The sequence below is a fragment of the Teleopsis dalmanni genome, chromosome 2 (genome assembly GCF_002237135.1).
Source record: "Teleopsis dalmanni isolate 2A chromosome 2, ASM223713v2, whole genome shotgun sequence".
NCBI lineage: Eukaryota > Metazoa > Arthropoda > Insecta > Diptera > Diopsidae > Teleopsis > Teleopsis dalmanni.
In genome coordinates this window covers 28,515,729-28,646,724 of record NC_051847.1, presented here as the reverse complement: position 1 = coordinate 28,646,724, position 130,996 = coordinate 28,515,729, and the positions used below count along the sequence as shown (strand labels likewise).

The following is a 130,996-nucleotide window of genomic DNA, read 5'->3' as shown; positions in this document are numbered from 1 at the left end:
TAGTCAACCTTCATCTTGATTTTTTTTTAGTAATCGCACTCAGACTAGAACGCGCAACACTTGAATTAGTTTTCAATGTCATCACAGATCGATTATTAGCCTGAAGTGATTGAAAATAAAGCAAGTGCTCATCATTCCCGCCACACGTGATCATTTTGCTATTTGATATTGAAGAAATGTAAATATGTACGTTGTTATTATTTTTTTAGTACTGGATTGTCTTAACTTCAGATGAAAAAATTATGGCGCCAGTAAATCCAACAACAAATTGAATGCATGTAGGTAAGAAACTACAGTTGCTTGGGTACTTCAAATAAATTTCATTTAGAATTTTAATTTCTTTAAGTATATAATTCTGTTTTAATTCCACTTTAAATGTAATTTTTTTTGGCATTAAATGATATTCATACAATATTTAATACGGTATTTTTATCAGCTTGCACAGCTAGAAATGCATTGTATTCTGTATTGTGTATGTGTGATTTTAATGCAACAATCTCAATCCAACAACAACAAATTGATGTTATTTTACCTCAACCAACATTAAGAATAACACACAAACAATATTAATAATGTTTTATATGTTTTAACTAACATACCTGCGGGGGCTTCACAGCTTGCGGGGGCTTTACAGCTTGCGGAGGCTTTACAACTTGCGGAGGGGGATAATAATGAGTAGGCTTTGGATGTGCTATCCCCATGTTTGTTTGACTTTTAGAAATCTCGCTTTTCGCACTTTTTACATTAACTTCCGCGTTCACATTTGCACTTTGTTTGATTTCCTGATCGATTTCTAATTTCTTCCTACCCTCAACTTTATCGCTTTTCGTTAGTCTCAAATAGGTATCGATCAGCCAACGAAAGAGATGGGTTTGCAATAGAATGCGACAGAGAATATTGAGCTTTTGCTGGGTAAATTTACACAACCAACGAAAACCTTCTTCGAGCATCGCCTATTTTTCTGGAATTATTTCAGTCTAATTGAGAGAGAATACAAAATTGAACTAATTTTGTGCAAACTTCCAGCTCGGCTACAATTTCTTCACTTTATACCAAATTACATATATTTCTTTTCATTTCTATGTATTGTTGAATATTTAATTTGTTTTCGTATTTTAATTAATTTCAGTATGAGTACAAAAATTAACAAAAAAATTAAACAAAAAAATAAAAATAACAAATACGATCTTTTCATTTTTTGTGGTCAAATTTATAGATATTAAATGATTCCATTCGACATACGAATATATGCAAACATAGTACAATACATTTATTATTATTGTTGTTATTTCTATTAATAACAAACATTTTATGGATTAATAAAATATTTTTTTTAATTAAAAATATTATAAAAATATTATTTAATGAAATTGATGCAAGTATCATATGAATATATAAAAGGAAATCAATTATTTTCGTATACATAATTAGTTACGAATTTTACTAAGGAACTAAATTGTTGATTATAATATATATTGATATTTATATATATATGTATAAAATATCAAAGAATATCTCAAATTATATTAAAAACTTTTCAGTATAATTTACTAAAGATGTTGAAAAAGGATATCATTTTATAAAAGACATTAAAGTACCCAATCATAATATTCAAATAAGCTTTAAACCTATATGAGTTCCATTCATATACAGGAAATCTAATTTTTTTCGCATATATAACTTTATTTTGGACCAAAATTGTTAAAAAATATCTACACATATGTTAAGATATCAAAAAATATCTCAAACTATTACGGATAATTTTATACTATTATGGATTATAATGGATAATGGAAATTTTATGATTATAAAATTTTCAATATCGTTTACTAAAATTATGGAAAAAAGGTGTTGATATGGAGATGTCTGAGTTGGTGATTCATCATCTTAACTCTATTATATTTGTAGACAGTTTTAGGTCACACTAAGAATAACTGAATACGGGACTTTATAATATGATGGATCTGATGTCTTTGTATCTGCCTGTGTTTATCAGATTTCGTTGTATTTTTAGGTTGCTGAGTGTTGGATTATTGTGACAGTAAATTATATTGAACAGTTTCAGTGCACGATCTTTAATATATTTTTCAACTGAATGACTCTCAAATCTCTGTGAATAACCCGCTCCTCTTACGTACCATGGGGTGTTAAACAGTTTTCTTAAGGCGATATTTTGCCCTCATTGAAGAATTAAAACAAAAAAAACGATGTCATTTTACAAAAGACATTAAAGAATCCCCTAATGTTATTTAAATGAATGTTGAACCTATGTGAGTCCCATGTTTATAAAGAAAAAAAATTTGATTTCTCTTAATAAATTAATTTTGGACCACTATTGTTGAAAATTTATTATTTATTATATTTCAAAAAAAAGCTTAAATAGGCTTAATAAGAATATATGTTCTATTATTTATATATTGAAAACAAATCATTATAATGATTTACTGAAATAATTAAGACAAACATCAAACACATTAACTTCAAGTCCAAATAAAATATTTCAACATTTTTAACAACTAAACTAATTTTTAAAAAAATATTAAATTAAGGTTAAGTAAATTAATATCGATTTTTGGTATCACAACAGATTTTTGAACCTATGTGGGTCACAGTACTATAAAGGTAGATGCAGTTTTTTTGTATACATAACTTTATTTTGAACCGAAATTCTTGAATATATGTATATATTAGATATCAAGGAAAAGTTGAAAATAGGCTTAAAAATAAATGTTGTCATAGCTATTGCTAACAAACCAATAACTTCAAGTCCAAATAAAATACTTCAAAATTATTAACTAAATTTATTAAAAAAAATAAATTATAATATATTAAAATTAATACCTAAAACACCTAATACCTAAAATATTAAATTAAAAAAAACGTGAAATAAGTCCCCTAATGATATAACAGCGGGCCTTGGGCCTATGTCCGTTAAAGTACCTTATTAGTGAAAACTGCGAATAAGTAAGTTTATAAGGCGTAGGTATTTCTTCTCTCTAGACAATTGATCGAAAACTTATTTTGACACAAAAACTAAAATACACATATTAAAGAATGTTTGAAGTAAATTTCCAACAAATTTTCCGGCCGATTAATTCAATTAGGTGTATTCCTACATTATATGTAAATAATATATCGATATGTATTTATAAGAATGAACAAGTATGTTTTAATATGATCTTGTAATCATGTGTGTTGCGTCATATTCCAGACGTCCAGTTAAAATTGATGGAGATATCAGAAATCATCAGGCTGTTCGATGACAAGCATTGTGTGATTTTATTAGAGCGAAAAGTTTCTGACACAGTATACTGATTACATCCCACTGAATATGAATTAATTATCTGGAATACAGATATTTAGTGTGTACCCTGAGCTCCAGCACGTAGCGGTTTTATAACAAAATCGGGCAATATTTCTGTATCAATTCATTACAGTAGACTTATTATTACTTAAATACTTACAATCAAGAGTATAAATTTGGATGAACTAGCTGTGAAAAAGAATTGATCATGAAGTCAACCGATAACATGAGTTTCATAGTATTTCAGGATGCATATCATTTACTTCTTACCAATTTCCTTCAATCAAAACTAAGAATAGCTCATTTTCGTTCTTGGCTCATTGGATCAACACATTTTAAAACAAAAATGTACCAAACAAAACTAGTTTTTTCATACATCTTGATGAAAGACATGTAATCATTGTATCTATCTTGCATATTCTGCAGATGTATCACTCTGAGTCCATGCTCTATTCTGCAATCTCAACCTACACAGTAGCTTATTTTAAAATCCTGAACAAATCGTACTAGATATATTTACTGAAATACAAGTTGATAGGAACCTACTCGTTTGTTGTCTAATAAATTCTTTTTTGGATTGAATAATTACTCAAAAAGGAGTTTAAATATATCTTGCATATATAGATGAAAATGCTATAAACAATCCTTATATACATTTTCCATTAATAGTTCTAGTTTTGTGGTACTTTAACGTAACCCAAAGTAAGAAAAAGAATCAGGTGAAAAATTGAATATCCTCTCCCATAAGGGAACAATAGATCTGTATATAAGTTAATTGACATTGTCAATTTTGCAAACGAAGTTCATAAAGTAGATTGTGTTATTTATTTATAAAAGTTAGTTAAAAATTTCATTATAAATTTTGTGCTAATATTAGAATCATTATAAGAATAATAATAAATATTCGAATATAATTGCTTAATTAGTAGTTTAAAACCTAATTATCTTCAGATTCACATGTAGTTCACTCTTTAAGTCAAGTGCTCATATGATAAAATGTTTTTAATTTTAAAATTTATTTTTAAAATATATTTATTTATTTATATACATTATCTTTTGTTTTTTTTTTAATGATCTGATATTAGGCAGAGAACCAACCAAAATTTAAAAATAATATTTTAAATTAAATAAATAAATTTTTCTTAATACAAAAGAGACATCAATATTTAATGTCAATGACCTTAAAATTGTAAATATATACATATACAATCATATAGATATGTATATATATACCAATAATTTCGGCAAAATTGAAACATTTCTACTAGAAATAATTATACGTCACTCTATTATGAAATAAAAATATATAATATATATTATAAATAAACGAAAGTACTTTTTTGCATTTTTTCAGAATTCTTGTGATGATTTATTCACGTGATGAGACGAAATTAGAAAATAAATCTTATTATTTAATCAATTTGAATAAAACATTTTCAGGTGATAATATATTTTCTCACTTTTAAGTTAATAAACTCTGTATAAGTTTGATTACATACTTAACATATATTATAATACATCAAATCACAGACATATTTTAATCATCTTTAATCATAAATTTGTTTAAAGGTATGCAGATGATGTGGTTATTCTAGTTTCAGATATGTTCCCTGATATTCCCTGGTGCATGTACTTGGCGCCAATCTGTAGACTAAGTATCAATCCAGGAAAGACTGGAATGTTGATGTACACCACTAAACCAAAATACCGGCTTTCGATTTTCCTTTATTAAATGGACAACAGTTAAAACTATAGGAAGAAACCCAATAGTTGGATAGTAAGCTAAATTGGAAATGTATAAGTGAAAAGGACCTGTGTAGCTTTTTATTCTTGCAAGATGTTCAGCAAAAAATTGGGAATATTACACATTAAATATTCACGGTGATTGTGCATTCAATTCGTAGCCAATGCCCAACAATATTGTGGGCTATATATGTGACAAATCTTCTAGATGGTTTTAGCCCATGGGTTCTCAATAATACGGTATCACAATGGGCCTATAGGCCTAAGTGGATCCCCCTGGGATTGGCGGTACAACCTAACCTAACCTAGATGAGAAATCAGTGAACAAATTTGAACAATATATAACATTTATAAAAGTTTGATGGTTTTAATGGAGCTTCTTTTCTTTACAGATGAATATAAAAAACTAACAAAGTTTAATGGAGATTTTTTAAATTGTCTATAAATAAATTCAATGTACCAAATTAAATAATATTGTTTTTTATATTTGATTGTAATAATATTTCGCTTCGTTTATATATTTTTCTAATTAATATTAAATAAAATTCAAACAATTTAATAAATATAATTTGTATTTCAATCTCCAACTCTAAAGCGTTATTTTGATAACCCTAATCAAAATCAAAAAAATATATATCTGGTTAAAATTCTTTATAATTTTCATTATTTATTACTAATTTATGGATTTATTAATGCAATGCTTTTAGGCACAGTGTAGACTTCGCTTCGTTTAAATATTTTTCTAATCAAAGCGAAAAATATTTTTTAAATCTAAACTAATGCACTGAGTAAACTTCTATTTATCAGTGAATTACTGACCTGCATTTTATCAATAATATTTATTTTTTATTTTTTAATTAATCATAAAAAAAATGTTATCGCTTCATGTGGTTTTTTTTTCGAAACAAAAGTATAAAAGTAATTTCTAAATATTTTTAAAAATTTTTGTGTCTCCCAAATGTTCCAATATTGAATACAAGCTTTAATTATTTTTAAAAATAAAATATATTTCTAATTAACAGAAATTGAATAATAATTGAATTTTTTTATGTGTACTTCACATAAATGTCATATAAAATAATTGATTTACTTACAGTATTTTTTTTTATTTTTTTTTTTTATTTTTTTTTAAATTTCTAATTTAACTTGGTAATAAAACTTTAAAAATAAAATAAATAAATTTGAAAAAAAAATTAAAATAATTTCACAAAAATTCCTAAACTTTCATATAAAAAACTCAACACAAACACACACACACACATTCGAAGCACCAATAATGAAAAAACAATCAGGAAATTATTTGCTGGCCATAGAGTGATAATATTTGGTGGATTTTTTTTTAATTAAACAAACCATTCCACTTAGTACATATATCGTTAATATAAATATTATTTATTTTAATATTCATGCATATTAATTTAGAATAAATTTTTAAAGGGAATGCAGATTTTTTCACAAAATCTATTTAAATATTTTAAAAACTTTTAATTACTTTACTATCACTGTCTTCTTTTTAAAAAATTATTTTAGTTTTATGCATATATTCATTGAATTTATATTTTTTATTTCATATATTATTAATTTTATATAACTTTAATATTTTTTAAAGAATAAACCACACACTTTACCTACTAAAACTCTTCCTTTAACTGATTTTATTAGCGAGAAAAAAACTTTTTCTTGCTTTGAAGGTGACCTTTTAGTTTATCAAACAGCTGATTTTGTGCTTTTCAATTTCTATAAACAAGTTGAAATGACATTTTTGTTTATATTTTGTGACGTCATGTGTATGTGTTAGTTTCTCGTAAACATAAAAATTAGAAGCAATAATCGACAACAACAATGCTCAATGAAAGTGAAAGTTGTGGGTAGTTTTGGTTTAAGTGAACAAAAGAAAAAAAAAACAAAAACAATTTAGTAATGAAATGTTATAATCTGTGTCAAGTATACCAGTTACTTGTAACCGGAATTTTTTCTTATTGTTTTTGTTGTTAGTTTTATTTAGTGTGTGTTTTGTTTACATTTTACTTCATTGATTCATGCGGCGTCTACATGTGCTTCAAAAGCGCGTTAACAATGAAAAGCTCAGTTGCAATGATTTAAGCATTGCCATCACTAAAAAATATCAAATAATTAAATATTTAACAATGACCATAATTTGTAATATATTTTATTTATTTAATTAATAATTTAATAAATTATTTTATTATTTTATTTTTTTATTCTATTCAGTTGTTTTAAATTTTTTTCCCTGATGATGATTTTAAAAAACCGAAACGTCGGAAATAAATATTAAATAAGTAAAATAATAAGAAAAATTTTTTATTAAAAAACCAAATTACAAAATCTGACTGATAGCCCAACACTCATTTATAATAAAGTTAATAAATTATATTATGGGCTAGTTAAATTTAATATTGGCTAAGTCATATACTTACCTTGACCAGGTAATCTCAACTAAGATATCATGTGATGAGGCTGGATATTATTTTAGGTGTATTTGCCGCGATTACAAATGCGACAAAAAGGAACAAGTCTCTTGCCTCAATAAGCATTAACTTACAGTCGGTTTTGGTTTTAAGAATTTTAACTTTTATTTTGATGGTATTTTTTGTGAATTCCTATACGTATTTCTGCAAATTCACTTTTAATAATATTAGCAATTCGCCTGATGTAGGCAAAGGCGAATTTGCCGAAACACGTGTAGAGATATACAAAATACAACGTACGAAATAAAAGTTAAAAATATTAAACAACAAAAACCGACTAAAAACTTTTACATATTTATAAAATTTTTTTTTAAATATACGCTTAAAATATTTATATAAATTAAAATATTTTTTTTTTAAATTTTTAAATTTATAAAACTTTAATTTTATTTGAAATATTGTTTTAAAAAAAACTTTCGGCAGAAAACTGCAATATTTATAAAAATTTCCAATGAAGGTTCACAATAGATCGCTTACCACTCTGGTAAATAATTTGTCTGCACTCTCGTAGACGATTAGAGACTTCGTAACAAAGAATACCTTTGCTTCGTAACTAGCTTGTCAGAGCAATAGAGTAGTGTTGTTGTTTTGGTAAAAAATTAGAGATTTTAACAAGAGACTTGTTTTTTTTCCACATTTCAGAGCGACCGAATGCACCTATTGACTTAGGTCTTTAAGCGACATACTGTTTCCTTGTTTTTTTTTTTTATTTATTAAACATATTTAACATATTAAACATTTCTTTAAATTTTATATAACTTAGACTACTTTTGCATGCAGAACACTGTTTTAATTATTAAGATATTATGTGTGAAGCATCAGTACAGTTCATAGCATTGATGTCTTCTAATTTAATGTTTAAGGTGATGTTTCGTTCTCAAGGCTTCCAACAAAAATACATGAATTCATTCACTAGTACTCTATTTTAGTAAATTTGTGAGTTTTTGTCAAAAAAAAACTTTAACCGGTTGAAGAATTATAACGTGGTAAAGACAAACTGTCCTTGAGATAAAGACATAGATATACTGCTAATCACACACAAAACAATAGGGCTACATATTGAGCTATATATTTCATTTCATATATTTCATTCCTCCTATATATCTTATGTGATTTGTTATAAATATATAAAGAATCGTATATATCTAAAAAATTTATATAAATCGGTCATACCAGTTTAACCAAATACGCTCTTTTTTTCATTCTCCTATATACCATATAATATTATTTATATATATACAGCATTTATCCTCATTGTGCTCTCCATGTTCAAACTTCAAATTCTAAAATTGCTTTTAAGCGTTATCCGTTTATAATACAATGGGCTCATATGGTCTGAGTACAATTATACCTAATCGTAAAGTATGATAAAATTATTATTGCACTTAGGCAATGTAAGTCCATTGTAATTAAAACGAATAATGCTTGAAAGAAACATTTATTTTAGAGTTTTAAGTATGAATCTGAAGAGCGGGATAGAGGAATTACATGTGTACAACTCTTATATTAGTGGAAAAATTACATATAGTGCTATTTGATGTAAGAAAAGCTTTATAGCAACATGTTGATAACTTACATAGACAACAGATTCTTAGATATATTTGTAAACATAAATACTAAGTTTCTTCTAACTTTTACCTCTGATTACTGGCATGAGACCAGTAATAACTATTAAATTTTGACACCTCCGGTCTTCTCAACTCATTCCTTAGAGGTGATTTTAGTGCGTTGAAATCTCACACTTTGGCTTTCGATGCTTTCCACCTACTGTAAAAAAAATGGACTCTCTGTATTACTGATTAACTTATATTTTAATATTGTTTTTATTGTCGTTCATGCTGATCCATTAGCAAAAATAGACAATAGTTGACTAAACTTGCACAATTAGGTAGGATGAGATAATGATAGGTTATAAAGTGAAAGTAAGAATAAACTGGGTCCACATAATAGAATTTTTCTAAATCTCAACAGAGCGATACCATCAATTTATTGGTTACAAGTTTTTATATACAATTGGACATGTAAACAAAAAAGGGACGTTATGAGAATATTGTATTGTTATTAAAAATCATCGCTTATATAAATATTATGTCAAAATATTATATTAAAAATAAAAAATAATGTATTTTTTGGGTTTAAATAAATTGTCTTTGAATCGTTTTTATTTTTATATATTAATTTGTATATAATTATATATAATTCTATCACTAAATAGTTTTATTGCTCAATTAAATAATATATATACGCATAATTTAGAAAAGCTTTAACAACTCGCTCATAAATTTTAACAATATTAATTTCATATTTAATTTAACTAACTAATTTATTATATATTTGTTTAAGTACGTTTGCGTCACTCACTGAAAAGGCTTTTTATTATTATATTGTACATATATATATATATATTCATTTACTTGCTATTTTATAAATATCAACATATATAAATATTTGGCTAAATAAAGTTTTTTTTTTCAAAAATATATCTACTCATAAACAATAACATATTCCTTAAAAAAATTTGTAACAATTCCTTTGGTGAAAATTCATTAAATATGCACATTACACTCGCTTAAAGCTAAAAATATTGTTAATAAACTATTGGAGACACAACACATTTGTGAATGTACAAACGATGGATCATTTGTGCACTGTGAATACTAAAGGCGCCGATTCATCTTCTTGCATTTGTTCAGATGTCAGTTTGTTGGCATTATTTGTTTGATGTTGACCTTCGATATCTTCATAATCAACAGACGAGGAACGTGTCATTTTGTATCTATATTGTCCAGACTTCTTGTCATTTTTCGTGATGACCAGAGAAGCTGGACGTGGTCCTATAAAAAGTTTTTATTATGTTATTATGTATATAAATAAAAATTTTTTTATAATTTAATAAACTAAATTCAGCTTATTTTTTTACATAATTATTTTTGTCTTACACACATTTTTACTAAAACACACTTCAATAAGGAGTATGGATTTCAGGAAATCCATAAAGGACTATTGACAGAATATACACTAATTTCTAATACTATTAAATTTTGCACACAATTTAGTTTCAGAGATCGTTTACATCGGATTATAATATGTGATACTCCAAGTTATTGAATCTTATAAATTACATGAGAAAGAGATAGAACTGTGGCCATCCTTAAACTACAAAAAAGTTTTTGTCAAGGCTTTGTTACTATTATTGGATTCAAATTTCGATTGAAGAATATTTTCATGTCATGGTTATTTACAAAAATAATATTTTTAATATTCTACATTTCCTGCAAAATACATAATCACTACATGGTAGAGATGTAAAATACAATTTGCAAGTAGTCTCAAAAGAACGCGCAGATCTCTTAGTTTTTTATATAGTTCCTTTACAAACCCTCAATTTTTGTGATATGTTTTTTAAGAACAATATACAGAAATCGTAAACAATATGTAACATAATTATGTTTATACAAAGTTAATTTATGTAGTTTTATGAATATATCACCAATATTCGAAATCGAGTTGTAAATAGATTTGACAAATAAAGAAGTTAAGACCCCTGTTATTTTAATGAACTGGCTATATAATTTTCACATTTGTAATATCAAACAGACGCTTAACAAAAGGAAACCCTAAAGTGAATAAACACATTCTAACGAGTACTGTGCAGAGATAAGTGACACTTCTCTTCATCCTATGAGCTACAACTAATGTAATACTTGTTTAAAAAACCCATGACTGTTTATGATACAGTGTCCCAGCAGTACGGTGATTGCGTTGGACAGCGACTGGCGAGTAGAACCCATTTAAATCATACAAGCCTTTCTTAAGCTGTAATTTTGAAATAATCAGTGCTAACATTCCGTACAAATAAGGCTAAGCCAATGCACGCATCTATTGGAATTAATAGTATGGAAAGTTATGTGGCACTTCTAGTTAGTTCGTTACTTATAAGGAGTTTGTTTAAATTAGACTAAGGCGATGCCTAAATCCATTAGTATTGATAATATAGGAAGTTAAACGCAAATTCTAACCAGTTCGTTCCCTTTAAAAGTGCCAGAAATCGTACTTTAGGTATGGCCCGGTATACATAACAAGTTAACCAATGATTACACCGACATCTCACTCAATTTTGTTAAACATGCTGATACAAGCTTAGATATTGTGAAAAAACTGGCAGATTGGCAGTCACTAAAAGAAATTTCTCTCAAATTTTTCACATTAACAAAGACATTTAATGGGGTAATGGTCTGTAGCAGGTTCGGAAGGCGCGTGCTGACCGTTGTCAGCACCTCCACTCGGAGGCATATATTGCCCATTGTGATGAATGGTCTGTAGTAACATCTGATACAACTATATAATCACAACATACTGATCGTATAATTATATAAAAGTTTTGTGTATATTATTAATATATTATAATTTAATGTATTTATATAGATCTTTCAACATTAATATATCACAGTTAATAGGGATATCGATGGTTATCAACCCCTGCTACAACTATGCAATCACTATATTCCGATTGTATTATTATATAAAAGTTATGTCTATAATCTATATACGTCAACTGTAAAGGTTATAATAACTTTGTTTATATATCTGTAACAGAGAGAAAGAAACATCTGAGTGTGTACAATATACATATTCTTGATTAGCTAAAGTGAAAGAAACATATATGTGTACATAATGTATACATGCATAATCTTAACTAGCTGGATAAACGTAATTGATATACCCATAAACATATATCTGGATGTATGTCTTCTTCAATAAGAAAGAGAAAATCCTTTAAATAAATATTAGAATGGCTAAAACTGATTGATTATATCTTACAACTGTCATCGAAACTGTAAAATTAATTATAATATTCTTCGTGTTTTTTTTTTTGGTTATAAAGAATTTTGATTACAATACGGATAAAGTATAGAAAACAAATGAAATTAATTATATCTAACACACATTATATTTATATCACATTTAGTGATTCAGGTAATGTATTTGCGATTAAAACTTCCATCGTTTAAAAATTAAAAGCTGCTATTAATATTAATAGCTCTTTTAATACTTTTTATAATCCCCATTTTATATAGGGATTTATATTATATGTTAACATACATTTAGTTATTCCCTACTTTAATTATTTTCATAATTAATTATTATTGTTTATTATATAATTATTAATAACACTGTTTTAAATTTGTATATAGTTCTTATATAAACTTATGTTTATAATCTATACAATACAATATAAATTACAATATAAAAATTTTCCTTTCTTAAGATCTTAAGAGTTTTCTTTACCTGATGGAGGCTTATTAAGACGTCTTTCAACAGCTATGGGTTTTGGCCCTGTTGTATTATTTACCAAAGATATTTCCGATATATATTCAACATTTGCTATTATTTTGTTATTGTTGTTTGGAATTGTTATATCACTTGTTGTTTGTTTGATCGATACACGTTTATCGCTCGTCTTCATACTGCCTTGTGGTTTCAATATAGAATCGCGTCGCATTGGTTCGGGTGATGATGTTACCAACGTTGTTGGATTTAAGGTGGATGATAATACATTCGAGTTACCATATAGTTCACTGTCTGTAGAAAAATATAAATGAATAAATTATTATAATAATTATTGTGCTAAAAATATGTGCAAATTTTTAGCATTAATCTTTTAATAGGTGGCAAAACATTGTAAAAGCAATTGGGGTAACTGAGTGGTAGTGGCAGTTCTTAAGAATAATATTAGCAATAAACTTATCGAAAATATATGTGTGATATAAGATATTTTATAATGAAAGAAGATAGTGAAAGAGTCATATTGAACAACCAGTACACTAATCTAGGTGTGTGCTTGCTCTTTTACATATTGATTACTTTACAAAAAAAAATCTATTTCTGTCTCTCTCTTTACTTATAGCACTATTTCTACCTCTATCTTACTCCTGTGTTAGTTTAATATCAATTTTTAACAATAGCTTAATAAACTATTAACAATAAATTGTTTTTAAAATTTTATTTTCTCATTTACGAGATTTAATGGCGAATAAAGCATATCGAACTGTATTAAGAACCACAAATAACCAATGTTAGTGTGCAAATGCTGTACAAATAACAACGTGTGAATTAAATCTTATGCATTTTGCAGTAACCAATGATAAAGCATTTTTAACCAATGAATATGAATCACATATAACCCCAAGAACTTCCAACACCAAGAAATAAATAAACAATTTGTAAGCAACTTTTGCATAGTGAAAGGTGTTTAACATTTAAATGCAGTTTAAATTAAAAATACATTCATAAACAAAATTCACAAATTTTAACTCGATTTATTATTATATAATATTATACTATTATTATTATTATTATTATTATTATTATTAGTATATTTAGCTTAATTTTACAATGCTTTTTCAAAAACTTGCTCATTTTTAATTTACAAAGATACATTTTTTATTTCACATGTACATTTTCTATTTTTCTTCACAATGAAGAGTCAGTAAAACATTGTAAATATTTTGTAAGTATTATTACCAAGCTTATTTAACATAACATGCAATATGATATATACTTAACATATATATATATATTTTGGTTACAATTTCAGTGTTATATAGGTTTTAACTATGTGCTGACGACATTCTGTTAAGATTCATTCGCCTGTTCAATTATTTGTTTAAAAAAATATTGTTTATGTTTAAAAAAATCTATTTAAAATATAGAGTAAATGATTTAAACAATGAAAACTAATCATTAAACTCTTTTAGGAACTTAAATAAAACATATAGTGTATACACATATATTATTAAACCACGGCATAAAAACATGCAATATGTGTTGTTATTTTTTATTTTATTGTTTTATGAAATTTTATTAATAATATAATATTAAAATTATTATTATTTGTAATAATCGACTTAAGGTGGGCTATTTTTCTTTAGCTTGTAGTGTAAAAAAGATTTAAAAAGAAATATTAAATTAATAATTAATAATAGTTTTGTATTATTATAAACTTTAAATGGAAAGGGGTTAATAAAAATTGTTATAATATACGTAATTAAATAAATTTTGAATTGGTATATATTTTAAAAAATTTTTGTATTTTTAACGTTTTAAATATTTTGTAATTTCTTTTTTTTGTAGTTGTATAATTCATTATATTGTAATTACAAGTTAAGTATACACAATTTCTTACAATTTGCAACATGCATTAAAGCATATAATTTTCATAATTCTATATATGAAATAGTCAGAACTTTTATAATTGTCATTCTGATGATATACAATTTATATAAAATATAGATTTTTTTACATAACAGTTATTAACAATCTTGCCATATATGAAAACATAAGAGATAAGTGAAGTGCATAATAAGGTGTAACATAAAATACATATTTTATTATACAAAGTTTTTAACATAATCTGAATGTATATATGATTTGCATTATAAAATGATTTAATTAATTGTACAATATTTATTATATATTGTTAATGTGTAAGTAGTAAATGAGTTAAGTTTAGTAAATGATTTACCTAAACTTTAAATAAATTTTAAATTCAAGATATAACCTTTAAGCAATATAATCCAATTAGTTGCTTAAATGATACTAATTTATTTAAATTCTTTACAGCACTTATGTCTTAATATTAGTTTTAAGTAAAAATTGCACATATTACAATCATATATTAATTAACTAATGCTTTTTATATATATTGAAACATGTTTTAATAACAATTTTTGTCATTTTAATTACTATAAAAATCTTATAAATATATTTATTTGTTTTTGACATATATTAAGTCCCTTGTCTTTTACTAAAATTATGCTAAAGAAGGAAGTAGTTAGTGTATAATGTGGCACCATATTAAATGTGTTTGTGTGTGCATAGTTTTTATTAATGTATATAAATATGTTTTTAATCGTATATGAAATAAATAACTAAAATGAAAAAGTCTAAATTATATAAGAAAATACTATAAGGCTGATTAGTTCAACACTGCTTTACTTAACAAATCGTTTTGTAACTATTGTCGGTATTATTAGTTACACTATTGCATGTAAAATTTTTTTATTGCTAACTTGACGTATGCTTTAAATTTATTTTTTAATATATATAAATATATACTATAAATATTTAAAGGATATGCAAATAATTGGAAGATTTGATTTCATCTATCATAAGTATAAAAATTGGTTTTGTTGTGAAACCTTAGCTTTGGTGACTTACAACATTGAAGTCTCCACTACATATTTGTTTCACATAACATCACAACTGAAACCAGCCTCTACCCAACCAATTTTGATGTTTCGGCCAATTCTATAATTTTGTATCATCAACATCATGAATACCATTGCTATTCGGTATAACAACAACAGTGGGCACACCATTTGGATGATAAGTTGTGTTGTGCATAGGTGCTGTTAATGGTTCGCACAATAAATCATCACCAACAGAATGATGGCGCTGATAGCGCTGATTAACAGCCGCTAATAGCTGCACTTCAGCAATATTATGACCTTCACCAACTAAACTATGACGTATACTATACACATCACCATCCTTAAGATACCCGCCACCACCACTATTATTACCAGCATTACTTAAATACAATCCCCCCGTTAGACTTTGCAATGAGTTTGTACTAGCGCTGCGATTGTAGTCTGTATTTAGGTGTTTTTGTGTATTGATATTGTTGTAATTGTTGTTTGAAGCATATTGTAGTATATTATTAGTTTTTTGTTCATCGGATGGAGAACCGAATTCCGACGATTCGCGTATTGGTGCTAAATGTAGTTGTGCAGCTGCAGCTAGCATCTCACCTGTAGGCATGCCTGATGGACTGGGGCGTTCGCTGCTAGCAACATCCTCAAAAGCTTCTTCGTTTAGTGTTTGTAATGCACCACAAATCATTTGTTCTTCCAGAGTAACCTATAAATATAAATATATTATAATCCCTCTGCACTTTATTTAGTTTAGGATATTATTGAGAGTTCAAATTTATAAAAGGACTAGAGCTTACAGAGAACGAGTAAGTAAAGAAAGGGAAACTTAATACATTTATTTAATTATAATTTTCCAAAAATATTATTATTTTTTTGTTTAAATCACAAAGTCTACAAAACTGCAATTAAATATTTAAAGGTAGGAAATATATTGGAATTTTCAAAAAGATAGAATGGTTATAATATTTAAAATTAACAACAAAATTATATAGTAAAAACATATTAATAGTTTTAAATTTTATTTTATTATAAATAAAATATTCAGTATTATGTGAAATAAATGTTAAAAAAGAGAAATATAACAGTATTTCTCTATTAACTTTAAATTATTAAAACATACTTCTCATAAATCGAAAGTTTTATTAATATACTAAATAATTTACTAATTCATTAATTAATTTTTCAGCATTCAAATAAGTATAAAGGAATATTACTCAATCGAATAAATTTAATATTTAAAATGTAAGGAAAGTCACAACATAAATACACAATCGGAAAAAACAAGTGCTTCAAAATGTTCGAGTATCGAACTGTTTGAGCAGTTCGATTGTTGTTAAATTTCGAATATTTAGATCGAATAATTCAAGTGTTAAAAAATGCTAGATGAGTTACTCGAACGTGTCATGTTTTATTTTATATCTGTTTTCTTTTATACAAATATGTATAAGACTATATGTTCGAGCACGCTATGATGTTCAAACATTTCGGAGTAGCACTTTTTGCTGAAAATACTCGACTACAAGCATATTCGAACATTCAAATGTTTAAAGCTTCGAACTCGAATGAAATTTGAAGCACTAGTAAAAACAAAATTTATTAAATACACAAAGGAAATATACAACATTTGATGAACACATAAACAAAATGTAATTTTTTTTAATGTTACCTGTAAATATTCGTAATCATGAACTTTTGGCTGCTTTTCGAAATTTTGTTATTGATGGAAAACAAAAAATATGAAAAAAATGTTAAATTGATGAATTTCTATAAAAACAAATCATATGTTATGCTAGATAATGTCTTATCACATGGTATGCCTATAGAAATCAAAACTAACTCTAAATAAACTTCAATTTTAAACAAAACAAATTCGAAATTTTATACATAGTAAAGATGGTAGCAAACTATCAATGGTTCTGATGATAGTTTTGTTAAGCCATCGATTTACTATAGCCTCTCTTGTACAAAAAAATAAATAATTTGATTTTTGATTTCATAAACTTTTTATAGGTTAATGATATATTTAACTAACTTTGCTTATTAAACTAATAATTTTGGTATCTAAACTAATCATTTTTCTTTTTTAAAAAATATTAAGCTACTTTAAAAAAAAATTTTTTTAATATATAATAAATATTATACAAATATATTAATATATAATATATATTACATATATGTATTTATATTTAAAATATAATATATGTATAAACAAAAAAATTTGTATATATATATATATATATTGTATTGCTTTTATATATTTCTGTCTATTTTTTTATTTTAGAGGAATATTTCTGTTAGAACCTATACTAATATTGTGCATTTCATGAAGTAATTATTCAAATAATTAAATTGTAGTCAATTATTTATGTTGCCGAATTAATATATATTTATGTATTATTTTTATTTATATACATATTGTATATATTTAATAATGTGACATGCCTGTTTTTCCATGTGACTTGTTGAATTTTTACGCGAATGCTGCGTATTCGGTATTAAATTATGAGAATCTGTACTGTCTTTGTTTATTATAGGATTTGCTGGAACATCTGCAATAGCTGGAGTGGGCTTAAATTTGCGTTGCACTTTTTCACAATCTCGTAAAGTGGTAACAAGTAAACGGAACAACTCCCAATGACCAAAACTCAGTCCAAGCACCTTTAAATACGTTTGTTTTTTCTATATTAGTAAAACTATGCTATGCATGTAAAAAATAACCTACAGTTTTGAGTTCACTAAGATCGCAGTATTTCAACACACGACCTGTGATAGAATTCTCTTTTAATATTGGTGCCAATTTTAATAAAGCAGGTCTTAAGTCTTCAACACGTTCCACCAAACTAATAACACCCTCAACTGTTAAATCGGAAAGCCTTGTTTGTAGTATATCCTCCTATTAAGAAATAATTTAAATAAACAAAATGTTAATGAATTGGAAAATGATTGATATTAATTTGGCTTACAGAAAATGATTCATTTGGCGAACTCAGTAAAGGTGTGGTTTGTGGTTCCAAACTTGCACCTATGCTTCGTTGTCTTAGTTCATTAAAAGTGTAATCATTAGAAAACATGTGATAAGGCGGATAACCAGCTGGTGAAGTCATATACGTAGAAGGTGTTGTTGGAATGCGTACCGGTGGTAGCAAATTAGGCTTTGTTTGTATCATAATAGGACCCTCGTCTTCAATATTTTGTTGATCCTCTGCAATAAAGCAATTTATTTATTAAAAAAACAATATTTACTTAAATAATTTATTTATACCTTTTAATACTTTTCTTAAGTATGGATCTAAATTAATTGTAAATGGAAGAAATATACGTAAATCAGCTACGAGCAGATCAGACTTATGCAATTGCAAAAAGGCATCTAATTTGCGTTCATCTCTATCCAGTTCAAGTAGAGGTGCAGCTTCACGCAAACAAGCAATTTTTATGCGTACCCTTTAAAAACATTTGATGAACATTTTTATACATCTTTTTAATCTCAAAGAATATTAAACAACATACTTTTCATATACACTTTGCAGGGACATGTTATCATCATATGAGTCCATACTTTGATCATGTTGCAAAACAATCATACTGGCTCTTAGTGGCCACTGTTCCGTCAAATTTATCCACGAACTTAAACGATACCAACTAAAGTCAATTTGGAATGCTTTGAGTAAACGCACTAATAAATTGTTAAATTTAGTAAAATAATTTATTATAAGTATATAATATAATTAACAAACCTGTTATATAAATTACATTCATTAAACGTCTTATACTTCTTGGATTGACATCACTAAAGTAATCATCTGTCAGCATTATTTTCGATAAGTCTAACACACCTTGTGGATTTTGACCTAACCGATGTAAATTTGAGCCAATTGAACTAGCTACTGATTCAGATAACCGCAATTTTTTTCCAGCAGTTCGAGCAGCATTATGTGGTGTACGCAACTTCTCTTGGCTGGACATTATCTCCGATGCATTTGAAAGGCGACGTGCGGAAACAGAATGACCTAGCGTAGGACCATCTTCATTCGGAAATTCACTATAGTTTCTTTTAAAAAGCAAAGCTGTCATTTGTGCTCGCTGTACTTTACGTAAACCAGAGTTTTGTAAATAAACAGGCAAATGCACAAGATTCCGCAGAAAATCATGACCACCAATACCACCTTCCGTAAATAAACGACGACTATTTGCTTCGGCAGCTTTGGCAATCACATGGGGATCGACGGCAATGAGTAGCACAAACGGTCGATTTGGAGATGAAAGCAATGTTTGAATAGCATTAAGCATACTCAATATACGCTCAGTATCACAGGAATCCAGAGCATCAACAACGCCAACCAAACGACTTTGTTGATTTGTAAAAGCGTCTAGGCACTATTTAAAAAAATATCTTATTTAGCAACTTTTTATATTATTCACAATATCTAATATTTACCTTAACCATATCTGTCATCAACGCTACTTCTGCACCTAAAGCAGTAAGTGGTGCACCTTCATTGCCACGTACTGCTTGTTTGAGATGCCGCCCTTGAGATACAAATAGTGAGCCAAACGCTTTTGCCAAGACGTGCAAGTTTGTACAGATTATTGTAACTAATACCGCACAAATGACATATATCGAGACAAGAATATGTTGCTGTTCATCTGCGGTCGCAAACGTAAAATAAGCCGTAACTAACGATATGCCAGCTATTAATGTCAACAAGCCCAGTTCAAATATAATTACGATTGGTACACAACACATGCGTCTCCAACGCCAACCTGCAGACGATTTGAGTACTTTAGGTCGAAATGCGCGATATAAACGTGTTGAAAGCCAACCATAATGAAATTCGAGAGTTTCGAAAAGTGAAGTCAACATTTGTGCAACTGATCCTTCACCAGTAGGCGATGCACTACCTGCTTCAGCAAAATGAAAGCGTACTGGTTTAGCTTGAGGTTCAGCTTGAGGGCCTGGTGGATGACAGAAAGCAACTTGCAGTATTAAACGTAGTCGTCCTAGGCGTTTTTCGATACCATGGTGAACGGAATATGCCCAATATAAATCCATCTCATAATTTGCATATCTAATTCCAGCAAGTACCAAGTATGTCAGTACCAGAAATATTACACCAGCTATACTACCCCACATTACTGATTGTACGGAGAGTCCAACTATAGTAGCAAGTATCAAAGCAATATGCAAACAAACCAAAAAAAGTAGACCGCTTGTTCTGATTGGTGGTTCTGCCCACTGTCGGGCGAAATTATTCATTTCCTCACGCAATTTACTAAGTAAGAAACTTTTACCGCTACCCCACTTCGCATATAAGCCAACAGTAATAGGTGTTGTAAGCGTAGGTTCACTAAGGACATCAGCCAATGCAGATGAATACAATTCATAGCCGAGCATACCCTCTGAGTCTTCATTTGTGTTAAGTCTTCTAGCTCCAAATACTTGACCCAAAATTGTCTTTTGATGATTTGTGTCAATACCATAAGGAGTTTCACCACTTTTATTTGCACGATAAAGTAACTGACTATTTTTGGGATTTCGTAACAGAGCCTCCACAATGGCTTTTGAACGTGCACGCATAGCTATATGTAGACAAGTGTCGCCACGTTTATCACTTGCGGTCACTTTGGCTTTACGATCGAGCAACATTTGTACATTATCTAAGTTGCGATTACGAACCGCTCTTAATAAAGCAGTATCCCCATCTTTGGTCGAAGCTTCGAGATCCGGATTGGTGGGTAATAATATTTTAACAATATGAGAATGTCCTTTTTCCACAGCCGTATACATAGCAGTTTTACGATCTTTGCCCTGAATATCCACGTCTGCATGTTTCTTTAGTAATGCTTCCACAAGACCACGATGGCCCCCTTTCACTGCATGAATCAATGGAGTATCTCCTGCGCGATCTTGTATATTAATGTAAGCACCAGCAGCAATAAGAGCAGCTGCTATTTCCTGTTTATATTATCACAATTAGTTTGTTCAATTTTTTATTTACTGAAAAATTAATTCAATTACCTGAAAACCTTCTCGACTTGCAATCGATAATGCTGTCATACCATCTTTATCTAATGCATTTACATTAGGTCTCTTTTCCAATAAAGACGTAACACAATCCGTATGACCACCAGTAGTAGCTACCAGTAAAGGTGTCCAAGAATACATACCGGCCGTATCCACATTAGCACCAGCCTTAAGTAGCGTATCCACAATTTCGACATTACCCTTACGACAAGCCCAGACCAATGCTGTAGTACCATATTTATCACCAACATTTATTTTAGCACCTCGTTGAACTAATAGTTCCACAATTTCTTTAAAACCACGACCAGCTGCCCATAATAATGGACCCAAATGATAATTACCATGCGAATTAACGTCAGCACCTTTTTCCAATAAAAATCGTACTAATTCTGTATGACCACGATAAGAGGCCCACATAAGCGCTGTCCACCCACCCTAATTTATAATAAATTTTATATATTAATAAAAGAATTTCATCTTGTTAAATATTCTTTAAATACCATTTCACGATGTTCAATATCAGCGCCATGATCCACAAGTAATTGCACTATATCTAAATGACCACCTTTGGCAGCACAAAGCAATGCAGTCCAGTTGTCATTATCTTCAGCTTGCACCTCAGCCCCACGTGCTAAAAATTCACGCACAAAGGCAGTTAGACCGCGACCAGCAACAACCATAAGAACTGTGGTACCATTCTATATAAAAATTATTTAAAAGAATTTTTTTTTTTTTTTAATAAATCTATTGTTGGACATTGGTTTATTTTTAACACTTACCTCATCCCGATCATCTACGGGTACATGACGACTATCTAGAATAGCACGCAAAGCTGATATATCGTTAGAATCAACATATTGGAGCAGCGCTCGATGTCCTAATGAACCCATAGAATCTCCGTACCGATTGAGGTTCTAAATGCAAAAAAACCAATTATTATAAATAAAACTTAATATTATAATATATACATAATATATACATTAGAAGTCAATTATTTTTTATAGAATCATGCAAATTTTGTACTTATAATTAATGGAGCAGTTAAGATATTAATCTTTATTGCAAGACTTTAGGTAGATTTGCCAAAACGTAAAAGCTTTTAGAGCTGTTAATATTGTGTTATTATATTAATCTAGGAACTTGTATTACAACTCAACTTAGATGTTACATATATATAAAAATATTCAAATAAAAACATTCATTATTTGAAATAAATTTTTACATTAGCAAATACATTTAATTTCGGTTAAAAAAAAAATAAAAATAGCTTATAAATTGTTTAAACAAAGAGTAATTATTTTTATTTAAATAAAAAAAAAACAATGTTAAGTGATATATTTAATTACTTATTATTACAAATTGTCATTATGACATATATTAATAATTATTTTTATTATATATGAAAACAGATATTAGATATTAATAATATTAATAAGTATAGTATTATAGAGAAGTGTAGTTTTTGGTAATATATATAGTTCAGAAGAAGTGAATATTTGATCAAATATCCTGGTGTAAACAATAAATATCTGATAAAAGGTTTTTAATAACAATATTTTATTAATTCCAAAAGCATGGACCAGTATTAAAATTTGAAACTTTTTAAGACGGTTTTTTGGAGAGTTTGTATATATATATATTATATATGAGGGTTTCTGTTTTTTGTTTTAAATCACTTTCAGAAAATATATAGTGATGAATTGAAAATTATTATTTATCCCCTAATTATAATGTTAAATCATTTCGCACGAACGCCTAGAGCGTATAGCTCTTGCCGAAGAGGGGGATCTATTATTATTATGTTTTAATGCATATACTACATATTAATGTTAGGGAATCAGGCACACCATTCCGACGATGGTCGGTCTGACAGTGCATAAGGCATTCCACTCCCTCACCACAACAAAAAAAACACCTAGTAACTGTTGGATACCGTTACCCAGTTCTATACAAGATAAAGCTCACTAAAGCCTTAAGAAGTAGGGGCACTATGACTCTACAAAAACTATTATGGCATTCTTAATAAATCCTTTCTATTTTAATTAACAATTTTCGCAATCCTTGACAGGAAAAAATAGCATGCCAAAGAAAGTTTTTATTTCGGTAATCGCTGGTGATAGAAGATTTCAGCGAATTTGATGAATAGTCCAGCTACCAACAGCTGAACTCAATTACAGACTGAGTTGGATGGGGGATATGCATCTGTAAAGTTAAATTAAGTTAGTTACTTAGTTAAATTAAAGAAATAAGCTAATTATTTATTGTAAGACTTAACTAGCAATAATTTATAAAGTAAGGATAAACTGCATCACTAAGCATGGAAACATTTTATTGTAAGATCCCTTGTAGGTAGACTATGTGGAGTTTGACATATAGGGTCATTCTCAAACCAAACCTAAGGACTAATGCATAATATATTATAATGCATTATATAACATTATAATATATAATAAAAGCAAATAGAATTACTTAATAAAATTAATTAGTAAACTACTAAACCGTACATATATATAACATATAAAAGTACAAACTACAAGTTATGTTGGAGAACTCATCAAAAAAAAACTAACAATTAAAGATGAAATTGTTTTCATTATATATGGTATATGTGAACATATTGTTTTTCCTTAATTCGATAAAGTGAAATATTATTTATAGATTGATTAATGAGATTTACATATTAATAAATAAACAATACTGATATTTATTTTTAATGTTAAGTATTTATTTTTCTTTTTATTGTATATATAATATTTTGATTTTTGATAATTTTTTTATCATTTTCTATAAAAATCCATGACAAAATATTTGTTGATAAGTGCTCAAGCTATATCGGAACACTGTTGATAAAATTATATGTCAATTGGGTTAAGATGAATTTTCGCCAAAGTTAAACCTTCGAGGCTTAATGAAAGCACAAAAATAATTTCAAACATACAGCAAATATTGGAGTGACATGCGTTGATAAGTGTAGTAAATTAAGGCACGAGATAAATATAAAAACTGAATGAATTAATATGAAATATAATAGAATGGTTTAAAAATATCTTTGCAAACAAAAAGTTAAAATGTAGAAATTCACATTTCATTATCAAAAGTAAATTAAACAAATATATATGAATAAACGTGCGTAAAAGTACGTAGTGAATGGCCTTTGCTAAATGTAATATATACTCGTACAAAACACATTATTTGGATTTTGCACTCTACATTGCAAGTGAAGGTATTCTCAATACAACACATGTTACATTTTCTTGAATTACAACTTTGTTCTAACTGAAATAAAAAAACTATTGAAGAAAATAAATCCTTACAAATTATTTTTGGCAGTGTACTTTCGTAATTCTAACTAAAGTGTTTACTTTGTTCACTTAAAAACGTATTTATATAGCTAAAACCACACAAGTACCTCGTAAATATTTATTGCGATAAAATTTTAAGTAAAGATACAAATGAAAAAGTTTGTAAAGCGGAAGCTACTACGCGATATTTAAATATGACAATATTGCATTATTCTAATATTGTAAATTGAATAATATTTTAATGCAAATTTATTGCACTAGTAATACTGATTTATAAAATAAATTCATATTATTTTTGTGTACATTTGTACACAAAAAAACACACACATTTGTGTATAATGTTTTTATAACCAATAAAAATTTTGGTTCTATTATAGAAATAACATACGTTGACAATTATTGGTCTGAAACTGTTTCTTCTTTAAAAAAATCCTTTTTAAAGGAATAACGAAATTAGATTTATAAAATAGAGATAAGAGGTTTATCAAATATTTTCTCAAAAAATTATTTTAATCTAGTGTATGAATGCCTAAGAACGATGAATAAAGAGCGCTAACAGCATTAGGAAAAAAACACAAACAAAGAAAGAGAAAAGAGAGCGAAAGAAAGAAACAGAGAAAAATGAAAGAGAGAAAGAGGGAAAGAGAAAGGAGCGAGAGGCTGAGAGAGAAAGAAAGAAGGCGAATGAGAAGAGAAAGTAGAGAAAGATATATGTGTATCAAGAGAAAGAAATTTGAAAAACGGAGATAACTAAAGAGGGAAATAAAGAAAGAGAAGGAAAGAAAAAGAGGAAGAAAGAGAAAAACGGAGAGAGAAGACAAAAGGAGAAAGAGAAAAAGATAGATATAAAGAAAAAGCGACGTATAGAAAAATAGCTAGTAAAACTGAACAATGACAAAATGTGGAAGAGAAAAAGAAAAGTATAAAATGAGAGAAAAAATGGGAGACAAATGCAAGAAAGAAAAAACTACAAAGAGAACGAATGAGATTGACGGAAAGAGATAGAGAGGCAAAGAAAGAGAACGAAAGCAAAGAAATAGCGAGTAAGAAAGCAAATAGCAGAGGGGAAGGATAAACATAGTTGGAGAAAGAGAGAGTTGAATACAAAGATTGAGTAAGATACTAAAAAAGAGAGACAGACACAGTTACAATTAGTTGTAAATAGAGAGAAATAGAGATGTGATATAAAAAGAGAAGAAAGAAAAATGAAGAGAAAGTCGAATAAAATTAAATAGAAACAAAGCGAAAGGGAAATCAAAATAAAAAGAGAAACAACTAAAGGGAGAGAGAAAGTTAGAGACGAAAAGAGAAAAAAAGAGAAAAGTAATTATAAAGCGAGAGCTAGAGAGACATTTAGAAAAATATAACGACAAAAAAGAAAATAACAAATAATAAAGACAGAAAAGAAAAAGAAAGGGAAGAGAAACGAAGGGAAGAGAAACGAAGAAAAGAGAAAACAAGAGGTAAGAATGTGAAAACATAACTAAAGGAACAAAAATAAGAAACTTTATGCTAATAGATATTAAAATTTAATTTTAAAATTTATTTAGACTCATTAAAAATAATATTGTTTTGTTTCAGAAAGAATTACATGAAATGTATAAAAAGAAGATAATTAAACAACTCTTTATAAATTAAAAATTATAAAAATTAAATCAAGGATTCTGAAATTGCTGCAATAGTATAATAATATGTCATTTTTAAAATAAGTAATTTAAAATAAAATATATTAAACGAATAGTTTATACGGGTTTAAATAAAACATATAAAACGGAATGTAAGATAATAAAATATAAAACAAATAAGTTTTGAAATAATTATAAGTTTTGGAGCACAATATATACATATATTATATACTTTAAGTAGGTATTCATGCTGTTTTGTGCACTCTTTCAAAATTAAGGTTTTGCACTTGTTAATGTTTTTTTTTTAAATCACAGTACAAAACTTAACTAAGTATGTTAATTATAAAATTTTAAGTAATGTAACTTTTTAAATACAAAAACAAAGATACGTGCTACTATTTATTAGAATAGATCCAGAATATGTACGAAATGTTTATCTTCATTACTTTATATTTTTAGAATATTTTTAGAAATCTATGTTTTCAAAAACATTTTTTTTTTTTTCATTTTCAACAAATTATTTATTTAAATAAATAAAAGTACTTTTTAATTTATTTACATTTATGACACTGCATCAAAATGTCACATTATCTAGAAACTAAGGTGTGTGATGCTCTTAAAGATATTATGGCACCTCAAAAATAAACATACGTGTAAACAATTGTGCGTTTTATTAAAAACCGGGTGCAATACGATATATTATATCTTTTTTTTTTTAATTTTTATATAAAAAGTTATTTCTTATACTCTTTATATAGTAAACAGAATGTTTAATACACATCTACATGCTTTAAGTATGTTGTGGTGCATTTTTACTGAAAAGCAAATAAAAATTAAAACTTAGTGCGACATGTGGAGACAAGTGAAAAACTTAGTGAGTCATAGTAAAGTTCAAGTACTTAAATAATAAATTAGAATAAAATTTAATTATGGTAAAATATTATATATCACTCGCAACTCGTCTCTCTCGGCAAAATTTTTCTGAGGGCATCACAATAGACAATATATGCCTCCAAGTGAAAGTGCTGACAGTTGTCACCTAACCTAACCTAAAATATATCACAGAAGTTGGTCAATATGTTTGCTCAATATAACTTTTCCAGTATACCTCCCAACTCACAAATTTATTTTATTGTAATAAAGTAAGTATTTATGGATGTTTATAGTATTTATATGACATACATATGTATATACTTATAGATTTATAAGAATATATATCTATATACAGATAGATAATAGATATATATAGAATTGTATTTAAAACTTAGTATTAGTAACTGCACAAACTGAAAATTCGTTTGAAATGCATGAATTTACCACTCAAATTATTATTTGATTGCACCCTGTATAATTAATAAGTTTCTGTAAAGGATAGGTGAAGAATATTGTTGAATTAATAATATTGTTTATTATTATTTATTGATGATATTCAACTTTTTTTTATTCAGTTTTTTTATTTATAAATTTTGTTAATTAATATACAATTTATTTTATTTAAGTTTTTATTTTTTAATTTGCTATTTTTAATAAGATTTTTTTCATTATTAATTTATTTATTAATTTTAAATTTAATTTTTTATTTTATTTTAATTTAATTTGACTTACTTTAATTTGATTTTTTTTAATTTTATTTATTTTAATTTTATTTATTTTAATTTTATTTATTTTAATTTTATTTATTTTAATTTCATTCATTTTAATTTTATTTATTTTAATTTTATTTATTTTAATTTTATTTATTTAAATTTATTTTAAATTAATTTCTCCTATAATTGTTTTATTTATTACAACTTTACACTTATAAATAATTTTCTAAATTTAATTTTATTTGCAAAATTATGAAATTTAATTTTTTCGTTATATATGATTTTATTCTGAAACAATTAGTTTTAATATTTTCATTATGTTCAACTTTAAAATTAATAATTTTTAATTTTAATTTAAATAGCATTATTAAAAAAAAATTTTTTCAAACTTTCTTATTTATTTATTTGTTTGCTCAAATATTCGTTAATTTATTTGTTAATTTATTTACTTAATTATTTGTTTGTTTATTTATTTGTTTTTTTTTGTCTAGTTATATATGTTTTTTTTTATTTTCATATTTGTTTATTTATGTATTTGGACAACTTACTAAATTTTATTTCTTCTTTTTTATATCTTTATATTTAAAGATATATTATTAAAGATATATATTTTATATAGATTTATATTTGTGTATTTAAAATTTTTAATAAAATATATTATTAATATGTTTTTTTATAGGCTAATTTATGTAGTGTATTGCTATTAATTTTCTTAATTTTTCAAATTTTTTTAATTTTTTTTAAGTTATAAAGAATCATATAGTAAGTAATTGTAGATTTTCATTTATATTGTTTAATATTTATTATTTTATATTTATTGTTTCATATACATTGTTTTATATAAATTACTTTATATATATTGCTTTATATATATTGGTTTATATATATTATTTTATGTATATTATTCCAAATATATTGTTTTATATATGTTGTTTTATGTATATTGTTTTATATATATTGTTTTGTATATATACGTCATTGCAAATAAAACTCTAACGAAAATAGTAAGTGAACATGATTGTCGTAGATGAGTGGATTTAGGACGTGGACCTAGAACGTGTCTATGTCACGATATAGATTTCTTTTAGTGCAAAATGGTTGCGATAGAGATATATGATACTTTAACACTTTGACACTTTAATAAGTGAATATACATCGCAATATATATTTTTTTTATTGTTATAAAAATGCAAAAAAATTACAGATAAATTTCATGTCATAGGATGATATTGTTGCAAAAAGCAAATAATTAAAGATACATTTCTGGTCACAGAACCAACTTTTTATTGTTACAAAAATACGAAGCATTGAAGATAAATTTCTTAACATAGAACAAACTTATTTATTACAAAAATACGAGGAGTTGAAGACAGATTTCTTATCATATGACATATTATTATTGTTACAAACATGGAAAGAATCGAAGAAAGATTTCTTGGCAAAGAATATCAAACTTAATTGAAAATACGTAAAGATAAATAAAATGCATATATTCTGTATAAATTAAATATACATATTAAGTCTATTACTAATATAACTGGTAAGACACTAATTAAGTTAATGTTTTATTCGATATTATTAAACTAAATGGTAAGCAATTTATGTTTTAATGAAGTTAGTTTAATTTCTTCTTATAAATGATTAATTTATTTATGATTTATTTAATTTATTGTTTAATAATTGTTTTGTTTGTTCAATAACAATTCAATTATTGTTTATTATTAGATATTTACAATTTCGATTAGAATTATGTATACTAACACTTTTGCTTTTCTTTCTGCCGGGCGCACGTAAATTATTCAAACTCAACCGCGAAGCACTTAAAATTATTTCATCTAAACTCTTGGACAATTTCATACTAACAGATTGTAACTACAACAACTTGTTGCATTTATAGAGAACCAACAAAAAATATTTTGATATTTTGATATTCTGATATTCTGATATTATTTATGGCAGTTAAAATATTTATTTTATTGTTTACTTTTAACTATAATTTATTAAATATTTTCATGTAATTATTTTAAACACAATTTTATCTTTTAATAGGGAAACAGCGTGTTTGTTGTGGTTATCTAGATAAAAGTATGTATATTTCAATTACGACAGACAAGAATAAATTTTTCAAAATTATGATAAATTCCTTGTCATTGATTAGAACTTTAAATATTTTAAATATTAATTATCAATTTTATAATTTATATCTTGTCAATAGTAGATAGTTAATTTAACACTTTTACTTGCGTAAGCTTTACATATATCATGTATATATATATATATATAATTTAAAGAATCTAATTAATTATATTATAATTATCAATTATCAATTATAAGATATTTAAGCAAAATTTTGTAATTAATTATGTTGGAAAAATTTAAGCGCGCACACTTTAATTTTTTTTTTTTTTTTTTGTAATTTATCGAAATTATTTTTTAATTGTATCTGAAATTAAGCGGCTGCACGCCGTCAATGCTGTTGAGCAAATGAATATGGCATTCATATTATTTCAACTATATACAATAGTTAGTAGCAGTGATTAAGACTGAATGCCAAGTGCTTGTAGTATCTTAAAGTTTAATGTACGTAGACATAATAACAGCTGTGGCGGAAGATTGTAAAATTCTTTCTTGTACACTTATTGCATGCGCAAGAACACTAAGTTTGTGAATAAAAAAGCAGTCAACTGTTGACAAGATACTTGAAAACATCAAGTAGTTGACACTCAAACTCTTAGATACAAATTGTACTTTCTGAAGAAACAAATATTAGTTTTTTGTTTATCTAACGCGACCGACGAACAAGTTACAGTGGCACGCAAAATTACGGTTTTCTATTATTTTTGTGTGTGTTTTTTTTTAAGCAAATGATTGCAATCAAATTAAACTAAAAATGCAACTGCATTTTTACTGCACTCGAACAGAACAAATGAAATTTAATAATAATTGAAAATATTTTTTAAATTGAATATTTTGTAAGATACACGCGTTTTTGATTAAATTTTTTTTTTTTTTTTTGAATAGTGAATAATAAAATTATTTTTAAAAAACAAAAAATATTTTCTTTATGCTTCTCTTAAATTTTTAATTTATGGCAATTGCTCTTTAAGTGCTGCTGTAATCATTTGCGGAAAATTGAAAAACAAAAATAAATAAACATGTTAAAATATTGGTGACAACAACAAATTTTGAAACGCGTTTGTTCCACTTTTGTCATATAAATTAATTAAAAAATATTACTATATTTACGTATTAACAAAAAAAAAACAAAATCAATAAAAAAAACACAAAATGTTTATGGCTAAAATCAAAATAACTCCTTCTTGTAATTATGTATTTAATTTTATTTTTAGCCAAGTTCAGATAACCGCTCAAACGAATGATCAGACCACGTCTACATTGCTGACTGTTGCACTTCTGACTGACTGTGTGTAAATACCATTGAAATGACCGTATAACTTGACCGATACTCCGGCCAATTCAATTCAAACTCAAGCCCAGCTTACGCTAACGCTTACAGATACCCGCGCAACAAACAACAACAACAACAACAGCAGCAGCAGCAGCAGCGACCACAACGACGACTTAAGCATATCAAAAGATTTGGTCCATCGCTGGTTGCGATGCAGTCTTGTCAGTCAGTGCAATGCGCAAATGTGCTGTAATGTTGCACACTCCAAACGTTTGATTTTTATTTTTAAGTGCTTCTTTGGAAAGGTGTCGTCTGCTCGTAGTTTGAGGTTTTGATTTCTTTTTTAAATTTAATTTTTTTTAATTTTATTTTTTTCTTTAGTTTTTAATTCAATTTTTTTTCTTTAATTTTTTAATTTATTATGTATTATTTGCATTTTCTTTAATGCCAAGAGTTCTTACGAGAATTATTATGGTATGGAACCATGACGCTCTTTACAATTAATTTATGGTTTTAACCTACCTTTGGTATGTACATTAATTTTGGTATCAATTTACAAGAACTAAACGTTTAAAAATTACATGAGGGGATTTACAAGGACGTCTTTAAACACAGCAGTTTTATATTTTTTTTTTTAAGTAACCGTCCTATACATATGTTAACATCAGACAATGCGGAATGATTCTGACCACAATATATTGACAATGTAGGTACATCAACTTACAATAGAGAGACATACTATTTTCCTAACTTACCCACACATTACCTTACATACTTTATAAGTATATCTTCTTACAATAATTATTTGTATAAATTAAATTATTTTTTGCAAGTATAGATACTGGTAGCAGAAGAAGGGGCAGACCTGCTCACACCTGGAGAAGGCAAATTGACATGGAAATGTTACACAAACGCAAAAGCTGGGGAGAGTTGAAGCAACTGGCCACCAATCTTACTGAGTGGAAAATATTTGTTGCGGCCCTATGCTCCTGCTAGGAGTTAAAGGATTTAATATATATATATATTGATACTTGTTTAAGTTCTTCATACCTCTAACTAAAGTTTTATATTGAAAATTCAGTATCTCATCAAATTATAAGTACTATATTTTGCTACGACAATATGCATATATATATATTGAATGAATTAATATTTAATATTAATAATATTATTATTAGTTATTTCAATTTTAATAATATTATAATTAATCATTACTTCAATATTAACAAAATTATTATTAATTATTATTTCAATATTAATAATACCGTTATAATTCATTATTACAATATTAACAATATTATTATTTCAATATTAATAATACCATTATTAATCATTATTACAATATTAACAATATTATTATTAATTATTATTTCAATATTTACAAAATTATTATTAGTTATTATTTCAACATTAATAAGATTATTATTAATTATTATTTCAATATTAATAAAATTAATATTAATTACTATTTCAACATTAATAAGATCATTATTAATTATTATTTCAACATTAATAATATTATAATTAATTATTATTTCAATATTATTATTATAATTAATTATTATTTCAATGTTTTATTATTATAACTAATTATTATTTCTACATTAATAATATTATAATTAATTATTATTTCAATGTTAATATTATTATTTTTAATTATTATTTCAATATTGATAATGTTATTATTAATTACTATTTCAATATTAATCATATTATAACTAATTATTATTTCAATATTAATAATAATATAATTAATTATTATTTCAGTATTAATAATATTATAATTAATTATCATTTCAATATTAATAATACTATTATCAATCATTATTTCAATATAAATAATATTATTATTAATTATTTTTTCAATAATAATATTGAAATTATATATTCATACAGTTACATATGCATACATACATATATATATAACTAAAACGATGGCTTAAAATTTTATAATTAATGTATGTTGAAGAATATTAGTATAAAATAAAACAGTATAAAAAATTTGTTTAATAATCCATAACATTAGATAATTTTTAAGCAGCACATGCAACTTTTACCATTTAATTAATACTTATATTTACAGAAAGTATCTAATTAAAAAAGTGTATATATACACAATATACAATAAATTGTGAAGTTGCGCCTACACAAAACGCATGCATTTAAATAAAAACGAGTGAACTTATTATCTTGATTTATATAATATATGTTTTATATTCATATATATTATATATATGTATATACTTTCTTGCATGTCAAAATAATAATAAAAACTTTGAGTTTCTTCTATAAAAGAAATTTCTTTAGATAGTTAAAAATGATTTAAAAATAAGAAAAAATCAAGCTTTGACATTTTTGAAAGATTTATTTTTTATTCGTTTATTATATATATGTTAACTATATTTAATATTTTTTTATAGATTGTAATTTTTAATGGAACTACATTTATAAACATAATTAATTTTTGATAGATATTTAGTACTATATGCATAAGATACACAATTGTTTTTAAATGCATTTGACAAGATTTACTAAAAACATCTATGCTTACTTTTATTTGAATGACTCGATTAAATATTAAGTAATTTGACAATAACTACATATATAAATAGGCAAACGGCTGTATCTAACCCAATTCATCTAGTCATTCTTATTAAAAATATATCTCTCACTATTATAATAGCATTATAAACACTATTATTTCCAACAATATATAAGAACTTACCGCCCTATGACAAGAAATCTATTCCGAAGAAAAAAAGGGGTAATAGTAAGAAAATGTTCAATATCGACGTCTTATCACTTTAGTGGATTTCTTTTTCGAGGATCTTGGTGAACTGCAAGACTTTCCTCTATAAGCTTTACCAAAAGTTCTAAGTGGTTCTGACCATTGACTTTCTAATTATACGGTAACACAATTGCCTATAGGTAGATCTCTTGAGATCGCCGGTATAAACTAACCTAACCTATAATAACAGTCCCATCAACAAATGTGTTGTTTTACTATTAGTGAATTTACCTCACCTTCTCGAGTACCTATAGTAAACCATCTAATATCCATTAGAAACCTTAATACTTTTATTAGGTCGACTATGTCCAATTCTGCCAATACCTTAAAATTAAAATTTTCCAAAAACTTAATCGTCTAAAAAGAGCCGCTAGCAAGAGGTCATTTAACATAATGAATTAACCTGATTCTGATAGATTATAGTATTAGATAGTAGTGTTTTCTTTACTAAAACATTAAAGTAAGAGAATTGGCATTCCCACCAAAAAAAGTGTTTTTTTAGCCTCTCGTTGATAACATATAAACAACATTACATTAATTTTATGTAATATGTATTATTACATTAGCCTATTTTAATACACAATAAAAAAACTTTATAAAGTTTGAATAAAATTAATATATTTCCACTCCATTGTATAATTTTTGTAGATGATCTTCAATTTCGATAAATACGTCTGAGGTGTCAAACAAATTTTAGACTGCTCAGCTTTAATACTAGTAAAATTGCTTATCTACTAAATTTTTATATAAAAAGAAAAACAATTATTCTATAAATAAATCACATGTAAGGATATAATGTACATGTGATTTATCGCAGATATTTCCTTATCATAAAAATAATGTTTTCAGTTGTTAATTAATTGATAATTATAAAATATTAATTGAAATTTGATAAGCTTTCTGTTAATCATTGTCGTTCGCCTTGATATGTAGTCGTTGATAATTTTTATAACTAATTATTAATTTGTTGCATTTATTATTTATATAACAATAGCTAATAAAATTTAAATGATATTAAAAATAATAAATACATAATGACAAAATAATAATAGAATTTATTGTAATCTTAAAATATAGTCAGATAAATTTGGCATATGAGATGTCAGCAGAGGGATTACAACTTTAGAAACCGAATGCAGATACTTTTTGATTCATCTACTATTCGGGCGGCAACATAGTTTAATGTTACCCACTACTACTAGAGTATTCAATAATTTCGCGGACTGCTATCATCAATACACCCAATACTTCGACTCTATCTTAATATTTTATCTTTTTAATTTATCAATTCATTCTTTGTTTCTAAACTATTTGAAATTGACGTATTTTTCAATCATTGAAAAAATTCAACAAAGTGCAGTGTTTAAATTTTTGGTAAAAAAAAGCTTAAAGGCGGTAGAATTTAATGCATAAATAGTTAATGTGTTAATGTGATTGCACTGTTCCTCAAAAAGTTTGAAATGTAAGGAGACTACTTTATTTAAAAGTGCCGTAGGAATCCTGACAGCGATCCAGATGAAGGATGACTAAAAACTGCCTCAACACTAAAAATTATTGCGAAAATACAGGTATGAATATAGAAAATTGTCAGGACTGCCTTAAAAGTTTTTCTGTATAGACTTGCTTTTGAAAGCTTGCATCTAATCTAAGTAAATATGCATAATGACGGTCCCTCCTATTATTACTTTAATTTTGTGATACAAGAAACTAGCTACGAAGTCTTCAAAAGGTAAAATAAATATACTATATATAATAGTTACTGGTCTAAACTTATCTAGGCCCTGTTTTCAGTTGTCATTGGTAATCAAGTATAGCGCATACATCTCGTGAAGTGTCACTGTTCATTGGTGATGTGTCAGTAAACTGGAGGTTGTTTCTGGAGAGCACCAAACAAGGCTCTCCAGAAACAAGAGAACTAATCATAAACTAATCATAAAAACAATAATGTCCTAAAATTACAATATTACAGATTATTTTCTATGTTTTAATGTATTATGTGTAATTAAAAATTTTATTATAAGTCGAATAAAAGAAATTTCTGTGTTAACTTTAATACAAATTTAAATTTTATTAAGAAACTTCGTAAAATCATTAAAAATGAAGATTTCAAGGGTGTGTACTTTTCTCAAAATGAATCAGCGAAAGTTTAAATTGCTGAAGAGTTAAAAGAATCGATCAAAAATTAATCAACTAATTCGGCAAAAAATAAATGCACTTTAGATTATTTTTAAATTAAAACGTAAAATAAATGCACAAAAAAAATGATCATAAAATAATATTTCCACTACAGGTGAAGCACATTTCATTATTACGTATAAAATTATTTGAGGGTGTTGATTAAGTTTATAAGCAGAATATCTCATTATATATATATAATTGTATAAATATATTTTTAAAAGCTTTTAAGTTTGATTTGGTATCTTATATAAAATAATCGGAAAGTAATCTAAATTAAGAAAGCTGTTAGGTAAGTTGGCATATCAAGCTTTAAGTTTTAAAAATAAAAAGGGATAAATTTTTGTTTAAAACAAATAAATATTTTTACAATAACAAGCTTTTAATTATCTACAGAAATACCATATTTAAAATATTGAATTTTAATTTATTAAAAGACGACACTTATTGAAAATAGATTTATTATAGTCTACTTAAATGTTTTATTATAATCATTAAATTATATACACTGGTCTAATAGGATTAAAATAACAGGACTAACAACCTTTTCAACCATAATTTGTGTATAGTATATTGATTTCTCTGCTTACATTTACTAATCAGATCTGTTCGATAAGATAAAAAAAGAACCTTACCTTAAATAGAAATAAGTAAATAAGTATATTTATTTATTTATTTATTAATTAATATGATCGATTATTTGTTCATTAAAACTAATTTATTAACATTATTTATTAGTGTTATTTGACAATCAATAATATTAATTTATTTGTTTATTGGGTTAGATTATATATTTTTATAGAAATAAAATTTATTTAAAAAATTGTTATCGATCTCAATTATTTATAATATATATGTTTTTGTTTTTCTATTGGACTTAATGACCTTAAGCCCTATCAAAAATAATCTGTTACATATTACAGGATTTACATATTGTGTTACATAGATATTGCAACAGATAATTATATTACAAAATGTTAGCAAAACTGCAATAATTTATTTGTATACTTTTGTGAAGTTAATTAAAAATAATCTATTAATTAAATGTTTGATTTAGCACTATTAAGTATACTTTAATTTTATTACTATTTGTACTAAAATAATAAACAAATAAAGTTAACAAATATTCACACTGTCAGTATTTATACATTATAATAACTATAAAAGTTATAATAAAGTAAAACAACACCAATTTATTTTACTTCTCACCGAAGTTATGATTTACTTACATTCATACTTTAATATTCACGCACACATACATTAGAAAAACAATAACAATAACAAGAGCAGGAACAGTAAAAACCTACCGTTAAAAAACTAAAGTACAATGAAAAAAAACATTTTTTTATAACATTTTATTGTACATTAAAAACCCTATAATTAATATAGGGTTATGGATTCATAATCCTGATTTGACTGCAATGTTTTATTGTTAGATATGTCCTATGTTAAGGATTCGCCATTTTGAAACACTTAACGTTTAGCATCCGCTAAACGTGTTTAAAATGTAAAAAAAATTAAATTTTTACAATGGAGTCAGTTTCTGAATCGATTTTTTGATTATGAATAGGAAACTCATATTTTGACCAAGTATTTAATATACATAATATATAATTTATATATATAATTTATATATATAATTTATATATATAATTTATATATATAATTTATATATATAATTTATATATATTATATTTATATATATAATTTATATATATAATTTATATATATAATTTATATATATAATTAATAATATTAAATTTTTAATAGTTTGAATAATATTTAATTATTTTTGTTATGACACTTTAATTATAAATTGAAGATATATAACAAAACCATAAAAAAAGGGTATAATAAAACCTTTAAAAAAAGTAAGGAAGATCATGCAAAATTAAAAAAAAAATCTAAAGACCACTTCCAACACGATAATGGCTAAAACGAGTTGCAGATGGTCTAAACTAAACTGTTTCAACTTTGGCTTTGTTGGCTCTGCTGGGTTGTAAATTTGTAAAGATCGTTAAACTTTGATGTTCCATTGTTTACAAGGATCAACAACAATAACAACAACAAATATTTTAACAACAACAACAGTCATAAAAAACAATCACTGTACAAATGTTGACTGCAAAATGGTTAAGGCTAAAAAACAAAGTTCGTGCACTCAAAGCAAGTCTATTTTTAAACTTGGCTAATGCAAAACAAAAACTCAGTGCAACTAAAAACAAAAACAAAAAAAAAAAAACAAATACAATTTTATGCGCTTAAATTGCAGAGGTTAAGGAACAAAGTTTTCATAGAACAACAATAAAAACAACAACAAAGTGTGGTCCGTTTAAGTGTGAGTGTGGCAAGTGTTGTGTGAAGTATTAATAAGAGAGAGTGGCTAATAAAAAAAAATGCGTTTAGAATGTTAAGAGCGAAAATAGCTTTAGTCAAGAGCAAGAAAGTTTGTTAAGAGCAAGTACCAAACTAACAGCACAGCAGATAGTGAGTTGGTTAATTGGTTAATAAGAGGAGCAAAATAAGAGTAAGTGTAAGAGAGAGAGACCAATTGATAGTTAGAGCAAGTTAGAGTATTTTAAAGAATATTGGGTTATTGCGCTAGAACTACATTTAAAAGTAAGAGTTTGTACCCCTGAAGAATGTGCGTGTGAAAAACGTCTTAAGGCAAAATTTAATTGGCTGAAACGACGTCCTGGACTATGCGGCACTTCGGAGCCAGTAATAGTCTTGTTGCAATCATCTTCAGCATTTGGCGTTTCAGGTGGTTCGATATTTATAATGAAACGTGGTATTGTTAAGGATGTTGCGGATGGTTGTGGTGATATTGAAAATTTACTACGTGGTGTAGATAGAACAGAATTTGGCGTAGAATATGAAGATACTCTATTTGTAAGCGGAAATTGTTGACGTTGTGGTGTATGTATGGCAACTGGATCATTGGAATTTGTGACTGTGTTTTCAACATTTGTTGCATCATCGGTATTCGTCATCAGTGGCAAATGTAATGTGTGCAGATCATGTATTCCTGTCTCGTGTATACCACGTACTAGTGCACTAATCGTACTATTATAACCAATATTTTGACTGTAATTATTACTATTATTATTGCCGTTATTTACATTTGCAGTGTTGAGTAGGTGTTCTGAATCATTAGACGTAGCATTAGTAGCCAGATTTTTTAATGGCGGTTCTTTTTTCATCATGATTTATAAATTTCTAAAATTGTTTTTATTTGTGCTCTTTGACAAATGTCACGTAAGAGGAAATTCGTAAATAATAGCGAATGAAGTCTTTTTAGGACTTCCTGAAAAAGAAACTATAGGATATTATAGATATATATTTATTTATTAAATATATTTAAATATGTATTTTTTATTAAATACTTTAAATATTATTCTTTTGGAATTAAAATTGGTTTAAAAAATGATTGAACTCGCATTATAGGAGCTTTTGTTTTGTAATTTTTGAATTTTCGTAATTAAAAATTTATAATAAAAACAGTTTAAGTTTTAGTAATGTAGTCTAAAAAAAAAATTTTTTTTTTGTTACATTCTATGTCATACTATCAACTATTTTCATGCTAATATTCAGTAATCTTACAAATTACTTTATTTTTGAATTAAAATCATCTAATTTGGAGATAAAAATTTAAAAATTTTGCTTTGTATCAATCATAGGTAAAATTTAAAATAAATTTATATGATAAGCCAGTCAAAAAAACTTAATAATAAGTGGATGTAAATAATATAACAAAATACATTAGCTGTACTTATATTAAAATGCAACTGATAAAAAAAATCTAATTATGGATTTAAATGAAATAATATAGAAATTAATATAGAAATAAATACAGAAATAAATCTATTTCTAAGCACTGAGTATGTTACCATTATCTCTTTTTTTTGATTTTTTATTTTAATTTTTTTTATTATCTATTTTTATTTTTTATTTAAATTTTTTTTGAAATTTCCTTTTTTTTAATTTTTTCTTTACATTTTTTTTTTTTTAAAATATATTTTCTGAATTCATTTTTATGATTTTTTTTTTCCAATTTTTTTTTATTTTTGATTTATTTTAGCTAATATTTTGATTAATTGATTTTTCAAAAATAAACACTATGAAGGAAAAAAATATAGATCATTTCACTGTCTAATAAAAATTAATAGACTAAATAAAAACTACATAAACTGAATTTTATTGATTGATATTAATTTAAATCGGATACTTATATTTTGCAATCAATAAATCGAAAATATAAAATTAATCAACTTACAAAAAACCAAAAAAAAACAGAAAAAAACCAAAAAAAATTCTTTTTTCTTTAAAACTTCAAAATATATATAATTCTTATTTTTAATATTCTATGTAAGCCAAAAATAAATAAATTCAAATTTTTTCCTTGGTAGTGTTGAGGGTGATCAAATAACTACTACATATTTTTAAAACTTTTTTTCTTTTCAGATAATTAATAAAATTGACATTTGTGTTCTCTATTATTTTGCAAATCATCATGGAAAGATACACAGTTACGCCATTTATAAAAATATTTAAAATTTATAACAAATATAATATGTACTTATTTTATTTATTCTATAAATAATAATAATTATTTCTTATTCTACTACTATATAAATAGCAGTTCAAATAGACAGTATACTAGATAGTATACTAATTACCTATTGATATATTAGGTGAGATTACACCTAACCTAACATTATTGACCTATAAATTTTATGGAAGTATTCAGATCAAATAATACTATATGTGATTTAAAAATTCATTTGCATTAAAAATGTAAAGATATAGCTGAAAATACCGATATGCTGTGGATCAAGATATAATTAAAATTCGAGACCAATCAATTAAACGTTATTCTCAAGATCTTCGACCTTCCTATATCTCAATATCGTAAAGTGATTTCATTTATAAATGAAACATTTTTTACAAGTATTTGGATTTAATGGCATATAAAATTTAGTTGATCCAAGAATTTTAATACAACGACATAGGAATTTTGCAGATTAGACTTGAGAGCAACTTGAAGCAGCAATGAAGTCCATTTCTAGTTAAACAGCTTCGTAAATAAATAAAACTGTCACATTAAAAGTGAAGGAACCCTACATGATGTTTATAAAACATGTTTAGATCTATTTAAATTTTTCAATTAAAAGTAGGATATGGTCTGGAATTCATATACTATATATAAAACACGTTTAAAATTATAAAAATTAACAGTTTATGATGATTTACGGTCTGGAGAAGTAATTGGAGACAATTTTATTTTTATTTGCAAAATGAAAAAAGATTTACAGTTACCACCGCGGAAGAATGGAATGTGACTCATAAGTGTTTGTGGTATAATTTAGATTATCTCGATTTGGATTATAAAAAAAATTAACAGTTTATGGTGGTTTATGATCTGGAGAAGTAATTGGAAACAATTTTATTTTTATTTGAAAAATGAAAAAAGATTTACAGTTACCACCGCGGAAGAATGGAATGTGACTCATAACTTTTTGTGGTATAATTTAGATTATCTCTTTTTGGATGATATGTAGTCCCAATAAGACGGTTAAACTAGCCATAGATTTCACAACACATTTAATTTATAGAAAAAACAGTATACTTAATGATCGTGTGATCTTTAAAAGTGTTTATGTGAAAGGGTAACCACAAGGGTTACAATATAACACCAGACTATTTTCTTTGGGATTACGTTAAAGCATTAGTTTAACACCAATAAACTACAAACACTCAATAGTCTTGAAATCAAAATAATTGTTTTATTGGTAAAAACGTCACGAAATTGGTATTTCAGAATTGAATTATAAAAATATATGAAAGTCAGGAGCCAATGCCTAAACTAAAATTAAAATATCACATTGCTACATTACACCGATTTAATTTCAATAAATAATTTACGAAAATAATTTATAACGATTTTATTTAAAATTAAACTTATATAGCTTTTATTTTAACACTCTTTTTAAATTGGAACTAAAAATATATAGTTCTAATTTGATCACCCCTCCTAATAGATTAAAATTAATAAATAATTTTTATAAAAACTTATTTTAAAAAATATATTATTAACTTTAACAATAGAAATTAAAAAATATAATTTAGTTTAGTTACTTAAGTGTTTATAGCCAAATTTTGTGCTTATCAAACATATATGACCTTAAGATTAAACTTATAATACAAATATATTTTTTCTATTATATTTATTATTTATTTTAATATTTTATAAAATATATTTAAATAAACAGTTAAATGTGCGCAAATATGTATTTGAAGTTAAAACAAGATACTAAGATATACTCGTGGTAAAATTAACTTTTTCTCCAGTCCATTTTATGTCCATTGTCAGAAATGAAGTTCTTTGCTTTGAAGATAATAAAATTATAAGGAATCATATTTTTTGCGGACTTTGAATGTTTAAATACTCATTCATTCAACTTATATAATAATATTTAAAAAAAGAATATATAATTATCAAGACTTTATTTTTTATTATGAGCGCAATGAATGAGGAAGATTACACATACTTCATTGATTCTGTGTGCTTTTTTTTTAATAAAAATGTATTTATTCCGTCATTCATTCATTAATATGATAAATTGAAACAATTGATTTAATCATAAAACATTGTGAACAGTCAAGTAATTGATTGGTTTTATAAAAAGAAAAGTACATATAAAAATCATTATTAATAAAATGCAATATCATGTATAATCGCCTAATGGAAAACGTATCGAATATAAGCTTGTCTTATCTCTAAGAGATAATGTTTTGTAGAAATAGACAATTGGTTAAATGCAATTTTAGACTAAATATAGATTTGCTTTAGGTACTTCAAAATATTCGCCATTAGATATAATTCCGGGTATATTTTGTACTGACAAATTTGACCTAATTAAATATGTATAGCGTCATTCAACACAAAATCTTTTTAACATATTTGTATTATATTATTAATATAATAATATATATAATTTTTATTGACCAGTATCTTTATCAATATATCAATAGGCAACTACTCGATTCAAATGAGATTAAAAGAGAGGAAGTATCGCCACCTTGTCTTCTTTTTGTGTTATGCATGACAAAAATACGCAGAGAAGAACGATGCTGAATGAATCCCAATGATCATACCAGTAACTCAGAACACACCCTTGCTTCTTCTCTATGCCTTGTATAAGAGCAAGAACTGATTTGAGTATCTATCGTTATAAGTTAATATCACTTTCGTTCGGGTTCACGAACATAGGAGCATTGCAGAAAAAAAAAGAAAACAATATCTCTAGCAAGTGGTTGATATTACCGTCATAGAACACAACCAAATCTTAGTAACTTATTGACAGGGACTAAATGAGTACTGCAATCCTCTCTAATTACTAGTATATCGAAATCTTCCCATTTAAACTGCGTATTTCTTTCAATATTATTTTTAGATATTGTGGAATCGAACAGAAATAAATAGTCAAACATTTTCTCTGTGACTGCCCAATTTTGGCTTTCAGATGAAACAGGTTTTAAGGGACGGTTTTATTGGGTTCATTAATATATCTCTGGTAAGTGGAAACCACTTAAGTCATGTGCACCTTCCTAATTGGTAGAACAAAAACAAATCTTAAGATCTTATTAAAAGCTACTAAATGACTTTTTGCAGTCCTCTCTGATCACTGATTTATAGGAACTCTACCAGAGAAACTGCGCAATTTCTTTAAATATTCATTATAGAAATTGTGAAACTTACACATGAAATATATAATGAAACATTTTGTATGTGACTGGCCAGCTCAGGTTTCCAGAAGAATTAGATTTGAAGGAAAATATTTCTTTAACAGTTTGTCAGATTGTTTATCGATAAGGACGTGAGTTCTGTTGAATTAAAAGCTGTGATAACATATTTTAATCCTTCTGTAAACAAATGAGATTTCATATCAGAAAAGAAAATGAATAATGTTGGATATGATTCGCTCAATACATTGCAATTTTTTTTCTTGTGTCGGAAAAATAGGTATCTAGATTATGCATTTCTAATTCGATTTTGTTAAAAATAAAGCTATTGCTTTTAACATTGGTAATAATGATAAAACACATTATTTATTCGACTAAATGAAATAGAGGATGATAAAACGTACTAAGAGTTGTAAACTTGATAAGAAACCAGTGAAATAAAGAGAAGAAATTGTTTATAGGACAAATACTGCACTAAACGTAAAAACAGATAATAAAAAGGGGTAAATAGTTTATCTTATTAGCTTCCAGTTCCCATTACAACTATTATTATTTATATTAAAAGTAATGTAAGCTAAGAGGAAAATCCATTATTATATCAATAGTTAAAACTATTATTGAAGTAAAAATTAAATTAAAAACATACAATATAAAATGAATTTACATATTTATATAATTATTTTATTTTTAATTTAATTTGAAATTTTATTAAATTTAATAAAGTTCATATTAATACCTCAGCCGTCGGTGATTTATGACTCGGTTTTAAACGAGCCTTAAGCATTTTTCTAAAACTGTTGCTCTGTTCGTGATCCGTTGTTGTTAGTTTCTATATTTTACACTATTTTAATTGTTAATAAACTTTTTTACCCGCTACTCAATGCGATTCAATTCGCTCAATTTGAATAATAGCAACTTATTTTATTTATCTTAAATTTAAATTGAAAAAAAAATTGTAATAAATTCAAAAGCACCGACAATGCACCATCAAGCAATTTTTAGAGATTACTACGTACTATCGAATGGATAAAAAGTAACTGAAGTGCTCGCACAAAAACAAATTAATATAAATGCGCCGACAAACTAATGAGGCAGAAAAACAGTAAAACAGTATAAATTAATTAAATTTTATTTTTCCACTTTTCGATTTCAAATTTTGAGATAAGAACAGAAGCGTTAATAGAGTGGATAATATAGATAAAAGTAATATTCAATATGTACCACCAATTAAATGAACTTAGGTGAGTAAGTCGCAAAGACTTTCCTTGTTTGTTCAGACTTTTCTTTACATTTTTATTTTTTCTTCAATATAATTTCCTGTGCGGTTAAAAAGAAAAAAATCCCATTACGGAAATTAAAGGAATTAAATAAGTATAAAATTTTATTGTTTTTCACCAAAGTAAATATTTTTTTAAGCTTTAATACTTGTGGAAATTAGTATGTTTGGTTAACTGAATCGCGTTCAATATATTTTTTTTAACTCTTTGAAACCGAAACGTTTTGACTGCGCGAGTGAATCTCCGAAACTAATTGCGCGCATCTATCACTTAAGATTGTCCACATCAAAATTTAATTGGTTCCAGATACTGCGACTGTATAGACAATGCATAAACGTTGAGTGTGGTATAACAAACTGCTTTCTAAATAGTAAATGTTATGGCATTGTTTTGAGTTTGTGAGCATATGACATTTCATCCGTTAATAGCCACAATTGAAAATAATTAAATGAACCAACAAATCGTAAAGATTTTATAATAATATTATTACGAACTGTGATTTTAGGTCTGATAAGATATAGAAACATTGAATGAGTTGACATAAGAATATCATTCATTCACTTATCTCTTAACTTCAGAAGCTAAAAATTATATTGCATACATTTAGGGCGTTATTAAACAGCTCGCCTTTAATTCATAGCATATTTTATGTCAAGCGATATGTGTATATAATATGTATCTAGTAGATGCATTTCACTATCTAGTAGATACTATCTACTATATGCATTAGTTTAAATGTAATCCTGATTTAGTAATTATTAATATATTAAGCAAATAATAATATATTTAGAAGATGAAATGCAGAAGATGAATTCTTTGTCAAAACAAAAATTTTGTATGGAAGAAATTTTCAATATTAATGGAAACAAAAGGTATCAAACAAATCTATCCCACAAAATATTCATCAAAAACAATAAGCTGAAAAAACTTCAAAATTTCACAAATTGATTATACAAGCAATTTGAGAAATAAACCAATATTTAATCGCATTGCACAATTATAATAAAATTATTAATTAATTAATACAAATACTCAGATTAAATAGCGCTTACTTCTATTTTTTTAAGTTCATTTAATCTAAGTTCGCATTTTATTATTATTTGAAGTACTTAATTATTTTAATTTTTTATATTTATAGCATATATATATATATATACTTGAAAACCTGAGTTAAGGTCATGAGATTATAGGTATTAGTTTGAAGCGCAATTATTGATTACATATAACAAAAATATTAATAATACAAATAAATTATTACGTATTATACTTAACATCTCAGAATGCATTATTTTAATATAGGACACATGGATTTTCAACAATGTGGACTGTAAGGAAAGCATTATAGTGATAACGACTGCATTTCTGGTTAGATTACTGCTAATGTAACAAATGGCTGTGACCAAACAGATTAACGTACCAATGTTTTGTTATGGAATATTTATTAATGTATATTAAACTTCAGAGCATTCATTATATTTTTCTTAAAAGTGAAAATATACTTATAGACACCAGTGAACTTTTATATATATTTGGTGAGTACTGGTTTATTTACTCCAATGTATATAAAATATAACTAATTCTTCTATTTGAAAAATATAATTTACAGCAACAAAATGTGTAATGTCTACACATAATAAAAATAAAATTGTTTAGACAATTAAAAGTATCAGCACTGTTTGCTTTCATTTAATTAAAACTATTTGTATGAGAGTTTATCTAGTTTATCTATTGAATCTATCAATTCGGTCTACTGAATTTATCAATTCGGTCTACTGAATCTATCAATTCAATCTAAGTTATTCAAGAGGAACATTAAGTTGAACACCCATAGATTTTGAACACCTTTGCAAGTCAACTGAAATCTTCGAGACAAACAGTCTCCAACTTTCAGAGAGATTACTGTACTCACATATACTTTCAGTGATAAATAAACAATATAAAATAATGTATGATTGTAATTAATTTACTCTAATTCACCTGCAATGAACTTCCTGCTCTTCCAAATGAATTTCGAAATAAACCAAAAGGAAATATGCTGCCATAGCCATGCGTGTGACGACTATGTCCTTGTGATGTCGAAGCGGTGGCATTTAATGGAGATAGTTCCGAGTAAGCTCGGCCCATGCTTGACAAATGAGGTGTACGTTTCATTTTTTATTTTTTGTCGGGTTTGGTTTTGAACTTAAAAATGACATGTACTTTTTCACATATGTTAACGGCTCTTTATTACTTTTATTAGTATTACTACTAAATGCTTAACAATATATATATATTAAACACATTTTTTTATTAAAAAAAACTTTAATAAAATTAATAAATAAATTATTAACAAATAATTAAAACAATAAACACAAATCACAGGTCTTTTTAAATGTTTTACTTTCAACGACACCGAAAACTTCTCTGATTCAAACACAACAATTTATGACATGAGGAGGTAAGAATGATTAGTTGCTGATAAGGTAATGAAAAAATATGGATTATTTTTTCTCTTTCTATTCAGCTTTGTAAAAACAAATAGTTTTGCATTCTGCGGAAATTATAATTAATTCTTATTTTGTAAAAATTATTTTAAATATTTTTTTATTTCAATAATAAAACTTGGACTTCCTCTTCATAGACTGCACGTGGGAAGTGCTTTCTCAGCGCTCTTTTTACTATATTTTTTACATATATTGTTGTGAGATCATAACTGGAAAAATGCTCTCCCCCTAGTCATTTCATTTTTTATTTACATGACTTCATTATTTAGTATTGTTGGCATTTTTTTTTCATAATGAGATTCAACGACTGATAAGAAACTTGGTTGATAGATTAGGGTGTGTGAGGGCAGAGCGACATTTACGCTATCAGTTAACGTATGAATATTTAATGAAGACAATATCCAATGCATCAAAGTCATTTCAAATGCTTATGTAGGATTTTTTTTTTAAATTTGATAAAAGAATTAGTAATATTTTTTATTTTTAACTACTTTAAACATTTTATTATTAATTAATATTTTTAATTAATAATTAATAAATTTTTTTTTAATAACCTATGTGTTTACTTTGCTATACAGTGTTATCTAGCTAAGTGTAATAATTTTATGAGATGATTCATGCTGAATGAAAAAATATTATACATTTTAGAAAATAAATTTATAGTCAGAACTAAATTAAAAATGAGAAATAAGGAGAAGAAAACCCTAACTAAGAACTAAGAACAAAATCATAACAACTATAAATTATAACAATAAATTTATATGTGACTGTATTAACGGAAATTTCTTCTTGTTAATATATTTGTTAACATAAATTTTTATTTATAACTATTATTGCAAAAACTTGCTCTAATAATTGAGTTTAAACATGTTAGAAACTCAATTTTTAGACCAGGATGTCTAATGAATCTTGCTATAGAAGGTAATACAATTGTCTACTTTGTTGCATTTCATATATTCATGCAATAAAAGTTTTTCTTATGAATGTGAAAATGCACACGAAGATATCGTATGTAGTGTGCAAAGCAATGCACAACCAAATTTATATCACAGCAAACAATTTTTGCGGACACAATTGTTTTAATCAGCGATGTTTCCTTATACTAAGGTGATAAGTAATCTTCTTTTTTTCTGAAGAGCCACTGTAGCCAGCGACTGTCATCAGCAACTGTAGCCAGCGACTGTCATCAGCAACTGTAGCCACCGACTGTCATCAGCAACTGTAACCAGTGACTGTCATCAGCAACTGTAACCAGTGACTGTCACCAGCAACTGTAACCAGTGACTGTCACTAACAACTGTAACCAGTGACAGTCATTAGCGACTGACTATAGCCAGCGACTGACTATAGCCAGCGACTGACTATAGCCAGCGACTGACTATAGCCAGCGACTGACTATAGCCAGCGACTGACTATAGCCAGCGACTGACTATAGCCAGCGACTGACTATAGCCAGCGACTGACAATAGCCAGCGACTGCAGCTTAATCATGCATTCGGCATTACAGGTTCCAAGGAGTACAGGATTTCCATAACGTTTTAAACAGAACTTGGTCTGAGAGAAAGGAACTATTGCAGGCGAACGTTAAAGTGGATAAAGGATTGAGAATTTTAGAAAATACTACAGCAGAGTTTACAGATAACAACATACGATTATTTGATATGGAAAAATTGAAAAAATATTTATTTAACAATTTATTTTGTTGCTTCAAAAAAGATTAATAAAAAAAATTTGAGATAAAAAATGAAGAAAACAAACAAAATTCAGATTAAAAATATAGCGTTCTAAAAAGTTGCAGTTCAATTGGGCCACAGAGTATATTCAATTATTTTACATACACGACACATAAGGATAATAACTATATTTAAAAACTTATTGCTTATTTAAAGATTATTTGTATAATTAAAAAATAATTAATAATTACAACATTAAATAAATTAAACAAATCTTTATATCCGAAGATATTTTATTATGCTCTTTGTTCTAATTATTGCGACACCATTATTTGCATTTTTAATTAAATTCTAAGCCTCTGTATCCGCCGTTCGATAAATATGAACTCATACAGTATTTGTATGGAAAACTTTTTAAATAAAAATTTTTATTACTAGAAATAAATAATATTCATAATTTTTCTAACACTCTTTGCAGATAAAAATTTGTTTAAATAAATAATAATTAATGACGTATTTAAAAATTTTGAAAATATTTTTATATGATCGTATATACATTCATATGCTAGTCTCTATGCTCACATATAAACTTGAATTAAATTAATGAATACAGCAAAAAGTATATACAGTGATGTAGAACAAGTGACATTAATAAAAGCACCCTGTATATTTAAACAAAAACAAAGTTTACAGTAAATTCTTTGAGCAGACAATACACAAAGTGTAAATAGCAATTTGAAAGCGAATTGTCTGTTGGAAACGTGTAGGCGTTTAGTATACTCTGACCATCAAAAACTAAATATATTTTTGTATACAATAAAAAAAAATGAAATTGAAATGAAGTATATTAAATATTTTTAATAAGTTTAATGTTTGAGCTCATATAAGAAGAGGTCTTAGAAATCAAAGCAATCACAGAAAATTACAGAATAACGATTGTTGAATGATCGTTGATTGTTAAATGAGCAATCAACATTTTTATTTAATATTAAATTCTTAATAATTATTGATATAAAAATATAAATATGTGGAAAGCTACTTAAACTTAAAAAAAACAATTTTTTATTTGCTATCGAAACTAAAAATAATATTACCATAAACCCACTTTCACACGATTATATATCGTGATTGGCAGAGAGTTTAGTCAATGCTAATGTGGACGACACTTTCTGTGAAAGCGGGAAACTATAATTAAGAGATTATGACACAGATTTTTATGTCACCCCAATACTCGACGAGAATTTCATTAAATAATTCTCGAGACATACAATTCTTTAGAAATTTAGCATTAAGACCTCTAAACGTACAATATCAGATAAACTTAAGATTACTACATTAATAATAACATATTTTATTAAGAAATAAATGAAACTGAAATGGAGAAGATGGGACGCAAAATGGGAAAAGGGGTTACAGAGAAAAAAAAATATTGACCACAGCACTCGGAAAACTCTGAAATTATTCCAGGTATACTCATATGCAAGGTTTACTTATATTTTAGGAAATGGAAAACAGATTAACTTAGGATTGTACTAGTCTGTAATAGTCTAAAAAAAAAATATTAAAAATAAAGCAAATAAAGATCAAATAATTTAATTATTATAATCCCAAAAGCCATGAGACTCACACTACCACTGAGATAAACTAAAAATTACAAATACATATACATACTATCAAAACTAAAATAAACCCATATAATTAATTTTTATGGTGTTATTTCTCTAGAATTCGGACGTCTAATTTGTTAGATATGTTAGTCAATTTACAAACAAAGGTCCTTTAGACTTCTCTTTGAGTAATGTAGCTTTCGGCATGCCGCTGAAATGCTCTTAAGTCTATTTTATAATGAGATAAATCTCTTTACTTCAAGAACAAAAAGTATTTATGCTTCAAATAATGTAAAAGTTGTCTACTATCTGTCTATATTATGAAGAGAATACTCTAAAAAACAACTACAACTTTATAATTATTTTAATGAGTTTAAACGTCGTAACATCTATATAAATTCAAAAACGTTTGGACGAAAAAATCTTTTAAAAAAATGTAGGTTCTAAACAATACAACAGCTGCCCTTGGTGTCTTGAGTTATATTCATATTTAATTTATATTTATAATTTATCAAAGTGGCTATTTTTATTTCAAAGAGAATATAAATTTAACAAAAAATCATTTGTTAGCAACAAATTTTTAGATACAGAGAAGGGAAAATATATTGTCACATGTATTCATGTAATGTTGATGCAGAATCTGTGTCACAAAGTAAATAAGAAGCCGCTATGGAAATATTTTGTAAAAACGCGTCATGAAATTAAAAATGACTTCGAAATAAAACTTTACTCTCAAAACACAAGTTTTACAAGAGCAGAAATAGGGACAGTTATAAACAGGAATATAGAAAAGGAGGACTATATTAAAAAAGGAAAGAAATGATGAGAGGGTGATGAAAAGAGAAAGAGTGATCCAGAGAGAGATTGAAAAAGAGGTAAAGATAAAGAGACATAGAGAAAATAAGAAATGAAATGAAACAGAGGAAGCTATATAAGAGAGATGAAGACAGAAAGAGTTAGTGGAATAAAGAGGACGACAGAATCAAAGAGAGAAATAAAGAGACAGCGTAATAAAACAGAGAAAGATAGGAGAGAAAAATAGATAGAGGGAGAAGAGTAGAGAGAGAGAAGAATAGAGAGAAAGAAAAATAGAGAGGACAGCGAGAGAAAAATAAGGAAAAAGTATCTAAAGTATAGTATATTTTCAAGGTTTATAATAGTGTTGTGGTATATTTAATTTGTTCGAAATGTCGCGACTGTCTTATGCTTAACTTTACCAACTTTCTTGGAGGCAGACTGATCAGAACAAAGATGATTTTTCACATCTATATTTCCAGCACAAAATAAACAAACTATTTTTGGCAGGATATTGTGGTTTCTTCTTAAATTTCTGTGCCACTTTCTTCATTTTATTTCGTTATCAAAGTAAAATAAAAAAATATTTATGTTTTTATATTTTCCGATACGTCACTCGCATTAGATTTGCACTAACCCTAATCTCACCCTAAAAAAAATTAAATTAGTTATTATTGTTATTACACTAGCAGAAAAACGCCTAATACTTTTTGTCCAACCCTATTTTATATTTTGATTACATTTTTTTTGTGTACCATTAATCTGTAATATCTGAATCAAAAAAGATATTTAATTAATTATTAATTTATTGTAATTAATTCAGCAGAAAAACTCCTAATACTTTTTGTCCAATCCAATTTTGCATTTTGATAAAAAAAACTAAAATCCGAGTACTTTCCCAGTTTTATGCCCCGGGCAGAATACAACTGCAAAATGCTACATTTTATGGTTCGCATGTGTACAAACTTACAACAAATCCACGCAACCATACAACGCAATATCAAAGGTTACTCTGATTAAACTGTAAATGACAAAAGTTGTGTTTCGTAGTTGTATTCTGCCCGGGAAATAATAATTAATTTACTTTAACAAACTTTTAAAGTATAATTATTACCTTTAAATATTAATAATAATTAATGATCAGTATTATAGTTTATTAAGTCAATTTTGCGGTACACGAAAACATTTATCTAACAGTAGTTAGTTTCGTATTTCAAACTACAAGAAATAATTATGCGCAAGTCGTTCGTTACTTATTAGAGCCTAAAAATATGCATCTATTTTTGTGCGCAACCAATAGGCTTAGCTTACAGCAAGAACTTCATAATAATTTGAAACCAGATGTTTATATTTAATTGTTGATTTATCAACGATAAATATTTATCGCATATCATTTATTTGTATTTAAAAACAAAACCATACTATTTATTGACTGGGTAACAATCAATAAATTCTTGAACTAGAACTTTCATTGAATGATTAAGGGTATTTAAAATAGCTTATTTTCTTTCTTGAGTAAACAATTTCAAGTTTATGTAAAAATAATAAAATGTATAAATTCATTCACGGCAGCAAGAATAAAAATAAACGCAGCACGTGTCAATGTTAAAAACAATGTCTATCAACATTGCTGAGCTGAATACGTACTATAAATATTTAGAATGCCATTATCTCTGGTCTCCGCAACATATACGAATTTATATACTCGCTCGTAAATATTTAGTGCAGTGGGTATGGTCAGGTAAATGAAAGTATTTGCACGCGATTGGCACACTTAAAATTCATTTTTTAAATATTAAAAAGAAAAATACCAAGAAAAAACTAAAGGTTTTATACTAAAACAAAATTTTGTGTAAACAAAAATAAAATAAACTGAATTGAAAAAAAAATTGTTAATTAAATAATTATATTTTCATTATAAGAACACTTAAAAAAAATTTGTGAAAAGATTGATGAATTAAAAAAAATTGAGAAAAGTTGATTGTTGACATAATTTATTTCAATTTATGGGAGAAGCACTACTTTATCCTAAGAGTCAGAATAGAGCAAACAAAGAGGAAAACGTAAAATTTTAAATTTAACTACCTTAATATAATATTTCACACGATATTCGCACAAACACAAAGATGAAAATGTTTAATGCATACGTAAAAACTATCTTATTATATGGATCAGTGACATAGCCCGTAACAAATGGAACTAAAGCGAAACTACAAACTTTCATCAAAGACCATATGAAGATATAGCGGCCGAAAACTATATCAAATGAAGAGTTCTGGAGACAAACCGGCATATATCTATAAATATTGAAATCCGAAAGCGAAAATACGGGTGGATAAGGTATACGTAGAACCTCTAGGGAACCCGCCATAGAGGCAAGCCCTTTATAACATGACGATAATAAACACTGAAACCGGCAAATCGTTTATGGAGCTCAGAAAACTGTCACAGTCTAGAGATAGATAGAAATCATTTGTTGTACCCTTAAGCTCCCAATGGAGTATAGAATGAGTAATGATAATAATATCATATCAAATACACTTTATATTTACTTTCTCTTTATTGTACATATTCATACAATATATAGTGCAAACTATTTACACCGCTGTAATTTCAATAAAAGAAAACAAAAGATTTCTTTTTAAATCTTATCAAAATGCATAATCTTAAACATGTGACTCCTTATTCTAATAACAAAAATGTAGGAGAGGAGGGGGAAGGAATTTTCTTTCTTTGTTATTAACTAAAGTAATGAGTATTTGAAAATACTTTGCAGAAAATGTATCTTCTGTTATAAAAACCTCTTAGTCTCAAAAGATATTTTAAAAATGTAAATTATAAAAAAATTTAATTTTCAATACTTTTGAATTTATCCATCTAACAATTTTTCTTAAAACAATGAGTATAGAAGATATTCGGAACAAGTTTATTTAAGAAATTGAATCATATACAGTCTTATAGTAAATACTTTTCAATTTATTCGTCTATTTATTTTTTTCTATTGGAGTGAGTAAAGAAAATATAGGTGATAAGTTCTTTTATAGAAACTTAAATTTTTAAAGTCTTAAAGTCTTCACTTCTTAAGTTGTCCACCTACTAATTTTGCCCATGTGAGTAAGTACGTACCGAAAATATAGGTGACAAATTTTTCTAGAAAATTAAATCATATACAGTTTTTTAGTCTATACTTTTTAATTTGATCAGCTAATAATTTTGAGTGGGTATGGAAAATAAATGTGTGTAATATTTATTTTCACAAAAATTTATAATTTTTCATACATTTTTATGAGAAGCCCATTTATACTAAAACTTAATATACTTAAAAATTTTGTTTTAATTTTTTTTTTTTAATTATTTTTATTTTTTTTTAATCAATTTTTTTTTTTTTGTTATAATTTTTTTTTCTAGTTTTTTAATAGTTAGAAGGGTTCGAATAAAAAAGGAAAAGGCAAGACATAAATTTATTTAATTTATTAAAATTAATTGACCATTTAATACTGTTTCGTGTATTGTCAAGTACTCATTACCAGTGGTCTTAAATTTATGTGCTTGTCTTTTCTTTTCTATTCGAACCCTTTCAACTTTTAAAAATAGCTTCTTTGTCGTCATAAGAAACGTGGTTTTCAGCAAAAATAATTAACTTTAAAAATTAGTTTTTCAATTGCTTTATAACATGATTTTACACTATTATATTCCAAAGACTATTTATATCAAAATTTTTATAAATTTTTTTTTGGTTTTTAAATAATATAAAATAGGTAATTACAGCTATATAATTTTTATATAATTATAGTTATTATAATATTTATTAATAATCTTCACTTTTTTAATATATTCCATTACTATCCGAAGCTGGTCTTGTGAATACTCGAATGATTTGAAAGTCAAATACAGTGGCTGAATAGACGAAAGCACTTTTAAAATATACTTTTAATAAATTAATTTTATACTAAATTACTTTAATTTATTTAATTAAATTATATATTTACTTTTATACAATTTACACTTCAAAATAAATAAATTTTTTTTAATTAATAATCATGTCTTTATTATCGAAGCACTTAGCAATTTTTTTAATTAATATCACTTATGATAAGTTAATGAAAGCATTTCCAAATAACATTCAAATACTTTTTTAAATTTTATTAATAAAGTACAACTATTTACACTTACGTTGTGGTCATGGCTGCCGGATGGATGATGATGATAAAATTTATCCACTATATGTGATATGGAAAATATATGCAAATTTTCTTCCATACTTTCTTTTTAGTGTATTTCAAAATAATAGTTCAATGGACACATAAAAACTAAAGTACTTTTTCAACTGAAGGATAAAAAGAGTAATTGAAAATGATACTTAGAATTTAATTACAACAATTACTGGGCGTTGTCGACACCATAGACACGATATTTAAGAATTAAGTCAATTTGCACTTCCCTCCAAGCCTCTTTTCCTTCATATGAAAACTTCATTTATAAAAATATTATTAAAAAATTGAAACTTTTATACATTTTCTCGATATGCAAACTGCGAACCGTTGTCTTCGCACTACAAATGTTATCTGTTTTGTTTGACTTGTTAGTAAAGACATTTGCCTCGGTGTTATTTTCCTTCGGTAACAAGATATTGTATATAACTATCCACATAGTACACCTGTTTGTACGTATTTACAATTATATCCAAAGCATTTTATTAAGAAGTGTTATCGCAAATATAAAGTACTATATCCATATATTTGTACAGAACAGAAAAAGACCAAAGACCAGACAGTTGTTCAGTGTTTGAATTTCTCATTTTATGATGCTTATCAAAATTAGTATCAATTTGAAGTTTATTAAGTGAATGTCTTTATAAATATTTTGTAGGCATTATAAGTTTATATCTAAATTATAACAAATCTTAATAAAAAATAACAAATACCTGTTTGGTGTGAATTTAATTGGTTTTTAATTGGTAAATCTGAATTCAATCTAGAGTTACTCTTGATCTGTCAAATTTTATTGCCCAATTGAACATTTTTAAAGTAACATCTACCATTTTAGTGTTAATAGAGCTTTATATTCTACATAAATACATATATCAAATTAAATTACAGTCTATCTATCAAGTCATATAAAACAGCTCTTAATTTCAGAGTAATATTGCTACTCTGGCAAAATATCTAGAGGGTTATAAATTAATCTCAAGTGTTATAAATTTCGCCGCAGATGTACCAATCGAAAATAAAATTGTACTAAAAGTACATTAAAAAAGCATCTCGATTGAAAAAAGTACCCCAAATATATCAATCGAAAAGGCCATTTATTTAATTATTTGAATTTGATCACTTCCTCACTATTACCTCCTTTTCTATTCTAAATAGGTTTCTTGTCATAGAACATAAAATTCTTAATTCGAAGTTAAATACAAATAAAAACCAAAATGTAGAGTATTTATTCTAAGCAAGTTAGACATTCTTTTTTACTTTACATAAAGAACTTACCAATAACTAAGGTGGGTACGCTTCGGATATCCCGGATAACCTTATTTGACAACGGAAATAAAAGGCAGCTCTTCCAAAACTGCTTTTGGAACATCAGACAGCTTTTTACACTTGAATAAAAAACTTGCTAATAACTAAGGTAGGTACGCTTCGGATATCCCTGCTAACTTTATTTGACAACGGATATCAATTAAAGCAACTCTTCAGAACTTGCACGATTATTACTAGAGAAACTACGATGTGATATCCCAGACATAGTATTTGATAACGGATATTACTAAAAATAGCTATTTTAACACCCTTTTTCGGCCATGCTATGTATCAATATAACTTAGTTTTCGAGATAGAACATTAAAGTTTGAAGTTTAATAGGTTATAGAAAATGCTACTCCAAATAGTCCTAACTCTAATAAAAACTATTCTAATCTAATCAGCATACCCGGTAACTTACATTTTCACATTTTAAAGAAAATATATACATATATATATATATATATACGGTTTGGACACGGTTTGGACTGAGTGAAGAGACTCCCAATATCTTTAAAAAACAACAAATAAGCAGTATTAGGGCTAATTTTTAGTAGAGAAACTATAACTTCACTAATTGATCCCATAACATTCTGTGACATAGGTAAAAATATATTATAACTGACTAAGGAACAAAGGAAATCCAGAGAATGAATACTGGAACAGTAAGTCCAGTCTCGAACTTTATTATTTCTAATCTCGAACTCTTTTTCAGAGTTGTATTTATAACGTAAAGAAAAGTGAATTTTAATAAAGAAGTACAGTGAAGTAGCAACATAAGACGTTGTAAAAAGGTAGATGAATATATATGATATATTGGTTTATAGCATTGGTGTTGAGAACATAAACTCGGGCCAATAGAAAAACAAAAGGCCATTTTCTTAAATAAATTCATATTCAAAATTCTTGAACTTCTAATAAACAATACACTGAATCACTGTACAATACACTTTTAGATTAGATATACAATTATATGGACTTTACAATTAGCTATGTACGTATGTAGCATTAAATATATATAAAAGGTAATGTATATATACTTATATCTAGATTTTTTATATGTAAAGTACAATTCATATTTTTTTATTGGACAATCGTGTGATATTAATCATCAACTTTTCAAAGGAAATTATATTTGACACGTTTAATAAAATAAGTATCGGATATGCATATTCAATATTCCAGGAAATAATTTATATTTTCATTTTTGTGTTATTGGATAATAAAAATGATTTCTATATACAAAATGTCTACAAATAATTCAACAGAATTAGATATTAATGCAACTAATTAAATATTTATACTACATAAGCAACATGCTATAAATTTCTATTAATGTTAAAAAGCAAATAAATACATATTTAAATACCAGCTCTGACTCAAAATGATTGATTATATTACTTAATAACATTATCACACCATTATACATACTTGATATTTATTGTACTAATCTGAAGAAATTATAAGAGCATAGCGTAGTATTATCAGATATGAATCTTGCACTTGAGAAACACTTGAACTTTTGTTCAATAACCAAAAAAAATAAAAAAACAAACAATAAATTATTTAGTAAAGTAAGTTTATCTATATTTAAGTCGTTAGAACCGAATGTAGTTACCTACACGCCATTGAATTAAGATATTATTTCTTAACTGATATCGTTTAAATTTATTTGTTTTTGTGGTTATTATTATTATTACGATTGTCATAAATTAAGTCGTTGCTTTTAAAGTATAAAAGCAAATCAAATTTTTGGCATAAAAGAGAGATTGGTATAAAAATTCTCATAAAACGACAGCTTTCGGATTGGTTAGATACATTTCAACAGATTTTTAGGCACACCTAACCAGTGCCGTTGGAATGGGGTGCTTGGGGTTTTGAAAAGTGTAGTTACTAAAAACGATAAGATTTTTGTATTATTTTTCTTATAATTTTGATAAGCTTTACAGTTAAATTGAAACTTTTTGTTTTAGCATAGCACCTGCTTTTATAGATTAATTCGAATTTTAAATTTTTAAATTGTAAATTAAAAATTTTATTTCCAACAGGCAATAAATGTCGATCATTTTTAAAAAAAATTTTAACTTCATTAAATAGTAAATAATAAACATCGATATGAGTCATAAAAATAACCGTAGAGATTTTTATAAATAAATATGATGAGTTTTATAGAAACAGGCTATGCGGGTATAGACGAGTAAATATGGGTGTATTTATGTTTCAGATTTACTGATACGAGTCACAAAATATTATTAAACTAAACGCTTTTAGATGAGATTAAAGTAATTGTATTAATTAACATTAATTAGAATATATGTGACTAACAAAAATCTAACATTATTCATTTTTTATTTATTTATTTATTTATTTTTTGTAAAATTTGTAATGCAATATTAGATACGATACGTCAACTCTCTTTGATCAGTGTTTTTTATGATTTTTTAAATTATATGTATTTAAAAAATTAAGTAAATAAAACAATCGTTTTATATATGTATTTATTTTCAATGTATTATGTACGATTTATTTAAATTAGTGTCACAAGCACTAATACTCTATTTTGTTGATGGAGAAATCGAGTTCTCAATATCATCATCAAACAAGGAAAGAAGCCCAAAACAACAATTTATATTTTCAAGTGTAGATAAACACGCTTTGGTTAGGTTAAGAGGACGCACAACGTAAGTTAAGAAGACAGTATCAACAATTTCACCCGAAGACAAATATTTCCCACTTTGTCACTCTTAAGTTGACAGAGGGACACGAGCTAAACTAGCTATTGTTTCATTGGTTAAGTTAGAACTTTTTGATCCGTAACGATACTGGATAGAGCTAAACTTCTATAGAATTTTATAACAGACATATTAGCAAATTTAGAAAGTGGCACTAAGTTACAAGAAAGTATATTACTCAACAAACATTAAAAGTCAAACAAACATTAAAAGACATAAAAAGTCGTTTAAAAACGTTTTAAAGATAAAACTGCTTTAAGCCGCTACTTAAAGCGGGTTTTACGACCATACCTTAGTGAGATCTTAGCCAAGACCTTATGTGCTGTAGTTCTAATACATCGTGCAAACATCGTGCGTGATCTGTTTTTATTATAACTCCATATGCTCCTTTAAGTAAAACTATTTGCTTTTATAATTCAATAAGTCTACATTTGCTATCTCCGACAAGCCACAACGAAAACCATCTGAACATAACCTCGCTTTATCTAAAGTGCTGAACAAAGACTTAAATAGTGATTGACAGCTTATACCTTACCTTAACGTGGTTTGTCATCGCAGCTTCTGCTTGTCATCATTGCAGCATCGTCAGAATCGTACATTATCCTTTTAGTAATTCAATAAACACACGATCTACAGATTTACTGAAACGTAATTGAACTCTAGGGTTTATCTTTCTAAGATAATCTATAAGAGTCTATCGACCTTACAGTACACAAATGATTGTCAGCACCGCTTATATTAAAAAAATTTATAGAATTGTTGAAGTGAGTTATAGAAGTAACTCCAAAGAAGTGGAATGATCTTTTGGAACATATAATTCAACGCTAAGAGAGTATGGAAATATGTGTTTGAAGTCAGTGGTCTATGCGGACGATTAGTGCCATTAAGGCAAGAATTCGCTGGGCCACTCCTGAAATACAGACGAAATATTGAGTGCATTACTTCTGAAATACAGACTTAAATAAACAAACATGTTTAAGAAAATTAAAGTTTGTAAAATAACTTCGTAAAGTCTTATTGATTTACTTCAATATTTGTTAAAATAATATAAAATGTAGTTTCGAATTAAAAATATTTGATTTTTCAAACTATATTCAAACTTTTATATACATGCATTATGTACATCTACATATATATATGCATATTGTATGTATTGTATATATAATGCTTAATCGTTTAGTTTGTGAAAAAGAAACTAAGGACGTGTGCGAGTTAGGCTAAGTTGATGCTAAACCAAATGGGAGATTTTTTGGGATTTTTCGCACTGCACACATTTTGCCATTTATCAACACGTATCGACACATTAATACATTATCGACACAACTTAGAATTTCCCTCATTTAGAACGCAACTTTGCCTAACTCGCACACGACCTAAGTAACCTAATTTTCCTCACAGTAATCTCTTATGTCTTTGAAGTGATTTATGAGTTTTATATATACCTAACATTAAGTAAACTTTAAAAATATATCATCGTAAGTCAGATATTAAAATAACGTTTGTGATTGCTATTTTAATTTTGCATTAAATATTAAAAATAATTATCAATAAATTGTTCGTGCAATTATAAAATAAAAAAAATACGTGATTGATAAGTAATACTTTATGCTTTTTTAACATTGAACACATAGATAAGTAATCAGTGTAATAACCCGCGTATAACTGATTTAATATTAAAAATAAACAATACCACTTTTATCATAACTCCGATATAATGTTCTTAAGAAAGCTTAAAAGTAATTAAACTGAAATTGTGAAGGATTGGAATTTAATAAAAGCGGTTTTTATAAAGATTTTCGATTTATTTACTTTTTTAAACAACAAAAACGTAAAGCATATGTGTTATCTTTAAATAATCATGCAGTTTTCATACTGCATCTATATAACAATCAGCTTAAGAGGTTCGATAAGTCTAAGTGTAAACATAGTATGCATTTAAAAGATAAATACTTACTTATCCACACAAAAAAATATGTAATTGCTCTTAAAAAGCGCAAATGCTTACATTAAATACTTCGCAACACTGTTTTGTCCTCATGCTGGACAAAGCACAGAAAGTGACCAAGATTTAATCGCAACTTCTTTTTTCTGTCATACTCAAATTAGTAATTTACATTACAAAGGAATCACAATTTCACATTTGCCGTGACCATGACTGTCTAGCTAACATGACTCAAGAGGTTCATAAAAATTATAGCAAAATTGTGGAATACATATTTTTCCTGCTTATAAATTCAATATTTGTTTTAAATATTTTTATTTTAATAAATTGGATTTTTGCTTTAATTCACATTTAATACAATTTAATGACTTCATTAAATTTATTTATGTATTCATTGTGTTTGTCCAGTCCAATCGTCTTAATGTCTGCTCACGATTTTCTTTGTTGACACAACGTTTGCGCACATTTCCCTGTTTATTTTTGTTATTTAATATTTTGCCGAAGGTTTTCAATTTAACTAAAATTATTCTTAAATGATTTGCAGATAATTTAACATAAACAAATTTACTTTGCTGACTTTACATTTTTTAAACAATTTCTTAACTTTTCTTTAAACAGGCAAAATAAATATCCTAAAACTATGTAAATTTTATTTTAATTTTAATAAAAAAAATATTAAAAATAAATAAAATTATTATTATTAAATTATTTTATTTACCTGCAATAATTCCTTGCATAAAAATTATGAATTTTCTTATTCGATGGCAAATTGTCGTTCTGTGCCACTGCAGCTTCAGCTAATTTTTTTCTGTTGTGTTTTTATTGCTTTGACATCAAACAACAATAAAGAACGTAGCACAAAAAGGATTCCAACTGACAGCGTGGACAGCTGAGCGCAGCACAAAAACAACAACGAAATGCAAAGCAAAATGTAATGATTTTACAATTATCAAATTCACTTTTCTTAGTATATTTTTTTTTTGTTAATAGCAAATTCACTTTAGCACCATTTGCATTAATAATTTATGTTTAAAATATAGAATTATGCAATTTTAATAAAATATTCAATATATTCAAAACATTGCTTTTTTGCTACACTTAAATTTTTTAGAATTTTCTTTACTAGCAGCGAAATTTCTTTGTGAGCTATTTTTGTGAATAAATTTGTAGACTTCGCGTTTTTATATAATATCGCACTGCTTTATTATTATTATTGTGTTTTCGCTTAGATTTAATTCTATTGCTTATATATTACAAATGATAAAATTAAAATTAATTTTTTTAGCACATTTTTAAAATATAAATCTAATACGAAGGGACACACGCGACACCAGCGAAAAGACAACACAAACTGTCGGTTGTCAAACATCAAAAAAGTAGAATTTCTCATTGAGCTTAGAGTGACCAGTTGCACAATGTTGCACTATGTTTGCAGAACAGCTGAATGGTTTATTGATATATCCGTCATGCAAACAATGAAAACAAATCAATTTCTTTTATAATATATTATATGTGATTTAATAATATATTGTATTTTACATAAAAGTATATTTGTTTCTTTTTTATTGATTTGGAATAAATAAATAATTTTCGTTAGTTTTGTATGAAACAAGTTGGTAGCACTTTTTACTCTGTACTTTACTCATTCTATGTTTTCTTATACCAAATGGTTTGTGTATTTGCTAACTTGTATGTTTATATTGGCAAAGAATTCCTTATACATTCCAATGGTTGATTTAATTATACAATACAGTTTCAGTTAAATAAGATTTAAAATATATGATGAAATTATTTTTGTCATAATAACATACGAACATGATTTTCAAGTGTGATCATTAATCTGTAACATTTACGAATAAAAATGTTGCGATAACTTTGTATTGGTTGATCGCGTACCATTAATTTCAGACTCTGCCATATCATATCAAAACATTTTGATTATTTGAGGTTTAGTGTGAAAAATATTTCACAATTTTCTTTAAAATATTTTTGTTTTTGTTGATTTTATTGTTTTATTGATAACGGTATTCTAAGCTACATGTATGTTGCCAGTAGCGGAGTTTGGAATGGGAGTGATGGGTGACGGCCCCAGTCGGTAGTAATTAAATGACCTTAGATTCGAGGTATAAATAGTTTTCTATAAAATTTTTTTATGTTTTAATAAATTATAAGTAAAAGTCGAGATAGTCGACTTTAATTGAACCCAAAATATATATTGTATATTGTTGTGTAGCAACTTTATTAAAGCCATGTGCGAGTTAGTAAATTATATTAGTATGGCAGCGAATGTTGGTATTTACCAAAATTTCGAGTGGGGTAAATTAGATAAAAATTTAGTAAATTATGTGTTACCATTGTGAAAATTTTATAGATGTTTAATAAATAGATAAAAGTTGAAAAGTTTTAACTAAGAACAATAAGTGCAATAAATATTTACATAAGTGCAATGCAAAAATCCCTAGGAAATTTGAATTTACTTTACCTCAATTTAATCGAAATCGCACATGGCCTATAGGATCCTATATCGTAGGTAAAATAGTATATTTTTTTAGTTTTGAATAAATTAGACGCAAATGTCGAGATATATGATTTTAATGAAACCTGAAATATGTTTTGTGTCTTTAAAGATAATTGACTTATATTTACTAAAAAAATTATTATGAAGTTCACATACAAAATGTTTTCTTTTAAAATTAAATAAAGAATCTAATTTCTTGGTTTTAATTCTAAAAAATATATATAATAGTACAATATAATACGTAACAGTTAAGAATATGTTTATTTGAAAGTCGATAGTGCTTGAAACCGATTGTATGCCGTTTTTATTATGGCAGCACTTTTTATCGCCGAAACGATCTTTCCGTTATCAATTTCGCAATCGATAATAATCACATTCTGATTGGAGCTTTAGCATCTTCAAATATAAACGGACGCAAAATTGTGGAGTTTTGTAAACTAAAAGCAAAACAATGGCACTAACACCGAAGGAATCTGGCGAACATATCGTCAAGAACGCGAAATATGTACGCGTACTACCGGAAGGCATCGAAAAACTAACACAGGAAGTAATTGCCGGCATCTTGGACAAGCGAATTGATGTGAGCAACTTCTCGCAACATGACATGCATCCAAAACCCACTGATGCATATGCCGCGGAGTGGATATTTCTAGTGGATACGCTGAATTTCTGCTTTTGGACGCCCAGTAAATATCATACATAATTATTAAATAAAAAAAATCCTAATGAATTTTCTTCTTCAAATTATAGCAAATTACACAAAATACAAAGTGAATGAACAAACTGGTTACTTTGCTCTTTGTGCAGCAGTCAATCGGGCAATTGCTGAAGGTGTGGATATAACCAATGCGGAGTTTTATTCAAAAATTGACGCTGAAACGCTACGACACATATTTCGCTCGGATGATGGTGACACAGAAGTGCCATTGTTCGATAAGCGAATCTCTTGCCTACATGAAGTGGGTAATCGTTTGTTAGAGAAATGGTCAGGAAAGTTTGAAAATGTGGTACTTGCAGCTAAGAATTCAGCAAAAGAACTTCTAACATTAATTGTCCAAGAGTTTCCGTGCTTCCGTGACGAAGCAGACTTCGCTGGACAACGCGTGGCAATCTATAAGCGTGCACAAATACTTATTGGTGATCTGTGGGCATGCTATCGCGGTGTCGGCTTGGGCGCTTTCAATGATCTTGAGTGCATAACAATGTTTGCTGACTATCGCATACCACAAGTGTTGGTACATTTTAATAGTTTAGAATATACACCGGAATTGTTGGAGTTGCTCAAAAAAGATCAAATTATGGAAAATGGTGATCCAATGGAAGTGGAAATACGTGGTGCTTCTATATACATTGTTGAGAAAGTGAAGGATGCAGTCTTGGAAGAACTTGCTGAAAAGCACCCAGATGTTTCCAAAGCCAATGTCAACGCTATTTTAATAGATCACTTTCTATGGGACTATCGACGTCAATTCGCCAAGGAGCTTGAACATATACCATTCCACAAAACCTTAAGCGTTTACTATTGAGCTGTCTGCATTTAACACTTCATGTTCCTTATTTTATTATTAAAAAAAACTATAAACACACACACAACACTAAAATGTTTTAAATTTAATAAAACCGTTTTTAATTTTTGTAAAATTGTTTACGTTTTTATTTTTCTTATTTTTTCACACAATTTATATTCTCAAATTCCTAAAACTGAATTTGTAAGCTAGCCTAGGCATTTATAGCTTGATTGGCTTTGGCTTTCCAACATGCGATGCCTTACGCTCTTCATGACGTTTCAAGGCATCTTCGCGGTTCAAGTTTCCTTTACGTGCGAAACGTTGGTTGATTAGAAATTTAACATCCATCTATTCACAAAATAAAATTAAGTTAGCGCAAATATTAACTTTTATTTTTTTTTTTAATACTTACACCCAAAGTGGATTCGTGACGCTTGCGAATTGGGCGCTTGATGCCATTGCGATGGGCCTTTCTGTTTTGATTGTGATTAGTGTGATTCTTTGACTTTGCCATCTTAAATTATACTCTGTCGATGCCAATTTATTATATATGCATTACATTATATATGTTTCAAAGAATTTATTTTTTCCAAAACACCAACATATCCACAACAAAGACGAAGCGCATTCAGATTTGTTGACATACAAGTTTAAATGGAAATATAAAAATGAAATCACATTATTGTATATTAATATAGTTGCATTTAATTTTAATTAATAGATATCTACATGTCAATTATTTGATATTATTGGATTATAATTAAACAAATTTTATATTGGCTACCTACGTTTACGACAGTTTAGCGGAAAAGAAACGAAATATTCGAAAGTGTCAAATTTATACCGAAAATTCGAACAAAGACTTGTCCGAGCTATGTTCATTTTTGGAAATGTCAAAATTTATTGCGTACTATACTATAAAAATACAACAATTGGTAAACATTTCAACATTTATAATTTTTCTGTTCAAATAATTAAAAATATATACATTTAACTGTAGTAACTTTAAAAACCTTAATTTATTGAATTAATTTTTATAATTGACGGACGAAGCTACACTGGCAAAATTTCTACATACTATTAATTTTTCACTAGCCATACAAATTTTTGTTCGCAAACAAAATTTAAAAATAATATATATAAGGTTTGACTGCCTAGTCAGGCAATGAAACTGTGTGCTAAACAAATATTAGCAGACGTTTAATTTTTTTCTTTAAATAATGCTCAAAAGTTTAAGTACCAATTCATTAGCATCAGTGACAATCAGAGTAATATATCATAATACATTGCTTAATTCTAATGTTAGAATTAGGATGTTGATCATTTCTGTGGAGCAGATTAACTGTAGGTTTTTATTAAACGTCACTATAACTTTATAAATTTATATTCACTTCTATTTTATAAATAGGATAATGTCAAGGACTCTTATATGACTTTCGTTTCATCTCTATTTCAGTTCTTTGATTTATAACAGTTTAATATTTATAACAGAATAGATAATCTGAGAATTATATCTTCGTATGCTAATTATTAATGGACTAGTTCTATCTAGGCGTAAATTAGGAAAAAACTATATAAAAAGCATATCCATTATTTATTCTCACATTTGTCCATTTGTAATGGCGAAATTAACCTACCAATCGACTTAGTAGACAAATGTATATTGTCTACCAATAGACATTTCATAATAGCCATTATTATAATTTAAATAAATTAAATATAAATTATAAATTACTTATTCATATACTGAGTTAAATATAATAGTTGTTAGCAGTTTGAGCTTTGAATTTAAAATTTTTATTTGCAGTATACAAATTAATTACATGTATCGATACAAACGATTGTATATCGATAATTGTTTCGTGGCAGCATCTGATGTTGTTAATATAGTAGTTTATATCCCGCGCCCAATTGCTAAAATTCAGACATAATAATGCTTTACAATAACAATGCCGTATATAAAAGTTTTAAAGTCTAATATTTAAAAAAATAAAATATTTTAAACCCAAACTATATGCTTTTATTTTTTCCCTTTTAATATCTTTTAAATTCTAGAATGAATCAAAATAATATATCATATTATTTTAATATATTTTTTTTACTCAAACTATTATCAGAAATCAAAGAGTTCTTTTCATTGCAGAAAAGCAGTTATAACCCCTCCTACGAATATTTTCAAAATATTGAACTTCATAAGATAATATAATTGGCAATGTACTGTCAGATTTAATTACTGATAACAAATTTTGTGTACTTTTCTTTGGAAAAAGTATTATTTATAGTTAACTGAAATGAATATTATATTTTTAATAATTAATATATATTTTGAAAGATTATAAGGAGTTGAAATTGATGAATATAAGACGTTAAATGTCTATTCTTTATTGAGTCTTAAGTGCTAAATGCTTTATTAAATACATTCTGATGATTTTTTATTTTTAACTAAAAAATAATTAAAAATTGTTATGTTGTAATAATTTATATTAAAACCTGTTCATATGGTAAAAATAATTGCAAAACAATTTCACTTAGTTATTTATTTTTTTCCGCTAGGTAAAAAAACATCTTAAGCCACAATATAAAATTTGAACCCATTAAAATCATTAAGGGTAAAAGCTGAAACTTTATTCCAGTAATCATGAGAATGGCAGACATTAAAATACAGAAGGCTTAGTGTTTGGACAACAAATATATATGATTCAAAATTGGAAATAAGAGAGCGAAGAAACTTATTAATTTTATATAGCCTTTCTGTTGTTTTTGACAATTTTATAAATTTATTAAATTAAAAATAATTGAAATATATATTTTAAAAATATGTACTGAAATATGTAATTCAATTTGTTTAATAAGATCAGCAATGTAAAAATGTTGTAATGCGTTTCAAAATTGATGGAACCGCTACTGTTCTCCAAATGCAACAAATTGTAATATTTCAACTAACGTTTATTTATTTATGTGGGCATATTTACTTAAGCATAAGAAAAACCATATATTTATAAATACATGTATATACATGTTTTAGAACTTATACAATTCATTAGATGATGTGATTCGAATATTAAAAATGAACACTGTAATTTTCAAAATAAATTCATTTAAAGGTGATACTGCAAATGATAATTTATCGATAATTTTCTGCTGTCCAATAGTGGTGCCAAACTTCGTTACTTTTGCGTATTTGTAACTACCCGTTACTTTTAGAATATGAATTCGTTACTCAGTATTCGTTACTGCGCTTTCGTTACTAAAGTTTAAATGCTTTTTTTCGTAATAAATGAATTTTTAAAATCATGTATGTAAAAGTTAAATATATGTAAAGCTAAATATTTAATTATGAACAAAAGACCGACTACTGCTGCCGACTGCTTACTCTGAACTGCTGCTACCGATTGTCTACTTTCAACTGACTCCTATTACTGCTACTAGACTTCTTAACTGCTTAGTCGACTTTTAGATGACCGCCTTACATATATATTAATTATAATAAATTATAGATTTAATATATAAGAACAATTATTTAAATGAATTGTTTGATCCGCATATTTAGCATTTAGCTTTTCACCTCCTACTGGTTTCAAATGTATCCAAATTTCACTTTTTTTATATCAATGTTTTTACACATTTTTAATGAATTTAATAGCGAAGAAAAATTTTGTTCAAAATGAAGTAGTTATTATTATACCGCGAAAACAATTGCTTAAAGTAATCGTTACCAAGTACTCGAAAGAGTAGTTATAACAAATACTACTCATAGGTAAAATGAGTAACGAAAAGTAACGAATACGAATAACGAATACAAAGTAACGGATAATCACATTTTGGCACTACTACTGTGCAAAACAATTCAGCTGATTGAGTACAAATATTTTTGTAGTGAATTTAACAAGTTATTTATATATCATTCATTTTTATAATTTTTTTCTTAAATCTATTTAATTATATTAAAGATGTGTTCCAGTATGCATTATATGTCAACATTAAACGATAACAAACATCAACATTTGTGTGCAGTAAAGTAATGCCGGCAGAGAAAAGTTTCAGCTTTTGCTGATATTTGGAATAGTGACTAGTGAATTTGTTTTAAAATAAACATAAATGATTTTAAATTATAAGTGTTTTTATTTATTTGCCTTTACAAATATAATAAATCAAATCCAAATGTAAGGTATAAGGACAGTTTGTTTTGTTTTCGTTTGTACCCTACATTCATTTGGGTAAGCAGTAAAAGTTTTATTATCAATATTAAAAATAACAGCAAAAAGCGGAAATTCGTAATATAATATAAAAGTCTAATAAATACAATAAATAAGATATATAATTTAAAAAAAATTAGAAAATAATTGTATAACATTTTTCATTTGAAAAGTATAAAAATAGCCAATATAATAGGTATGAAGGGTACAACAAGTGTCATTGTTGCTGGACTGAAATGCAAGTGCAGTGAAAAAAAAACTAATACATTATAAACTTGCTATGAAGACCACGACACAGAATATAGTGAAATTTACTCTCTTCTACTCACTTACTACTTTTCGTTCCTTTGAATATCTTCAAATGAGTTACTGCACTCATTTACAAAACACACACACCGGCAATGTTTTGATTCTTGCAAATAAAGGCAGTATTTGACAGTACACAGTAGACTCACTGCATTTTGAATACACAACATAAAAACTGTGAAGTTGTTGGAATTCTTAAAAGAAATAAGTAAAAACACGCAATAATGGATAATTCTGATGTAAGTAAAATGCAATTTGGATATTCTTCAGTTCAAATAAATTAAATAATAATTTTTATATTTATAGGAGTCTATGTTGGATGACAATGCGGAATACTACAGCGTATTGAATTCGGCTACCATAAAGGAAAAACTATCGGAAAACATTTTTTCAGTATCCGAGAGGTATGGACGGAGTGACGTGTGGAAAACTTTTGGTAGAATTCAAAATGAAGCAGGCAAAAATTTGGAGGGGTTCGTCGTATGCAGAGGATGCAGAAATGTTTATAAATTTACATCAAAATCAACTTCGAATTTAGTGAGACATAAATGTTATGTTCTGTCCAAATTAGATGTTGATAAAACAAATATTGTCAAGAAAGATATAAATACTGAATGTAAAAAGGAATGTGCCAAGATAACAACAAAGTGGATTCTTCAAGGCCATAGACCTTTTAAAATAATTCAGGATCCCAAATTTAAAGAATTCGCTGAATTTTTACTTTCAGTTGGCTCGAAATATGGAGCTAATGTCGATATTGATAAATTACTTCCACATTGCTCCACACTTGGACACAATATAGAAAAATTGTATAGTATGCAAAAATGTAAATTAAAAGAAGATTTAGAAAGCATCAAGGACGTGGGTTTTGCGATTACTTGTGATTTATGGACGGATAAATATCTACGGGAATCATATTTGGCATGTACAATACACTATATTAAAGATGGAAAAATATTTAACAAATTTTTAGGAATGAAGTCAATGGATGTAGAGGATTGTACAGGTAAATATATATTAATGAGATTAAAAATTTAGAAATTCTAATAAAATAGTGTTGCTACTGATTTCATTGTTATATATTATAATATTAAAAAATTTATTCAATCGCTTATGATTAGATCAGGTTATAACGGCGATCCAAAAGGATTCACTCGGGTCTATTGGCACATTATTAACGAATTTATTCAATCGTTTATGGTTAGAATAGGTTATAACGGCGTTTCTAAAGGATCCACTCGAGCCTATTGGCCCATTATATTATTGTATAATCGAAAAGTCAGAAATTTAAAACCAACTTAATCCTTTGGGAAAGCTTAAAATGCTATTTAATGCGTGGCCTTGCAGTTCATCAAGATTCTCATAAAAAAGGCTCCTAGAGTAGTTTTAGTTTATCGTTTATAGTTAGTTTGATTGGTTTTAATGGTGACAAAGTTTACTCCTTTGACCAAGTATATAGGTTTAATTTCCGAACAAGTGAATTAGATTAATGAAGTTTGTTAAATTTGACAGGGTTATATGACTTATACTTGAAACTAAGTATTATATATGGACCACGCTATTTATTAACTCCTAACTTTTGCTGAATCATAGGAAATCAACAATCGACCTAAACCGATGTCTATTTAAGGCGCTTTTTGTTTCATCATTCCATGTATATCAACTATAAACAATAAACTGTTGATAAAAAATAGTTCGACGCCATGTTTTTGCTGAGAAAACTAGTTGTTGTTGTTGCAATCCGCTGGGGTCTAACATGCATATAACATGTAGGGTTTACAAGACGAATATTTGTTTTAGAATGTGGATGAGTAGTGATTGGGGAAGGAAGGTAAAGTAGAAGAGGAGGAGAGAAAGTCTAGAAGGAGGAATCTAATCACTTTAAGGGGGTAGGTTCAAAGGAGAACAGATGGGCGACGGCAAGGGTGCACAACTAGTCGTTTGCTGCTCTGCAGATTCTAACACAATAGGAGAATTAAAGGCAATCAATATTTACAAAAACTACCTATGATATATATTTAGTAATATCCGAAACCGTTATATAGTTAGACGAAAAATTCATTTAATTAAAAATTAATTTTTTTAGTTATATATTTCACAAATGAATAAATTATTTGTTATGTGATATACAAAAACTTTTAATTCTAATAGCATATCTAAAAAACAAGTTTTTTTTAGGGCTCAACATTAAATGTAAAGTCAGCAGATTATTACAGAATTTTGACCTTACCTTGGAACACAACTATCCAGTGCTTACCGATAGAGATTTTAATATGATATCCGCTTTTGGTATGGGAACTCATGTGTTATGTACCAATAGCCTACTTAACAATTGCATTGAAAACAGTTTAGCAAGCATAAGCGAAGTGAATACATTATGCGAAAACTCCAGAAAACTGGTGAAGTATTTAAAAAAATCCTGCGGAAATATATTCATCTCCATTAATTGTTCCCAAACCAGATGGAACAGCACATATTATGTTATACTTTCATTAATGGAAAACTGGAATGAAATCACACAATACCTAGAAGACAGGAATGAATTATTTAGAATTAACAGCATAGACTTTGACTTACTGAAGGAATTAGTACCTCTACTTCATCATTTTGAAGAAACAACTGAAACACTGCAGAAAATGAGCTGTGCGACTATGCATTTGGTGCTTGTCTGTATTCACAAAATTAAAAAGGCATGCGGTGTAAATCCCGATGACATTGATATTATCAAAAATCTTAAAGTCAAACTCGATAAAGCGTTGAACGGAATTGTTTTAAAAAACACAAGACTAGAACACAAAATAGCATTGTTTCTATTTCCACCGGCCAATAAATTGATACAATTTTCCGTTATAGAAAGAAAAGTTATAAAAAAGGAATGTAAACGACTCCTCATGAATTTAGCAGAAACGAGTGAAGATGCTGCGACAATCACAATAGAATCAAAATACAATCCTCTTAATGGGTCTTTGTTCGAAGACTTTATTCAGCCTACTCATTCTCAAAATCAGGAAAATACTGTCTCTTCAGAGCTATTATCCTATGAAAGTATGAATATTGCTATCCGTGATGACTTCGATGTTCTTCAGTGGTGGCATTTACATAGTACTCAATTTCCATTGCTCTATAAGTTAAGTTGCATTATTTTAGCTTCGCCAGCTACTTGTTCTTCTGTGGAAAGCATTTTTTTAAAAGCGAGAAATTTATTGTCGGACAAATGCTCTACTATAGGAAAAAACTGTAAAACCGTAAATCAAATTATGTTTATAAATTATAATGAGGACATTACAGAAAGTTTTGATAATTCAGAATTTGATTTGTAATAATTTATATAATCACTATGAGATATTCAATTTAAGTTATAATCAAATGTTGAAATTAAAAGTAAATTTTAATAAAAATACACATTATATTTTATATATATATGTATATATACAATGAAGTTTTTGATGTTTAAATTGATTATGTTTATAAATAATGTATTTTATTTATATAAATTAAAATAAATTTAATAATTTATTAAATTTGTTAAATAAATAATATAAATAGGATTTTTGTTGTTGTAGCTCACTACTGTTCGGAACTTCTCTATAAGTAACTTATGTGATGGCCCACCTATAATAAAATGAGATCCTCGAAACTTATCAAAAGACACCACGTGAACATTGCAGGGCTTACTGTAGGTCTCTCTTTTCATTGGTGTATAGAAACCCACGCAGAGAACCTGTGTATTCCTTATAATCCTCACTGCAAAAGTTGTGGAAACCCGTAGTAAAAACAAACCATAATAATGCCTTTTCTCTGTGAATGCTCGGCTCTGGTGTCCAGAAGAAATAGGTTTGTAGGAAGATGCTTCTTTGACAGTCTATCAGACTGTGCATAGCTGAAGACAAGAAACTTTACCTAAAATCTAAATTCGGCGGGTTGAATTTAGTCTCTACTCTTTAATACTAGGGGTTATTGCGAGGAATGTGGTGGCAAAACCACATTAGCGGATAATCGGTAATTGAGATACATGGAAGTTATACAATGGCCTGCCACTGCAACCAACCTATGTTATGACATACTTAAAAAAATGTTGACATATACTCCGGCATATAAACTCTAATGAGACTACGTAGACGACGTCTATCTTCCTTTCGAATATATTCTACATTAGCTATGTTTTAAAATCAATGCTAGAAGAAAACTAAATAAATTATTTATAATTGACCAAATAAAAATTTTATATTTAATTGATACAAATAATTTCGAGTGTTTATGATGGAAGATTATTTTTTAATGTATAGTATTGATTATATATCTGGTATCATTGAAATGCACTTTTTATAATTTTTTATTCTTAACTAAACACCTAAATAAACCCATGTAAAAATAAATGAAAATTTTTTATTCTTTTATAGTATTATTTTATATAACTATGATTAAATTTAATCACGTTATTAACATGTTTTAATGATGAAGAGCACAAATAGCATTTGTAATATATTAATCAACATTCTTACTTAACAAAGTAAGTCTAAAATAATCAATTCAGTTCTTATTTAGTGACTAAAAAGCATATAGAAATCGGGAACTGCCCATATTTCCATTTATGAATGAGTTCGTTTGTAATTCTTATCTTGAAAAAAATTGCTATCTCATAAGTTTATAATCTTTGTTTTAAGGTTTTTAATTAAATTGTTATAGTTACTTTTATCAAAAGTCAGTAATTATTTCAATATTTTTTAGAAAGAGTCTTATGTAAAGTATACTGGCCTGGCTAACTGGCTTTAAGGACTCTTTAAGGACTGCCAGCTAACACTACCTGTTTACCTATTAAAAAGAATAACTACATTAATTATAGAAGATCAATATTTTTTTATATATTCAATCATGGTCATGCATTCAAAGTTTTAGGGTTCGGATATACTTGAGTTGGAACACTTCCCGAATTCAATTTGGAAGGAACACTTAAAAAGTTCGGAAATGCTCAAGGTACTCTAACAGTAAGTTAAGTAAGTCTCGATTCAATGTCCTAGGTATTCTGCTTTGACAACGGATTTTAGTAGATACACATATTTTGAATAGACTTTGTTATATGTGAATATAGCTTAATTTCTGAAATACTGGGTACTGGTACAAGTATTAAAGAACATTTAAAATGCTTGAAGTTCTAATGGTTGGAATAGTTTAAACACAATTTTTTCTTTTTACTCTATTAGAAAGTATATTTTAATATAATCAGTACATAATTATACATTTAATAAACTTATCATCTTCATATATTTCGATTCTTCATCAATATCTATAATTGAAAATAGTTTCTAGAAATAAAATATTTAGCGTTCAATATTGTAAATTTACTGTATGCTATGATAAGATTAGTTTCTTATATCATTTTATGTCTTCTGATTTGATGAACATTAAGATAACTTGACTTTATAATAGATAATTCAGGAATGGGTGTAAGTATTTAAAATATGATAAACTTTTACTTCATTAATTAGTTAAAAACCTGAAAAAGGAAAGTTTTAGTAGTTCATATCTTTAAATGCGATTCCAATACTCTAGTGTATCTCTCTTTTTTTGTTTCTTACGTATTGAAATATTTGTCAAAATTTCATTGATATATTAGTTATCAAGATATCACTGAGTGGGAGATGCTAATTTTAGTACATGACATGTACCAAAAAAAAAACTATAACTTCTGCGACAATTTGTGTCGTGATTTAACTAATATGCTAAAAAATTTATAAGAATGCAAAGCTTATTAGGTGTAATATGGCGATTATTTATCGGAATTTACTGAGTTTTTAAGCCATTGCTTCTGGTATTTCAGTTTTCACGAAATGGTGATATTAAATAAGTCCACTTCTTAAGAACTTAGTGAGTCTTGACTTTTAAGGGGTAAACTGGCATTAATGCCTACCATGCATAAGCTAGTCCTTACCACTTTTGTGCTTCTGCATTGATCCATTTATTATGATCTAAAAGAGGCTCGTCTCCTAAAGTGTGGATTGGCATTGGTATCAACCATGCATCATCTGGTCCTTACTATTTACATACTTCAGCATAGTGAAGTATAGACAGTTTATATATTCTAACTAATTTAACCGGTATATTAATATATAAATATATAAATTTTTTCATAGCTTCCTGTGAATTTCATAGGTTTACGGTTTGACTATTTTCGCTTCATATAACTTAATTAAATTTTCAACAACATTACAAAGTAGAATCTGTCGAAGTTAAAAATTTAATTAACTAAGATACTTTCATTCATACTGTACAACAAAGAATACGTAGTCCTCTTAAGGAAAACATATAGACAAATTATGAAATTAAATTTGAAAGAAAATAGATAAATATTTATTTTAATTTTTTTTTATTTTTGTTTCTTAATTTAATTACATTGTTTATTGAATGACATTACCAATAAATACGGGAACATTATTTTGATTTTTGACTATATAAATAAATGGATGATTAGCATGAAATCGTTTCCGTTTGATTCCCATTATTGCCATTACTCTCAGCACTGAAATAATTTATAAAGAATTTAATAATTAGTTAGGGAATTTTAATATATGTGGTACTTCCCAGTTTTTATGATTTATTTTAAACAGATATAATACATAAAATTTCATATACATGCGAATTTCCCTTATATATAGTTGCATGCAATTGAAAAAAATTGTTTTACTATATAATATACAATCATGATTAGTTTTTTTAATAATTTCTGTTATTTTTCTTTTTAGTAAAAAATATGAATAATTGTTTCATTAATAATAAATAGTATACTCAGGTTATTTTGTCAAAGATCTATTAAAAATTGTATATTTTTCAATTTGATTATTATGTTGAGACTAGCTGAGTCAGCGCATTTGAGCACTTTTACTCTCTACTAACAGCAATAAGTCTGAGTCTCTACCCCAGACTAAGCAATAACTGACCACAAATCTATATACCTACCTCTCCGAGGAGCCTGTAACCATAACAGAAAACGTTGACTATACTATAAAAATTGTATATACAAGAGATTTGCTTCAGAACCCACGATACTTGTACTTACTATATATACTAAATATATACTGTAGTCAGAGTATTATATCATCCACAACACTCATTAGAGCCCACACTGTTCCGTTTGCTTGTTTCCCGTTTGCAAGGAAGATGAACAAAACAGGTTTCTTCTAGAACAAGAGATCCTCTCCTGGTACAACAATCTTAACAGTGATATGTTAAAATCAGAAAGAAGAGTCGGTAATGGGGAAAAGTTGTAATCGACGTTCTTATAATAAATAAATTACAAATATATTTTATAATTTCCATCGGAATGATTTCAAACATAAAATTATATATATTTTGGTTTGTTTATTATATCAATTATTTAAAATTATTGCATACCTACCTTTTATTTCACAAAAAAAGAAAAAGAAATAAACAAAGTTAAATAAAAAATAATTTATTATAAAAATAAACAGTTTGTTCCTAGAGGCTTTCTGTTAAATATTCAGATTATTAGACAATTAAATTAATTATTTTTGCTTCGAAATTAAAATTTTATTAAAATGTTTTAATATTTCCTGAAAATAGTTGTGCACCATTTGCGTTCTGTATAATATAGCGAAAAGGATGGTCTGCTTGGAATGTTGGTACTTCATGATGGAAAAATCCTGCATAGCATAAGGATATACCTGTATAATAGATATTTTCAAATTTTTAATATTAACGTATGAAATAATTATATACAAAATTATATTTCATTTTCTTGTCAGTTCGCCATTTATAGTTGGATAAGAAGCTGTTATGGAATTGAATTTTTCCATATAGAAAAACTATACTACGTATATTAATGCTCCGTTGAGATAATTGTACTTAATTCCACAAATATGAAGCAATATGTTTCACTTTTCATACAATATCGTTACAAAATCCATAGAAAAGTATGCTGAAGATGTTCAATGAACCTTAACGTAAATATTCGATTATATCAAATATTTCACTTCTAAAATATTGCAGTAGAATAGAAATGGACTTTTCTTTTTGACACTAAAGTAATAATATTTAAACCACCTCGAATTCTTCAATTAATTTTAGCAAGTTTGATTTACAATGGATCGTATTAATCAATTCTAATATCTTAGAATTAAAAGCTGTTTATGAAATATATATTCATATGTATATATATAGAAACACCTGTAAAAGTGTAGCCGAAAATATATTTTATACTGAAAAGAAAGCTCATGCAGGAATAAATTAAATGGTGATAGGCCAAAAGTGCTAAGGTATGGGCATGTGCATTTTTAGATTGAGAATAAAAACGTAACAGGTTCTGAAGCTTACTTAGTTCTACAAGTACTACACAGACAGAAAGCAACAGTCAATGGTATGAAGTTCAGAAGGTGTTAGTCTAACCGCCATGATGTCAGTTTACTTTATCATAGAAAAAAGTTGTAGCTGTTAATTCTCTGAAGACTGTTTAATAGACATCTGCTATGTTTTGTACTGAAATTTCATACTGCATAAAAACGAATAACTTCTCATTGTGCTCTCAGCGGTTGAAGAAATTCGTCTAACACTATATTAACCGGATTTAGCGCCGATTATAGATAACCACAAAATAAATCTGAAAATTATAGATCTAAAAATACTATAATTTCGGAGAGTATTTTAGAAATGGATGAAAATTATGTTGAAAAAATTAACATAATTATTGTCAATTTTTTTTGTAGTCAATAATAATTAATAATAATTAACATTATTATTGTCATTTTTTTTTGTAGTCAACTAAGTGAACTTTTATTAGCCCCCAGTATAATGTAAAAAAAGATTTGTTAATGATTCTTTCATAATTTTTAATGAACTACTTAGAAGTTTCTTCTAAACGTGTATTGTGAACATCTCAGAATTATATATTTGGCATATAAAATGACTTCTGAGTAACATACTATATTTCCCAATAAATATATATTTTGTTAATATTTCCACCAAAACAAAAAAAAAAATTAAATTAAACCATGCATTTAAGTTTGATTATAATCAAAATATTTATTATATGTATATTTATTAAGTAATGTGTAGATATATATATACTGGTTTAAAAGAGTTTTATAGATAACAATTAAAAATAAACATAAATAATATTTGCAATAATTTTAAAGAACAATTTATCATAGCAGAAATAAAAAAAATAATACTCAAACCATTTTTAAATTTCTAATTAAAAATATATAATCAATATATTATCATTTTTATGTGTATATATTTATATATGAATTATATGTATGAGATTTTATAATTAAGAAAGAATAAATTGTTAAATAAATATATTAAGAAAATATAAAATAAATAAATTTTAATAAATTATAATATTAATAAATATATTACAATTATACTATATATATAATTTTTTGTGCAATTTCAACAAATTAAACTATTACTACAAATTTAAAATCAATATTTATAATATTAATATTTTTAAATTATTATTTAGACCGGCAATCTTAAGGAAATATAATATATTAAAATTTTATAATTTTGGAAAAGGGATGGATGGAATTTTGGATGGAAAATTTTTTAAAGTGCAACACATTTCACTAGTTAGTCAAGTAAGTAATTTTATAAGTAACTTTTATTTACAATAATTTTTTAAAAATTATAATATTCAATTGAAATATTTTTGTGAACCAACAAAAAACTTAAATCCCTCTGTATTCTTTATAATATATAAAAATGGTCTATTGGCCTCAAATACTATTGGTTCCTCTTCGAAACTCGGTAAAGCGCATCTTCCCATTATAATTGCTAATTTAAAAATTAAGCCAATTAAAATTAATATTTTCAAATATTTATTTATATAAAATTGTTTTTTAATTTTGTATTAATTTAGTAAAATTAATTTATTAATAAATAGTTAAATTTTTTATAATTCATGGAAAATGGTGGTATGATCCCTTTTTACCAAGTGCCCAAAGTAAGTTTTACGTAAATTATTGTATAAAACACACGTATGTAGTTCATAAAATAACAAATAATAATTAAACGATTTAATATTATGTATATTTTTTTTATAAAATAATAAAGTAAATTAAATATATTATAAATATTATATATATAATATTCAGGGCTCAAAAGAATCCCCCTAAAATATGATGAACTGATAGCTAATATAGATGCGCTGGGTGGGCAAGCGTTTCTTTACACACGCGTATATATTTATATATATATATATATATATATATATATATAAGCAAGCTTAAACCAATTAAGCAACAATTGCTGGCAATCGAAATCGTAGTTGGAAATGTCAAAAATATAGTTGAGTAAATCCATTTAAATAGCATAAGATATGATTCAGCAACAGTCACTGTATAATTCTATGTACTTAGATTACAGTGGTACTGACTAAAGTCAGTGCCTGTTGCTTAATCGTTCGTCGGACATAATAAAATATATATATACATATTAATAAATAAATTTGAATATTCATGGTTAGCAATTCTCGTTCATAGTTAATATTCTTAATATTTAATATTTTTATATGAGCCAGTAAAAAACTGTACTCCAGCAGTATTTCCTATAACATATATAAATGGTCTATTGGCCTTGAATATTATTAGCTTCTTGTCAAGTGTTCGTTTTATACCCATTACAGTTTGAAATGCTAATTAAAAAATTAAAACAAAATTTGTTTTATACCAACATTTACTTGATTAATTTTTTTTAAAATTTAAAATTTAATTTAAAATTTTTAAAATTTAATGTAAATTAAACAAAATTTTTTTCATACAAAAAAAAATATATTTTCAATTTTCAATTCCATCAATAATAGAGTTTTATAAAAACATATAATATAAATAAGATGAGAATATTAAGTAAATAACATAGTATAAGCAATTAACAACAATTATAAGCATTCTATAAATTAGCAATAAAAATGAAAATATTTAAAAAACCGGGTGATTTTAGCTACATTTTTCTCTTATAGCTTCAACCAAAATTATTTAAAATAGTCATATTATTACAATATCATTATATTGGTACTTTTTTCCTTTTCTTTGAAGTTTGGATCTTCATCCATTGCAAATATCAGTTTATGTTCTCCACAATCGTAGTTCAGCTTCTTATTCATTTCGTTTATTTATATGCTTTAATTTTTATTGTCCTTTATTTCGGTTTTTTACATACTATCTTAACATGACTTAACTATCATTCTATAGATAGCATATGCTGTAATACTATGAGAGACCTAGTATTATATTTTAGTATTTATATTCTCGTAATGCTAATAAAGATCTCTTATATATCTTCAATAAATTCTATGGAAAACTTTCTTTTCAATGATTTGCAGTTTATTTTTATTTGAATTATTGAACGTTTGGTATCATTGGCGTATGTCAGTTATGTCAATCAATCCGCGCTGGAAAATGATTTTCATAGTTGTGCAAAAGTACCATATTTCATTTTTTGGAATTTTTACAGTCCATAGATAGCATATGTTTACAGAAAGAAATCTAAAGTCTAATTTCCGAGTGATGCTGTTCTTTATTATATTAATATTCATAATATTGTACCGAAAATCTTCCACTATTTAATAATTATATATCCTACAGCTCAGAATTTGCCTATGGCATATGGTCTCAGTTGTAGTTCAGATCGGTATAATTGATTTTAGTTCATATATTTCAATAGTTTTGGCTATAGTGTTGATACAGATTACCTTAGTATTATATATCTTATATTTATTTAAAATATATTACCATACATCTATAGTAACATTAATGCATTATTATTGAAAATAAAAACATCTTTGATTAAAATAAAAAGGGACTACTATTTGAAGTATTTACTTTTAAGAGCTATTATTAGCTTGGTTTTTATATTAGTAAATTGCTTACAGTGCAACAGATCAATGAAATTTGGTCGGGTCAAGCGACGCTTATCTTCTCTATCACAGTTTCGAAAAGTATATCATCTGCGTAGAATAAAACAAAAATTTAATTTGATGGTGCCAACTGTAGTCTGACAAGTCATCAATTTTGACCCGAAAGAGTAACTGTTTACTACTGCTGTTAGAGTCCCATCATTCACAAAGAAAACATACAAGATAGTCTTCCTATCGGTAAGTAGTCTACTAAGCAGTCTTATAATATAAACAAATTTTGTATTCTATAATTCAAAGTAGGAACTAATAGAATTCCATTATAGTTTTTTCTAGTGAAACATTTTTCAAATTAGGTGTTTCAGTGCCAATAATTATAACCATTTAAATTGAATACTATAAAAAATCTTATCAAAAAGAGTTTTCGATTTTCAATTTTCGAACGATTTCTATCTAATAGTAAAATATGTTTAAGATAGTAACTTATAATTTTATATATTTTACTATAGAAAAAAATACATGTTTATAAAAAATAGGAATAATAAAAAAATACTTTTTATTTTATTTTTAAAATAGTCATGTATAAATCGAGCTTATACGTAGTTTCACAAAAATTTTGATACATTATATTATGGTAAAAAAAAATATTTCTTATTAATACAATATAAATAATATTGTATATTGTAAATAAATATTGTTTTAATATTTTATGATCAAAAAAATTTAGTACAATATTTATATATATTAAATATTGATTTTAATGTAAACGAATTGTTATTATTACTTGTAATATATATATTATATAATCAAATTTAGATAAATAATTAAGTTTAATATTTTACAATTTCGATATATAAATATATATAATGCTTAAAAAGCATTATGCATTATTTTTATGCAAATATATCCTGTTGTACAAATATATATTGTATATACAGATTTATACAGCAATTCCATAATTTAAAACTAATATGATATTATTACATCTATAACTAATAAAATAAATTCTCACAAATTAATGTTAATTTAACATTATTATATATGTTATATATATATAATTACGGATCCCATATAGTAAATCTTTTTAATCAAAGAAAAGTTTCTTAAATCATATATATTAAATATACATAAATATACATATTAAATATATATATAAACGAATTTGCTTATTTGCTTAAAAAATATAGTATCAAGTTAAACTTTTAAATATTTTTTTACAGTTCATATATATTACAAGTCATTTTGGGTGTGAGAAATAACATTTTTAACCGAAAAAATCTTTTTATAAAATATGTGATATATTTTTTAAACACATGTGATATACATATATATTATTTATATAGTTCCGACACTAAGTACGTTACATTAGTCGATAAGCAAATTATGTCCTTAGTTAATTATGTCATATTTTATCTCATTTATATGGTCTCATATAAAGCTTTATATCTACCTTTAAAAGACGTCATTATAGTAAATCTATTAACAGCTGGCACTTATAAACAGCACCTATAATATTATAAATATTAATTTTTTCCATTGAATGGGCTGAAAATCAATCGATGGAAGTTCCATTTCAACATCGACTATAGATATATCCATAACACTCTCTAAGATGCAATAGATTCATTGAGATTAAAATCTTCTTGCAATAAGGTCTTAGTTTTTATCTGTAAAAATTCGTCATGTTCAACAAGAATGTACTTGTCAAAAAGAAGGCTGAAGTACCTATCCAAAGCAACATTAGTTCTACGAAAGAAACACAATAGATTTTGCTACAAAATAATATATAACAGAGGAAAGTCTTTATCTATAAACACTGTACTAAATCTAATACTAATTTACTCTTAAATTAATATCCTATTATAACTAGGAAGACAAAAAAGTTGATTTCACCATGAATTGGGGCTACAATAACATGAGCACTGTATGTTCTTCACATCCATCATTTGACTTATAACTCTTGTAACCTGCAGTGTCACTTCTATTATTTTCAATTTAAGTGTATTTAAAAGTATATCATCGTATCTTCAATCATCTAAATTGATCATTTCCATTATCTTGGATTTTTCGACTGGTTCAAGTGTAACCAGTAATTATCTGTAGAAACTCTGCTATGTCTAATATACACTCGCCTCTACTGCTATGTATAATCCATAATTAATTTATTAATTTACATCTTTTGCAATTCTTCATCTGTTCCATTATTCATCTATAAATTAATTTTTTGCTGTACTCTAAATAAAGTGAAAATTTGTCTAAATAATAGCTATATATAAGGTGGAGAAATTGTTTTATACACAATATATATATATTGTATATCACATATGTTATAAAAAGATTTTTTCAACTATTAACATAAGTAATGTTTAAAATAACTGATATTAATAGATTTCATGTCATTATGATTAATAAAATTTAGGTTATATTTAATTCAAACTATTTTCATATAACTTCTTTATTTAGTTTTAGTTAATATAATATTAAGATAAATTTTATACAAAAATAATTAATAAATTATTTTCGAGAAAAATTTTGGCACCACTTTAGTAAATTATTTTTATAACAAATATTTATTTTTAAAATATTAATTTAAAAATATTCTCATTAATATGGAAAGTTTTAATGTATATAACACCGAGATGTGACAAAAATCACTCTCACATCAATATTCCAGATATAAGTAATAGTTTTTTTACTTTTTCGATTATTATTAAATTAATAAAATAAATATTCATTGCATGTTTGTACATTTCATTTCCAAATATACTTGTATATTGTACAATAGTAAGTAGTCTCATTTTGTGTAGCATCCTTCAAAAAATGATACTGTTTTATAATTTTTTATAATATAATGAAATGGTCTATCAGCTATGAATTTTCTTGGCTGGACAAAGCCAAAGCTATCGGCGAAGAGGCCTAAGAATAACAAAAATTGTAAATATTTTTTAATAATAATAAAATATATATATTAAAAACTATTTAAGCTACGTACATTATATATACATATTTATATCTACATTCATCTAATGTTTAATTATATTATATACAAATATTTGTATTTGTTATTTATATAAATATTACTATTGCACTATAAATATTATATACATAATTGTTCCTATATCTATAAACAGAGATAGAAAATAATTATTTTATAATTTTTTTTGAAATCAAACAAAGTATTTTATTAGTTTTTTTTGTAATAATTATCATTGGTATTTGTTTCAAAAGATAAAAAATTGTTTAACCGTGATATAATTATTAATAAACAGTGTTCATTTCTTATAATTATCATCTCTATTTATAAATAATTTAGTGTGCATATAAATATAGATTACAATGTTATATGAGTAATGATTAATGTGAACTTAGTATTAATAACTTAATAATTTTTCGAAAATTGAAAATCGATTTAAATTGTGATAAAAATGTATACACAAAGATTTTATTTGTTTCAGTATTTAATCCAAATAGTTATAATATTGTTTTTTTTATTGTTGGATTTAAAATATATATATATCTGAAAAATTAAAAATTTTTATGTCTTTTCATTTATAAAGACAAGTGTATGGACTTTCACTCAAACTACTTATTTACAAATAATAATTTGACACTGACCCTGAACTTCAAATTTGACAGGGCACGAATTCAACCTTTGTTACTTGCAATTTCTAAAAATTATTTACGAATAATTAAGTATAAGAAATAACTCCAAGACTTCTGATAATGGGTGCTTGGCACTACTCGAAACAGTTGTACAAACAAAATTTTATTGTTGTAATTTAGTACTACTCGAAATATTGCTCTATTGAAAATAGACGTTTTTATTAAGAATTTAGTTTCTTTCGTCAAAACGGACGTTAAAATTTAATTTAATATAAAAATAATAATTTAAGTATTATTTGTAAATAAGTATATAGTACATATATAATATATATGTATGGAATATGTAGTATATAAATATATATATAATATATAAATTTATATATAGTATATAAATATATATATAATATATAAATATACATAGTATTTGATTAAAATTTATTATCATACTAACTTAGTTATAATTATATATTGCTGAATGGGTTAAAATATGTATAACAATCTCAAAACATGACTATAATAACAGTTAGTGAATAGATTATTACTGAAGCATTTAATATCTAGCCAAAAGACTTTTCAAAGGACGTGCTGAAAGAACATGAATTACAATGTTAATGAAACATTTAATCTATTATTTCAATGTTTAGCTTCTGTAGTTTTTGTTATTATTTCTGTTATAGCCCTGAGTGAACTGTTGGTATTATCAGAACGAGTGGTTCTGACATATTATATATACCTCTCACAACGAATTTTAATGATCTAAACATTTTTAAATTTTTATACAGAAAAACTTGCATATAATTATACTTGCATATTATTATATAAATTCATAAACGATTCGTTAATTTATAAATTTTGTTTTTATAAAAAAAAATCCCTGAAATTATTAAGGACCATTTTAAAGTTTTTTAAATCATAAATTAAATTATGAAATATTTTATTTAGTAATTTATTTAAATTTGACTCCATTAATTTTGAACAATAGTGTTAACTCTAATCCTGAGTAAATTAATTTAAATTTTTTCATAATATTTATTTCTCATATTAGTTTTGTATATTAAAATAATTTATTTTCCTTAATTTTGATTATTAATATAGTAATAAAATAAATAAATTTTGTTTTATAAATTATATCACTAATTTATAGCTCATCATGTGATTCTATACTTTGGACATTGTCAAAGGTCTTTACTGATCCCACAAATATTGGAATTGGTGAAATTTCTTGTTCATCAACATTTACTAATGGCATATGATTTATAAAATAATAATATGGATGGTCAGCAATGAAAGATATTGGCTCTGAAAAGTTAACTATTCCTCGTTTTTTCCTCATAAGCATTCCTGCACATAAAAAATAGACAGATACAAATACAAGACAATTATACAAAGTCAACCAGACACAATGGATGAAAAATGAACGAACTGAGCAAATACTTATAAGTTAAAAAATATATATTTATAGTACATGACAAATGAATAAAAAAATCTTTATGTTACCTGTTGCTGCAGCTGCTTCAGTGCCCAGTTCGTTAACTTCTATAAAAGCTTTATGCAAAACTTTAGAGACCAATAATGGCTCTGAATTTTCAAGCATTTTTCCGAACTCAGCGTAATTAGTAAACATACGTGACATACCCAGCTAGAAAATAATTTTCTTGTTAATATTAAAGTTATATTTAAATAATTGTCGATAAATATATATAATAATTGTTTCTACCTTAATAATATCTATAGTTGTTACTATAATAGAATATTAAAAAATAGTGTTCTCGCTATTGGTCAATTTTTCATTATTGTTTAATATTGACAGATTAGTCTGTAAGAACACTATTTCAACAATAAAATAAAAAAAAAAATAAATTATATAATATAATAAATAAATGAAATCTAATTGAAATAATATATTTTAATAATATATGAAGTTTTTGTTATTATTTATTATAAAGCATAATTATAATATAATTATAAAATATTATATTCTTATAACTATAATTTTTATTATTAATATATAGAATATTTTATTGATATCAATAGTTTTTATTTTAATAAAATATTTATAATTTATACTATAATAGACTAAGCTAATAGTATCTATAGTTTTTACTATAATAGAATATGGAAATAATAAATATTTACAGACCTGCTTGAAAGGTTCATTAAGTTCAATTGAGAATTCAGCTTTCCATTTTGGTATTTTTACAACAACTTCCTGGAAGGATAGTTCTTTTGTTATATCTGATATTGGTTTGTTAAGCAAGGCCTCTTCTAAAGCTTTAAGACCTGTCACTGATTTAGGTAAAATGATTAACATTGAGAGATCACATTTCTTGTAGGGAAGTTCTATAGCAGTTGCATTTAAGTCTGGTAGATCTGCATAACGAAAACGATTCTTTTGTGACATCATTTGTACCTGTACACTGACACCATCGTCTATGTAGAAGTTTTCCAAACGTGTTTTCGTTATTTCAAATTTATGTTGCCAATTGCCTTTAAAATGTACAGCATTAAGTAATAATAAACGTGTGTCGCTACTCAGACCGCTAGCTGGTATCATATCCTTTATTAGATTATTAGTTTTAGATTCAATCCATTTGTTAATGATATGTGCACTTTCAGAACCAGAAGCAAAATTAATTTCTTCTGCGCTCGTAAAAAATTTTGTTTTCAAGATTTCATTATAATCAATATTAATTTTAAATCCATTCATAACATAAATTTTGTTCGCAATATGTAATATTTCACTGTTTTTATAAAAATCCAGAGTATCATGAAAAGTTCCAATCCATTCTTCTTGCTTTTTTGGTAAACCAAGTCCTCTATCCATTTCTTCAGCTGTTTCACCTTCGGCTCCAAGCCTTGCCATAGCGGTACATGTTTGTATAGAGAATGGTGAAAAAACGATATTATCGCTGGGTCTGATAGCACCAATTTTATTATACATATGTATGCCAAAATGGCCTAAATTATTTTTAGATGACATGTTTTCGTTAAAATCCGAATCAAACGTATGAGCTTGATATAAAATTATTAGAGAAATAAATAGTTGCAGCCACCTTCTGGGCCACAATACTGTAAAGATAGAAATTAAAATTGTTGTGTCAATATTGAGTTTCGGGGTAATATTTTTTGATCATTAATTAATACAGAAATATTTAAAATATAAACCAAATTTTTGTTTTTTAAATAAATGTTTGAATAAACATTGTACAAATAAATTTTAAATTAATCGCTAAATAATTTATTTGTAGAGTGTTTAATTTAATAAAAAACAAAAAATAAATTAAATTTATTTAATTAAAAGTCATATTAAAAATAAATAAATAATATTATTAAAAATCAAACCATATAGTTTTAACATAAAAGTTTAATATATATAAATATATGAATATAGTATGTATAAAAATAAAAATATAAATACAAATATAAAAAATATAAATATTCAGAAATATAAAAATGTTATTGTATTATCAGATGCATTTTTTATTGTCGATTACAATGCAATTAAAATTATACCTACAAAGGTTTTTAGACTTATAAAGATTAAATACTATTTATATGGTGGAACAAAAGCCAGCGATTTATACATGATCTATTGAAATAAAATTGGCATAACCCTGAAAGTATAATAATACATACATAAAGTATTATCGAGTGCTTTATATATGTATGTCATACTTAGTTGGTCTGAAGCAAGATTACTTTCTAAGCAACTCTGCTTCATGTGGGTCGTCTTCAGTCTCGTGCAATAAATGTAGTTAGCTCTCTTTTAACTTTATCTTCCCCCTACATCTTGTTTCTACTATTGCCTCTTCCAATATCTTTTTTGTTGAAATATTGCCTTTTTTTCATGTGTGCAGTCGTTAGTTGTTATATCACCAACTCGTGGAGGACCAATAATCTTACGGCGTGCTTTTCTGTTTAAGAGCTCCTAATCAACTTGAACAATTTTTTTGTAATTTTTCTTCTTCTGTTATTCTATTCCCTCAGGACATGCTTAGGACATGCTCTTATAATGTACACAATTTCATGATTTTCGGCTATCATTCTAAGTGTAGTTTGCTTAGAAATGATACATGTTCCCTACACCTATAATTAAGCATTAATTGTTTTTTTTCCACCACCTTAAACTCCTTTAACTTGACCTTCCCCTTACGACCTGTTTCTCCAACTACCTCTTCCAATATATTTTTCGTTGGAGCATCGTCTTTCATCCTCAGGACTAGGGTCATTGCCAACCCAGTGTAACCACTAAATGTTAAACCGTCAAACCGTAGAGGTCAAGATCTTGTGAAGTGTTTTCCTGTTTAAAATCGCCTAATCAACATTGGTTGTAATTTTTCTGATATAACTCTAGGCGTAGTTTGGTGTTTATAGTTGAGCCTCAATTGTTTTTTTACCAGTTTTCCTCGATGCCTTCATATGACAATCACAATCTTGGAGACTAAGCACTTGTCGTGCTACATTTTTCAGTAGATCTGCAGAATGTAAGAACGTTCGAATGTCATTTGCGTTTGCATATTTCTTTACAGTTCGGCATTGCAGTGCATAGTTATTGTAGAAATTACCTAGGACATCCAAATAGTTCTCAACAGTAGCCGTGTTTATTTATTTTCAATTATATTATGCCGTTGAAACGTAAAAATATCCACAAGTAAACCCACTTTAATCACTTAAATACACAATTTTTACAATTATGTGACATATGTTTGATAATATCGTATTATAATTAATTCACCTACAATTTTTTTAAATGCACACATTTTCAAAAATTAAGAGAATAAGAGAAAATATCTCCTATGGTGTATATAATGATCCTGAATATATTTTATTGTTATATTTCAGTTTATACAATTTAATTTCATTTAATGAACAGTTGATTATATCTTCTTAATGTTTTTTTTAGAAATTACTTGAATTTGATTACATATTATTTATATAATTATATATTAATACTCCCTTACATTTTATAAAACTGTTTTTAATTTTTTAAAATAAATAAAAAGTGGTTTATATTTGATAAACTCTACTGATTACTTATCATTCTTTAAGTATGAAAAAATCAATTATTAAATAATTAAATACGCCTCTGCTTTGAATATGAGTTGAAGTAATTTAACAAACTCATTTGCTAACAGTCAGAAACCTACTAAGTTATTATTGAACTACGCCACACATGAATGTAGTCATTACAAAAATTTTTATAATTCTGATAACAATTCTTGCGATAAAGTAAATTTTTACGATATCATTTTAGTGCTTTTTTTACAGTTTACTCTTTTTTACTCTCAATTTAGTAAATATTTTTAATATTGTGTTCTCAACTAATATTGAGTGTATACGAAGTAATATAATATAACGAAAAGAGGGTTCATTCATAAATGGTCTCCTAAACTGTAATGGAGCAAAGATGTAGACCATAATAGTTCACAACTTTTCTAAGTTAGATTTTAGCTTAAAAAAGTTAACCTATTAGCGGTGAATGATGGCAAAAGGAACTATATGTCGGCTATTAGAAGAAATGTACTTCGCTCGGACGTCGATTTAGTGACTGGCGACTATACTTTCGAATCTGTCAAAAGATTGCAACAATGATATCAGCATGGAGATCAGCCGAAGAGTCACCATTGCTAATAGGTACTACTATGGCCTCGGTACGCAATTGGCATGTAGAGCTCTGTCTCGACAAACGAAACTTATGCTTTATATTTAGCTCATCCTTCCTAGCGCAGAATCACATCCTTCCTAAAGTATATCACAGAACGATGAAGCAGCACTGGAAGTGTTCGAGAGAAAAGTTTTTCGTAAGATTATTGGTCCTCTACGAGTTGGCGACGATTACCGCATAAAAATAGACTACAAGTTGTATGCTTATTATCACATTGATAAGATTCATCGAATTAACATCAAGATGAAGTCGTAACGGACTTGATGTACGAGATTGAAGAAGGCACGCACTCAGCAGAGGCACCTGGAGAGACATGCTGCATCAGACCGAAATCTGATAAAGGGTTGTTATGGCCATATAAGAAGAAGAAGAAGAATTTTGTTAGCAGCTTATCAATTTGAAAGTTTTTTCTTACATTTAGCTGATTCGGTATCATTGGCGTATTTAAGGATAGAATAAAACGGATACAACCTTTCCCACAATATAACCTAAAGATAAAATAAAAACTATATAATTGTGATATTCTTTATATTTTTCAACTAATATTAACTATATATAACTAGTATATCTCTCTTATTAAAGCTGGCTATGCTTTAATAAGAGAGAAACTTTATGTTTCATTTGGTTCATTACAAAATTAAGTAAAAATCAGAATCGAATCTTAAAAAGTATAAACTTAATTTATAATAGATCAATTAGAAATAGTTTAAAATAAATTGAAATTCAATATAATACAATTGTATAGCTATATTTCTAATAAATATCAGATAGAAGATACTTTTTTGTTATTGTCTTATTTTGAAATGAATGTGCAAAGAAACATAAAAGATTCACTGCACCGTGAAAAATAGGCTATTCGATATTGACAGAACTCAAAGGCTTAAAAAAATTACATCTTGAACCATGATTACCGTTTAAACAAAAATATTTAGTCACAAATTTCAAATATTATTATTATTAAGTAACATAAATAAAATTGTATGTGAAGATCAAAATGTACTTTGGGATATTATAAACCCATTTAGAATTCGTACATCTCTCAAATTCTGATTTTATAGTTTTACTTCGGTCTATTATTAGAAAAAAGTACTAATATATAGCACTTTAGAGATCTACTCATATCTTATAGTGATCATCAAAGATGTCAATCGCCCTTGTAGTCTGAGTCTCTGTACTCTAGAAAACATCACTATGACTTACAAAATGGAATAACTTCAAGTTTTGTTATGCAGCTGATATTATAAAGAATATCTCTATATATTCTAATATAAATATCATATATCATAAATATCATATAAATAAATTCTAATATAAAATCACTTGGCTAACTGAATTATGCATTTATTGTTAGCCAACGAAAAGTAATCACGCGCTGATAATATCAGATATAATGTTTAGATCTGTAATAACACAGTAGAAATATTTTCATTATAATGCTACAGATAAGCGTTGTTCAACGCTGAAAGGCATGACTCTTCCATTCATTCATTCTCCCAATTGACCTGATAAATTTATAAACTTCGCCAAGTTATCAATTTATGATAGACATTGACAGTTGAGGTGGAGTACAGTTTGCTCCTCATCAGCAAAGCTCTAGATGACATTGTGACGAGGTTCCAATGTGAGTTGTATACTGACACACCTATCTGGGTTGTTCAAGAAGCCCGGCATTCTCAAATTGTTATGATTGTAGTATTTACAGAAATTTGATAGCAATTCGGCTATCCGAGAAGATTACGACATTACATCGCGGATCTTGTTGTTTGGCGATATTATTCTAGACTTTTAAAAATTTGTTTAAAAAGTCTGGTTTTTTGAATCACTTGATTCTTCATTATTTATATCGGGCGGAATTCGCTTCTCTCCGAATTCCGAATAAAGTGAATACTCCGTTTGACTAATTCGTTAGCATTGGAGTTTCTACAATATCATTGCGTTTCGAAATCCATTTTCGGGATTTATTTATAATAAATCAATATAGTTTTACGATAAAGGAATTAAATTTTTAACAAATAATTGTTCAACATTGAAAATATTTTTTATTATCTATATATATATATTGATACTACGAAATTTACAATTAAATCTGAATACAAGAATGCAAGTATAGAAATGGCGCGAAATTTTTTCATTGTAATAAAATTTATTTTTGTTTATATCCCGAATTTTTAGCAGAAGTGAATCTAATTTTTATAATATATATTGTCACAGTTTGTATTATAATATAAACATAGTATTATTAATAACTTATTTCTTAAAAATATTTGAAATAAAAAATAGAAATTTTACATTAAAAAATTTTTAAATATTTAAAAAATTTTTTTAAATATATTTCACTGCTTACTCTCTCTCATATACCTTTATTATTTATTTATATATTTTACTTCACTTCAAGTTAAATTAAGCCTGGTTTTCTTTCTTGATATTAAAGTAAATTTAAAAATTTCACTAAACCAACTCATCGGTCTTTTCGTTGAGAAATAGAAACGAAACTGATGAAAAAAATTTAAAAATTGTGTTTATATTAATTTTAACGATCCGCTGAGTAATTTTGTTATCAAATAAAAAAATGCGCAAATATTTATAATTCTAGAAAAATTGATTGCTCACAATTTTATTTTTCAATCTTCTTCAAGATAGATTTGTAATGCTTTGTTTAAGAGAGTTTATTACACATCAATTAGTTCATACAAAAGAACAGCTAAAGAGATCTCTAAAAAAGTAATAGTTTCAGGTATGTTTATAGAACACTAAGGGTGAGTAACTTGAATTGGTATGTAATATAACAAAAATATATAATTTTAAGATATATACATATTTATTGTTATACATGTATAACCATTAAAATCCAATTTTCTACAGCGCGAAATATATATTAAATTACTTCATTTGAATAGAAACAGAATTTTTATTATATATTAAATAAAATTTATAATTTTTATTTTTAATGAAATATTTCGTAATATTTCGATTATAATATCAAAAAGAAATTTTGGATTATATACTACCATATACAACATATGGTATATGCGCACATTTGTTTATAAACTTATGAACCTTTAACAATTAAATATTATCGCAGCAATCAAATTCTTCGTTTAAAATTTTCTTGAAACTTTATTATTTAAATATATAAAAATAATTTCATAAAGTTTAAACTTATTAATTTAGAATAAAAAGTGGGTAGGTATATCAGACACATACACCTGTTTAATAACATTGTTATTATTAAAATGGCACTCCTACCACTAAAGGGATTAAAAAAAGGGACCAATGTAAACTTAACGCTTGTTCTAATATTATAGAGAAATTTGTTAGTCTTCTCAACACCCTCTAGTACATTTCTTATTGTTACCACATATAAACTCCATTGCAAGTCAGTTCCACATAGCTCAAAGTTCTAAGTTTATAAGTAAGTGAAAGTTATTTTCTATTAAATGAAATCATTCACATGAAAAGAGTTGGTTCTTCTTAAATCTTATTAGGTCGACTGTATCCAGGTTCGATTTGTTACTCGCAACTACAAAACGCGGTAAAGGACGTCCGCAGCTTCCGAGGAACGACCAGCTGACCAACGATTTGAAGTCGTTTGGTACTACCAACTGGCGACAGCAAACCATTAATCTAGCTGGCTGGCGGAGGCGTTCGACGCAACCAAAGGCAACTCACGTCTGTAATGGCCAACTAAGTAGGTAAGTAACCAGGTTTGCCAATTCTTTAAAGTAGAAATCTTCACGGTATTAACACTTTTTTGGAAAAAGTCGTACAGTAACATAACAGTTTCTCAATCGTTTCCAAGTTTTCATCCTGACACTCTCAGTTGTCAGTTTCGACTTGGGGTGCCTAATTTGATCCCGTAATTTATTATCAAACATTTACTGCTAAGGACAAATGCTAGCATGTGGACATATGACAACTTCTTGTCAAAGTCAGGAGCGTATCTGTTTTTTGTGGCATGTAATAATGTAACATAATAGTGTAATAAGTACACATGTGCTTATTTAAAATTTCTTTTATTTAAAATTGTTTTATTTAATATTTTCTTTTATTCAAACTTACTCATTTTCAATATTTTTATTCTTTATTGATTCACAGTTTTAAATTCGTAATATTTTTTTTTTTTATTTTTTTATATTTGTTTTTGTATATTTGTTTTGTTTAATTTTTTCTTTTCAATTTGCAACACAATTAGTTAATATTATTTTATATGATGTTTTTTCCGATTAAAAATTACGTTTAACGAATTAAAATGACCGACTTTTTAGAACGTTATCAATAGACAAGTATCTTTTAATAACAATAAATCCGGATGAAAGCACAACCGTAACGCAATGTAAACGACACGAATCCCCAAAAACACTAATTTGTAGAAATGATTTTTGTTAATATGTGTCTATTAAATTCTATTTGTTATCAGTGTTTTTTTAACCATATGAGAATTGACATTTCTATATGAGTATCCAATCTGATTTTTATACTCTTGATTTCTTTAAGTTCCGCTGATTTTTGTTTCTATATTTCATATAAATAAATTAAAAAAAAATAGTAAAATATACCTGGAAACTATTATTGTATTCCATAATAAAAAAAAAATTGTTTTTATTGTATAAATAAATTTATGATAGCAATAATATATATATGTTCTATAGAGTTATTTTGAAAACTGTGTCATTGCAATTATAAAATATTAGAAGAATCCATTTATGATATATAATAAGTTCGTTTTTTTAATTAGAAATAAATAAAATAAAACAGAAAAAAATAACAGATCCGAAGCTGTTTTTATTAAATTCATTTAAATTATTTTGGAACGAAACTGATCTTGAATACATTGATAAGTGATAAGAATGTTAAAAAAAATCTTGATAATATTTTATAAGAGAATTTGGCATAATATTGAGAAATACTTATTGAGAGACATCATACGAAATACATTTAAGCAGCAAAAAAATCTCATTGATAAGATTTTATATATAAAAATAATAACAAGAATACAACTTATAAAGGGTGTTAAATTAAGTTAGTTAAGTTAATTTAGTATGGTCATAATTAAAGATACTTATATATTATTTTTCTCACATATGCTAATTTAAGAAAAATCAAGGAAAATAAACTTTTTGAATATTTCTTACCTCTATATTTTGAATAAATATAATAATCTAATGAGATTGGATAGATAATAATGATTGTATAATAATTAATTATATTATTATAATTATAATAAAATAGGTTATGTTAGAGTGGTTCACCAAACCTTGCTTGAGCGCCAATAATGGCCCTTACTAATACTACGGACAAATATTGTTCATACTCTAGAACAGAATGCTTACCAGAGAAGGTAAAAATGACCTATGCAGTCAGTGCAGTGACAATGTAGAAAACACCACTACTCTCTCCTTTAAGTAAAAGTGAACAAACCTGAAAAGTCTATAAATCTTGCCATAATCCACATTTTAAGATATAACAGCTCTGTTGTCAGTTCGTTAGGAAAAGAGGCCTTAAAGACTTATAACCTTGTACTGGCCTAAGATGAGCACAAATACATGAGCTGACGCACAATTTTCTTCTCCTCTATAAATCTAAACAAAAGTCAAGTATATTTATGAAATTTGATATCAGATTGCCTGTCTGAGAGGACTTTGATTTACATCGGTAATGTTGTTGCTCCGGATCCATTTTGAAAATTAGTGAATTGTCATTATTTCTTCCTAAAAGATGCTGCAATTATTCGGTATTCTAAGTAAGTTGCTAAAATTCATTTTTTTTAGATAATATGCCATTACCGACTGTGGGTTTCATTCAGTTTGAAGCAGTTACAATAAATGTCGATCGTGTTAGCATAGAATTATCTAGAGTCCATTTATAGACTCCGCTATCATCAAGATCCATAAATATCTTTATTTATTTTGAATTTCTATTTTTTCCAATTGAGAGGAAAAAAAATGTCTAAATACTCCAAACGGTTTGAAATTCCATTCAATTTCTTCTTTGCAGCAAGGAGGGATATATTTATTAGAATATATTATATGTAATACATGTTGAATGAGGATTAGCCTCGATGGACTGTTGTTTTGGGCTCAAATGGTGTTTAAAGCGCAGTGTTTCTCTTTTTTCAATAATTTTTTAAGCAATCCAAAAACAAATTAAGAATGTATAAACACTTGATTTCTCCTTAATTTCTACATATTGTTGACAGAAGTTTATGATTTTATAAACTCTATATTTTATTAAACAATAAAATGATGTGAATTTCACTATTCCAGAACTGTACTATAAAAATAAATTTCTGGTAATTATAATATTAAATGAAGTACTATATATAAATTAACTAAACTATTTTTTTGGAAAAGTGCTATTAAATTACTTTATGCCATTCTCATTAAACTACATGCTTATTATACCAGAATAGATTCAATATTGAAGATAACTTATTATTAATTAATAATAATACTTGATGTATATGCACTATTTTATTTTATGATATAATTGCAAATAAAGTTTGGAAAGTACATACTTTGCATATTTAATGATTTTAAAAAAACCCTCAATTTGTGAGTCACGATACCTGTAGGAAGTAATCAACAAATAATTGAACATATAAATGAAAATCGTTACTTTTAAAATTTTTAATACATTTGTATATTTAAAAACTATATAGTTTTAAATATCACGAAATAGTATGCGTTGTGAAAGATGTTCATTTCATTTTGTAATTTTTATTGTTTATTCAGAAGATACTACACACCTTCACACTGCAATAAAGAGATAGATATGAGATAGAATTTAATTGGCTTACACTCGGTAAGCAAATTAGGAATGTTCTGTAATGAACTTGACTCATAAATAAATGTTTTGTTAGATTTATAAATACAATTGTGTTAATTTGCGAAATCGCAAACGCTGTAAACAAGAATATAGGGAGCTACCCAATGTTTTCTTCTGACATTAGCTTTATTATTGCTTATATTAGTGTGATGATGTTAAAAGAGAATTTATCTTACTTTAAAAACATAAAAGAAATAATGACAGAGATTTTGTATTATTAATAAATCAAAACAAATGGTGCTCTGTTGGTTGGTGACGAAATAAGTTTTGGGGTCTCTTATAAATTTTGGGAGATTACTTTTATGATTTAGTTTGTACTTATAAATAACAAAGTAGTCAAAACAAATACCATGAACTCAGAAGAACAGTTTTTACAATAGAAAGTTATAAAAATAATTAAATAATAACGCTCAATAATAAAGACAATTCAATAAAAAATCTGCACCTTCAAGAAAAACATTACTAATATTTATATTTTTAGAAAAAAAACATGATTTTAATTAATGCAGAATGTCGGTCATAGATTGAAACTTTCTATACCACTTTCTTTTATAAATTCAATATAGCTGTTACTGCACTATACTACTAGAGTTTGATATTTTAATAGTATGTTCACATTGCCTTAGTTAAAGCGGTTTAATTGATTTAGGTCGCTGAAGTCGATTAAACGTACGAAGAGATTTCGTGCTTTCCAACTTAGTTAAAAATAAATTAAGGGAAATTGTACTAAAAATGTCGAAGGCAACAATGCAAAATATATTTTCCAAAAGGGAAATGACTAAAATTTGCCGTATTTGACTCATAAAACAAAATATAATTAAACACAAAAAAAACAAGTGAAACAAAGAGGTAAGAGTTTTTTAAAATGCTTGTTTTTTTATAAATAAAATATATTTTATTGTTGTTTAAAAATAAAAAATATAATTAATTAATTTAATTATTTTACAACTGGTTTATGATTTCGTTCTAATATAAACACAACAAGTGAATTTGTTAATAAAACTTTCGCAGCAAATTAACAAAACTCCCGAAAAATGTACGAACATAAAAGTCAAGTACGGCTTTGTATCAGTTGGTTAAGGTGTGCTGACTCTGAGCTTCAAATTTGACAGAGCACAAGCTTAATTCCTGATACTTGCAGTCTCAAAAAAAATATTTACAAATAATTAAATACAAGTATTATTTCCAAGATCACTGATGAAGGTTATTTGGCAATACTCGAAACAGCTGTATGGTTAGCCAAAAATTTAAATAATTAAAATAATATAAAAAAATAATTTTTGTGGTTATAGTTCACTACTTTTCGAAAACCTCTTCATAAATAAAATTTATAATTGATATATAAAAATATATGAATGAGTTTCCATAATATTTGATATCATTATACAATGTCATATATAATTTAACAAAAAATATTTATTACAGTTGGATATCAACGGAAATGTAAACAAACAAAACTCTTCTAGAACTTTTACAGAGCTTTATGACATAAAAAACTCAACATACATAAGCCAACTTATGCTAGTTGAACGTCCAAATATTAATTGATTGATATAAATTGATTTAGTTGCAGTGCCAAAATTCTTCTACACCTCCAACCGCTATTTAAAAATGAATATCTTAATGCTAAGACCATGAACATGAACCTATATAATCAAATAATTCGTCCGTCACTTCTATATGGATGTGTAGCGTTTAGCAAGGCTTCAAACACTACCATTCGCCAGCTTAATATCACACAAAACCAGGTTCTGAGAAAACTTTTCAAGGTACCATGGTACATTAGGACGAATGATTTCCACAGGGACTTCAAGATTGTTCCGATCAAAAAATATATAAAGAATAGTGCCTTGAAATTATTTACGAAAACTGACCGGCTTACCAACACCGCGTTATCGTATCTCAGAATGGTTACAGGCTCCCCGGAGAGGTATGCAGATCTGAGGTCAATTGTTGTTTAGTCTGATGTAGTGTTAAACAATAAACCAGTTAAGGCGTAGGGAGGGGTTATGAAGAAACCTCGCAGTTAATAGAGAGTAAAAGTGCTCAAGTGCACTGACTTAACTAACCTTAACATAATTATAATATTTCATATAATTTATTTAATAATAATAAAAACAGATTACATTATTTAAAATGATTTCATATAAGCATTTCAAAATAAACACTCATTGGTGCAACATTTCAATTTCTTAAGAATGTTGCTATAATTCAGTTAAACCTAAAACAATGACTCTATATAAATCTGTATTGGATCCATTCAAATGGTAGTAGCTATTTATTTACATGCATATATACTTATGTCTATATATGAGGTAATAATAATGAACATAAGCGTACAATGATTATTGTTTTACTCAGACAGATAAGTTATTTTTATTTTGAAATTGAGCGCTTGTGTAAATATTTTTGACTCTCAATTGTTCATTGTTTGTTTATTTATCTTATCTCAAAGTAATATGTTATGAATCATAAAAATTTCATAGATTCCATTTAACCTAAGAGTGTGGAAAAATTTGCAAACTACAACAATTTAGTTTAAAAAGTTTATGAAGTAAGTTCGGTTGAGGCGTTTAAATTGTTTTCTTAATCTTTGATTTTAATTGCAAAAAAAAAAAAAATAAATTAAAATAAAATAAAAATTAGTTTAAAGGAAATGCAAACAAAAATTATATATTTTAATAAATTATAATAAATTATTATGGTTTGGAATAAATTTGTTTTTATATTATACACAGTTCGAATTGTAGGTTTTTTTCCAATTATTTTTGCGTGCAATAAATTCTGAAATTATCTACCCCCAAAACAATTAAGAACAAAATTTCTTCATAAATAATTTATTTTTCTACTTAATTTTAGTCTATGTTACTCTTATCTATGCAGAATAATGTTTGTTTCTGGCGTAATTGATTTTTGCTGTATTTATTATCTGTTGTCTATGGCAGAGCAAAAGTAGATGTATTCTCGGATTTGCATATTTACTAACGAATGACTCCGGGTTTACACAAATTTGTGAAAACCAAAACAAAAAAAGCAATTTTCAGTGAATATAAAAGTTCACTTTGTGTGGTGAATCTCAGCAGTTGTAATCTCGTATTGCATGTATTAAGTATTAAAATTGTGTTAAAACAGAATTCAGTATCTAAAACCAACAGAAGAGTCATTACCACTCAAAATGAGGCAAACGATATGTAAGAATTCGCCTGCAGGTGTTCACTTTTATTTTTAAACAAATTTCTTCATCAATAAAATTTTACAAAATTACAAATATATTGTTAATAAAATATATAAAAAAGGTGCTCTATTTGATAAGTTTAATTAATTGTACTACAATTTATATATTTTTTGTTTAATTGCTCTTGCCAAGGTGGAACTTACGTGTACGTGTTTTAATTTTCAAGTGATTTTTCTGATATGATTAAAATAAAATTTAAAATAAAAATGATTACTTCATAAAAGTAGGAACGCCAAAAAAAAAAAATTTAATTAAAAACAAAAATGATAAAATAATGATAAAAATTAAATTAAACTTAAAATTTCTGAATGACTTTAATATTTGTTATCTGTCAATTATAAATATCGTGGTTCAAGATTAATAATTAAAATCCTCAATTACTACTTTATTAAGTATACATGTATGTGAAACTATATACTAAATTATATATAAATAAAGTGAGAATATATAAAAATAATATCATAACATCAAAGCTTGCGTTTATAAAAAATAATTACAATATAAACATATTGATAAATACGTGAGTAAATCATTATCCTGTTAAGTTCTTCATCTGCTAAATGAGTTCAAATTTGTGAATAAATAAATAAAAGAAAATAAAAAAATCAACTAGCCGATAAACACAATATAATAATTAATTTTTGATCATCAAATTAAGAAAATAAAATTTTATATATAAAAGATAATCTAAAATAATGTACTATTGACATGCAATTGCACTAAAAATTCAAGGACTTTAACTTGTTTTTATTAACAACCTTCAAATCTATATAACAAAACATGTTAAGCGGGATTTGAAGAAAGAAGCTTTTAGTTATTTCTGCAAACTAAAATATACAAATATTTATTTTATATATATTTATATATAAAAATATAAACTATATATATTTTTTTTGTGTTTTATAATAAAATCAATATTAAATAGAAAAATTTTATAACAGAAAGTTTTCAATTTTTAACCAAACTAATTCTTGGGATGATAGTTGTGGATACTGCTAAATATCTATAGTCAGTGAACTTATGAATCATCTGTTTTAATTGTCCGTATAAATTTTTCAGACTACAAATATTAGAAATTGAATCTTGTTAATTTCGAATATATACTATTCACTATCGTATAGTATAGTGAATATTAGAAAATAATGACAATGATAATGACAAAAAGTCCCTTCTTTATTAAATGACCTATTACACGGAAACACGATGTACATTTATTTTGTATTTTTTAAATTTATAGTTTTATTAATTTTGCTTGTTTATGTGTAAACAACAATTGCACTTGCTGTACTATTTTTAAACTAAACGCATATACTACAGCTACATAAATTGACTAAATCATTATATAAAAACAAATGTTTTTTATCATTTTTAAGAGTTTATTGTTTTAGCAATTTATTGTTTTAATATGTTAACTAAAGTCTTTTTAAAATAAAAATTGTTTTCAAAACAGCCTGAAGAGATGATTAGTACTCTAATGATGACTATAGAATATAATTGAAATATTAGTCTAAATAACCAATAATATTGGTTTTGTTTTTAAAATGGGCTGAAGATGATTAGTATTCTGAAGATGACTATAGAATATAGTCGTAATATTGGCTTAAATAAAATTTTTTAAAAGCAAAATCTTTTTTTTAAAGTATATTATTTAACTATTCAGCAAGTACCTCAACTTAAAAACAAAATTATTATTAAAATTTTTAAGAAAATAAACAAAAAAAAATTAAAATATATCAAACATTTACACTACTAATACTTATTTCATGAATTCTTAGTAGAGCATAAGGCCTCCTTAAATTCAAAAGAATTTTAATTATAATAGTATCCGTATAGAAAGAAAAAAATAAGGAGAAAAAGTGCTGTTGGGATTGTGAGAAATAGAGAATATTTTCTAAAGACAAAACCTCCTATAAAACATTTTTAATTTTAAATAGTTTTTAAACTTTTGTTTAATTAAAGTCTTAATTGTTAAAAATGTATTCTGTATGTATTTTAAAAAAGTTTGTATTTTTAAACCAGAACTTTGTACAAATATATTGCCGATTATTTTGTTTATATTTATAGATTTTATCGAACTGATGTTTAGTTTGGGCTAATAATTTACTGACGCAGTTCTATTTTGAATTGGGAATTCACACTGTTTTAATATAATCTTAAACTAAAAAAAAAAAACAAACAAATATGTACTAGTTAATCATATTAAAAAATTAAGATAACGATTATTTACCAAAGAATAGGTTATAAATATTTGCACATATTAAACAATAATAGCTACTATTACTATATTAAAATATAATAGCTTATGAGTTATTACAAATAAATTGTTATATTAATTAAGTAAATATTTAATTAACTTTCATTTTAGTTATTTCAATTTGTACCATAACAATTCTACAAATGGCTACCGCCGGCACAACCGCACCATCCTTGAGCGCTGCTCGTAATGCGTTTGCAATGGACACTTTTAAAGAAATTGCGGTCAATAACAATGCAAAGAATGTAATCTATTCACCTGCCTCAATACAAGCATGTATGACCTTACCATTCTTTGGTGCCGAGGGTCAAACTGCAACAGAATTAAGAGATACATTACATTTAGGAGCTGGAGACAAACAGTCGATTGCACAAAACTATGGTGACTTTATAAAACGCGTCTTTAAAAGTTCATCTGATGGTCCCCAACTAACTATGGCGAATCGTATATATGTTCAACAAGGATTGGAAGTGAAGCCACATTTTAATGAAATCGCAGCAAAGAATTTCCAATCTGGTGTGGAACAAGTGAATTTTACTAATTCTGGACCAACAGTCAAACAAATCAACTCGTGGGTAGAACAACAAACGAATAATAAAATTCAAAATTTACTTTCGTCGGATGCAGTAAATGCACAAACAAGTTCCATATTGGTAAATGCAATATATTTCAAAGCTAATTGGACCAAACAATTTAGTGAATCGTCTACGCATAAAGCAGACTTCTCATTAAATTCTAGACAAAAGGTTCAAGTTGATATGATGTTCAATGATGATAACTATAAATATGCGGAACTATTCAATTTAGATGCGAAAGCTATAGAGTTACCATACAAAAATTCAGAAATCTCAATGTTAATTTTACTGCCAAATAAAGTTGATGGTCTTCAAGAATTAGAGAAGAAAGTATCCGCTATTGATTTAAATCAAATTACAAGTGAAATGACTTCAAAGAGTGTTGAACTGTTTCTACCCAAATTTAAAATCGAATTTGACATTGATCTCAAGCAGTCATTACAAAATGTAACTAAAATATTCTATAAGTCTTGAATGGAATTATTATATTGATTATATATTTTTTTCTTATAGCTTGGTATTAAAACTGCATTTTCTGATAATGCTGACCTTAGTGGCATATTTACTACGAGTGTTCCACAAAAAATTTCAGATGTTAAACATAAAGCATTTATTGATGTCAATGAAGCAGGTTCAGAAGCTGCAGCAGCTACATGTAAGTATACACCCTACATTGATTTTTCTATATTGTTTGAGTATAATTTAATATTTTCATTTTTACAGATATTAAAATTGTGCCTATGAGTTTAAATTTGAATCAGAAAACTTTCGTTGCTGATCGTCCATTCGCTTTTTGGATACGTAGCAACGACGCTGTTTATTTTGCGGGTCATGTTGTTTCACCCTAGAAAGTGAATCTTTAAAATTTATTATAAACTGATTGTATACGTTTTTTGTTCTAAAGAAATAAAAAAAATTTAAGTAAATAAAAATGAGAGTTAACTGGAGTCATGTTTTTATACGCAGTGCAACGTTTTAATTGACGTTTTAATTAAAGGCACAATAATTGCATTTACTATATATAAGTTAGGTTAGATCATACTAGCGATCCTAAGAATCCACTTAAGCTAGTTAGGAGGTTTAAAAGACACCTTAAATATTTAGTAAAGCCCTAACGCTCTTCTAAGGGATGTCCTGATGCTGGCAAGTTCCTCCAAAAAGCTAACCACGTAGCATAGTCCGCATAATAAATCTATAATCTTTATATTGTTGCAGACAACCCATTTCTCGTCCCTAATGATGGTGCATACCAAAAATGTACTATTATCTTGATTTTTGAGTTGCTTAAGTCAAACGTTAATGTAACGGTACAAATTTCTTTAAGTAAGAACATGAGGAACCCAAATATCTAGTTTTAAAACTAAATCTAACCGTTTCAAATATGAATTAATGGTCGAATTCGATAGTTTTAATCTCTCACGAATTGTTATCCGCCGGTTTGCATCAATTAGTGACCTTGTGTTTTTATCAGCTTTAACTGGTCTTCTAGAACATGGTATATTTTCGTCATCGAAATTGGTTGATCGATATTTTGTTAAACAATTTTAACACTGGCGATCTATCGATACAGCTTCTCCATACAAATTATTTAATTTTTTATCTTGCTTTAACATTTCTATATTTTTTAATAGTAAATAAGTATAGTATTCCGCAAATGTTATTTTTTATCTTCCACAATTGAAAGGGCGTCAACCCAAAACCACTAAGTAGAATCAAAGGAAATTAAAAAAAAAAATGCTTTGCAGTGTATCTCTTAAAATTTATAATGATTATGCGGCTTTAGTGTGAAGTTGACTGTGAAAAGTACAAGAAAGCCCTTTGTTAGGAAAAATCGGGATTACTTATTTACTTATATTAAATTTGGAGACTTAGAATTTTGTGGAACTTTACAGATCTTTTTAGTTACAGAAAAGCAATCTATTGACGATTATAGGTGAGAAGTATTTCATAAATTTTTTAAAAATATTACAATACTGTTTTGTAAATTAATAAATGAACCTTTAAGTATAAGTATGAGTCAATTTTAAATATATGTATATTAATTTCCAACAAAGATTTAAAGATAATTGTAAATTATGTATTTTAGTCTTCCCAAGTAAATGAAATCTAGTTTCTCTTCGTGGTGTATATTTTTATATTTATTTGTTTTTATCTCCCAAACGTATTACCTCATTTTCTACATTTGTTATGCTCTCTTCTTTCGTCGCCGGTATTTCGTAAACATACTGAGATACACAAACATGTTTTTTTTTATTATTTATGCCACAATGCATGAGTCAGACAGACAAACACGAAAAGAGCGAGAAAACAAAAGCAGTTTTTATCTTAAAATATTTTCGTCATTTCATTTATAAGAAAGTTTAATAAATATTCGTTTAGATATTTTCTTTATTTTACATGTATATAAAATAATGAATTATTATTATTTATTTTATCTATTTTTAATATTAAACACAATTTCAATTCTTAATACACACAAAACACCAATTTATTCTGCATTTTGGAAACAAACAAACAATATGGATAAAATTTCATTTTTTTTAACTTACTTGAATATTTATTTGACCCACCAATGATTACTATTTTAAAGTAAATTCAAAAACTAAAGTTTTATTATTAATAAATTCTTTTGTTTTGACTTTATTATATTTTCTATAATTTCTTTTAATATTTTTCTGAAGAGTGACGTCAACTTCTAACGAACAAAGTTTTCAATCTGAAACTTTTTGCATGAGCAACAAGTTTTGTAGTAAATTTACAAGGTGGAACACAATACTGTCTTATTTTGGCAATTAATATCAGGTAAGATATTGAAATATTTATTATTTTTTATATAATTTTTTATACAGTTATTTTTTCACTGTTTTGTATTATTTTCCAATGCAGTTATTTTTGCAATATTGTAGTTGTTGTTATTGTTTCGTATTTTTGTTTTGTTGTTGTATTGTATATGTAATTATACAGGTAACATTTGCAGAGTATTTCATTTGAAAATACTTTAACTGTAAAAGGTGAGTTTTTGAACATCTATTCCTTTAGTTTGGGAGCATCTTTTTTAATATATTTTAGATTGTTTTTCTGAAAGTTTTTCTTTGGTTTAAAAATTTTTAAAGTTAAAATATAATATATTGTATTTAAAAATAAATATATTTGAAAAATGTTTAAAAATTTTATCGGAAAATTATATTTTACTTCAAATTTTTACTATATAATTTTTTGCTAAAGAATTTACACGCCATTTTTCTGTAATTGGCCTCTGAAACGAACTACTACTTTTTATACTTAAGTTTTTAATATGTATCTGTTTGTTTAAATTAAGGTAATTCTTATCATTTTGTTCTTTATTCAGTACATGAACTTAATATATTTGTGCAATAGTTTGGTTTTCTTAAATTGATTTAAGGAAGATTAAAACTAAAATTAGAAAATAACTAAAAAGCAATTAAAAGTTGAATATAAAAAATAATACATAATTTAATACATTTATATTTAATATAACAAAATTATTTATTTTTTATAAATAATAAACGATATCAAAAAAAAATATATTATTGAAATAAAATATTTTTCATAATAAATATATTTTTTATAACAATGGTTTTATTTCAATGCAAACAATGTGCTTTGAGTTAGTATAACCATGCCATCATATAATGACCTCATATTTTCGACTATGTAAATGTTTATGCAAAATAAAAATGTCAATTTTTCCTGGAGCTTTTTCTCTTAAACTTAAAGCTTTTAAAATTTACCCTACACTAAGTCTTTCAGTAGTAATTCATTTTTCTAACAAAAATTAATATCAGTTTTTAATATCAACTGTTGTTATAAATTATTTTGTAAAATAATTTAATAAAAGACATCTAATTTTATAGTTAAAAGTGATATTCTCTAATATAGTGAAAATCATGTGGTACAAGTCCCTGAAATCTTTGATTATTATCACAATGAATCCCAAACTCAAATTCATTTAATTAAATTCAGTTATGACATGATTTACTTCACTTATGTTAAGCTAGTACAAAACAAGAAAATGAGAAAAAAGAAACGAAAATAATAAGTGTGTGTCAGCTAACAGCACTAAAAAAGACACAGTAATAATAATATAATTTAATGAAATCTGACAGACTTACTAACACCGCATTATCAAATCTCAGAATGGTTACAGGCTCCTCGTGGTGATATGCATATCTGAGGTCAATTATTGCTTAGTCTGATGAAGTGATAAACAATAATCCAGTCAAGGCGCAAAGAGGGATTTTGAAGAAACCTCGCACTTAATAAAGAGTAAAAGTGCTCAGGTACACTGACTCAACTAGCCTCAATATAATATAATAACTTATTATAACTCTATTCTTCAAAACATACAAAAAATATATATACTATATATCTTAGCAGACTACGTTATATATTTAGTTATTGATACAATAAGAATATTTTATATAAGTTATGACATTAAAAAATTTTAATAAATTAATTTAAAATTATTGTGTGTTTATTTATTTATGCAAAATTAATTTATACTTTATAATGGGAAGCGGTAAATATAAGAACAATATTTTCTTATGAGATGTTATCAGAAATAATTTAATGGTTTACATATTACAGTACAGTTCCAAAGTGGATTATTTATTTTCTTCATAATTGGCTTATTCTCAACTTTAACTATCAGTCTTCCACTTCACCACGACAATCGCACTGCTTTTGCTATGGAAATTTTTAGTACCGCAGTACTTGAACGTACCAACAGAAATGTTATTATATCTCCAACCTCACTTGAAACGTGTCTTGGACTTGCATACTTTGGAGCTAATGGAAAAACCGCTGAAGAAATGCATGAAGGACTAAAATTAACTACGAATGACAAAAAGATCATAAGTCAACACTATCGAAACCTTATACAAAGTAGACTACAAAGCCCATCAAATGGTCCAGCACTTAAAATAGTGAATCGTATTTATGCAAATGAGACCCTGGAAATTAAAAGTGAGTTCAATGAGATTGCCTTAAACTATTTTCAAGCCGCAGTGGAGAGAGTGCGTTTTGCCGATTCTGCAAATACGGTTGTAAGGATCAATAATTGGATTGAACAGGAAACGGAAAATAAAATTAAAAATTTGTTAAGAAGTGACGAAGTAAATCAAAACACTACTGCAATACTAGTAAATGCTATATACTTTAAGGGAAAATGGGCAAATCCTTTTACGAGATTTACAACACAAAAAAAGAATTTCTCCATTAATACAGAAGAGATTGTGCTCGTTGATATGATGTATAATGGTGATAGATTTAAGTATGCTGAATTAATGGATCTTGACGCAAAAGCTTTAGAATTGCCTTATAATAACTCAGACGTATCTATGCTGTTTTTATTGCCTCATCGTATCGATGGTTTAGCAGAATTGGAACGGAAATTAACTGGTATTGACTTTGGAGAAATTGCAGCGCAAATGAAGTGGGAAAGCGTGGATTTAAGTTTACCTAGATTTAGAATAGAATTTAGTATTGATCTTAAAGATACACTTAAGAGGGTAAGTGGTAAAGGTTTATATTCATTATACGTATACATAATTTTTTTCTCATTATACTTCAGTTAGGTATGGTTAGCATGTTTAATAAGGATGCTGATTTTAGTAATCTGTATAAATCGAATACGTCATCCAAAATTTCACAAGTAAAACAGAAAGTCTTCTTGGATGTTAATGAAGCCGGCTCTGAGGCAGCAGCTGCTACATGTAATTATATTATTAATTTATAAATATTGTAATTAAGTCTCATTTAATTTGTAAAATTCTCATTGCAGTTGTCAAATTTTATTATAAGAGCTTCAATCCCGATCATAAAATCTTTCAAGTCAATCATCCATTTGTGTTTATTATACGCTCCCCGGAAACAATATATTTTTTTGGTCATGTGGTACAGATTTAGGTACTGTATCCAAAGGTTACAGTAAAATGTGTTATTTTATTATTGTTTAATAATATTTTTATTTTATTTTTTTATTTTTATTTTCAAATTCTTCAATAAATTAATTTTTCAACTAAAAAAAAAAATAATACGAAAATATTTATATATTTAATATAAAATAACTAATTCCTGTCTAAAATTATGAACATATTTTTATATGCTATATAAAATTTCTAGAGCTACCTGTCTTTAGTCCACTTTTCCTTACTTCAAAAATATATAAACTAAACTTTTTGCGTCTTTATTATGATAGTATTTGAGACTTATATATGGTACCATTTAGAAATTTTTCCTTGAAAAGCAAATTATTCCTTGTCTTCCAAACACCCTTTCTAGTGGCATCACTAGGTTTCCCATAGAAAAATTCTATCAGTTATAAAAATTACTATAGAAATCTTCCGAGGGTTTGATTTTTATCTAGAAAGAATCGGACAGTGACTTAATAAGTGCTCAATTGTTTCCTTCATATCTCTGACCTGACTAGCTTTTAATAAAATCTCTATTGGGCTCATCAAGTGTTGTCTTGTACATATCTCTTACACAATGACTAGTAGGGTCAGAATTAAGTAGATGAATACTACTGATTGTTATACTTATGAGAGCTCCTAAAGGAGTGACACATTTTTGAGCAAAATTTCCTTGGTATGTGACAAATTTGTTCTATGAGTTCTAAAAATATGAGAAAAAACGGATTCATACTGTCAATAATAATCGTTCAGAAAAAAAATTGCTAGTATTAATAATCGAAATATCCATATATTTATTTTATTAAATAAATATGTGGAATATCTGTAATATATTATTTAAAAAATCTTTGCACATAAATCAGTTCACAACCATTAGACCATTAGAGTTAAAACCAAAATAGAGTCGTCCTGCTTAGTTCTGTTTTATGTGCAAAAGTAGAAAATGACAAGAAGTAAAAAATATTTTAAAATCGATTCTAAGTAATTTCATATAAATTTAATTTATTTAAGATATTTTTTTACTGTTTCATTTTGTTTGTTTATCATGCATATTAAGCAGTTCTCTTGCAATAGCTGTGTGCGTTGTAACCCAAACTGAGTTCAAATGTATCTCAATGTATTTGACTGAAAGCGTTTGATTGTGTACGACATTAAGTGAATTTCAATGCAAAATAAATAATGCCCGCTGTGATTCTTACTTACAACATTGTTACAACCACAATATTGTAATATCGGCAACTCTGTATATGGGATGCCCCATCAATAGCAAAGCATTCAACATTAACGAGAGCAATCATAAAAGAACACCAGAATCAGCATGAAGATGTATTCTGGTTATTGTTACAGTGGCGATGTTGTTGCTTACGTGGCTTCCATGGTCGGTACTGGTGTGAAGTAATGCTTGTAGTCTGTGTAACGTCGTGTACATTTCTTGTAAATATTGGTATTGGTCAGTGCTTGAGTACAACAATAGCCTTGCGATGTTGGCACAACAGTAGGTTGTAGCTTTATGGTTTAGCAATATACAAAATACAACGAAATCATCTAATTACACAATTAATTGCAATAACTGCGTAAAATTTTGAGGCGTCAATTTCCGGAATTAAGTGAACGCTTCAGTTTATTGATAAAATTGGTCAATTTCTTGTTATGGATTTCTGTTATTATAAAAAAGTTATTTAAATTTGAAGCTGAGATAATTTAAAGAAATAATAGCCAAATATAAATATATGACTATGGTGCACTTTAAAAAAATCTAAACTAATATAGAGATTCACATCCTTCTGAGTAAAACTAGAATAAACAAAACTCTATTCAAAATTATTTTCTAAAATTAATTAAATTTGTGGAGAGAAAATGTAGAGATTGTGTAGGATTAGGATCGAATTGGTAAAATTTGTGGCGGTGCTAAAAGGCCAAACCAGAGTTGTTAAAGTTGCAGGGAAGAAAAATATAAAATGTAATTAAATATTTCCTATGTAAACCATCAAGTCCAGTGAAGTTAAAAAATGTTTATGATATGTTAAGGTAAGTTTAAGATTATGTTTAAGATATATTATGATGAAGGTGGAAAACCTACATATAGGTCTTACAAAAATAACTTTATATAATAACCTACACCGTTGGTTTTAAATAAAAATTCTGTTTTTAGAGTTTCAATTTACAGTGTGATAACAAGTTGGTATTTAGGCTATACTTAGACCCAATAAAAAACTTTGCTATTCCCATAACTAACCAAATTCTTTGATTCAAATTAAAAATACGTTACAATTATTTAGGATTCATTGCAAGACTAAATTTATTTGTTCCAAACGTCATTACAAATGGAAAGAACTATGTTTTTTTGTTAATTTTTTTCATTAATAAGCTATTTTTCTTTTAAGACTGCTTTAAAAATATCCAATTATAAAACAAACCGACTAAAGCTTATTGACTTATTATAATATATTGTATTAGTTTATTATCATTTTAAATATGCAAATAAAGTGAGATAAAACAATATATTCAACTGCTGTGTTGATACCTACACTAAAACGATTTTAAAATCTAATATTGTGGCGGTGACGGTAACTTGGAGAAGTGTCCATAATATTTATAAAAACATTCTTTAATTTTTAATTTACAAATGAAATTGTTAAATAAACTATTATTAACTTAAATTAAACTTAAATTGTTGATACCACTGAAGATGTTGGAAAAAATCCAACGAAACGTCGGGTGAAAAAATGAAATAAATCATTTTTTTATTTGCATTCTAGTCACAAGACCAGAGTAACTTAATAAAAATTATACTCTAATATTCAATTTAATCAAAAACACGTTAACTTAACTAATTAAAAAATTTAAGCCTACTAATTGCGTCTAACTAAAAATATAATTGCTTCTCTAATAAGCAGTTAAATTAGTCTAATCTTTCAAAATTGCTGGTTTCTAAGAACTACAAAACTGTATAAGTCCAACGTAGCGTCTTTTATTCCAACTTTCAGTCTACACATCTTTACATTTCAGAATGTTCTATAAATGAAAAATAAAGAGAACTTAAATAAGTTTTGCAATTTGCATCTCATTTCGCTGATTCAATAGAAAAGTCGCTTGTGTTCTGGCTTCACACACCTGCAGACTAATTAACTGAAATTGTTGGAACTGTGGTTACAGAAATAAACTCTTTGTTTGAAAATAATAATGAAATTTGACAGAAACATCATCATTTCGCAACCTCATCACGTAAAGATAATTTTCCTGGCGGTTTTCTTTTATATTCCTTTCCCATAATATCGCTGGGAATATTTGTGCGTTGATGCAAGTCAATTCGGTTTGTCATATTTGGTATATTGCAATTATTGCCATGGCATCTACGCTTTTCCTAATGACAATTTACCCTTTCCTAGATTGGCTCATTTATTGTAGTGTTTCTATTCAGTAGAATTCTTGCACCAATTCTAGAAAATCAGTACATGACGTAATTAACCACAAGCGTACTTTCTTCTATTATTTCTTGCTTAAATTGAATGTCAATGCCAATGCCAATAGCTTTAATTGCCGTGAAATGTGGTCGCATCAGTGTAAGATACAAATTGGCAAGGTTCAAGTTTGAAATATCTAGTAATGTCAGAATTTATACTTTTATTCCATAATGAGTAAAATTTTATTGAAATTCGCTCAACAAAATAAAATCTACAGCTCAAATAGTAGCCAATAAAATCAACGGCATCCTCAACTTTCTGGCTTAGCGGAAAACGTCCTTGCATAGCGTTTTAGTTGTTAAATTTGTGAATTTTCATTTTATATCTGGCAAAGAAACAAGCTTATAATTAGCTCGTAACCAAGTTAAAATTATTTCAGAAAGTGTAAAACTTTTTAAATTTTAGTGCCAAATGAATGCGGAAAATTTTTTGAAATGTGTTACTCATACGCACTGGTGAGCGGTGCTAACGATGTTGCTGCAAAGTGATGTTGACAACATTTGTACGTTAGTAGTTTGTTATTTTTCGCTTTTGTCATGATTCATCGTTGCTATGGTTTGACAGGTGGAAAAAGATTTTACGGAAATTTGCCATGGAAAAATCATATCCGATTTTATTTTTAAACTGTCAGTTTGCATTTATGGAGTCTTAATTGAAGAGATAGTTTTAAATTAAGGTGAATTATAAACCTCCAGTTTTTCAAATAAAATTATAAAGCGAAACACAAAATGTATTTCTATATATAAATAATAATAAAATAAATATTTAAAAAATTTAACAAAATGATATAAGAACGAAAATTACATGAAGACAATAGTGTAGGTGAACCTATAATTCTAAGGTAAAAATGTTTGAAACTTCTGTGCTTAGAGTTAGACTCTAAGACCTGTTGCGTCGATAAAAAGTAGTATAGAACCTACTTTAAAGATATTTAAAAGATCTATGCAACTCATAAACTATTTACACTTATTACAGGTCTTATATTTAATTTTAATATACTTTACACTTTTCATTCTTTTCGCAGAATCTACAGCTTGCATCCGGTAGTAGGTGTTTTGGTTTACAATGCATTGCTAACATTCTTATGTTGATTGTGTTAGCGAGATCATAAACATACTTACATATGTTAGATGCTTTTATTATTTACAATAGAAAGAAAAATATAACATCCCTTATAAGTTACTAATTTACACAATTAATAATAACGATTCCATAATAATGACGATTGCAATTGTTTACAGCTCGTTTACGACTCCCGAAGCATGCGGGGATCAACCAACAACTGCTTTTCATTTACACTTCCGTTCTCATCAGGGTTACCATCGTCTTACAATTGTAAGTTTTTCTTTTTATAAATGCATACAATCCTGGAGAAATTTAAAATATGAGGTACTACGAATGATTATTCAGAAAAATCGAAGGGAAACGCGGTGCAACCATGGTGCATGGTGCTATAGAAATCTACGTAGATATTTCTGTTTTCGATCTGTTTTCGTGTCATAACTACAAACAGAAATAGTAACCTGCGTTACCACCTCAAAAAAGTATGTCTGAGGAGTATATATAGTATATATAGTATTTGTCTGAAAGTGGAATACTGTCGCATGTATATTGGGACGTGAGATTCTATTTCTATCTTATAATTAAAAATTATTCACAAGTGACATTTTTGACTTCATTCGAAAGATCTTGCCGTATTTTTTGTTAAATAATATTAAGCTAATAAAAGTTCTGTTCTATTCAAATAATTTTTGGAATGATTTGAAACAGCTTTTTATATTATTTACATTATAAGTAAATAGATCGCAAAAATTGCTAATTTGAAGACGTGGGATTTGAAGCAATGTCTTTATTTATCAATACTGTTATTTTTGGTTTAAGTCTATGAAGTCAGTACACTTGAGAAATAATCGTGGTATTGTTTGTTTACTATTTCTTCGAAATTCCCTTGTTCACATAGAATAGCACATGTTTTTAACGAATATCATACAAATGTTAAATAGAATTTGAATTGCATTCTAAATCGTTTGTAGAGCAAAAATAAATATAATAAAAGTACTTTTTCTAACATAAATAGAAATATATCACAAAAAGAATTTATAAAACATATTTCTCAAATATAAATAAAAATTTAATACTCATATATTTCTAATTCAAAGAATGTTTTCATAAAATACATTTCCAATTTAATTTCTCTAATATTCAAATTTGACTTTTATTTAATAAAATACATAAGATTTTTATTCTGAAATATAAGTAGTGAATAAATAAATTATTCATTTCTTATTTCAATTTTTTCATTTAATAATTTCAATTTTAGATTTAACATTTTAATTTTATTTTTATATTTTTTTAAAGGTTGTTCATTAAAAATTAATTTTACATATTAAAAAGTTATTGTCAAATACTTTATAATCACAAAATTTTTTTTTAATGCATAGCTTATCTAACTAAAAATTAAACTTTAATTTGCTCTATTGTTTTGTGTCTATTATAGTTTGCAGTTCATTAATAGACAATTAAATTTAATGAAACACAATCAGTTATCAATAATTGCTTAAGTTTATTTAAAACACCAACATTTATTAATAAAATATGCAATCTATTTAGAACATTACTGACAACTGAAAAGTTTCATCAAATTATTTATAAATACACTAATTTATTTTTAATGAAGCTTGATTAGAATAAATTTGTAAAAATATGTGCGTTATGTGTGTTACTATCCTTGTAATACACATCTGTATTTCATACAGAAAATATTTCCATTAACGATATCGAATTTTATTTGCTTAAAAAGCGAAAAAAAATTAATTGAAAATAAATTTTATTTCATTTTATTATAACAATTTTTGTGAAATATTACTAATTAAATTATAAAATGTGGTTGAAATGTTTTAAATATTTTTTATTAAACTTTCCATAATATTTGTACTGTAAGTATGAGGAGGTAGGCCCTGTTTAACCAGCTGTAGGAGAAAGTAATCGAAAACTGTGGTACTTAAATGAAAGCGACTATTAACACTAAGCCCCACGATGTATTGATATGCGCAGACGATATTGATATGGTCGGTAGATCTAAAGCAATTATACAAAAACACATCACCCACGTTCTCAAGTTCCTTCAATCAATTGTGGTAGCTAATGACAAAATGGATGAAGAATTACAGGAGCCGGTTCCTGAAATCCAACAAAGCATATTACAGTCTATCAGGGCTCTTTAAATGTAGAAAGAATAGATAAAATTTATTCTGGCTAGTATGAGCTGACTTATTGGTCTATAACGATACCAGATAGAGTTAAGCCTTTAAGTAGATTTTTGCTGAAATTCAACAAACCATAGTACAACTTGTCAGGGAATCTTAAATGCTGAAATATCATGTTAGGCTTATCTAGCGGACTGTATGGCGCACACAAATCTATTGACCCGTATTAATACCTGATAAAGTTTAACATTTTTAGACATTTTTGAAAATTGAAGCATATATCTGAGAGTCATAAGCGTTTCTTAATGTTTTTTTTAAAGCGTGTATTTAGACGAGACCTCAGTGGGATTTGAACACAAATCCTATGTGCCGTAATTCTAGTGCATACATATCGTGCAAATAGTATAATTATGCCTAAATATTATCATGATATATAAGCTACTGTTATATAAGATATTGATGGTAATTATGCTGACTTATGGATTCGAGACTAGGATGTTTAATAAAATAAACTCTAACCTCTTGCCTGCATTCTTCTAAAAATTAATATAGGAATTGACTAAATAATCTAGAATTGGAATCGATTTCCTTTATATTCGACTGTAAAGAAAGTCGATTCTAGAGATGCTACAACCAAGAACTGTATGTGATCTACATTGAAGTCAATGTAGTCAGAAAAATAAAATGCAGTTAACTTCGTTGGATAAGTCAGAGAAGACAGATTTCGGCAGATTTTATGAACATTTGTAGAAAGACAGATAGTTCACTAGAGAATTGGCATCAATTAGGGCTTTCAGAGCTTAGGAGTTTCCAATTTAATTGAAACGGCATGTAATCGGAAATAGTGGATAGATAATAAGGTTAAGACCGGGCATAGATTTTTCTACCGATGATGCTAGAAAGTACTATATGTTTCCGAAAGTCATTCAATATGATGAGTTGTAGCTAATTTTTTATGTTTATTTAATACTATTTACATTGCAGAGTACTCATAACAAATTAATCGTCCATATTTATATTCCATTGTAAATATATTCGATATATACATCGATTACATATATCTTCAAGTATATGTTTTCAAGCGATCTTAAACTAATGATAGTTTATTGAAAATATATTCGATATATATACTGATTACATATATCTTCAAGTATATGTTTTCAAACGATCTTAAACTAATAATAATATATTGAAAATATATTCGATATATATATCTATTATATATATCTTCATGTATATGTTTTCAAACGATCTTAAATTAATAATATTTTATTGGAAATATATTCGCAAAGAATATTTTGTGAAATATCTTCCTTTAATATATTCGCGAGGTTATTTCTTAAACAAAGATATCCTTTTTTCTAACTTTAAATCATAGAAAAATTCAGTGTTTAGTTTTATATTTTCAAGGTGTATTGTATAATTATTATTAGAAAATTCAAGTTAAAAAAAAAAAAATTTAAAACATAAATATAACATTTAATACAAAAATTCAATTACATATTTCCATGCACATAAACAGCTAAAGGCAGGCTCCTTCGTTTATGTCGTGCGTTTACACCTTCTCAAGAGCTTTTGTTTCTAAAATGTCATTGGGAAATTTACTTAAAATAAAGCAGCCGGGAGCGTTCTTTTTCTTATTGTCAGACATTGTTAAAATGACATGTGCTTCGGTGTGTTTCCCAGAATGCACTTGAGTCCCCGTATGTATTCGTAGCTTGTAGCTTTTGGAACAAAATGAAAAACTAATATTCCCTCAAGATATTTTATATGTCATGTTGAAAAAAATAATAATATAATTTAAAACATAACATTTATAACAAAAAAAAAGAATTTATTGCAAAGTTAGAAAAAGAAAACCCGTAAAAATATTTAATAGAAAATAATGAAGTAAATTCGTTCGTCGCAATTCCAGAAACCTTAAATATTATTAAATGCAATTAAATATTTTTATGGAAGCTCTATAAGATATAAAAAGAATTTTACATCTTCCTTTTGAAATTTATTTTTTCAAGTTTATTTCCTTAGAAGTGAACAGTAAAAAACCAAATTTTCTTACACTTTATACCTATTATAGTATTCCATTCAATTTTGTTTTTCAAAGAAATAAATTTACATTTACTTCCAATGAACTATAAACCAATTATTGAAGCTTTATAAATAAAAATAATTTTTTTTAATATTTATTTAATAATTAAAAAAGTTTGCTAAACAAAAAAGAAAATGTAAAGAAATTTTTTTAAATATTTATTTAGCACCTCCAAATAAGCCATACACTCTTATTTCCTGAGGTGCGAAAATGCGATTTCTTGTGCCAAAACTAAACAAATTCGGTTATTCACATCCTCAAAATAAGCATTGTTACATTTTTTGCAACCCGCTATTGTTAATAGATACATTTTGGCCCAAAACTAAACATATCTAGTTACTCATAATCCCAAAATCTGCCATCTTATGTTTTCTGTAATCGGTTATTTCTTAAAAGACAAGCATAGAAAAGAAGAAAGAGTTTTCAAGCTCTCACGTATTGTGCAGATGTACAACTCAGGCAAAGAGCAGCGGTAGAGGTCTTGAACAACCTCTATCTGAAAATTTTAAAAATTTATCATAAAATTAAATTCTGACCAAAGCGAAGGGATACACCATCTAGAAAACACTTGTTTAAGGATCCCAAAGACAACATAATGAGAATATGCGTATATATAAGGTGTTTAGAAAACTAAATAAATAAAAGAGGGGATATCTTAAAACAAGAGGTCTATGGTAAGGCAATGGAATCGTATTAACTTGAAGTCTAATTGGAGTCTATCGTATACTATATATATATGGATTCTGGACTCGTATACTTTATCCTATTTATCAATGTTAAATCATTAAAATTAAAAATATGTATTGATCGTGATAACGCTGTCTGTTGTATGTTTGATCTTTTATTTAACCTATTTATCAATGTTGGATCACCAAAATTGAAAACATGTATTGCCGCAAGTGTTCCTTATGTTTTTCAATCATATTTTTGCCATATTTTGGTTCTGGATCCTTTATTATATGATTCTGATGCTATAGCTATCAAAACCTTTTTGAGATTTATTTTATGCAACCGAGAGTGGATTATAGAGATTAAAATAAGTTATAGTCGCACAATACAATGTCTGAATATATAAAACTTTTGATAGCAAGCTTTATTAATTCTTGTCAGATTACAAATTATGTACTGTCACGATTTAATTATTAAGCTCAACCTTTTTTAGGATTAATTTTGGGATTTGTTGTAATGGATTTTTCCTCCAAGCGTAGTCGAATATGTTGGTATTTGAATTTATTTTGTGGAAGCGATAATAGCCATCTTAAAGGGATATTTGACAGACTAACTGACCTATGGAGACTCAGCACAGCGATAGATTAACATATGTGTATGAGGACCGTTGGAATAAGCGTTCTAAAGTAAATGAAGACTTAATATAGTCAAATTTCTATAACTCTAATTTTCTATAACTCGAACTAAATAAAGTGCAACAGGGTTTAGAGAGCAAATAACATATAATCACAAAAAAATTCCTTAATTCGTAGTCTCCATAAGTCGAACCTTTTCTTTGCAAAATGGTACTTTGAGTTATGGTGCTTTGATGGTATATGAATTTTTATAATTCGCGAAAGATCCCAAAGTTTCTGTTAGTAATTTTTATTTTTAAACTGTTTTATGGAAAAATATGGAAATAGAAAATAATATTAAACGAATATTTAAATAAGTCTACATAAAAATAAAAATATTTCTCTGTTGAATTCTATTACTTAAAATACAATAAACTTTTTTATATTAGTTTAAAATAGTATTTTTAAATCTTTAATATTTTCATTCATAAATTGCACATACGCTACTTTTGAATTAAAAAACATAACGAATTTTATGAACTGTAATTGATATTTCTGAAAGAACAGAGATTTATTATAAAAGAGACCACAAAAATTTACAAATTTTCCATAGTAAAATAAAAAACTATAAACTTATAAGTGAAAAAAAAAATATTGGCTACCTGAACGTCGGTGCAATAAAAATGTGTTGCCTTTGGCGAGATGTAATGGCAACAAAACCAAAGATACAAAAATAAAATCGAATAAACTTTCGCAAAGCCGCTACTAACGCGGCCTATAAAAATATTATTATAGATATTACCATATAAATTTACTGTATAATATACAAATATATTATATATATATATACTCTTCGCATATGTAGATAATTTGTGATATCCTGCAAGCTGTAAAATAGCTTTGTGCAGAACAGTTTTGCGGATTGATAACTTTTATTTGCTGATTTACATGAGTAAGTTTTGTTAAACATGGAGCAATGGGAAAAGGATCCTAAAGGCAAATAGGATACCTTTTTTTGATATTTTTGAACATATTTACATATATTCACTTCAAACAGTATATGCGATTATATTTATAAATGAAATATACATATTCGTGGGATACCGATTACAATATATAATAGTTTTTATTTTTATAAATATTATTTTACCACAAATTTGTTTAAAATTTTAGTGATTTGTGTTTTACACAACAAACAAAGTTTAGTAAAAATATTGAATTAAAAAAATTAATTGTAAATTTGAAGTATGTAATATATTCGTTTTTAAATAATTAAATTTGGAAAGTTAAATTGTTGGTATAAAATATTTTTAAATTTTGTTTTCAAAATACATTTAGCAAATTAAAAATATATTATTCAAATTTAATCTAGTAAAATAATTTTAATATTAGTGCTATTAGTGCTTTTACCATAACACTGAAGCTCACTTCATTTATATTTATCGTAAGTTTTAAATAACATAATACATATTCATAGTATGATATTTTAACATAGTTAAAAACAAATAACTTTATTCTGAAATTTTTTATAAATGTTGTAATAAATATAATATGTTTTAGGTAAGTTGTTAATAATTTACTTCGAGTAGAGAGAATAGGTTAAAAACCACTTGTTGGATCAATTACATACAAAATAATCTGTTAATCTTATCGATTATGATTGATAAAGCAGAAAAAACAGTAGTGAGCTACTTCATTGTTGGAAAATAAGTTATATTTTCGAATATTCAATATTCGAAACAGCGTTGTTTGGTCAGCCAAATTTCACTAAATCAAATAAATTTTTGTCCTTGTCTTTTCTTTGTTAATCGAATCCGTCTAATTTTTAATAATCAGTTAAAAATTTTTTTTTTTTCGGTGGTGATGAGGTCATTTTTTGTCAAAATCCGTCCGATTGGTAAACAATACGGAAAATTCGAATTAAAATAAATGTATAAAGCCAAAAGATTTAGTTTATTTTACCATTAGATTATTTAATTAAGTTATTAATTTGACTTTATATTTTTTACTACAATTTTTTAGTGCTTTCTGGTCAATATCTATTGGTATTATTGACATTATTATATTTTTTCCTAAGCTTGTTTTTATATACAAGTGATTAAAAACTGTTAAAATAAAATGTTAAACATTTTCTATTAAATAAAAATTCAACAATTTTAACTTTTTAATGAACGTTGAAATTCGAAACATTTTTATATTTCATTGCACACAAATAAAAGTAAAATACTTGAAAATATTTGGAATATCTTTGTGATTGGCATTTGCTGGATTGCAACTTAAATTTTAGTTTTCTGCCAATTAAATATGCTTCAATAAATCGGGTTTAATTAAGACTTCAGTTGCTGACATATGTCCGGCATTAAGTTGCAATTTTGGCACTCCAACAAGATTTACTCAATTGCTGTCCCCTAAATTGATATGCTTTGATGTGAATTTTTATACGATTAATACCTTTCAATGGAGTCTCGCTTGAATGCAAAAATTTAGATGAACTCTTCTTTTTCTACTTAAACTACTTGTACACTTTATTATCTTTTCGAAGTGAAATTAACTTTTGTGTCAATATTTACAGGGTTGTCATTTACCTTTCTCGAATTCTTCTGTTACAGTGTTTTTCCCCACAAACTTTGTGTAAAAAAAAGATACAGTAATATAAAGGATGTTATTTTTTATTGTCTTCTTAATTGCTAATTTATTTTTCTTAGAAACAATATACTTAAATTAGGTACAAATAAGCTGTGATATTTAACTAGTGCTTAATATTAGTTACATTCAGTACAAATTTTTAGTATATCAAGAATAAAGCGTGTTACTGATTGAGCTGAGACTATCTCAGTACCTCTCAGATACAATCGTATCTAGTGACGTTTTGGACTTTTTTATTACTTTTATTTGGTTTTTGTAAAGAATTCGAAATAAGTTATCACTTATACAACAAAAGTCTTATACAACATATATACAAAAGTCTATACAACAATAGACTTTTCAGACGAATAACGCTGAAAGACACGAATACCCCATTTAAATTAAAGTAAATCATGCTGTCAAGTGTATACATTTTACTTAGTCCCTAATTTTATAATTTTGACAGTTCTGAAAAGGGGACCCAAAAACTTGAAATATTCTCCTAGTGGTTGTTTGATGACATAATTGCAGCTAGTATCATTGTAACGAAGTTAACATCCATTTCCAGAAACTGAATTTTACCAATAATAATTGTGTCGAGCAATTGATGGTATTGCCACGATGTTGGTTTTGAAATTTTTGTAATAATGCTACAAAATTGTATTATCTAATTATGAAAATTTATGAAAAACTAATAATATCCCGGGTTCCATTCTATTGATTCTTTCAAGGTATTATTATTATTATTACTATTATTGGTATGGATGTGGCACTGCGACCATCGGGTCTATTGTGCTCTCTTCTATGTTTTGAGTAAGTCTCAAAACCCTGTTGCGTCGATATATAGTAGTGTAAAATCAACTTTTTAGAGTTTTATTACCTCTTCCGTAAGGATATACATTCCCAAAAGTCTATTCTGTATATGCATTAGTGGAGGCCATTCTAACACTTGTGTGGCTTTCTTCATTCTTTTTGCAAAATCTACTGTTTGCATCCGTATATATGCCCAGTCTCGTAAGGTGAGGTATTAGTTTACAGTGTCTTGTTAAGATCCTTGTGATGAATCTAAGTTTTTCTCTTGAAAAGTGTACACAATTCTGGTATCTTCTATTGTTATAGGTACCAGTAAGTGATTTCAATTGTGCTAATCCTGGTGGATTATTCCAGTATTACTTTTTATTATGGTTATGGTTCTGGGTAAAACATATAGTATTTTTTTCAATACAACAATGCATTAAGCGCAGAAAATTATTTATGGTATTTATGGTGTGATTGAGACATTGTTCTATTTAGGTAATACTCATATTTAAGATTCTCCGAATTATTTAAGCATTTATTAAGTATGCAATTGTCATTCGTTAACGTCATATATATATATAGTACACCATAAACTTTAAAAATAACTCATAATAAAATAACTATAGTATCAGAAACAATTATTATTATTATTATTATTATACCCCGCCCTAACAATCCTCAAGTCCACTTCTGGACTCTCAGGAAAATATGCTGATTTAAGGTCCGTCATCAACTAAAAGACAAATAAATGATATGATTTTTTTGTTTTAGCCTAGTTAAAGCCTAATGTGGGGTAGAGATAAGCCCCCCAGCCATTATAGAGTAAAAGTGCGTAATAGCACTAACTCAAGAAGAAGAAGAATCAAGAATCAAGACCAAATATTTCTAATAAATTTCTTTCTTACTAAGAAAACTTTGTTAATTTAAACCTTAGGTATATCTATTATTGCTCTAAAGAGGATCATATAAAATGCATCTTTGAATGCAACATTGCAACACTGTCTTAAGTTTGCTAATGGACTTAAATACATATCATTTTTTTATTAAATACAAATTTAAATCATTTCAATGGAGCAATTGAACGCGTGTATTACACATTTTTATTGTCAATTATTTTCAAATATTTCATGAGAAGCAATAAGAATCTCAAAGTTGCAGCACATGCCACTTCATAATTCAATCCAATTATGCTTGATAAGGAACAAAAATTCGTATGATTTGAATTAAGCATCAAACAATTTTTGTAAATAAATAGAAGTTCGATATCGAACATGTTCATCATACTCCATACTCAACTTCCCCAGTAAGGTTATTCGGTTCTTATAACGACATTGGTCTAAATCTGTAAAATAAATGTAAATAAAAAAAGAGAAATTTCTGGAGTTCATAATATCTTTCGAATAGTAAAATAGTGCTGTAAATTAGATATTCTCTAAGAGTTAAGGTTTGAATACAGGGTATTTGTACTGTACGTATAGAAAATTCTATAGGAAAATGTTGCTTTCGAAATTGAAAGATGGTACCTGCGCATTGAGTGCGTAAAAGGTGAAGGTGCTATTCACTAACAGCTTCAATTGCAAATCACTTTATATTACTATTACAACATGCAACATGTCGGTCATACAAGTTGTGTTTTGATATTGCACATTATATGTTAGTTGTAAGGACATCCGGTCTTTTATAAAAAACGCTGTAGCTGGTCTGAAACGAATCAGTTTAAAACTGAAAAACAACGTGCACAGTTCGCGAAGACGGAGAAAAGTGAAAGTTTGAGATACTTGACATATTTCAAAAACAGAAATTTATTATTTAAAGTACACAAAATAAATATATAAAAATATTTATTAAAGAAAAACATTGTGTTTTAAAATCAACTCATATCAGTACAGAAATTGATTTATGTTAGTGATGTATTTTTTTTTTTTTAAGAAAAAAAAATTTACACTATTTGCGTGACATTTTTCTATTTACTTTGTAAACATAAACAAATCCTTTTAACCTGAAAATCAGTATCATAAATTTTACGTATCGTAAGAGCAATGGAAGTGTATGTGCGCTCCATTTACGTTTAATTCTTGGCGTATTTGACGTTTGTAATTTTTATGGTCACACTAAATCAGTAAATCTTACGCCTCTAAGCGGCCATAAAAAGATTTTTAAATTGACCTTTAATACGTTAGCTCCGTCAGCAAATCCACGTTACACAAAAACGAGTACGAGGACGAGTACGAGTACGTGGATACAGACCAGGGCACGGACACACTTCCATAATTTGTATTCACTTTTGTCATAGTTTGTGCTTATAAAGAAAAGTTATGTGATTGTGTTTGAAAAGTGTAATAAAATTAACATTTGTCCCGAGCAAGCCTATAAATTTAGATTTGAAATCGTGCTTTTTGGCGGGTATTTTCTAATAAAAAATAAATATATTTATATATATATATGTATATACTTTAAAATTGTTGGTTCATGTGTGATTTTATGTACATTTCTATGTGAGTTTTACTATACCAATTTCATTTAAAACATCAAAGTAAATTTATTATCCTTGTTCGTTTGTACTTGTATGAAAAGGTACCCCGAAACTGGCAAAATAGAAAATTATTTTAATAAGATTTAATGATAAGAGGCAGTTGCCTATATAGAGCTTTATATTTACGCTTAACCACTTTCAATCTCCACAGCATTTTGCAATTAAATTTCGCAACGTACAACACATTTTGCGACTGTCGGAAACATCAAAAATATCTTCAGAAATTCCTAGCGTCCCAGTAAATTTCTTTCAACTTTCGGTAAGTAATAATAAGCAGATAAACAGAAGGGCAAAATATTTATTATTATTATACTTAAGAGATTCCTCTTATGTTATTAACTGTGAAATGAAGTTGATTTATTGCATCCCAATAAACAATATAAATAACAACACGAATAAATTTGATACAAAAATTGAATTAATAATTCATTCTAAGAGAATAAATGAGAAACATAAGCAGAAATATGAATTCTTTTATATTTTATATACGAGATATGCATATACATACGTTTATATATTAAATACACAGTTATGGAAGTTTTTATGTTACACCATAATACTTATTAATAGTAATTTTCAGCTTATGAAAAGATATAAGCTGAACTTAGTTTAACCAATATACTGCAAATCATATTTTTTTGTCACTAAATAAATACATAATAACAACTATTAAAAAACAAACCACTACTTATTATTTTATTTTTATAAGTATTTAAATAAAAAAAAAATCAAATTTTAATTATTGATATTTTTTGTAAATACTTATAAATAATTAAGGTCAATACAAATACTTAAATATTCTTTTTACATTTAAATTAAATGAAATTAAATTTTAATATAAAATTAAAATTAAATTGAATTTTTTAAATTTTTATTTAAAATTTAATTTTAATTGTTAAGAGAAAAGTTCAAATGTTAATTAAACAATTTTAAATTTGTTTTTTTATTTTTTTAATTTTTATTTTAAATAAAATAAGCTGTTTATCCAAAAGGTTTGAAATCTTCATAAAATAAATAATAAATAATTTTTATGATTGTATGATCTATACAGTAGATCAGAATCTTAATATAATTTTGACTACGTTTGTAAGATAATCACTAGTCAAATGGATTAACACGGCTGCAAACTTTTTGAGCCAGAATATTTTTGTAGGCTATAGACAACTAATTACAATGTGTGACAATAAATTCTCTTTATTGATTCTTCAGTGATTTCAGGTTAATTTAAGGCTGTTGAGATTCGTTTTTACCCAAAACATCTAGTTCTCTTGTAATAATGAATTAAACTGCAATATTTAGGGTTTTAAAAGGTTAATAAAAAATTGTTTGCTTTAAGTTTTTTAGATGTCTTGAGTTAACTTTTTATGAAAAAATAGATAATTATTGTTATCTTTGACAGCCTTTCTTTTCTTTTTTCTCCACCTTTTTTTTAAAAAAGATTTTTTTTTTGAAAAGAAAAATGGAACTCGGGGAAAAATATCTGAGGTTAAAATGTTTATGTATTCATTCGTGTTTTCTAAAAACATGAAATTCGTATCTTTTAAAATAAAAATTCACGTTTTTAACCATAGGCATGTTATCACCAGATCTCGATGTTTAGGAGAAAAACATTGGGCAAGTTAAGCCTGAGCAGATCTGAACAAATCTAGAACTACTGCATTGTGTTAAAAATACTAACAAGATGCAGGAGGTGTTATTTATTTTCATTTAAACTGTGTAGAATTGTTCAAAAAGCAGTCTTATCGCGTTAATTCTGATTTATATTATTGTTTTGCTTATTAATTTATTAAACAATCACACATAAATGAAGTATAAATTTAACTATAATACTTTATACTATATTTTTTTGTATATACCAAATTATTAAATATTTTAAATTATTTTCATAGCAACTTAACAAAGGGATTACAGCTCAATATAATGTATATATTTCTACCATGTTATGAAAATAAGAAAATCGAATTGACTTAGGATCATCATTGTTTTATTTTCAACTCAATTTATATGTAAATAAATTTAATCAATAAATTTAAAAAGGATTAGAACATATTTCTTCCGTTCAAAGCCAAAAATAAATATAATAAAATAAAAAGCCATTATTTTTCGTTAGCCAAACTTGTATAGAAAATATATATAGTAACATTGTATTAGAATAAATAAGTATACACCAATTTGATTTAAACATATCTTCTTTAAGCAAAAACAACAACTTTATTTAATAATAAAATATTTCAAATACACAAATACGGTCTGACATTAAACTAAGCTGCTTTTTTCGTAACAATTCATATGTCAATATTTTGAGTCAACTTAGATATAAAGTATATAAAGGCTTATTTAAGATTGCTTTTAAGATTGACTCAATATTTATAATATATCGCATAATAACAGAAATGTAAATTTAAGCTGAACCAATATTTATTTTAAATAAAATATTTTTTCTTGCCTTTATTTATTTTTTATATATTTAAGTATACAAATTTTGAAATAAATAAAATTTTTGTTTCACTTTTAATTTTAAAACTAAATTTTAGCAATTTACGAATTAATATTTTAATTGAATGTGAGAATATATACACATAACATTAATTATTTTATTTAAAAAAAGCTGGTTCATGTATTATTTCATTTTTTATTTTACATTAACAAATTATATTCCATTTATTTCAATATATGTATATAAATATATATGATAATTGACTTTCAATGAGTTAAATTTTATTCTATGAACTTTGCAAAAATTCTTTTAATGCAATGCGATTAATTTTACATGTCGAATTAATTGAATTTTCATAGAAAGTAGTTTTTTTTATCATTTTATTCGAAAAACCATTTAAATTTTTCAATTCATTTAACATTCTCATATCTGAATTTATTCCATTACCATAAAATCCCACATGAACTTATCCTTTGGCATATCCATATTACAATAGTGGGATATTTGGTTCTAGACTTTGTCAATGGCATTGTCAACCTGTGAATTCTTTTGTACAGTGTAAGATTGCAAAAGTTCTAGTAAGAAATTGCACTAACTCTGTCACTGACACTTATCAAATTTCAAATATTTTCCTGTAACTTTTTCTTTTGATATATTGTCCCAGCAACTGATTTCGCTTGTTAGGAAGCATGCTTTTTCATATAGATTGAATAATAAAATGTAAAAGTGGAAATATTTGAATGTTATACATATATATAACATTACAATATATAACAATATATAACAATATATATTTATAACAGAAAGAGTTGTAAAATATCAGTCAAAATTTCAATTTTACATTTTAATACAATTTAATATAATATTTAATTTAGTTGCGATGTGAAACCTATAAGAAAATACATAGTAGAGGTTTGGGATTTAAATTCATATAATTATGTATTAGTAAAGTAGACACAAAACAGTTTCCTATCGATTTACCTGCTGAATATATATTTTAATATTTCTATACATCTAAATATTAAGCTTATTAAGCAAAATTATTTCCTTAACAATATATAAATCCATAAAGGTGTTTATTAACATTACCTGCATGTCTAATTATTACACTAAAACAAATATACATTTATTAGTCGGATAGCAGCAATTTTCTATAATCACTTATACATACATAAATTAAGAAATTATTACAACACACATTTATTCATTTATTAGCTGAATAGCAACATTCTGTACAACCACCAATAAATGCATAAATTAAGAAATTAGCAACATGTGTCTAATGTTAAATTAGACAAATAATATGGAACGAGTGATCGCATATGTTTCTACCATACTTGACAACAAGTTGCGAAAAAGTTCAAGTGTGCATGTATGCTTACAGAATAATTATCTGTAATATATATGTGTTAATTATTGCTTGAATTGCTACAAAGTTATTATATCCTAAAATACTACACAAATTTGGAGAAGAATTTCTGTCTTTTCCAAAAAGACTTGTTGCAATATTTTAGCGCTTTTTGTTATAATATAATGTGGCACCGACAACTACAGGTAATATTAAAAGACCGATTTGCCAAAGACACAAAGTACGAAACATCTTTAAACACTTAACGATATTTAAACCTTAGTTAAATTTGTAAATTG

General features: G+C 26.5%; 5 protein-coding genes and 1 long non-coding RNA gene across 21 annotated transcripts; 3 read left to right on the top strand and 3 right to left on the bottom strand.

The window, feature by feature from the left end:
* Positions 1–10,071: 10,071 nt before the first annotated feature.
* LOC119677766 (kinase D-interacting substrate of 220 kDa B-like) lies at positions 10,072–63,473 on the bottom strand. 10 transcript variants are annotated; one of them, XM_038089271.1, is made up of 15 exons: positions 63,149–63,473; positions 22,554–22,688; positions 22,275–22,472; positions 21,769–22,209; positions 20,188–21,705; positions 19,487–20,126; positions 19,260–19,425; positions 19,015–19,193; positions 18,716–18,954; positions 18,475–18,645; positions 18,195–18,410; positions 17,419–17,448; positions 16,122–16,458; positions 12,826–13,119; positions 10,072–10,370 (listed from the first exon to the last, which is right to left on the bottom strand). In XM_038089271.1, exons 2-15 carry the CDS (start codon positions 22,662–22,664, stop codon positions 10,174–10,176), a joined length of 4,737 nt encoding a protein of 1,578 aa, XP_037945199.1. In that variant the 5' UTR covers positions 22,665–22,688; positions 63,149–63,473; the 3' UTR covers positions 10,072–10,173. The 10 variants fall into 10 exon arrangements, with proteins under 10 accessions (XP_037945199.1, XP_037945194.1, XP_037945198.1 ...); XM_038089266.1 differs by lacking the exon at positions 63,149–63,473 and adding an exon at positions 47,660–47,937; XM_038089270.1 differs by lacking the exon at positions 63,149–63,473 and adding an exon at positions 45,142–45,417.
* Positions 63,474–65,322: 1,849 nt separating this feature from the next.
* On the top strand, positions 65,323–66,580 carry LOC119677764 (queuosine salvage protein-like). Its single transcript, XM_038089257.1, has 2 exons — positions 65,323–65,634; positions 65,699–66,580. The coding sequence occupies exons 1-2, from the start codon at positions 65,400–65,402 to the stop codon at positions 66,472–66,474; spliced, it is 1,011 nt and encodes a 336-aa protein (XP_037945185.1). The 5' UTR covers positions 65,323–65,399; the 3' UTR covers positions 66,475–66,580.
* Positions 66,572–67,327, bottom strand: LOC119677765 (60S ribosomal protein L29). Of its 2 annotated transcripts, none has more exons than XM_038089258.1 (3): positions 67,245–67,327; positions 66,869–66,983; positions 66,572–66,804 (listed from the first exon to the last, which is right to left on the bottom strand). In XM_038089258.1, exons 2-3 carry the CDS (start codon positions 66,968–66,970, stop codon positions 66,676–66,678), a joined length of 231 nt encoding a protein of 76 aa, XP_037945186.1. In that variant the 5' UTR covers positions 66,971–66,983; positions 67,245–67,327; the 3' UTR covers positions 66,572–66,675. The 2 variants fall into 2 exon arrangements, with proteins under 2 accessions (XP_037945186.1, XP_037945188.1); XM_038089260.1 differs by having other exon boundaries at positions 67,241–67,263.
* A 20,151-nt stretch (positions 67,328–87,478) lies between these two features.
* LOC119677761 (serine protease inhibitor 42Dd-like) lies at positions 87,479–107,694 on the bottom strand. 6 transcript variants are annotated; one of them, XM_038089254.1, is made up of 4 exons: positions 107,531–107,694; positions 88,568–89,496; positions 87,925–88,066; positions 87,479–87,768 (listed from the first exon to the last, which is right to left on the bottom strand). In XM_038089254.1, the coding sequence occupies exons 2-4, from the start codon at positions 89,405–89,407 to the stop codon at positions 87,566–87,568; spliced, it is 1,185 nt and encodes a 394-aa protein (XP_037945182.1). In that variant the 5' UTR covers positions 89,408–89,496; positions 107,531–107,694; the 3' UTR covers positions 87,479–87,565. The 6 variants fall into 6 exon arrangements, with proteins under 6 accessions (XP_037945182.1, XP_037945180.1, XP_037945179.1 ...); XM_038089252.1 differs by lacking the exon at positions 107,531–107,694 and adding an exon at positions 96,152–96,192; XM_038089251.1 differs by lacking the exon at positions 107,531–107,694 and adding an exon at positions 94,437–94,566.
* Positions 95,260–96,586, top strand: LOC119677762. The gene is made up of 3 exons (XR_005252292.1): positions 95,260–95,504; positions 95,578–95,784; positions 96,358–96,586. It is a non-coding gene; the product is annotated as an uncharacterized LOC119677762 (long non-coding RNA).
* On the top strand, positions 101,853–110,954 carry LOC119674195. Its single transcript, XM_038085321.1, has 8 exons — positions 101,853–102,108; positions 104,518–105,428; positions 105,495–105,636; positions 105,705–105,826; positions 109,488–109,521; positions 109,590–110,512; positions 110,575–110,716; positions 110,785–110,954. Exons 1-8 carry the CDS (start codon positions 102,093–102,095, stop codon positions 110,907–110,909), a joined length of 2,415 nt encoding a protein of 804 aa, XP_037941249.1. The 5' UTR covers positions 101,853–102,092; the 3' UTR covers positions 110,910–110,954.
* The last annotated feature ends 20,042 nt before the right edge of the window (positions 110,955–130,996 follow it).

Coding starts and splice junctions, on each gene's coding strand:
- LOC119677761 (XM_038089251.1), bottom strand. Junction 88,067..88,567: donor TTAATGAACCTTTCAAGCAG/GTCTGTAAATAT, acceptor ATTATTTTCTAG/CTGGGTATGTCACGTATGTT. Junction 87,769..87,924: donor TGAAGCAGCTGCAGCAACAG/GTAACATAAAGA, acceptor TTTTATGTGCAG/GAATGCTTATGAGGAAAAAA.
- LOC119674195 (XM_038085321.1), top strand. Junction 105,827..109,487: donor CGGGTCATGTTGTTTCACCC/TAGAAAGTGAAT, acceptor TTTATTTATTTA/TGCAAAATTAATTTATACTT. Junction 110,717..110,784: donor TGAGGCAGCAGCTGCTACAT/GTAATTATATTA, acceptor TTCTCATTGCAG/TTGTCAAATTTTATTATAAG.
- LOC119677765 (XM_038089258.1), bottom strand. CDS start 66,970: ATGGCAAAGTCAAAGAATCACACTAATCACAATCAAAACAGAAAGGCC. Junction 66,805..66,868: donor GTCACGAATCCACTTTGGGT/GTAAGTATTAAA, acceptor TTTTGTGAATAG/ATGGATGTTAAATTTCTAAT.
- LOC119677764 (XM_038089257.1), top strand. CDS start 65,400: ATGGCACTAACACCGAAGGAATCTGGCGAACATATCGTCAAGAACGCG. Junction 65,635..65,698: donor TTTCTGCTTTTGGACGCCCA/GTAAATATCATA, acceptor TTCAAATTATAG/CAAATTACACAAAATACAAA.
- LOC119677766 (XM_038089261.1), bottom strand. CDS start 39,865: ATGATGAAAAAAGAACCGCCATTAAAAAATCTGGCTACTAATGCTACG. Junction 21,706..21,768: donor CAAGTCGAGAAGGTTTTCAG/GTAATTGAATTA, acceptor TAATATAAACAG/GAAATAGCAGCTGCTCTTAT. Junction 19,426..19,486: donor GAATGTAATTTATATAACAG/GTTTGTTAATTA, acceptor ACAATTTATTAG/TGCGTTTACTCAAAGCATTC.